At 49.2% G+C, this 119291-nt stretch overlaps 9 protein-coding genes, 1 long non-coding RNA gene, 1 other non-coding gene and 1 pseudogene across 24 annotated transcripts; 7 read left to right on the top strand and 5 right to left on the bottom strand.

The window, feature by feature from the left end:
• Positions 1–2459: 2459 nt before the first annotated feature.
• PIM2 (Pim-2 proto-oncogene, serine/threonine kinase) lies at positions 2460–7499 on the top strand. The gene is made up of 6 exons (XM_042973770.1): positions 2460–2729; positions 2865–2974; positions 3715–3765; positions 5235–5607; positions 6103–6279; positions 6378–7499. The coding sequence occupies exons 1-6, from the start codon at positions 2669–2671 to the stop codon at positions 6539–6541; spliced, it is 936 nt and encodes a 311-aa protein (XP_042829704.1). The 5' UTR covers positions 2460–2668; the 3' UTR covers positions 6542–7499.
• A 986-nt stretch (positions 7500–8485) lies between these two features.
• On the top strand, positions 8486–17720 carry SLC35A2 (solute carrier family 35 member A2). 5 transcript variants are annotated; one of them, XM_042974160.1, is made up of 7 exons: positions 8486–8529; positions 8745–9324; positions 10136–10207; positions 10873–11055; positions 14397–14548; positions 15409–16151; positions 17489–17720. In XM_042974160.1, the coding sequence occupies exons 2-7, from the start codon at positions 9234–9236 to the stop codon at positions 17514–17516; spliced, it is 1269 nt and encodes a 422-aa protein (XP_042830094.1). In that variant the 5' UTR covers positions 8486–8529; positions 8745–9233; the 3' UTR covers positions 17517–17720. The 5 variants fall into 5 exon arrangements, with proteins under 5 accessions (XP_042830094.1, XP_042830097.1, XP_042830098.1 ...); XM_042974163.1 differs by lacking the exons at positions 8745–9324; positions 10136–10207 and having other exon boundaries at positions 8491–8529; XM_042974164.1 differs by lacking the exons at positions 8486–8529; positions 10136–10207 and having other exon boundaries at positions 8542–9324; positions 15999–16151.
• A 128-nt stretch (positions 17721–17848) lies between these two features.
• PQBP1 (polyglutamine binding protein 1) lies at positions 17849–21886 on the bottom strand. 2 transcript variants are annotated; one of them, XM_007084962.3, is made up of 7 exons: positions 21730–21886; positions 21213–21297; positions 19378–19489; positions 19006–19118; positions 18541–18825; positions 18248–18311; positions 17849–18065 (listed from the first exon to the last, which is right to left on the bottom strand). In XM_007084962.3, the coding sequence occupies exons 2-7, from the start codon at positions 21277–21279 to the stop codon at positions 17909–17911; spliced, it is 798 nt and encodes a 265-aa protein (XP_007085024.1). In that variant the 5' UTR covers positions 21280–21297; positions 21730–21886; the 3' UTR covers positions 17849–17908. The 2 variants fall into 2 exon arrangements, with proteins under 2 accessions (XP_007085024.1, XP_007085025.1); XM_007084963.3 differs by lacking the exon at positions 21730–21886 and adding an exon at positions 21504–21711.
• A 116-nt stretch (positions 21887–22002) lies between these two features.
• On the top strand, positions 22003–26686 carry TIMM17B (translocase of inner mitochondrial membrane 17B). The gene is made up of 6 exons (XM_015538810.2): positions 22003–22088; positions 22951–23050; positions 24469–24532; positions 25322–25450; positions 25537–25647; positions 25744–26686. The coding sequence occupies exons 1-6, from the start codon at positions 22063–22065 to the stop codon at positions 25830–25832; spliced, it is 519 nt and encodes a 172-aa protein (XP_015394296.2). The 5' UTR covers positions 22003–22062; the 3' UTR covers positions 25833–26686.
• Positions 26687–41216: 14530 nt separating this feature from the next.
• On the top strand, positions 41217–46384 carry PCSK1N (proprotein convertase subtilisin/kexin type 1 inhibitor). The gene is made up of 3 exons (XM_042974185.1): positions 41217–41389; positions 45135–45595; positions 46039–46384. Exons 1-3 carry the CDS (start codon positions 41276–41278, stop codon positions 46232–46234), a joined length of 771 nt encoding a protein of 256 aa, XP_042830119.1. The 5' UTR covers positions 41217–41275; the 3' UTR covers positions 46235–46384.
• Positions 46385–47374: 990 nt separating this feature from the next.
• ERAS (ES cell expressed Ras) lies at positions 47375–50861 on the bottom strand. Its single transcript, XM_042974780.1, has 2 exons — positions 50783–50861; positions 47375–48282 (listed from the first exon to the last, which is right to left on the bottom strand). The coding sequence occupies exon 2, from the start codon at positions 48238–48240 to the stop codon at positions 47539–47541; it is 702 nt and encodes a 233-aa protein (XP_042830714.1). The 5' UTR covers positions 48241–48282; positions 50783–50861; the 3' UTR covers positions 47375–47538.
• Positions 50862–52113: 1252 nt separating this feature from the next.
• Positions 52114–75754, bottom strand: HDAC6 (histone deacetylase 6). 8 transcript variants are annotated; one of them, XM_042974767.1, is made up of 29 exons: positions 75629–75754; positions 74413–74535; positions 74203–74331; positions 73976–74064; positions 71000–71084; positions 70862–70902; positions 70104–70200; positions 69861–69958; positions 68544–68648; positions 68352–68420; positions 60400–60526; positions 60229–60294; positions 60077–60136; positions 59908–59997; positions 59464–59570; positions 59313–59380; positions 58906–59074; positions 58680–58808; positions 58341–58509; positions 57911–58044; positions 57264–57332; positions 56954–57146; positions 55388–55537; positions 53973–54147; positions 53416–53864; positions 53225–53332; positions 52944–53090; positions 52718–52846; positions 52114–52511 (listed from the first exon to the last, which is right to left on the bottom strand). In XM_042974767.1, exons 2-29 carry the CDS (start codon positions 74503–74505, stop codon positions 52443–52445), a joined length of 3414 nt encoding a protein of 1137 aa, XP_042830701.1. In that variant the 5' UTR covers positions 74506–74535; positions 75629–75754; the 3' UTR covers positions 52114–52442. The 8 variants fall into 8 exon arrangements, with proteins under 8 accessions (XP_042830701.1, XP_042830699.1, XP_042830703.1 ...); XM_042974765.1 differs by lacking the exon at positions 75629–75754 and adding an exon at positions 75269–75328; XM_042974769.1 differs by lacking the exon at positions 75629–75754 and adding an exon at positions 75203–75247.
• Positions 68870–68976, top strand: LOC122235575. Its single transcript, XR_006213627.1, has one exon. It is a non-coding gene; the product is annotated as a U6 spliceosomal RNA (small nuclear RNA).
• A 5805-nt stretch (positions 75755–81559) lies between the features above and the next one.
• GATA1 (GATA binding protein 1) lies at positions 81560–88356 on the bottom strand. Of its 2 annotated transcripts, XM_042974896.1 has the most exons (7): positions 88255–88356; positions 86171–86284; positions 84375–84611; positions 83490–83867; positions 83242–83387; positions 82549–82674; positions 81560–82082 (listed from the first exon to the last, which is right to left on the bottom strand). In XM_042974896.1, the coding sequence occupies exons 3-7, from the start codon at positions 84592–84594 to the stop codon at positions 81711–81713; spliced, it is 1242 nt and encodes a 413-aa protein (XP_042830830.1). In that variant the 5' UTR covers positions 84595–84611; positions 86171–86284; positions 88255–88356; the 3' UTR covers positions 81560–81710. The 2 variants fall into 2 exon arrangements, with proteins under 2 accessions (XP_042830830.1, XP_042830829.1); XM_042974895.1 differs by lacking the exon at positions 86171–86284.
• A 597-nt stretch (positions 88357–88953) lies between these two features.
• LOC102950589 lies at positions 88954–97665 on the top strand (annotated as a pseudogene).
• Positions 97666–98716: 1051 nt separating this feature from the next.
• LOC122235435 lies at positions 98717–118819 on the top strand. The gene is made up of 3 exons (XR_006213513.1): positions 98717–98836; positions 115195–116193; positions 118546–118819. It is a non-coding gene; the product is annotated as an uncharacterized LOC122235435 (long non-coding RNA).
• On the bottom strand, positions 101777–108899 carry GLOD5 (glyoxalase domain containing 5). The gene is made up of 4 exons (XM_007084966.3): positions 108837–108899; positions 105160–105297; positions 103210–103365; positions 101777–101902 (listed from the first exon to the last, which is right to left on the bottom strand). Exons 1-4 carry the CDS (start codon positions 108897–108899, stop codon positions 101777–101779), a joined length of 483 nt encoding a protein of 160 aa, XP_007085028.1.
• Positions 118820–119291: the final 472 nt, after the last annotated feature.

Genomic DNA, 119291 nt, shown 5'->3' with positions numbered 1-119291 from the left:
TTCTAACACCCCTGTCTGCTTTTCCTTGGGGTAAAGTCAAGGCAGAGAAGGATGGCTGGTCCCCATGTTTTGTCAAGAATGGGGTTGGTTGGTTTGTTTGCTGTGCCTCACTAATGGGGCCCATGTGGAAGGGTGCATGTCTAGGTCTGCCAGTGAAGGCATGGCTGGCCAGGTGGCCACCTGTGGGGTGTCTGGAATTCACTGGTCATGCATGCAGATGTTGGAGAGTTGGTTTGAAACCTACCTGGCTTTTTCTAGATGTGTGGCCTTGGTCAAATCACAGGCTCTGTGAGTTTCAAGGGTCCCACCACGTGTACAACAGGAGTGATTAATGTCTACTACCTCACACTCTGGTTGTGAGCACAGAGAGAGAATGCATGTGGTCAATATAATGTATGATAGCACGGTGCCTGGCACGTTCTGAGAGCTCAGATGTTAGCAGATAGTATTTATTATCCTAATACTGAAGTCTCTGCACCATTTGGCCCCTGCCTACCTCTTCTTGCTGCTCTGTCCAGTTTCATTGGCCTCTGCCTGGAATTTGCCCTTCCCCTGTCCTGAGCCCCCATCCTTGTCCTTCAAGATGGGTAGAAGGTCACCTTCTGAGAAGTCCTGTGTGACTCCACATTCTCACTTCTATCCACAAATGTGTCTTTACTTCTTCCCCAATAACTGTGCAAGGGCTGTGATGCCTGACTTAATCTGTGTATCTCTTAATATCTGCACCCCTGCCAGGGCCTGGCAGGCTTACAGTAGACCCCTAATAAATACTGGATGAATAAGGGAGAGTACATGTGTGTATTTGCTTTTTGAGTGTTGTCTGTGTGTGACTTTGGTGAGTCCAAGTCTTCACGTGCCTCTCACAGTGTCTCCAGTGTGTGTGACAAGGGCTTGTTTCCAGGTGTGTCAGATGGTGACTGAGTGTGGGACTCTATCTCTGACAGTTTATGCCTGTTTCTGAGACAAGTGCATGTCTGCGTGGGTCTGTCTGTGACAGTGCATCTGTGGTTTCATTCTGATGGGGTGGATGTCCGTTTGTATTCCTTTGACAGATTCTAGGTAGCTATTTCTGGACAATTTCAGTGACAACGCTGCATGTTTGCTGGTTGTGTGTCTGACTGGGTCTATCCACATCTGTTTTTGTGACACTGCCTATCCATGTGGCTCTGTTGCATAAGTATTTATGTCTGCCTTTGGAGCAGTACTTGTGTGTCTCTGGAGCATCTGTGTGTCTTTCTGTGACAGCCACGAGGTCTCTCATTTCTGGGACAGTACAAGTCTTCCTGTGATAGTGTGTGTCTGATGGTGCCAGTATCGTGACAAGTTCTGGTGGTGGTGAGTCTGACATTTTTGTGTCATTGTCACATGGCAACGTAGGTCCATGTGAGTCTCTCTGGAGTGCCTGTCTTTCTGTAACAGTGTTTCTCTGGGTGTCATTCTGGGACATAACTGGCAGCATGCCTGCCTGACAGTGGATGTCAGTCTCTGTGACAGTACGTGTCTGCATCTGTGTCATGTAAGTTTACATGAATGTGTCTGACAGTATGGGTTTTGTGTATATCATATGGTACTTTTGTGAGTGCCTTGAGTGCATATCTTCTTGTGGCATGACACTGTACTTATTTTTCACAAATTTGTGACTGAGGGTATTTTGCCACCTGTCTGAGCTCTCCCCGTCCGTCTCTGCCATTTGGAAGCATACCCCCACGCCACCATCACTCTGGCTTGCTCCTCACCCCCGCCCAAGATCCACTTCCCCCTGCCATTCCAGATTCTAGACGTGCTGACTGGGCTCATGGCCAGACCTAGCCAGGTCTGGTCAGGTTAAGGGCTCTAAAAACACACCATAGACCTCCGCCTCAGGGCTTGGGAACGCTGTCTTTGACCAGCGCGTCCCCCGCGGTGGTGGTCAGGAGGGCTACCCCTCCCTGGAAGCTGGGCAGATTCTTCCAGGATCCCCGGCTTCAGTTTGGGGGGAGAGGCCGCCGGTCGCCTTGAGGGCTCTGGTCCTGGGTGCTGAGCACTCTTCGGGGACCGGGTCCAGGGTAGCCACAGGCTCGCATTCTTAGAAGCCGGGCCTGGCATTATCTCCGCGCTAATCTCGAAGCAGCGGCTGCAAACCAACTTCCTAGGAAAGGAGGCGGTGCAGTTATTTTTTTAAGTTTATATCTATACACATACACACACGCATATATATAAAAACAACACCGCGCAACAACCAAAACAAATGCGGTCGCTGCAAAGGGATTCCCAGAACCGGTTTCCTCTTCGCGCGCGCCCCCCATATTTGCATGTGGGCCCGGCCCCCGCGGAAGATCCGGGCATGTATTTGCATAAGGGGGTACTTGAAACGTTGAGGGTGGTATGCAAATAAGGGCTGGCTCCGATTGGCTGGGGTACAGCAGGTGCCGCGTCCGGATTGATCAAAGCCAAGTGGGCGGGGCTGTCGCCCGGGGCGACTCTCTCGGGAGGCGCGTGCCCCGGCTCAGTTGCGTTAGGGCTGGCGCGCGCGTCGAATCCGAACGTTACGCTGTTTGAGGGCCCTTCTGGGCCACCAGCTTCTCTGCCTTCCACCCTGGCGCCCCCAAGTCCTGGCTCACCAGCCTCACTGCCCCGGGCGTCCACGCCCTGCGGGCTCAGCGGGCTCAATCTGCGCAGCACCTCCTCCATGTTGACTAAGCCTCTGCAAGGGCTCCCCGTGGCCCCGGTGACCCCCACGCCGCCGCCAGGTGAGCGAGGCTCCCCTACCGCGACTAGGCCGGGCGGGCTGAAGTGATTGAGGGCGGCGCGGGAGGAGGGGAGGAGAGGGTCGCAGCCGGGCTCAGCACGCAGCCACCCTGACTTCCTCGCCCCCGCCTGCGTAGGAGGCAAGGATCGGGAAGCTTTCGAGGCCGAGTACCGACTTGGCCCTCTCCTTGGTAAGGGGGGCTTTGGTACCGTCTTCGCAGGACATCGCGTCACAGACCGACTCCAGGTATCCACCACGAGGGTCCTGGGTGGGTCAGGGGTGTGCGTGTGCGTGTGCGCGTGTGTGTGCGCGGCGGGGGAGGGAGTCCCGGGGCCCCGTAGTCCCGGGGCTGGGATGCTGACTGACCAGGGGATGAGCCAACAATGTGTGCGTGGTAGGGTCATGAGGACCAGGATCCAGGTTGGTGGGGGTGCCCGAGCGCGCGCACGTGCGCGCGCTTGTTTGTGTGTGTGGCGATCCAAGTGGGTATGTGGGGGGAGAGGGGTTTCAGGGCAGAGATTCTGGGGGTCCAGGGGGGTGAGACTGAAGACTGGGAGGTCGTGAGGACTCTAGATCCTGGGATCCAGGGGATATGTATCTGTGTGGGAAGGTGGAGATTCAGAGCTGAGATTTGGGGGATTTTGAGGGCAGATGTCCAGCGTGGAGTCCTGAGCACCAGGACCCCGGTGGTAGAGAGTTGGGGTGTCCTGGAGCTGGATGGAAAGATCGAGGGCTTGGGGTATTAGGAAATTCAGAGCTGAGGAGCTAGAGCGAGGGGCCTGAAGCCTGAGAAGGGAGAACCCAGGGCTAAGGATGATGGGAGAGGTGAACTTGGTTCTGGGCACTTGGAGAGCAGGGGAGAAGCTCCAGCTCATTTTGGGTTGTGGCGTGGCGAGGTTGGGACCAGAAAGACTGGGGTGAGGGTCAAGACTAGGAGGGACCTGGGGGTCATCTGCTGGTCCCCTCACCTCAGCCCCCTTCTCCAGGTGGCCATCAAAGTGATCCCCCGGAATCGTGTGTTGGGCTGGTCCCCCTTGGTGAGTATCTTTGGAGTCCTGCCTGACCTGGCGACGCCATCTCTGACGATGGGCCCTGGCGAGGGACTCACCCCCTTGCCTTTCTAGGGCTTGTATGATTCCCTGGGCCCTGTAATGGTGAGGAGAACACTCTTACCAGCCCGTGTTTACTCCCCTGTGGTGACATCCACACCTCCAAACAGTTCTCACCCCAGCTACCCCCATGGCCTTGGATTCTCCCCTCCAAACCGCCTTTCTCCTTCTCCCTCCGAACATTGCCTCGGGGGCTGCCCGCGGGGCATGCTGGTGGGGAAAGAGGGGCAGAGGTCACTGGTTGCCATGGTGACGGTGGCTGCTTCACTCCGGCCGTTAGAACGCTAACGGACAACTGGGCGGGTCTGGGCTAGTTGTAGGGGTGCGAGCGCCCCCTGGCGGACTCTAGGGGAGAGTGCGCCCGCGCAGGTTGTGGGACCCGGAGGGAGAAGGTGCGCCTGCGCAGTAGCGGAATTTTCACCACCGTGAGAAAACTTGTCTGCGGCTGTGCAAGTCAGTGGACTGGCCGGGAGAGGGCCCCACCTCAGGCTGGGAGGCTGCTTCTGGCAGCCCTCGTGCCCGCGTTGGGCTTCTAGCGTGAGGCGCTTTTATGGCCTAGCATTTATGCCTTTTATTGAGCACTGACTGTATGTCTCAGGTTTTGCTTCATCATCAAAGCTTACTGTGTTCCAAGTCCCACTGAGTACTTGCAACACAGTTCTATAGATGTTTGGTGTCAGTGACAAAACATCACATGATGTTGAGTTCTTACTTTGTTCCTTTGTACTTAATCAGCTTCAGCTATTTAACAAATGTATATTGAGCACCTACTATGTGCCAGGCACAGTTTTAGGCATTTGGCAAAATATTACATTTATTGAGAGCTAATTTTGTGCTAGGTCCTTTCTACTAATTGCTTTTACCTGTTTAACAAACATGTATTAAGCCCTGCCCTGTTACCAGACCCTGTTCTAGTGTTTGAGCTATGTCAGTGAACAAAACATTACAACTATTACACAATAATAGTATTTATTGAGTGCTAACTCTGTGTTAGACTCTATGCTATAGAGTACTTTCAGCTATTTAACAGCTATTTATTGAGCATATACTGTATGTAAGGTACTGTTGTAATCTTTTCTGAGATGCCAGTGAACAAAAGATACACTATTACATAGTAGTGTTCATCAGTTGCTCCTTCTGCAGAAGGCTTTTTTTTTTAAGAACCACTTTCATTTATTCAAATAGTTACTGAGTCAGATGTTCATAGGATTTTGGCTCAAACCACCTTTGCAGTGGCCCTTAAGGCTAGGGAACTGAGGCTCAGGGAGGGAAGTGGGTTGCTGAAGACCACAAAGTCAGGAGGCTGAGGGGCTATGAATTAAGTTCAGGCAAGAAGTCCGCCTCACAGCTGCTGCCCTGACGTCTGTGTTCTCTCTTTTCTCCTCTTCCCCTCACAGTCAGACTCAGTCACATGCCCACTGGAAGTGGCACTGCTATGGAAGGTGGGTGCAGGTGGTGGGCACCCTGGTGTGATCCGCCTGCTTGACTGGTTTGAAACACCAGAAGGCTTCATGCTGGTCCTCGAGCGACCTTTGCCTGCCCAGGATCTCTTTGACTACATCACAGAGCAGGGCCCATTAGGTGAAGGCCGAAGCCGCTGCCTCTTTGCCCAGGTAGTGGCAGCTGTTCGGCATTGCCATGCTCGTGGAGTTGTCCATCGTGACATCAAGGACGAGAACATCTTGATGGACCTTCGCCGGGGCTGTGCCAAACTCATTGATTTTGGTTCCGGTGCCCTACTTCATGATGAACCCTATACTGATTTTGATGGTAAGTCTTCCCTAAATCTCAGTGGGGGGATTTTTTACCTTTTATCTTTGTGGTCTCTTGATCATTGGCCCCTAGTGCTGGGGTGTCCTGTAATCCTTGATCTGTATTGCACCTTTATAAGGTTCTTGATCTTTAATACTGGGAATGCTCAAGCCTTGTCCTCTGATAAAGTCCATCTTCTGACAATGCCTAGACCTTGTTCAGGGTTCTTATTCTGGTAAGGGGATTGTGTTATCCTGAATATTCCTTTTCTATCTGGTAAAGGGATCCTACTGTTACTTTTAAGTGCTTTTGTTCTGTTGAGGGCACTCTGCTATTACCTTTTTCTAATGATGAGACTCTGCTGTTATTTTTAAAGAGCTCCTATTCTGGTGAGGGAACCCTGCTCGTGTACTGAGTTCTCTTAATTCTGGTGAGGGGACCACACTTCCTGGGGAGGGTGAGGTGGGAGAAGGGCATTATCAGAGAGTGGTCTAATCTCTGGCTTGTGTGCAGGAACAAGGGTGTACAGCCCCCCAGAGTGGATCTCTCGTCACCAGTACCACGCGCTCCCAGCCACTGTCTGGTCATTGGGCATCCTCCTCTATGACATGGTGTGCGGGGACATTCCCTTTGAGAGGGACCAGGAGATTCTGGAGGCTGAGCTCCACTTCCCTGCCCATGTCTCCCCAGGTGAGGCCTTCACTGGTCCCATCCCAGTGGACTGCATCCTTCCCAGGGACTAGTGCCCCGAACTGACTGCTAATCTTCTGTGTACTTCTGATCTGCAGACTGCTGTGCCCTAATCCGCCGGTGCCTGGCCCCCAAACCCTCTGCCCGACCCTCACTGGAGGAGATACTGCTGGACCCCTGGATGCAGACACCAGCTGAGGATGCATCCCTCAATGCCCCCACGGGGGGTCCCACCCCTTTGGCCTGGTCCCTGCTGCCCTAGTCCTGGCCAGGCCCCCACTAGTTTAAATACCCGTCCCATGGCATGCCACAGGGATAGATGGATATCTGTTGACCTGGTTATACAGGTCAGTAAAAATCCAGTGTTACTAGGGTCAGAGATTGGGGATCAGGGATCAGGAGACATAAGCCAAGTCTGCCCAGTCCCCATCCCAATCCTGCTAAGGAGCCTTCCTCCCAGAACTTACATCTCTTATTCTGGAGGGGGGGACTTCCATATTTCTCATTTTGCTAAGGGTGTTTATTTGGTTTGAAGTTACTTCCATTCTGAGCCCCAGGACTCTTATTCTGATAAGTTGTAACCCCTACACTGGCACCTCCTGCTACCACCGCACACACTTAGTTTAAATGCTCTCACTTGGGCAAGGGTGCTTTCCCTCCAATGCCCCAGCAGCTCTTATTTTAGCAAAGGGACCCTTTCCCCTAGCCCAGGGTCTATATTCAGTCAAGCTGCTTGCCTACCTCAGCCCAGGGTTATTTATTCTGGGGGAGGTAATGCCCTATTGTTATTCCAGGACTTTTTTTTAATTTTTTTATTATTATTTTATTTTATTATTATTAATTTTTTTTGGTGAGGGGACCCTACTCTGTTATCCCAAGTGCTCTTATTCTGGTGAGGAGAACCCTTCTTCCATGATTTGGGGAAGGAATGGAAGATGGACACCACCAGAGTCCACTAGGATGGGGTGGATGGTTTTTTGGGGGATGGGGTGGGGGAAATAAGTCTTGTTTGTTCTCCTGGGGCCCCCCCCCCTCCATCTTTTTCGGATTCTTGCTGCCTCCTTCTGAGCCAGGATTGTCCAGTTGCTGAAATGTAAATACTTATGTATTGGTGGGAGGGGAACTCCAACTGTGTCCTCCTCTTCCTTCTCCCCCTGCCTGGATTATTTAAAAAGCCATGTGTGGAAACCCACTATTTAATAAATGTTATAGAATCAGAAGCGACTGGCCATTGTAGATGCAGCAAGGAAACCCACTACTTAATAAATGTTATAGAATCAGAAATGACTGGCCATTTGTAGATACAGTGAGGCAATTATGGAGCATCTGTATGCTGAGCCAAGAGGGAGGTGGGCTGGAGCTCTCCTCAGCTCTTGGGGATTCTTAGCCTTGTGGTACCATCCTAAAGCTCCTTTAGGGTTCATTTAAGCAGGACCACAAAGAAAAACTTGATTTCCCCCTCTTCAGCTCTTATGTAGCTCCCAGGATGTGCAGAAGGGCTCCATTAGAGATACCATAGACACTGAAGATGTTTGAGACACTTCCCGAATCAAAAATGGGCTTGCTCAGGCAGAGAAAACTGCTTTCCTCACCCCCAGGGGAGGAAATAAAATCCTCCCACAAGAGAAAATGCCTTTCAGGGCACTGATGAGGGAGGGGCCAGGGTTGGGCACAGACAAAAACCTTCCCAGCCTTTCCTTGTTTCCTTGTAACATTCAGGGTGTAAGTCACATGTTTTGCCCCTATGTTCTCATGTCTCCCTTGCAGTCTTAACTTGTTCATCCCTCTCATCTCTCATTCCTCACTTCTATTTTTTTTTTTTAGTTTTTTAAAATTGTTTATTTTTGAGAGAGAGCGTGCAAACGGGTAGAGTTCAGAGAGAGGGAGACACAATCTGAAGCAGGCTCCAGGCTGTCAACACAGAGCCAGTTGCGGGGCACAAATTCACGAACCTGGAGATCGTGACCTGAGCCAAAGCCCAACGCTTAACTGACTGAGGCACCCAGGCGCCCCTCAGTCCTCACTTTTTGACATACCTGCCCTGTTCTGTCTTGGTTTCACTTGTCCTGACCTCAGCTGAACCCTCTCTTGCCCCCCCCCCCTTTTTTTTTCTTTTTTGAGAGAGAGGGAGACACAGAATCTGAAGCAGGCTCTAGGCTCCCCAGCTGACGCGGGGCCCGAACTCAGGAGCCAGGAGATCATGACCTGAGCCGAAGTGGGACGCTTGGTTTAACTGACTGAGCCACCCAGGTGCGCCCCTCCCCCTCTTTCAAAAGCTAACCTGAACGCCGCCTCACCTGCTGGCTTACGGGTCTCCTTCGCACCCTCAATAGGGGCTCATTTATCCTCCAGTCTCAATTCTCCTATGCCCTGTCACTTGTGTGGCCTCAACCGCTCTGCTTTCATCTGCTTGATGAAACTTGACGCACACCCGCCCCGCCCCCTCAGTCTCATTTTCCTCCCAGATGCCCGCGGGCTCTCCAGGAGGCGGGACCTCGCTGGAGGTGGGAGAAAGGGGAACTTCAGTCCAACCAGAAAGGACCCAGGAGTTTTGATGCGGAAAGGGAGGTATCCTCTTGTAGAAGGTGCCAATAAAGAGCCGAGATAGAAGAGGGTCAGCTGAACCAATGAGACGAGGACATAGGATGGGCGGGTGATCTGGAAAGCAGGATCAATGAAGATGAGGGCGGGTCTGGTAACGGGAATAAGCCAATGAGGCTCTGTAGAGACATCAAGAGGCTGAGCCGGCCGCCCGTCGGGTCTCCCCTTCCCGACAAAATCTGGAAATCCCAAGGCCGCGGTCTTAGATTCACTGTTCGGGAGCGGACGAGGAAAGCCCCGGCTCCGACCAGCCCCTCGCTTGTCCCGGCCCCACCCAAGAGGCCCGGAAGCGGAAGTGAGGGACACGGAAGTGGCCTGCTGTTGCCGAGGGGACGGACCAGGCAGATGCCAACATGGCAGCGGTTGGGTCTGGCGGTTCCACCGCGGCGGCAGGACCTGGGGTGGTCTCCGCGGGGGCGTTGGAGCCTGGGACAGCGAGTGCGGGTGAGACAGGTTGTGACCAAGCAGGGGCGGCGGGGCGAGAGTCGAGATCGCTGGGGGGTCAGGAAGGTTCCTCACCGAAGCTAGAGGGAGCATCCCATATGGACCGACCTATGTGTGTTGGGGGGGTGGGGGATGGAGGACGGAACGGACTGTCGTGAGTGTGTTGGAAGGCGGGGAAGAGACCATTCTGAAGGTGATGGAGGGTTCCTTCCGCATATGGAGAGCAGAGATCATTCTGAGTCTGGGGGGTTATTCCTTTTGGTGGAGGCTAAGATCATTAAGACCATTCTGAGTGTGTGTGTGGGGGGGGTCCGTCCTTATAGAAGGGAGAGAGCATTCTGAGGGTGGGGAAGTTCTTCCTTATAGAAGAGAAGAGCTATTCTGAGAGTGGTGGTTTCTTCCTTATAAAGGGATAGGGGCTATTGTGAGTTAGGGTGGGGCGGGTCCTTCCTTACACAACTTAAGAGGGTCCATTTTGAGGATTGGTATGTCTGTCATAAGAAGGGGAGAGGACCATTGGGGGGGGCCCTTCCTAGTGGAGGTAGAGTTCATTGCAGGTTGGAGTGGGAGGGTCCTTCCTTATATGGCAGAGAAAAGACTTTCTAAGGGTGCAGGGCCCTTCTTTATAGCGGGGAGAGTTCGTTATGAGTGTGAGTAGAACAGGAATGATTCCTTGGCTGGAGGTAGGGGTGGTGCGGTGGTTGGAGGATGACTGGACCATGTGGAGTATAGAAAAATATTTCCTTATGTCTAGAGGGAACCAGACCATTCTTGGTGCAATAACCATTTATTATATGGGGTTCAATCCTAGGGACTGTGGAGGAATTATTTCTTATGTTTATGAAACCATTCTGGGTCAGGTGGACTCTGGTGGTCATACAAGGTAGGAGTTGGAGAGACCATTCATAGTTGAAGGGGATGAAATGATATTTTAGATGGGAGAAAGACCGTTACTAGGGGGTGGACATGCCTTATACAGTGGTCCCTGTATTGAGGTATCATTCTTTACATAGGACAGCCTCTCATTAAATAGAAGCATCATTTCATATAAGTCTTCGGTTTGCTCATCCATAGAATGGAATCCTTGTAGCTCATTCAGAGATCAGAGCAATATAGAGGTCTGTTGAGGTAATGCATATAAAATCCTTTAGCCTAGTGATAGGCAGACGGTCAGCACTCAAATGTTGAGAATGTAGTTGGTATTCTGTCTGGGCGTGGGTTGCTTCTCACACAGAAGAGGGGGAGAGGGGGCCAGAGTGTGTCCAGAACCTGCCCTAGCCATTTCCTGATACCTCACCAAGGATTCCAAGTATGGGCTGGACAGGGTGAGGCCCATTTCTCCCTTTGTGGCCCTTCCTGCCTGTTGAGGCAGTAGAAGTAGATGGGAGTCATACCCTCATTGGGTTAGGAGAAGGAGGCAGAGGGAGGAAGTGGCAAGTGGCTAGGAAGATCCTGGTTGAGAAAGGAGTGAGGGGGAAGGTGGTGGTGTGGCTGTGCCCCAGCAGCTTCTGATCCCTTCTTCCCCCTTGCTCATTCCATTCCCCACAGCTCACCGGCGCCTCAAATACATATCCCTAGCTGTGCTGGTGGTCCAGAATGCCTCCCTCATCCTCAGCATCCGTTATGCCCGCACACTGCCTGGGGACCGCTTCTTTGCCACCACTGCTGTGGTCATGGCCGAAGTGCTCAAAGGTCTCACCTGCCTGCTGCTGCTCTTCGCACAGAAGAGGGGTATGAACCAGAAAGGGGGTGCTGCACTGGAGTTGGCGGGTGGGACTGTGTGGGTGTGTACCCATCCCCACATGGAGGGTTTGCTGGGGGAGTTTTGGGTTTGCTGGGGGAGTATCACTGAGTCCATGAAATTGCCTGGAGAATATGTATGTGTAGCTAAGCTGCCTTGTCCCTCCAGGTATGAGTAGCTGCACCCACACTTTTATATCCCTAATCCCCTGGGAGCTGGCCTGTGTGGACTGTAGGAGTGAGACCATCTGTGCCCATAAGGTATCAGGTGACCATTACATAGTGATTCAGTTATTTCCCTTTAACTTTGCGTTATGGATAATGTTAAACATACATAAAATCGGAGGTAATAATAAAATGTCCATGTACCCATCACCCAGATTCATCAGTTTTCAACCCATGACCACTCTACCATTAAACAGCATCAGTGATTATCCACTCACTGCCAGTCTACATGTCTGCTCATGTACCCACCCCCTGCCTTATACTACAGTATGTCCCACATGAACTAAGTATTATTTTGCAGTAAATCCCCCCTTACAGTCCGAATAAATATTTTTGTACATTAAAAAAATTACTGCGATATCTAAAAATCATACACCAGAAAATTAATAATTTTTAAAGTTAATAAAATAATCACATATCCAGTCAAGTGTTCACATTTATAATGGTTTCTCAAATATCCTAACAGGTCTTAAGAATTTGTCTCAGTCAGGTTTATATATGGTCAGTGTCTTGTAGTTGGTTGATGGCTTCTAGGTCTGTCAACCTCAGGGCTCCCCTCCAGCTCTTTTTGATCTGCAGTTAATTTGTTGAAGAGAGCAGGTTGTATGTCTTGTAGATTTTGGGTGGCCTGGATTTTGCTGGCTGCCTCCCTGTGGTATCATTTAACATGTTCTTTTATCCTCTGTATTTCCTGTAAGGTGGATTTATCTACTAATTTAAAGCCCTCCTTTAAAACGTTACCAATCATTTCTCTATAAAGGCCTTGCATGTGTAAAGGATATAGATGTACGATCTAGCTCTGCCCTCAGTATATTTTTAAAATTAAGTTTTATTTATTTATTTTGAGAGAGAGAAACAGAGCACACGAGTGGGGGAGCGGCAGAAGGAGAAGGAGAGAGAATCCCAAGCAGGCTCTGTGCTGTCAGCACAGAGCTAAAGGCGGGACTCAGGAACCATGAGAACTTGACCTGAGCCGAAGTCAGATGCTTAACCGACTGAACCACCTAGGTGCCCCAAGTTTTTTTTTCTTATAAATACACTACAGTATTGAAAATGCATTTTCCTTATGATTTTTTTCTCTAGCTTACTTTATTGTAAGAATACAGCATATAATACATATTAACATACAAAATACGTATCAATTACTATGTTATCGATAAGGCTTCCAGTCAACAGTAGGCTATTGGAGTTAAGTTTGGGGGAAATCAAAAGTTATACGTGGATTTAAAAAAACATTTAATGTTTTTTTTTGAGAGAGAGAGAGAGCACAAGTGGGAGGGGCAGAGAGAAAGGGAGAATCTGAAGCAGGCCCCAGGCTCTGAGCTGTCAGCACAGAGGCAGACACAGAGCTCGAACCCAGGACCTGTGAGATCATGACCTGAGCCGAAGTTGTATGCCCAACAGACAGCCATCCAGGCCCCTCTATACATGGATTTTTGACTGTGCACGAGGTTGGTGCCCCAACCTCCTGTTGGTTGCTCAAGGGGCAACTGTAATATTCTATTAGTTTCAGGTGTACAACATAGTGATTCAATAATTCTGTACATTACATGGTGTTCACTGTGGTAAGTGTAGTTACCATCTGTCACCATACAAAGTTGTTACAATATTATTGACTACATTCCTTATGCTGTACTTTTCATCCTGTGATTTATTTATTTTATAGCTGGGAGTTTGTACCTCTTAATCCCCTTCACCTATTCCGCCCATCCTCCCCGCCATTGCCCTGACAACCACCAGTTCCCTGAGGCTTTTTTTTTTTTTTTTTACATTCCATGAATAAATGAAATCATACAGTATTTCTCTTTCTTGGTCTAACTTCCTTCCCTTAACATAATGCCCTGCCAGGCCATCTGCTCTGTTTTTGATTGACTCTGAGACAGTTCAAGTGCTCACTGCAGCAGGCCCTGCTCCAGCTGTGGAGGTGGATGTGTTAGCAATGCAGTCTGCATCTTGCCCTCATAGGGCTGGTATTTAAAAAAAATTTTTTTTTAATGTTTATTTTATTTTTTTTTTTTTTCAACTTTTTTTATTTATTTTTGGGACAGAGAGAGACAGAGCATGAACGGGGGAGGGGCAGAGAGAGAGGGAGACACAGAATCGGAAACAGGCTCCAGGCTCCGAGCCATCAACCCAGAGCCTGACGCGGGGCTCGAACTCACAGACCGCGAGATCGTGACCTGGCTGAAGTCGGACGCTTAACCGACTGCGCCACCCAGGCGCCCCTTAATGTTTATTTTTGAGAGAGAGACAGACTGCAAGTGGGGGAGGGGCAGAGAGAGGTGGAGACACAGAATCCGAAGCAGGCTCCAGGCTCTGAGCTGTCAGCACAGAGCCCGACGCAGGGCTCGAACCCACGAGTCATGAGAACATGACTTAAGCCGAAGTTGGACCCTTCGGCTGAAGGCACCCAACTGAGCCACCCAGGCACCCCTAAAATCTTTTATTTTTTTAAAGATGAACTGAAAAAAAATGGGGTGAGCTTTGCAAAGGCCTTATGACACAGGAAGGTGTTCTCATGTATTGGTGGGAGCAGATCCCAAACAGACTTTCTGCTTAATAGTCAAGCTTCCACTCTTCCCTGCGGCAAGGGCAACCACATGATTGTGTGTGGGGCTGACAGAGAGAAGTGTCTAACTGGGAGGTGGCCCCTGCCCTCAGGCAGTTCGCCAGCCAGTGAGGAGCTAGGATAAGTGTAAAAGTCGAGTCTAAAACTTCCCCTCTGGTAAACAATCTTGCTTTCATGCTCCTAAGGTTTCTGCTTCACAAGCTAGTTCATGCTGATTATTTCCTTGTACAGACATTTACTGAGTGATTGCCCTGAATGGGACTCTGCCACGGAGGTAGGCTGTAAGCTGAGTGAATACGGTCTTGATTCTCAGGCGCAGTGTTAAGGATGATTGTTTTGTGTCCATCAGACTGGTACCTGAGACACCCGCTAGGGACTCGGTTGTACTGTCAGGAAACTGATAACACAGACCTCATAATGGCCCTCAGGGAGTCAGAGCAGGGGGCTGGGAGACACAGGCCCAGGCCCAGTCCTGGCCCTCAGAGGATCTTCTTTGGTGTAGTCAGTGCTAAAAGGGGCTGTGTTTCACCCCACCCAGGTAACGTGAAGCACCTGGCTCTCTTCCTCCACGATGCTGTCCTGGTGCAGTATGTGGACACACTCAAGCTCGCAGTGCCGTCTCTCATCTACACCTTGCAGAATAACCTCCAGTATGTTGCCATCTCCAACCTGCCAGCTGCCACTTTCCAGGTGAGCCCCATGCCCAGCATGGCCTGGGAGGAACTGGCCAGGGTGGGGGATGTGTGCTGCTGGTAAGGGAGGGCTGCAGAGAGCAGGAGCCGTGTCACCTTTGAAATGGCCTTGGTTCTCCCTCAACCTCGGTTTCTTCATCTGTGAGAACTGAGAATGGGAATGCCGCCTCGCCAGGAGGCTGGGACGGCTAAAAGAAATGATACCTGGGAAGTGCCCTTGGTTGGCAACAGGTGAGCTTTCGGCCTTGGAAAATGGTTGAAGAGCCTGGATTCTGGGGCCAGGCTGCCTGGGTTCAAATGCCAGCTCTGCTACTTTCCAGCTGTGTGATCTTGGGCAAATCACTTAACCTCTCTGTGCCTTAATTAGTTTTCTCCTCTTTCTGTTGGACGTTACAATAGTGCCCACTTCATACATCAGCATTAAGTGAATGGATTCATGCAAAGTACTTAGACCCACACTGGCACACAAAACGTTTGCTGATGTCATTGTGGCGGATTTGTTTGTTTCAGCACCTATTTGTCACGAATGCCCTCATCAAAGAGCCTGTTGCCCATTCTTTACCTACCGTGGGAAGTGGTTCACATACAACAGCTGTGTTTTATAGATCATGTCTGGGCCAAGACAGGGCAAGTGCTTTGTTCCTCATCACACAGCCAGAAAATGGGGTTGGGATGTCGACCTGGGTGTGGCCCGGGACTTCCACAGCTGTGGACTTTCTGGGAGGCATGTCATGCTGCATGCCAGTCAGTGGCCAGTGGCTGGATATTTTTATTGTTGTCTGCCCCACCCCGTCCCTCCATTGTGCATGTGTCGGGGGTTGGGAACACCCCTTAGTGCCTTCCACCTACCGCTCGCAGGTGACGTACCAGCTGAAGATCCTGACCACGGCACTGTTCTCCGTGCTCATGCTGAACCGCAGCCTTTCCCGGCTACAGTGGGCCTCCCTGCTGCTCCTCTTCACTGGCGTTGCCATCGTCCAGGCACAGCAAGCCGGTGGTGGGGGCCCTCGGCCGCTGGATCAGAACCCTGGGGCGGGCCTAGCGGCTGTGGTGGCCTCGTGTCTGTCCTCGGGATTCGCAGGTGTCTACTTCGAGAAGATCCTCAAGGGCAGCTCAGGCTCGGTGTGGCTGCGCAACCTGCAGCTGGGCCTCTTCGGCACAGCCCTGGGCCTGGTGGGGCTCTGGTGGGCTGAAGGCACTGCCGTGGCCCGCCGTGGCTTCTTTTTCGGGTACACACCTGCTGTCTGGGGCGTGGTGCTCAACCAGGCCTTTGGCGGGCTGCTGGTGGCTGTTGTCGTCAAGTACGCCGACAACATCCTCAAGGGCTTTGCCACCTCCCTGTCCATCGTGCTGTCCACTGTTGCCTCCATCCGCCTTTTTGGCTTCCATGTGGACCCGTTGTTTGCCCTTGGCGCTGGGCTGGTCATCGGTGCCGTCTACCTCTACAGCCTTCCCCGAGGTGCAGCCAAAGCCATAGCTTCCACCTCTGCCTCCACTTCCACCTCCGGGCCCTGCACTCACCAGCAGCCTCCAGGGCAGCCGCCGCCACCGAAGCTGTCTTCCCATCGTGGAGACCTCAGCACGGAGCCCTTTCTGCCAAAGTCAGTGCTGGTGAAGTGAGGGCTGGTGGTGGGGGGGGGAGACAGGGAGGGGGACTGGGTGGAGGGTGTTGGGCATCTGTAGGACCTGAGTCGCCACTGGGCCTGGCTCTGGGGTTGGACGAGTCTTTTCTCCCGGGTCATGGAGACTTCTGGAGGGGCGTGGAACTGGGCAGGGTATCACATGAACCCTTCCTTGTAGACTGACCTCCCACTCTCCTGGAGGGGGTTCTTAAGAGCTGCCTCCTCTGCCCCAAGTTAACCCCTTGGGGACCAGGTTGGCAGTATTGTCATTCAAGGCCTTTTTTTGTCTGCCTGCCCTTAGCCAGAGGTGTCCTGTCTTCCATGACTGGGAGAGTCCCTCCCAGCAATCCCTCCACCTTTGTAAGGACAAATTGGACAAAAATCCTACAGCTCTTTAGTGACAGATGCTGATCTGTGGAGCTCAGCTTCCCATGGCTTGAGGCCTTCTTGCCTCCCTCACAACCACAATGGATGGTGTTAGCCGCTCAGTCTTTTTTTGTGTGTGGCCTTGGGGCAGCTTTCCTGACAGGAGACCCTTGAAAAATGGGCCTGTTGTGAGCACCCCGGGGAGGAAGGGGTAGGAGCTGAGATTTTTTGCCTGGTCCAGGGGAGGGTGCAGCAGGGGGCCATCGGTTTTTTAGAGGTTTGGGAATTTGTGGTGTAATCGGGTAATTAATGATCCAGGGTGTGGGAAAAGCAGGCAGGCGAGGTCACTGGGGTGATTGAATCTCACTGAACCTAAGACACTGTCAGTTGCTGGACGCAGGGTTATTTTCTGAGACGTTCTGAGAGGGAAAATTAAGCTGCCAACCACACTCTTGATACGCACTGGCTGTATGAGGCACCCTTACTTTGTAACAGGGCCAAGGGTGTCTTAAAAACAGCTGGAATGTGGAACCTGCCCCTGCACTCCTCAACGCTTATTAACCCCTTAACTGTCTCCCAGGATGTGTGTGCACGTGCGTGCGTGCGTTTGCGTGCACGTGCGCACATGCACGCGTGGGAGATGCCTGGGCTGTCTTTGCTATGTGTAAATAGGGTCATTGGATCTTTATTTTTGATTAATTTGTTCTGATTTTTTGGTTGTTTTCTAAGGAACTGTAATGAACAAATGTCAGGATACCCAATGCCAAATAAAGATGTTGTATTTATTTAGTCCATGTGTAGCTTTCTGACCCAGGGGACTCTGCGGGGGCTCTATTACTAACCCCAGGAACTACCAGCCTCACAACTGTCACCCTCGCTTGCTCAGGACACCCACCTGCCAGCCCACCCCAGCTCTCTGTGTTTTTCTTTCCTCCCCATTCCCACCACAGGTTGCTCACCAAGGTGAAGGGTTCGTAGCTGCTGGGATTGAAGACGCTGGCCTCATTCTCCCTTCTTGCCCTGGCCCAGCCAGGACCAAACTCTGATCAGTATTAGGGGTGGGGGGAGGTAGACACTGAACCCTCCCTGGCCCCACCCCCCACCCCCACGCAAGGCTAACACGGCCAAACTCTGGTAATGAGGGCATGGAAGGAACCCACCCCTGCCTCTGGCCCCACCCCCACCCCCCTATCCCTGCCACTCCCGCACTTTCTTAGGTGAGTTTTACAAATAAAATGTGTTTTGCATCTTGCCAGTTTGGGTTGGGAAGCCTCAAAAGTGCATGGGAAGGAAGCACTCAGGTCTCATGGTCACAATCCATTGAAAAGCCTTTATTAAAAATACCCAGGGTGGTAGGGTGGCGGGGAGGCTCAGTCCTGCTGCTTGGTTCGGGAGGCCTCAGCATTGGCCCGGAGCACAGCCCCTGGTGACGGGTAGGGGCGCTGCTGGAAGAGGGGCCCAGCTGCTGTCGTGTCTGCACCTGTCTTGGCCTCATTCCGTTTGGGGAGTCCTGTTGACCACGTGCCCCTGGGGGTGACAAGGGTTAGGGAATATGGGTCAGCAGTTGGGAATGTGGGTTGTGGTAGGCACTCTCCCCAACTCCCAACAACTGACAAATGGGGAAAGGAGACAGGAGAAAAGGAATGGTCATCGACACAAGGAAGTCACGAGGAAAAAGAAGGAAGGGCTCATGAGGCATTGTCACTTACCGAGGTGCATCCGAGTATGAACTGGGGTCCATGGGGTCTAACTCTTCATCCTTCCGGCTCGCCACTGTGCAAGTCGGTGAAAGAGTGAGATCTTCAGTGGAGGCAGAAGGAGCGCCTGATCACCAAGCTCCCCCATCCCAGGAAGGAATGGAGCATATGGCTGCCATGGCAGCACCTTGGCGCAGGACCCAGGTTCAGGCAGTTGCATGAGCAAAGTGAGGACTTCCTTTATGTGGCTCACCTGTGGTGCCTCACTTGCCTTCCCTGACTCCTGGTCCTGCTGCTCTGCTTACCTTTCTTGCTCTTGGGGTAGGGAGCCAGCTCCTCTCGGCGATGATGGCGCCGTTCTTTGCTCTCTTCCCGGTCTACTTTGTCATACCCGCGGTCACGATCCCGATCCCTGTCGCGCTCTCTCTCTCTTTCCACCTTGTCATAACCACGCTCTCGATCTCTGTCAGACTTCTCGTGGCCCCGCTCTGGTTTTTCGTGGCCCCGCTCTGGTTTTTCGTGGCCCCGCTCTGGTTTTTCGTGGCCCCGCTCTGGTTTTTCGTGGCCCCGATCCAACTTCTCCTCAGTGTCTGGGGACACAAAATCCTTGAAATGACTCGGGACCCAGCAGCCTCTGCCCTCAACAACCTCCCCTGCCGGGGGTTGGGCCTGCCTGCCTCACCTGCCCCTTCTTGATCCACAATCATTTACCTGACCCCTCTGTGAGAGCTGCAGAAGCATGTGAGGCACCCTTGGATCTATCAACTCACCTGCATTACTGCTCCTGAGCTTCTTGGCAGACTTGGTAACGACTGAGTTGGGGTCATGTGGGGAGAGCCAGGACACGAGGTCTGTGTCCACGTTCCAGTAGTAAGGGAGCCCACTGCAGGGCAGTGGGAGGGAAGGAAGGAGAGGAGGGGACGGAAAGAGGGAGGGAAGGAGTGTCAGCACAGATGTCCTCTCCTTGTAGCCTCAACTCTTGTCTTCCCCTATCTCTGCCTAGACCTGCCCCATGTCAGGACCCCGGAGGGAGGACCCCCAAACCTCTTCCCTGTGTTCCCCATTTACCCCAAGGCCAGAGACAGCACAGGAAGGGTGAAGTCAGAAGTCAGCACCCCCGCCCCCGAGTCCCCCAGGCTCACCAGGAAGGGTCAAACACCTTGTACCAGCTTGGTGGCAGACCCTCCAAGCGGGTGGCCTCATAATCCACAGGATCATCATCGTAGTCCTCAGCAATGATCTCTTCCTCTGGTTCTGGCAGGACAGCGAGGTGGAGAAAAGCAGTAAGGACCAGAGGGATTCTCATCCTACAGTCAGAGCCTGGTGAGACACTCAGATTCACATGGACCGTGTGTGTGTGTGCACGTACACGTGTGTGTTCCGCATCTCACCTGCTGTGGCAGATGTCACTCACATTCCAAATCTGAAGATTTGCAAAAAAGTTTACCTAAATCCTTTGTTTCTGGCTTCAGATAAGATTTGAAATTTGATACTGTCACCCAAACCTATCTGGTTTCAGAGTTTAGATAGGGATTCACCAAAACAAATGTATCCTCCAGTTCCTGAGTTCAGGAAGCACGTGACACCATGCTATTCAAATCTATTTGGGTAAAATGAGCTTGCACAGTAAGGGGTTTAGCTGAAAATAGTCCAAATCTATTCAGCTCCCAAGCTTGGCAAATACAGGGTTTCGGACCCTGTGTGTGTGTGTGTGTGTGTGTGTGTGTGTGTGTGTGTGTGTGTATTTTTTTAATCCTTTTTTAAAAATGTTTTTAGTGTTTGTTCTTGAGAGAGAGAGAGAGCGAGAACGCATGAGCAGGGGAAGGGCAGAGAGAGAGGGAGACACAGAATCTGAAGCAGGCTCCAGGTTCTGAGGTGTCAGCACAGAGCCCGACGTGGGGCTCGAACTCACAGGCCATGAGATCATGACCTGAGCTGAAGTCAAGACACCCAACCGACAGAGCCACCCAGGCGCCCCTCGGACTCTGTATATTGAGTAGCAGGTCTGGATAGCAAGGGATTTGTCCAAACACTGCTCCGAATCCATTCAGTTCCTAAGCCTGACACACAGTAGGCCTGCAACAGTTGTCACTATCAGTAAAATAAAAAAAGGTGTAGGTTGTCAGCTCAGTATATGACCCTCAGTAGGCCTACCACACATTTCAGCTGTGGATATAACTAACGATGAAACGTATATGTCAGCAACAGCATACTGCCTGTCACACAATAGGCCCGAAGATGTCAGCTGTAAGCATCAGTATTGTTAGTAAGATATATATACCATCAGCACAGGACTTGATACTCAATAGGCTTAAAATAGATGATCAATGATCATTATCAGTATTGTTAACCACAAGATCTATGCCTGGCACACATTCGCTGGTGATAGATGTCATTTATCAGTAAGATGAAAATAAGATGTACTTTCCAGTGCCTAGCACACTGCAGCCCAAAACAAATGTCAGCTTTTACTATTATTGACAATGAGGTGTAAACATTAGCAGCAGCAGAGTAAGCGTGTAAATGATAGATCCTATCATTATTTTATACTGTTAACCATAATGTGTGTACCAAACACTTAGGCCCCAAATACAGGTCAGCTACTGATATGGTGACCAATAAGGTATAGATCATTACTAGCACCACAATAGGTCTGAGATAATGGTATCGACCAGTAAGATAAAGAACAAAGTATCAGTATCTTATTATCCTATTACCCTTGTCAGCTGCCCTTAGCGTTACATACTTTGTAATCACTTCCACGGATTTTTTGATGGACTGCACGTGCCATTAGGTGCCAGTATTACGGAGGAAATAGGAATGGATATCAGGAACCCATATTGTTATCAGTGAAATGCCTGCCACCCTACTGATTGGTTCGCGGTAGGCCCATGCTAGGTATCAAGTGGCAGTATCAACAACAAAGTGCCTGTCAAGCCTGGCACATGGTAGGCCCATCTGCTCTTAGTTCGCTCACCAGGCTCCAGATGTTTAAGGATGCCTCTCTTGGCCAGTCGGGTCTGCAGTGCAACAGGCAGCGGCATAGCGGATAGCAGACGGACCTAGGATGGACGGACATGCAGGCAAAAAAAAAAAAAAAAAAAAAAAAAACCCACCAAAAAACAGCTCAAATGAGGATTCAAATCCAAATCCTAAAACCAACCGCCTCCTCCCGGCATGTGCTCACGCCCACCTGCACCAATAGCTGGGTGGACGGAATCTACGTACTAAAAGATGGAAGATAGGTGGCAATGCCACCAAAACTCACCAACCCTTCCCTCCAGGCTGGGTGTTCCAGGACCCAGTAAAGCTCTCCCGGGCCCAGGCTCCGCCCACCGCCGAAGGGGCCAAGCTCGGTTCACCCGCGCCCTAGAAATGGGCTCACCCAACTTCCCCCAAAGACTGCTGGGTAGGAGGAACCAAAGCGCTGGGGATGGGGGAGCAAAGCGCAGCACTTCCTCCAGCTCCAAAAAATGCGCCCACCCCGACATTACCAATACAGTCACGCGAGTAGCGGAAGGCTGTCAGACCGGCCGCCTCTCTCTTGTCGCCACTAAGACCGCCAGGGCCATACAACTGCCTTCTCCCAAAGCACAGAACGAGCTCGTCTCTCCCCGAGCCTTGAAGTAACTGGACGACGCTCGGGCTGCAGTGCAGATGACGCAAACCTGGGTGGCCAATGACAGTGCGACCCTGTCGTGACGAGCGGCAAAGCGACCCAATCGCTGTCTTGGAATAGGTGGCAAGCTCGGGCGCCTGTGTGCGTTTACAGTGGGGGCGTGGCCGGGCCAGGTTTTAGCCAGACTGCGCGGCCGGACGCCGGCGCCATGGAGGAGTACGCTCGGGAGCCTTGGTACGGCGATGGGCACAGGCCTCGGGACTGTTGCCGCGGCGCCACGGCCAGCTGGGGGAGGCGGGCGGGAGAGGTGCTGGCCACACCGCGCCACGTCCCAGACTCGGGAAACTCTGAGACATTTGTGGTATCCTTCCGCTCCCCCAGTTTCGTTCCTCCCACGCGGGCTCCGTTAAGAGGAGCCACAGGCATGCGCCTGGAGAAGATGCCGTGCAGGACCAACCACTCCACGTTTCCCTCGACTCCGTATCTCCCCAGTCCCTCTTTGTTAACTAAAAGAGACACGCGGGCCGAGTCCATTCCGGCCGAGGGGTGGCGCGGTGTCGAGCGGAAATCCCCAGGGTTGCCACGCGTGGCTTTTCCCCGGTCTCTTGAGGTGTTGGGGGCGGGGCCTGGGTGAGCCTATTGTGGACAAGCTGTATCCTCCCCACGGTCCGCTCTTGGTTTTTACCAGCTGTAGCCGGTTAAAAGAAGGAGGGAAGGAGGCGGGGTTTGGTTGGACGTTCTCATTGTCGGAGACGGGGGTGAGACCATTTCCCGCTTTAATAACATTAGCAAATTAACACGTAACGCTGATTTACACGCGCCCACTCTGCTTGTATGAGTTCACTTAATCTTTTGATGGTAGTAAAGCAGTTGGCAGATTCCTTGGTTGGCTATACGGGGAGGTGCGGACAGGGCAAAGACTAATACTTTTCCCCTTTTGCACCATTTCTTGCATAAGTGAGGGGGAAAATAATCTCATTATCTGAAGTGCTGCTTCTCATTCGGTGACTTGGTTTCTCCCAGTTGGAAAGAGTCCATGTGACCTGGCGGGGGTCGAGGGGCTCACTTAACCCCATCCTCCCCTTCTGGCTTGCAGCCCATGGCGAATTGTGGACGATTGCGGTGGAGCCTTCACTATGGGCGTCATCGGCGGCGGAGTTTTCCAGGCCATCAAGGGCTTCCGCAACGCCCCTGTCGTGAGTTGTGGCCTTCCGTGGGTGGTGCAGGGGGTCCTTCCCTGCCCACACGCGATATTGCTCTGAAAACTGCTTGGAGCTGCCAGTCGTATGCACTTACTCGTTATGGTGCCTGCTCACCTACTGTGTGCCCTGCCTGGCTCCAGGATATGTGATTCCGGGAGAACTGCAGACAGGGCCCCATGTCCCTCAACACCACCCCTTCTCCCCCCAACCCAACTGGAGCTCCTCTGTAGAAATGCTGCACTGTCAAAACGATCATTACCAAATCCTAACTGTGCAAAGCCAGAAAGATTTTACCCAGAGGCGGATTCTGGGTCAGAAACCTGTACGGGGAAGTGACAGGAGTTTAACTGGCAGGAGAAGGACAGCCTTAAAGTTAAGAAAATGCTTTTATTTATTTATTCATTCATTCATTCATTCATTCATTCATTCATTCATTTATTTATTTTAAGTAGGCTTAATGCCCAGCGTGGGGCTCGAACTCATGACCCACCCTCAGATTGAGCACTGCGTGCTCAACTGACCAAGCCAGCCAGGCACCCTGAAAATGCTTTTAATTTAACCTAATCAGTTCTCTGTCGTTCTCTGACCACCCTCTTCCAAGATCTTCTCAAATTTCATGGCTTTAAATGCCATCCATTTGCCAAGGTCCCTGCAATTTACATATCTAGTCCTATCCCTCCCCTCAACTCCTGGGACTCTTTCCTGGATCCTTGCCCAAGTTTCCTGTTCTCATCCTCAAAACCTCAGCACAAATGCCCCCTCCTTTGGAGTCCTTTCCTAACCCCTCAGTTGTTATCATATCTCCTTTTTTTAAAAAAAATTTAATGTTTTATTTATTTTTGAGAGAGAGAGACAGAGTGCAAGCTGGGGAGGGGCAGAGAAAGAGGGAGACAGAGTCCAAAGCAGGCTCCAGGCTCTGAGCTGTCGGCACAGAGCCTGACGCGGGGCTCGAACGCACAAGCCATGAGATCATGACCTGAGCCGAAGTCAGGTGCTCAACCAACTGAGCCACCCAGGCGCCCCTATCATATTTCTTGATCCTCTTTCCTCTAGAGTATGTATTGCTGTCTAAAGCATCTTGTTTATCTGTACCTCTGCTAGGGATCTGTCTCCCACTATAACGTGAGTTCTGAGGGGGCAGGGGCTAAGGTCTGTCTCATTCACTATCCCTGCATACAGCATGGTGCCTGGCACACAGATGCTAGTAATCATTGAACAAATGAGAACTTCTCAGCGCTGGTCTGAGGACACCCATATTAGAGTGCTCCCCAGCCTCCTAGTTCTTGGCCACTTCTCCACATCTCTACTCCTGATACCCCTAATCCATCACTCTCCCTCTCTTAAAAGCTAGAAACCCTGTGTGCCAGGGACCTCATCCCTATTCTGACTCCCCAACTCCTCGCTTTTCCCAGGGAATACGGCACCGATTGAGAGGTAGTGTCAACGCTGTGAGGATCCGAGCCCCCCAGATTGGAGGTGAGAGGCTTGGAGAGACATAAGAGATGTGATACCATGTTGGGGGTGGTTGCTCCTTTGGGTCTAGACTGCAAATTTGGAGTACAGATTCCAGCCCCAACTCTACCTGGGGATTTCTGGGTCAGTGATGTTTTGTAGGGGGTGAGAATGTGAATTCTGGAGTTTAAATCCAGTTCCTGGATTTTCCCTGATGTATGACTTTGGGCTCATGGCTTAACCTCTCCAAACCTCATCTGTAACATGGGGATGATAGCAATAACCACCTAAGTTGTTTCATAATTTCTGTAGTTTACATAGTATTTGCTGAGTGCCGGTTGCTCTGCTAAGCACTTGAATAATATGAACGAATTTAAGACTTCAGAAGTCAAATAACGTGCTGTGCCTAGAACAGGTCCTGGCACATAGTAAGGCCTTTAACTGTCATATTAACTGGCTTTCCTAACCTGTTTTCTTCTCCCTTAAACCAAGATTGGAATTCCCAACTCTGTGTGTTGGTTAGGAAGATCAAAGTGGTTCTCTTAAAAATCATAGAGAAGAAAAATTTGCTTCCAAACACTTTAGACCCCTACAAATGTAAAGGGAATGTTTCTGACGATTAGGGGTCACTTGAAGAAGGAGCAGTCATGATGGTAGAGGGGGAATATCCTATAGTTTACTCATCTGCCTTTGTGTTTGGGTTTTTCTCCCCTTTCATTGCCAGAGCATTCAGGCCTTGGAGGTCCCCAGACCCTGTGCTGTGGATTCTTGGGATTCCTCAGGAACATTAATCAGGCCTTGGTCTCCCTGCAGGTAGCTTTGCCGTGTGGGGAGGCCTGTTCTCCACCATCGACTGTGGTCTGGTGCGGCTGCGGGGCAAGGAAGATCCCTGGAACTCCATCACCAGTGGAGCACTGACTGGGGCTGTGCTGGCTGCCCGCAGTGAGTGCCCCGGCCCCCGGCCCCAGCCCCTTCCACCCTGTTCCGCCTGCCCTCACCTTTTTCTCCCTGCCTCTTCACTCTCCCAGGTGGCCCATTGGCCATGGTGGGCTCAGCAATGATGGGGGGCATCCTGCTGGCCCTCATAGAGGGCGTTGGCATCCTCCTCACTCGCTACACTGCCCAGCAGTTCCGCAATGGTGAGTACCTGGCGCATGCTGGTCAGGGAGAGGGGCAGAATGCTCTGCTCTGCCTGTGCACTGCTTCTCACCCTTACCTGATTCTGTCCTCTCCAGCACCCCCGTTCCTGGAGGACCCCAGCCAGCTGCCCCCTAAGGAGGGTACCCCAGCCCCAGGCTATCCCAGCTATCAGCAGTACCACTGAGGAAGTGACTGCCTCTCATCACCACCATGGGAGCCCCTCCTCCGTTCCCTCCCAGATGATCTACCTCGAAGGGAGGGCTGGCTCCCAGTTGGCCCTGGGACCCTCCAGAGAGGGCTTCTACTCTGCTTCCTTGTCCCAGGGTGGGGGTGGGGCACCCCAGCTGCCCTGACGGATGGGTCCCCTTCTCTCTCAGGGCACCCCAACCCCATACTCACATGTAACAAGTTCTCACCCCATCCCCTTTTCGTGGCGCCCTGATGAGTATTTAAAGCCAGTTTTGAAATGCCTGTGTATGTATTCCTTGGGTCACCCATGGGAGCCCCTCCTTAAGGACAAGGGGCAGAGCCCTCTTCAGGGACTCAGAAGCCGTAGGATTTGGAATCCCACAGAGAGTGGCGCTCTACTAAATATTTGTGGGATGAATGAGCAGGAGGGGGAATGAATCAAGATATGAATAGGTACATGAATAAGGGTATGTGGGGGCCCGGTGATGAATCATAAGCAAACAGGGGAATAGGCTTGGGAAAGAAGTGAGTGAACAGAAGGATTGCTGGGGGGCGGGGTATAGTTCTGCATCTTGCACCCCTTACCCTCACATGCACACCAATACCTTGGCCCCTCCTTCCCATGCCCCCATTGCCAAGGCTGGAAAATCTGGCCTCACAATAAATTCTGGCTTTCTGGATACCAGTCAACCCATTTATGAAGGTAGTCTCCCTCTGTGTGGCCTGTGAACCTGGGATGGAAGTAGGTGTCAGAGAGACCCAGCTTTCTTGAGGAAGATGCCCTGTGTCAGTCTCTGCTGTATCACAGAGATACTTGTGCTCCATGATGGTCTGTGTTGTAATTTTTTTAATGTTTATTTTTGAGAGAGAGAGAGAGAGAGAGAGAGAGAGAGAGAGAGAGCGCGCGCGTGAGTGGGGGAGGAACAGAGAGAGGAGGAGACACAGAATCTGAAGCAGGCTCCAGGCTCTGAGCTGTCAGCACAGAGCCTGATGTGGGGCTCCAGCTCACGAACTGCGAGATCATGACCTGGGCTGAAGTCGGAAACTTATCTGACTGAGCCACCCAATGCCCCTGTAATTTTTTTAAGGGCAACCATAAAATAACCAGAAAGTTTTCATATTGGGGTGGGGGATGGTTATGGGAAAGAGATTTTTCTGGATGGACTTTAGCCCCAAACACTGTTTCTTCCATGCAGACCCCTACATACGAGACAAATATTGTCATCACTGGGGTACCAATGGCCTCATGGGAGACCTAAGAACGGTCTTTTCTGTGCAAGCCATTAAAAAGCGGTTATGTCCTTATCCAAAATTGCTTCCTGGGGGCGAAACTACAGAGTTCCTGACCTCCCTGTGGCTTCAAGGCCTCAATAGTAGCAGAACTGCAACACTGCCTGCTTGAGTGCCTCAGTGGCAGACATTTTGCAGCCACCAGGCTGAAGACCTCCCGGGAAGCAAAGTGAGGGTGGACCACCAGCACTATGCACACAGCCCTCGCAGGGCCCTGGCCTCAAACTCAAAGCTCCACGAGCAGGCACATCAGCAGCAGTGGCACACACCTTTACGGCCCAGGTGCCCGTCAGGCCCAGGGTATCCCAGGCTGTGGTCCTTTCTGGGCCTCTTTGGTCTTGCCACTTCCACGCAAGACCCTTCTTCCTTCACCACCAGGTCCCACCCCCCTGCCCCTCCCCGGCCTTGTGTTACCAGACCCCATCCAGCCCCTATCAAACACTGCCCCACTAACACCTCCCAGCCTTTCCCGTCCACCCCACTCATGTGGCTGTGGTATCCACAGACCTGTGCCTCCAGGCCCTGGCTCCTTATCTTTCATCCCTGTCCTCTAAGGCTCGTGCAGGACCTACCTGCCTTATGTATCAGCTCTGGCTCCTCTGAGGCCCCGTCCTTACTGTATCTCCTTGGTTCCCTCCGAGTGGGTTCCGCTGCTGTAGGCACCTTAACACCTGCAGGTTCCTCAACCTCTAGACCGAACCTCTTCCCACCTTGAGGCCCCACCCCTCCTCCTTAAGATCCCTCCCCTTCAGGTTCTTCCAAACTCCCAGGCGCTCTGCCCTCCTCTCCCAACCCCGGGACTCTGTTCACTGTCTCTGGACCTGGAAGGCAGCTGGATTTGTGGGACCTCAGCACAGTTTGTGGCGACCTTCAGGCCTTTCTACTCTGGCTCCTCGGGCCGCTGGCTGCGGGGGCCAGGCCAGTGCTGGCTTTCGTAGCGGAGGACCAGGCTTAGCAACTGAGGCTCAGGGCTTTGGGTGAGAGTGGCTCTGGGCAGTATCAGGCCTCTATGGGGGCCTGGCGTCCGCGGAGACCCTGGACTCCTAGCTGGTCCCGGGGCCACCAGAGTCACCCAGGTCCCCGGAGCTGGAGCCGGCCACGGGGCAGCGGCTAGGTCGGGTCTGGGCCCACAGACAGCTTCTCTTTCCCAGAGAAGGGAATACGGGGTCAGATCCTGGGCAGTTTCCATCGGGAGGGACTACAGAGACCAAGAAAAGGCAATAGATGGAGAAGGTGAGAGGCAGACAGAAACAGATGGAGAGATGAACAGAGAGAAATAGAAGCCTAGAGACACACATAGGGAGACAGAGACAACAATGGAGAGGTAGAAAAAGATGGAGGCAGAGAGGGACATACAGAAGATATGGGAAAAGAGAGGAGAAAGGGCAGAGACAAACTGTAAGATGCTATGTGAGGGTCAGAAATGCAGGTAGGGATGTGGGAAGACCATCAGCACTAGATGGAGGGAACCGCAGGAAAGGTGAGGCAGCTGTTGTAGTTGTGAGCTGCGCTGAAGGGCTATCAGGTCCCCCTCCCATAACACTCTGGCTGAGGGGCCTCGGAGAAGCAGAAAGGTACCCCTTCCTCCCTCTGGCTGTCTCACTCTCATCTCTAATCCCATCTGCTTCCAACAAGGATTTCATGCCTCAAGTTCTTCCTTCCTATCTTCTTATCCTGATCCCCCCACGCCCATCCCCTTAGCCCCAAGTCACCCTCCATATGCTTTCAGCTGCCTCTCAGCCCTCCTCCCCCATTTCTCTGCCACCATCCCTGGCTGGTGGCTCCCACACTCCCTGTGGCCCCTGGTTTTGCCACCCACTGATGTGCATGGGGCAGGCGGTGGGGGGGAATATTTGGTGGACAAGAAGGGTTAGAAAGATGGACAGAATCAGGGAAGTACGAGGGGGTCCAGCCATGACAGTTGGGTAAGGAATCACGGTCTAAGGCAGAGACCCTGAGAGGATGGGGAGACAGACATGGGGAAATTAGACCCAAAGAAAATAGAAAAGGACAGACACAGAGAAAGGTAGTGAGACAAAGAGAAGGCAGAATTTACAGAGACATCAAAAGAGAGACAGAGACACAGAGAGATATCAAGAAAGAAAAAGCAGTATGACAAGTGAAAATGATGGGAAAAGAGTGTAAGTGGGGAGATAGACATAAAGATTAGGAGAGTCAGTGCAGAGGGCAGGGGTTGAAAATGGGCAGAGAGAGAACAAAACAAAGCAGTGAGAGAGCAGAGAAAGGCAGAGAGAAAGCAAGAGAGACAAGAGAGTTGGACTCATACACCTTATCCTGTGTCTGGGGGTGCTGGTCTGAGTGTTCTTATTTCCTTTGTTTTCTTTTTTTTTAAGTTTACTTATTTATTTTGAGAGAGAGAGAGAGAGAGAGAGAGAGAGAGAGAGAGTACAAGTGAGGAAGGGGCAGAGGGGGAGAGAGAGACTCCGAAGCAGGCTCTGTACCACCAGCACAGAGCCCGATCGCGGGGCTTGAACTCATGAACCTCGAGATCATGACCTGAGCCAAAGTCAGACACTTAATCGACTATGCCATCCAGGTGCCCCTGCTTTGTTTTCTTAGTGGCAATCAGAGAACAGGGCCTGACTGGGCAGGGCAGCTCTACCAGCCCCAGCCCCCAGCACCCCACGTCATCGAAGTGGGTGGGAGGGCAGCCTCCCCTGCGGATACACCTTTAGAGAGCAAAGCTCAGATGGTGTCAAGGAGCCCATTTGGGGCCAATCTCTGCAGTGGACAATGGGAGCCACCTCTAGAGAATCTGCAGTGTCATCAAATTGCCTGCGAACATGTGGAAGAGGAAGGATGGGCCAACAATCCCTTCTGAGGGGACAGAGAAACCTTCCTTTTGTTACCCTCATTATACATAGGAAGAAACCGAACGCACGAAGAGGTAAAGCAACTCACCCATGGTCACACTGACTTGAAAGTGGCAAAGCTGGCATTTATTTATATCCTTATTTATAGCACTTAGAGTTTCCGACATGTGTTTTGCACCCTAATTTCCAACACATAATTATCAGTCATGACAGGTGTCATTTGAAGGTTTTCACAGGGCATCGTAACAATTTCTGAGCTCCCTTTGTTAAAGTAATAATCTCAGTAATCTCAGTGACTCCATGGAGATGAAGTTGGTGGCAATCTTGGGCATTCACACAGTCATCTTAGATGATCATGTGCATTCAGTTTAAGAACATTCATGGGGCGCCTGGGTGGCTCAGTCAGTTAAGCCTCTGACTCATGATCTCGGCTCATGTCATGATCTCACGGTTTTGTGTTCTCAAGCCCCGAGTCGGGCTCTGCGCTGACTGAAGATACTGCTTGGGATTCTCTCTCTTCCTCTCTCTCTCTCTCTCTCTCTCTCTCTCTCTCTCTCTTTTTTAAATTTTTTAATGTTTATTTATTTTTGGGTGAGAGAGTGTGAGCAGGGGAGGAGCAGAGAGAGAGAGAGGGAGACACAAAATGCAAAGCAGGTTCCAGGCTCTGAGCTGTCAGCACAGAGCCCAACGCAGGGCTTGAACCCACAAACCATGAGATCATAACCTGAGCCAAAGTCGGACACTCAACTGACTGAGCCACCCAGGAGCCCCTACCCTGCTCTCTCTTGCGTGCGTGCTCTCTCTCTCTCAAAAATAAAAAAAAATATTCATCAGATTGGACTCTTCTAACATTGACTTTTATGTATGTATATCTCACTAAAGAGTTAAATTCGAACTAGAGACATGTGTATCAACATGGATCATTCTCAAGCTTACAGTATGAGACAGAAGAAGGAAAGTCAAAGACTGCTATGTAGAGTATGATATTTGTTTTAAACACATGCAAACAATACATGCAGTTCATGGATCCCTAATTATATAATAAAAGAATAAAAAGATGCAAGGAAATGATCTGTAATAAACTCAGAATTGCACTTACCTCAGAGGATGAGGGGAGGATAGAATTGGGTGGAGGGATAGGTTTCAGCTGGACCGGAAATATTTTGTTTGTTTCTTTTTCTTTAAGTTTACTTACTTATTTTGAGAGAGAGAGCGAACAGGGGAGGGGCAGAGAGAGAGAGAATCCCAAGCAGGCTCCTTGCTGTCAGTGCAGATCTCATAAACCGTGATATCATGACCTGACCGGAAATCAGGAGTCAGACGCTTAATCAACTGAGCCAGGTGCCCCAAAATATTTTGTTTCTTAAAGAAAAAAATCTGAGGCAAATGAGAAAATGATGAGAGTTCCCAGGCATCCATTGTATCAATATCTTCTGCAGATTATTGTCCATTTGAAAATATTTCATGATTTAGGAGATGAAAAGGGATTCTACTGGTGTTAAATTGAATATATAGATTAATTCAGGGATCCATTTCTCCAGTGTTGATTCTTCATGCCTGGAACACGATATCTCTTTTCATTCTTTGAAACCAATTTTTTTTTCTTCTGTAAAAATGTGTAGAGTTCATAATTTTCTCGCTCAAGGCATTCCCAGGAAGTTGATGGATTTTCTTATCATGAGGAACAATGTCCTTTTCTATTACATTGGAAAATGTTTTAATGTCTATAAGGGAAGGCTATTCAATTTCACATTTGATCTTATTTCTGGTCACCTTACTTTTCTTATTAGGTCTAGAAGTTTTTTAGATGATTCTCTTGGATTTTTTAAGTAAATAATGTTCTTAGACTTCAGCCAAAGACCACCAGGAGCACACCAATGATTAAACAAAGCTGGGTGTATTAGCTCATTGCAACAAGGGAGAATACACACACCGTGGGGAACGATGAGCATCTCAGTTAAGGGTGTTAGGAAAGACATTACAGGATTTGGATTTGTGTTAGATGTGTTTGTGTCGGATCCCCTGAGGTGACAAGGGCTGCACAGTTGCCATTTAACACTCTGGACAGGATACATATAAATGCACAAGCAGTTACCAGAAACAAGATAATGATTAGTCTTCACAATAAACCTTGGAGACAGGGGCCTAGATGACCAAACTCAAGCCATGGAAACGTCCCAAAGTCCAGCTGGTCTCTAGAGAGCCAGGCGGCTTTTTCTTTTCTTTTGAGAGAGAGAGGGCACAAGTGAGCCAGGGGCAGAGACAGAGGGAGCGGAAGAGAGAGAGAGAGAATCCCATGAGGGGCAGAGAAAGAAAGAGGGAGAGAGAAACGGGGCTCAACCGATGTGGGGCTCAAGCTCACCCAATGCAGGGCTCGAACTCACGAACTGTGAGATCATGACCTGAGCCCAAGTCAGATACTTAACCGACTGAGCCGCCCAGGCGCCCCAGAGGCTTTTACTTTTAGTCTCACTAGAATTTGAGATCATGACCCGAGCCAAAATCAAGTCAAGATGCTTAACCAACTGAGCCACGCAGGCACACCAAGAGGGAAAGATTGCTTGAGTGGAGTTAAACAATAGCAGCCCAACAGGCTGGAGTCTCTGAAAAGAACAAAATGTCCCAAGGCTAGTTCCCATTCCTGATGGTCTAGGTCTTGCTGATAGGGTTATAATGACCTCAGCAGAAGCATTCTGTGAAGTCAGTGTCCAATTTTTACAGGACCAGGGGTTGAGATTAGTTTTTTGAGGGAAATGTTAGTACCAGAAGGGACCTATAAGAAAGAAATCTACCTTCAGAGGTATTTAAATTTCTTTAATGTTTACTTATTTTTAAGAGACAGACAGAGACAGCATCAGCAGGGGAGGGGCAGAGAGAGAGAGGGAGACTCAGAATCTGAAGCAGGCTCCAGGCTCTGGGCTGTCAGCCCAGAGCCCAACACGGGACTTGAACTCACAGACTGTGAGAACATGACCCAGACCAAAGTTGGATCCTCAACCGACTGAGCCACCTGGGTGCCCCACTTTGGAGGTATTTAAAACAATAGCTATGAATGGAGCGCCTGGGAGGCTCAGTCTGTTGGGCGTCGGACTTCAGCTCAGGTCATGATCTTGCAGTTCGTGAGTTTGAGCCCCGCATCCGGCTCTGTGCTGACAGCTCAGAGCCTGGAGCCTGCTTTGGATTCTGTGTCTCCCTCCCTCTCTGCCCCTCCCCTGCTTGCATTCTGTCTCTCTCTTTCAAAAATAAACATCAAAAAAAAAAGCTATGAAATTTTTGTCTTGGTGGATGAGTGTGTGTGCCTGAGAGAGAGAGAAATCACATTCAGAGTAGTAGCCATGGTCTGAGAAAACAACCAAGAGCCCGGGGCCAGGCTCTGCACTGACAGTGCAGAACCTGTTTGGGATTCTCTCTCTTTCCCTCTCTCTCTCTACCCCTCCTCCACTCTCTCTCAAAAAAATTTATTTTTAAAAGAAATTTTTAAAAATATAAAAAGTCAACACGCTTCTTTTTTTTAATTAAATATAATTTATTGTCAAATAAATTTGTTTGACAGTGCTCATCCCAACAGGTGCCTTCCTCAATGCCCATCACCCACTTTCTCCTCTCCCCCACCCCTCATCAACCCTCAGTTTGTTCTCAGTATTTAAGAATCTCTTATGGTTTGCCTCCCTCCTTCTCTATAACCCCTCAAAACTGATGGCAATAAGATCTATCTATCCCCTCTGGGGACCATCTCTTGTTAATTATTTCTGAGTTAATAACAGACCAGCCCATGTGTTTTGTAATTTTACTTGGAATCCTGGATTCTACCCTATTACAGGCCAATTTAACTTCATACCACTAGAAATTCATTTGATGCCTCCAGATGTCTCCCTAACAGGTTCGAGCTGCATTTTCAAAATATCCATGTAGGGGGGCGCCTGGGTGGCTCAGTCGGTTGAGCGTCCGACTTCAGCTCAGGTCATGATCTCACAGTTTGTGGGTTCAAGCCCCGCTTCAGGCTCTGTGCTGACAGCTCAGAGCCTGGAGCCTGCTTCAGATTCTGTGTCTCCCTCTCTGTCTGCCCCTCCCCCACTCACACTTTGTCTCACTCTGTTTCTCAAAAATAAATAAATGGAAAAAAATTTTTTTTTTAAATCCATATAGGGGCGTGTGGCTGGCTCAGTCAGAAGAGCATGCAACTCTTGATCTCAAAGTTGTGAGTTTGAGCCCCACATTAGGTGTAGAGATTACTTTAAAAAAATTTCAAAATATCCACCAGAACAAAGCCGGCATAATCAGAGGGCAAATCTCCCTCAAGCTTGTTGAAAAAGACGTATTAATAGGCATGAAACAGGATTCTTAGGAATTCTCCAGAAGCTGATGACTGCAGAGGTGCAGAGCTTGTCCCCAAGATGATGAAACAAGATTAACTTTCTGATTTCTACAGCACTCCTTTTTTCCTTTTTATTCCACTGTGGATCTTGACTATTATTGTACCATGATGCCCTCTAGTATCCAACTAAAGTATCTCTCAGGATGATCTCCTTTATTCTCACCCTGTTACTTTTTTTTTTTTTAAAGAAACACAGAGGTTTTTTCTTTAATGTTTATTTATTTTTGAGAGAGAGAACGTGAACAGGGGAGGGGCAGAGAGAAAGAGGAGAGAGAGAATCCCAACAGGTTCCTCATTATCAGCACAGAGCCCGACCCAGGGCTCGAACTCAGGAACCGTGAGATGGTGACCTGAGTTGAGATCAAGAGCCAGATGTTTAACTGACTCTGCCACCCAGGTGCCCCAGATTTTTTTTTTTTGAAATATAGTTGGCACACAATGTTATATTAGTTTCAGGTGTACATAGTGATTCATGGTGATTCAACATCTCCGTATGTTATGCTATGCTGAACACCTGCCACTATACAATGCCATTACAGTACCATTGACTATATTCCCTCTGCTGTGCCTTGCATTCCCATGACTTTTTCATTCCATAACTGTCAGCCTGTATGTCCCTCTCCCCTCCACCCCTTTTTGCCCATCCTCTTCCCCTCTGGCAACCATACAACCATCAGTTTGTTTTCTGTTGCTTCTACTTTTAAAGATTTTTTTTTTTTGGTTATTTTTAAGTAATCTCTACACCCAACCTAGGGGTTGAACTCACAACTCCGACGTAGATGACGAATCACATGCTCCACTGACTGAGCCAGCCGGCCCCTGCGGGGAAGGGGCAGAGAGAGAGAGTGGGACAGAAGATTCGAAGCAACCTGTGTGCTGACAGCTGAGAGCCCAATGCAGGGCTCAAACTCACAAATCTTGAGATCATGACCTGAGCCAAAGTCATGCTTCACCGACTGAGCCACCCAGGTGCCCCACTTTTAGAATTCTATTAGGTCTCTCTACTTTTTCTGAAGATTATGGGTGATAATTCCTACCCTTACAGCAAAAGCTCCCTGGCGATGAAAGGCTCAGTTCACCTGGAAGATAAATCACAGCCAGAACGTGCTCATAGCCACTTTGGAGGTGTTCAAAGGGGCCTCAAGTCTTTGGTTCCTATCCATGTCCTACCTTTACAGTCTTTGCCATGATTGTCTCATTGGAAGTATGACATTCAAGGGGACCATCTCAGCAAGACCCTTAAACTTACCCCATCAATGTTAGTTCAGTGTCAAGGCCAATTTCTCTCTGCTACTGTGGCTAATATCATGAAGTATGTTTGCCAACCTCCAGTCTTATTACGGTTATCTCAAATAATGGCAAGCTATGTAGAATTTCCTTCATTGGTTTGTCCATTTTGATAAGGGTTCCCATAGTGGCTTCAGATGAACATGAAATGAACACTGTAAAAAGCTAGTCATGTTCCACCAGAAAGCAGAGGGGAAGACTTTTGGCTGCAAGAAAATACAATTTGACATAAACATACTGCAAAGAGAGTTATTACAGCTTATTTAAACAATAAATCAGGCCCTTGACAATGTCACCAAGGCATACTATTAAAAAGTCAGCACTTTTTTTTTTTAAGAGGAATTTTTAGGGGTGCCTGGGTGGTTCAGTCAATTAAGCATGCGAGTTTGGCTCAGGGCATGATCTCATGGTTTGTGAGTCCGAGCCCCGTGTCTCAAAAATAAATAAACATTTAAAAAATAAAGAGGAATTTTTAAATATTTATGTATGTATGTATGTATGTATGTATGTATGTATGTATGTATTTATTTTGAGAGACAGAGTGTGCGCACATGATCAGGGGAGGGGCAGAGAGAGAGGGAGAGAGAGAATCACAAGCAGGCTTCACACTGTCAGCACAGAGCATGATGTGGGGCTCAATCCCACAAACCATGAGATCATGCCCTGAGCCAAAATCAAGAGTCGGACGTTTAACTGAGCCATCCAGGTGCCTCGAAAGTCAGCACTTTGTAATTCCCAAATACAGAAATGAAGAGAAGGACATCTCCTTTATTAAACAAAATGATCTCTCTCTTAGATAAATGAAACAAACCATCTCTTCATATGGATTTCTGCCCTTTCGGTTCTAAGGTATCCATCAAATGAATTATCTTTTTCATAGCAAAAGTTTGGTTACTGCAATTCTGAAATCTCCCTGGTGAAATTATGCCAGTTAGAGAGATAAACATAGGTGTTGACATTTCACTGAGAAAACATGAAGGAAGCAGGTATGTGGCCAGGAGGAGGCAGTTTTAGACTGAGGAGATCCCACAAGAATTGCAATGCACCATAAGGATGGTGCTTGTGTAACTGTGTCTCCAGATTTTGGCCAAAGGCCAATCATCACTGATCATGGGCCAGGAATAAAAACTCTCCTGACTCTGGGAAGATGAAACTAAACAAAACAATTCTCAGGGACACAAAGACAAAACTGACAAATTCATGTAAGTGTTGTTCGTTTTATTGTGAAATACACATAACATCAAATTTACCATCTTAACCATTTTTAAGTATACATTTCAGTAGTATTAAATACATTCATAAGATTGTGCAGCTATCACCACCATCCATCTCCATAGCTTTTTTTATCTTACAAAATGGAAACTCTGTACTCATTGAACACTAACTCCCTATTCCCCTTCCTCCTGACAACCCACCATTCTACTTTCTGTCTCTGTGATCTTGACTATTCTAAGTACCTCATATACGGGACTCATACAGTATTCATCTTTTGGGGACTGGCTTATCTCACTCAGCATAATGTCCTCAGTGTTTATCCATGTTGTAGTGTGTGTCAGAATCTCCTTTCTTTAGAAAAAAAATATTTTAATGTTTATTTTTGAGAGAGAAACAGAGGCAGAGCTTGGGTGGGGTGAAGGGCAGAGAGAGAGAGGGAGACACAGAATCCGAAGCAGGCTCCCGGCTCTGAGCTGTCAGCCCAGAGACTGATGCGGGGCTCAAACTCACGAACTGTGAGATCATGACCTGAGCAGAAAGTGGACACTCAACTGACTGAACCACCCAGGTGCCCAGAATTTCCTTTCTTAAAGGCTGAATAATATTCCATTTTAGGTATAGATCACATTTTGCTGATCCATTCATCCTCTGATGGACAGTTGTGTTGCTTCCATGTTTTAGCTGTTGTGAATAATGCTGCTATGAACATGTGTGAACAGATACCTATTTGAGACTGCTTCCACATAAGATTTTCTAATGGTGATCCAAGCCTTGTTTGTCCAAAGGATGCTGGTCTGAGGAAACCTGAGCTCCTTAGCCTCCCAGGGCCAGCTTGAGAATAAATGTGTCAGGGCCATTTTTTTTGTCTTCCTATAGACTTTTCTTTTTGTTGTGTAGTAACAATCAACTATGTAACTAAATAGAACACTTATATATTTACTATACACAATTAGACAGACCATAGGAGCAGGTGGTAGAAAGCTACAAAACAATTGTCCAAGTAACAATACATATCTGATCAGATAACCACAGTCCCAGGGATCCTTATTCCTAGGAAAACAAATAAAACAAATAAACCCAATGCAGGGGGCCTCACTGAAATGTCTAGATTCAAGTCACTGTGAACTTCCTTCCAAGCATGGGCGGGGAGGTGACTTAATTAGCTGGAGACACAAGGGGTTGCAGATAGGAACACTATTACTGAGTTGAAGGTCACAGAGCAGGGAAGTGAGGGTTTCTGCTGAACCTCCTTCATTTATGTTAATGCACATCAGTCAAAGACCATCAGAACACAGCTGCAGTCAAACCAAATTGGGTTTATTGGCTTGCTGCAGTGAGGGAGCCCACACACCATAGGGAACTGTGGAGTATCTGAAAAAGGGGTGTTGGAAGTGAGTGATTATGGGATTTGAGTTTATGTTAGATGGCTTTTGTAGCTTTCAGGGTACAGTCTTGCACTAATTTTGTTAAATTTGTTTCTAAGTGTTTTTATTCTTTTGGATGCTATTGCAACTGGAATTGTTTTCTTAATTTCAGTTTTTGGATTGTTCACTGCTAGTGTATAGAAATACAATTGAGTTTTATAATATTGATCTTATATCCCGCAACCTTTCTGGTCTCATTCATTAACTCTAATGGGTTTATTGTGGATTCCTTAAGATTATCCACGTGTCAGATCATGTCATTTGCAAATGGAAATAATTTCACTTCTGCCTTTCCACTACGGATGCCTTTTTTTCTTGCCTAAGTGCCCTGGCTAGAACCTTCAGTACAATGTCAAATAGAAGTGGTAGAAGTGGTGAGGGAACATCCTCATCTTTTTTCTTTTTTAAGTAAGCTCTACGCCCAATGTGGGGCTTGAACTCATCATCCTGAGATCAAGAGTCACATGCTCTACCAACTGAGCCAGCCAGGCACCCCTGGAACATCCTTGTCTTGATCCCGATCCCTGCAGGAAAAATTTTCAGCCTTTTACTGTTAAGTATGATGTTAGCTGTGGGGTTTTGTCCTTTAACCAGCTGAAGAAGTTCTCTTCTATTTCTCGTTTGTTGATGATATGTTACTTCCCACCTTAACACAACATACTTACAAGGACATTAGCTCACAGTTCCTTAACTGGGATCTCCGCTTAGGGTCTCACAAAACTGAAATGAAGGTGTTGGGAAGGGCTGCAGCCTCATCTGAGGCTTGACTGGGGAAGGATTCAAGCCCACCCAGGTCATTGGCAGAATTCAGTTCCTTGCAGTTGAAGGACTGGGGGCTTTGATTTCTTGCTGGCTGTCAGCTGGTGGCCACCTTCAGTTCCTAGAGGCTACCTAGAGGTAAGGGAGTGGGAATCACCTCACAACGTGGTCATTTCAATAGAGTACACAGTTAGTTAGACATCAGCTGGAGGCAAAGACAGTGATAAATAGGTGACACATTAGAAGCCTGAGGGCAGGGGTGCCTGGGTGGCTCAGTCAGGTAATGTCCAATTCTAGATCTCAGCTGAGGTCATGATCTGACAGTGAGTTCGAACCCTGCATCAGGATCTGTGCTGATGGTGTGGAGCCTGCCTGGGATTCTGTCTCTCCTTCTCTCTTCCCCTCCCTCACTTGTGTGCTCGCGCGCTCTCTCTCTCTCTCTCAAAATAAATAAACTTTAAAAGAAGTCTGAGGGCACAACACCCTGACTTTGTGGCTTTTAGCATCCGGGCCTTACAACTTCCAATACCCCAGGGCTGACAGACCAAGAGCCTCAGGTGCAGAACATGCACTTTTCTCTTCAACCTCTGCCCCAGGGCAACCTATAGCTCCATTAAAATATGTTTGCATTATGGTTTCAACCCCCACACCAACAGCCTCTCCTCCCTGGGGAAAGATGGCTGTGTCAGTTCCATCAAGAACCTTGTAGGGCCAAAAACTTCCCCTCCCAACTGGTAAGAAGAGTCCCTTAGATGAATGGAAAAAACCTCAGTTGGAGACCACCCAAGCTATGACCCATACCCTCTGCAAACATAAAAAGAAAAGACACCCCTAGCCCTGGAGTAGTTGTTGCCTCTGGGCTTGCCCACCCTCCCTTCTTGACAGTGTATTGTCCTTAATAAACTGCTTTGTGCTTGCTACCTTCCTTCTGTCTGTCTTTCTTTGAGCAAGGATCATCACAAGAGTCTTTCCTGGGGAATCCAAGAACCCAGACCTCCATTCACACAAATGCAGACTCTCCCATCCGTAACAGTGTCAACCTCATTTCTAATATAATTATGTACACGTAAGCCCATATATCTGCTCACCTTTGGTTATGCACACTTTCAAAGGGAAGGGGATTACACAACATTGTGGACACCAGAGGGCGCCTGGGTGGCTCAGTCAGTTGAGCATCCGACTTCAGCTCAAGTCCCCCCCGTCTGGCTGGCTGCTGTCAGCGGGGAGCCTGCTTTGGATCATCTGTCTCCCTCTCTCTCTGTCCCTCCCCCCTCTCAAAACTAAATAAACATTAAAGAAAGAGAAAAAGATTGTAGACACCAGGAGGCAAGGATCATGGGAACCACCTTAAACATGTGTTCATCACACTGTGGCTAGGTATATCATCTTCAGGTCCATAAAGGGATGTGTATAATGATTTTCATTGTAAAATTGTTATACTGCAGAGATGGAGACAGAATCAATGGATTAGATATACTCACAGCAACATAAATGGGTCTTTCTTTTCTTCACTTTTAATTTATGCCGTGTTAGCATACTTTGTTTTAATTCCAAAATGAAAATAATCTTTATCTTTTTATCTAATTTTAATAGTAATACATATCCATTGCAACATTTTTCAGACAGCAGAGAGAAGTGTGAAGGAGAAACTGACAAACCATTATTTATTGCCTCACCCCGAAATAACTACTAACATTACTTTCCCAACATTTTTTGCCCAATGGATACACAAATTTTACCAGTTTTGTTTCTTTTGATATATCATTTTAAGTGACTTGAAATCCTTTCTTGAGCAATATATGGGTGAAATCTATGTATCTATGTATCTATCCTCGCCCACAGTAGCGAGTAACTGTTTATTCACTGAACAAGTCATATATCTCCTCCCAGGGAGGGAGAGGTGGGGACCAGACCCCCATTCCACTCCACTGAGTCCATTTTTCTTGCCTGTCTGCTAAGGGACAGCAAGGTCTGTTGCCTCGGCAACTGCCCTCCTACTGCCATGGCAACCGCCATCTCAGGCTCCAGCTTTCCACCTTGCCCCTTGGGCATCTCCATGGCGATGGGCTGGATGGAGGGGCTGCTGGTGCTCCCAAGCTGCGCCTGCGTGGAGTGGCGGCAGAGGGGGTGGGCAGGGGAGGGCCGGGTTCCCTGGTGTGCGCAGCCGCAGAGCACCGCAGCCTTGCCCGCTAGCCCAGGTGCTGCGCATTTGCCAGCCAGTCCGCCCGTCCGGAGCCCGGCTCGCTGGGGCAGCATGGCGTGGTCGCCACTGCTCGGCGGGCCGCGGGCCGGGGGCGTCGGCCTTTTGGTGCTGCTGCTGTTGGGCTTACTTCGGCCTCCCCCTGCGTTCTGCGCACGGCCGGGAAAGGTGGGACACCAGTCGGGTTCGGGGTGGGGGTGGGGAGAAGGGTGCTGCAGGCAAGGGTCTGCGCTCGGCTGCTGGCCCTTCATCCTCGCTGGCCCTTGCTCCCGGACGTGCGGGGAGGTCGGTCAGGGTGGCCTGGGGTGCAGCCGCCAGTCGGCGCCCTGGCCATGCCGGACTCGGTCTCTGGGTGTGTGGGTGGCGGTGTGCGGGGCTCGCCTGGCAGCCGCACCCAGCCCATCCTTGGCACTTGGTGCAGGCCGGGCCTCGCCCCGCCGTCGCCTGTGCGCTTTCCATGGGACTAGCGCGCATTCGGGAAGGAGTGCGCGCACCGGTCTGTGTGCACGAGATGCGATGACAGGGGCGTGAGAACGTGATGGCCCTGTAAGTGTGTGTCCTTTGATGTCAGCGCTTCCAAGCGTCCATGCAGAGGTGCGGTTGTGGGTCTGAGTGTGCATCGTGTGTGATGCCGGTGGTGTTCCTGCGCGTGACTTGTCTCAGTGACACCGTGTGTTGGTGAATCCTGTGGTGATGACTGACCTTTGGGCGTGTCTATGTGTGTGTGAGACAGAGAGAGGGAGAGAGAGAGAGAGAGAGAGAGAGAGAGAGAGAGAGAGAGAGAGGCGGGGGGGGGGGAGGAGAAAGAGATTTCATCTTTTGAGAGGGAATACTTTTTGCATTCCCATGTGCACATCCCATTTGGGTTCTGTTGGACCGAGTGACCAGGATTTTGTATGGGTGTTCATGAGGCTGTTTCTCTGTCTCTTTGTGGAGCTGTGTCATTGTGGGGAGAGGAGCCATGATGTCTCTGTGCTGCATTGTGTCTTTAAGGATGGTGCGTGTCCACGCATCTGGGTAGCTTGGCGATTGTAACTGCATGAGCAGCCGTGTGTGTGAACGTGTGCGGTTCCTTGTGTGTGGATGTGGCAATTTTGCGTTGCACATGTGACATCTCAACGCCTGCTAGTCCATGTGAGTGTGTGTGAGGTTGTGATTGCTGGTGAGTGTGTGGTTCCCCAGGGGCTGAGGAGTTGTGGCGCACAGGGCGCTTGGAGCACAACATCCTCCAACTCTTCAGCGCTGTCAGCGTCAAGGATGGGGGATTTAAGAATTATTAAATATTTTACATATGGCGTAATATAGTTAACATACATGTGTGATGTAGCGAATAATGATAAAATAACCCCCATGTCTACCCACCACTCAGTTTAAGAAATAGAGCATGATCAGTAGTTAGAAGCCTCTGGTGCCCCTGCGCACAGCAACCCTCTCCTCCAGAATCATTATCCTGTATTTTCTGTTCATTGATTCCTTACTTTTTAAAGGAATCCTCATATAGGTATATATGTCTAAACAATATGTTGTTTTAGCCTTTCCTCATAGAAATGGAATCATGCCAGGCATCTGGCTCCTAGTTGTCACTAGGGGTCACTAGGAAGTCATCAGGATGTCTTAGGCCGCCTGAAATCCAATTCCAACCTCCTTTTTGTTTTTGTTTTTGTTTTGGCTGTGCATCGGTTGTGAGATGCGTCCACCATCCACATTTCCACATTGAAGTGCATGGCTGTAATTCGTTTACAAAAGTCAATTGCTGCATAATATTTTATTTTATGAGTATATTGCCAGTATATGTGTATATCATGGTTTTATAAATGCATTCTCAATAAGCCCATAGACATCTGGGTTGTTTCCAGGCTTTTGTCCTCCCCTTCTCCACTTTTATGCTATTTCAAACAGTGTACCACCCCAGGAGTGGGTCACAGGATTTGTGCGTCTTTTTAGACATTGCCAAATTGTTTTTTCAAAGTTATTCTCGCAGTTGAATTCCCACCAGCAGTGTATGAGAGTTTCCATTTTTTCCACAGCCACGCCAACATTGGACATTATTAGACAGTTTGATTTTTGGCAATCTTTTGGACGCACTGTGCATAGTAGCTCATTGGCATTTTAATTTGCATTTTCCTCACTACTAATGAGGTGCCCTATGTCTCATATTTAGTAACTGAGTTTCATTTTTTGTGAAATATTTGATCATCAGTTTTCCCTAGGTTTAGTTTGTTTGCCTCTTTGCTTTTTAGGCATTCTTTGTGTATCTGATGCCAATCCTTTATTCGTGTTGCAGGCATCTTCTCCCATTCACTCTATTTGTGGTGTCTTGGGATAACAGGAAATCCTTAATTTGAATGGAGTCAAACGTATTCATCTTTTCCTTTCCATTGCTCCCGCATTAGGATCATTTGTTGTCCCTGCATGAGTCTTTGAAGGAGTTGATCCTGTCTGCTCGGAGTGTCCCTTCCATTGTGTAGCAAGTGTCAAGATCTGTTCAATCTTATCACTTCCTTCTGCTCTATTGAATCTGCTATTTAACTGGCCTGTTTTAAATTTTTTTTAACATTTCATTTTCAAGTAATCTCTACAGCCAACGTGGGGGGCTCAAGCTTACAACCCCGAGATCAAGAGTCCCACGCTCTTCTGACTGAGCCAGCCAGGCGTCCCTTGCCTGTTTAATTTTTAATTTCATTTAAAACATATTTCTAGGGGCGCCTGGATACCTCAGTCAGAAGAGCTTGCGACTCTTGATCTCGGGGTTGTAAGTTCGAGCCCCCCACGTTGGCTGTAGAGATTACCTAAATAAAAACAAAAACAAACAAAGAACAAAACATATTTCTAGATGTTCGATGTGTTTCTTTTTCAACTCTTCATGGTCATTTTTATGGTCTTTTGTTCCTTACTCGCACTTTTGATACCTTTTTAAAATTTCTTTAAACTTTTTGAAATTGTTTTAAAACTGTCCAAATTGAAAATTAGTCATTGGGTAATTTATTCTAAAGAAAGACGTACACACAAGCCAAATAATATATGAACAAGGTTATTTATCCCAACATGATAAGAACAGCAAAAGATTGGGGGCACCTGGCTGGCCTAGTGGGTGAAGCGTGAGGCTTTTGATGGGGCTGAGTTCAAGCCCCACTTTGGGTGTAAAGATTACTTAAAAAATAAAATATTTTAAAAAAAGAATAGCAAAAGATTGGAAACACCCTAAATGTCCATCAATTGAAGACTAGTTAAATAAAATATGTACATCCACAGGAAAACAATTCAATGCAGAGGAAAGAAAAGGAGAGGGAGAGGGAGAGAGGAGGGGGAGAAGGAGACAGGGAGATGGAGGAAGAGAGAGAGGAAGGGGAGGAAGAGAAGGGAGAGAGAGAGAGAGGAAGGGAGGGAGTGAGGAGAAAGAAAAGGGATAGGGAAAAGATGAACTTAAAGGTACTGATCTAGATATAGATTCCAAAGTTCAAGGTGCAGAGCAGTCTGCTATCTCTTGGGTAACACAAGTGAACAATAAATAGGAACCCATAAAATGCAGATATGGTTCTTCTAGTCCATAACATCAATATAGAAAAATCTATGGCTGTCATGTCTGCCATCACCACTCCTGTTAAAAAAAAAGAAAAAGAAAAACTGTTCTTCAGCAGCCCTGGGGCAAATTGAATCACTAGGAAACCATTGCGGGGTTGAGGATCTATAGGGGGCTTTGGTTGTCTTAAGTGTATCTGGAGATATTTGGGGTCTCCAGTGGCCTTAGGGGTGTCTGGGTATATTTGCGGGGCCACAGTGCCTTTGGTGGCATCTGGGGATTTTCGAGGTCCATGGAGATCCCCTGGGTGGGTCGGTGGGGGGGGGGGGGGGTCCCTGGCCTGACGGACGCTGACATCTCTTCCCCCACCTCCTCGTCCTCGTCTTCTGGCAGGAACTCCGCGGCCTGGGCGCAGCCTCGTCGCCCATGGCGGAGGCTGGAGCTCCCCGCCGCTTCCGGCGAGCAGTGCCCCGCGGCGAAGGGGCTGGGGCTATGCAGGAGCTGGCGCGGGCGCTGGCGCACCTGCTGGAGGCCGAAAGGCAGGAGCGAGCGCGGGCAGAGGCGCAGGAGGCCGAGGATCAGCAGGCGCGCGTCCTAGCACAGCTGCTGCGCGCCTGGAGCGCACCCCGCACTAACGACCCCGCGCTGGGCCTGGAGGACGACCCCGACGCGCCCGCCGCGCAGCTAGCCCGCGCCCTGCTCCGCGCCCGTCTGGACCCTGCAGCCCTCGCGGCCCAGCTCGTCCCTGCCCCTGCTCTCAGACCCCGGCCCCCAGTCTACGACGACGGCCCCACGGGCCCGGATGCAGAGGACGCCGGCGAGGAGACGCCAGATGTGGACCCGGAGCTGCTGAGGTAGCCCAGCAATGGGCGGGCAGGGGGCGGTGCCTGCATCCTGCTGGGGGAAGGAAGGGGAGGGGGACGGCTGGGGCCTGCCTCACAGCGTGCTGCCAGCACCTAGGCCCTGGGACCCTAGGAGGGAGTGAGGAGCTGGACCCAGGGTGTAGAGTCAGAGATGTCTGGCTGGGGAGAAAGTGGGGGAAAGGGACTCTCGGTCCCGGGGAGGAGGCTCCAATGTCAGCTTCCTGGGGGGAGTAGTGGGGGGCAGGGAAACTATAGTTTCTGGGATGGGAGGCAGGGACAGCTGGAAAGCTGTGGGCTGGGGACGCCTGGGTGGGGGGGAGGCTGGTGACTGCCGGGTCCCCAGGCAGTATGGGTTGCAGGGTCATCTGGGACCTAGGCCCGCGATGTTGATGAGCGGGCACATTCTCCGTGCCTTCCACTCGGCTCTCCTGCAGGTACTTGCTGGGGCGGATCCTGGCGGGGAGCGCGGACCCTGAGGCTGTGGCTGCCCCGCGCCGCCTCCGCCGCGCCGCGGACCAGGATCTGAGCCCGGAGGTGCCCCCTGAGGGTGTTCTGGGGGCCCTGCTGCGGGTGAAGCGCCTGGAGAACCCTTCGCCCCAGGCGCCGGTGCGCCGCCTCCTGCCCCCCTGAGCACCGCCTGAATCCTGCGCGCCCTCCGGCCCAGGACCACTCACCCCAACACCCTACCTGCACACTGAGAGCGGCTTACCCCGTCAGCTGCAGTTGCTGCCCTTGGACTCCCAAGATCCCCGCCCTTGCCCCCACAATAAATGCGATCTAAAGCAGCTGTTTGCTTGTCTGAGTGGCAGTTTCTAGGGGGCTGGTGGGCTGTATGGTGATGGCTGCCCTTAGACAAAGGCATAGGGACCCCTGCCCTGGGGCGGTAGAGACACCCTCCCCCACTCTAAAGCCTCTTCTCGCAGGAGGCGGCATCCATAAAGACAATGGTAGTAACCACCCAGATCCCATGCCCCACTCCGGAAGGCTTGGAGGACTCTTTCAGGGGCCCGCAGTAGCATCTTTCTAGGGTCCATCCTTCTGAGGACGGAGGGGTGGCTGTGAGGTGGGAGCAGAGGTTGGGCTGTACGGAGGGGGGGTGGTGTCCAGAAGCACACGTGAGCGCTTCCAGATGCAGGGAGGGGCTCCCAGTGGGAAGAGAGGGAGCAAGCTGCAGGCCTTATCCCGGCTTGGAACTCCGAGTCTGAGAAATTAGAACCTGGGGCTCCAGGTCATTAACAAAGTGTCTTTGTCAGGGGAGAAAGCTAGGGTGCATTGAGTTAGCTTGATCTCTAATGTTGACATACTGAGTTCCACAGTATAGAGGCTCGCTTTACCTGTACTCTCACCCAGCCCTGCACTATTGGGAGTTGGTGTGGTGGTAGTTGGTTTATGCTCCTGCCCTTTGCACTGGCTATTCCCTCTGCCCCAGGTTACCTGCGAATTTTTGCTCAAATGTCACCTACTCGATAAGGCTTTCCTCGACCTCCCCCACTTTTTATTCCTACACCTGCCTTATGTTAGATCTAGGAGGGCAGGGATTTTTAAGTGTCTGTGCCTCTCCATCCTTTGCATTCAAAGCAGGGCCTGGCACACAGTGGGCTCCCCCCGCCAGCATTTCTTGAATGAAAGAAATCTCACAAGTAACATTCTCCCCAGTTTCACTCCCACCCACAGAACACTTGGCACAGAGGCAGCTTTGAAACCTGAGAACACCATTTATTTTTGCACAAAATCTCTTAGCTCAACAGTAACCAGTACTATGCCCTACATTATCAGATGCCCATCACCAAACAAAAAACTCCCCGAGAGAGAGAGGGATTCATCTATCCCCCGTACACCAACAGTGTCCCCACACAGCTAGCTGCTCCCGAGGTTGCATGTCTAGGAACCACCACCCTGGCCTGGGGGAGGGCCACTTTTCTTGACCAAGATCTTTAGGCCACGGAGCAGCCGCAGCGGCACATGGCCTTCTCGTGCCGGCCCTTCTCCCCACCTGGCCCTGACATGGCCTCTTTTGCCATGGCCTCCCGGACCTTTTGGATCTCATGGATGAGCAGGGTGAAGGCCTCCTCTACACCTTGCCGCGTCTTGGCTGAGGTCTCCACGAAGGGGGCTCCCCAGCTCTTTGCAAGGGCTGCAGCGGCCGCACGAGCGTCTCCGGTGCTGGTCACAAGGTCACACTTGTTGCCCACAAGGACCAGGGGCTGGGTGTGGTGAGGGCCCCAGGTGGCCCGCATCTGCTGCAGCTGGGCTAAAGACGAGGGGTCATCCAGGGCGAAGACCCCCAGCACACCATCCCCGATCGCCACACACTGGTCACGCAGGGCCCTATGGGTGGCCTGCCCTGCCGTGTCCAGGACATTCAGAATGCAGCCCCCGTGGCCCAGGGCCACCTCCTTCCAGTAGGAATCCTGGATCGTGGGGTCGTGGTCTTCCACGAAGCACTGGTGGTTCAGCTGGATGGTGAGCGCACTCTTGCCCACGCCACTCGCGCCCACCACTACCGCCTTGTACTCAGGCAGCTGCTTGCTGACACCCTTGGGGGGTCCCTGCGCCCTCTGGCTCTCCTCCTGGGAGCTAAGGCTCCACGTGCCCAGGCCCAGATCAAACATGTTAGGCTTTCTTGGCAGTGCCATTACCCCGTGGGCAGCTCAGGGAAGGGATGTGAACACCAGACCCTACGAGGGAAAGAGAAGAAAAGACAATGGGGACGGGGGTAGGTTAGGCAAGACCATTTGGGGGCAAGGGGACAGTTGGGTGGCATCGCATCACTTTCCCTAAGGGCCTAGGTGTGTGCGAATCACCCTCTAATATGCTATATACATTATTTATGTTGCTTAATTTCTGTCTCATTCCCTCTATGTGAAGGCAGTGATTTTAAAAAGTTTTATTTACTTTTAATTGATAGACCATAAAGCTAATCCAGTTAAAGTGCACAATTCACTGTTTTTTAGTATATTCAACTGTTCTGCAACCATCACCATAATCTTTTTTTTTTTTTTTCCCTTTAAGTAATCTCTACACCCAACACGCGACTCGAACCTACAACCTCGAGGTCTGGAGTCGCATGCGCCCCCACCATCACCATAATCTACTTTTAAAATATTTCCATCACCCGGAAAAGAAATCTCCTGCCCATTAGCAGTCCCTCCCTGTTCCGGAGGAGGGAGAGCAGGGATTTTGGTCAGTTTTTATTTGGTTTTGTATCACTGTTGATTGATCCCCAAGCCCCACATAGTGCCCCATCACATATTATAAGCTGAGCAACATTCCTGCCCCCAGGGAGTTTGTATTCTAAAAGGTGGAGACAATAAACCAAGTAAATCAGCAAATTATGAGGTCAGCTATCCATTAACATTAGAATTTAGCCTTTATTACCTATTCTGCATACAGCTATTGAGAACCTACTGTGTGGCAAGGACAAACAACTGGGAAAATTGTTACCAAACCCTGGCTGCCAGGAACTTGTCATTCTAGTCAGGAAAACAGACAACAAAGGGGAATCAGCAAAATGTATCTCAATAGGTGATAAACATGCAGAAGGGGATTGGTTAATGTTAGGCATTCTTATTATTATTTGATTTTCATGCATTATTTCCAGAGTTTTCCTGGCGTGCCAGGCATTGTGATGGGTGTGGGGAAGGAAGGTGGGAGGTGTGGGGGTGGGGAAGTGGCAGCGAACAAAATAGACTAAAATCCCTGCCCTTGGGAGGATTAGATTCTGGAAGTGAGAAAGAGCCGATCAACAAGATAAGCAAGTAAATTATCATGCAGTTAAGGAGAGGATGGGCACACAGCAGGCGCTCAATTAGTGTTAGCTATTAATAGCAAATTACGATTAAACTTATTCAATACACATTCTGGTCTTGGTTCAGTGTGTGGCCTCAGGAAATGCATCATAATGGCTGCTACCTCGGGTCTTTCTGGAAACCCAGGGATGATGACAGTTTGGGGACAGAGGGCGGGTTAGAGGCATCAGTGGGGGGTTCTGTTGAGTTTGAGCTCTGGAGGTCAGGGTTGGGGGGCGGGGCAGATCCCAGATGGGGATCCACCCGTGGGGTTCTCGGTAGATACGCTGGCTCAGAAAGAAGAGCGCGGGCGGGAGGGGGGCATGATAAAAAGGTAAACTGAGGATGGAGCTCTGCGGTACCCGAAGGCTTGGGGGACAGAAAGAGGGAGAAATGTAGCAGCAAAGATAGACTGAGGGGAGAGATCGGATCGGATTCTGGTATGTGCCGACGGTGGAACTCATGGAGAGGATTTGCTCTTGAGTAAAAGGCGGGAGGGGGTGCGGTGGTTCAAGGATAACTATCAGGATTGGGGTCCGGGCAGCTGGGAATCTGAGGGTGTTCTCGCCTGAGGCCAGGGACCTATGAGACGGACTCTGCCCCATTGGCAAAGGGCACCAGGAGTGATAAGGGGCAGCAGCATTAGTTCCTGGGAGCTCGGCAGGTGCCAGGGGACCCGCATGACGGCCCACTCGACTCTTCCCGCCACCCTGGAGACGCTGGGCCTTCACCACCATGGCTGCTTTGTCAGTGCAGGAACAGCGATGCCGGGACAAGCGAGTTGGTGGTGGCGGTGACCGGCCCGAAATCACAGGGCCCACGGGAGATCAACCACAGAGGGGTCTCGCGCTCCCCGGGTGATACCAAGTCACTTGCGGTGGGCCGAGACCTACGAGTGTCACCATAGGGCCTTTGAGACGCTGTGGCCCCACTCGGAGCCGACTGGCCCATGGTGTGTGGATTCGCCCAGTTGCCAGGGGTGTGCGTCGAGGGGCGGGGGGCACCTGAACTTGAGTCCCTACAAGCCAACACCTGCGCCAGGTCACCCTCCCCTGGACTAAGCTGGGGAGGTGTGGGTGGGGGACCCGCAAGTTTTACCCTAAACTGTCCCCTGACTCTGGCCAGTCCCACTCGTCCAGTTCCTGGAGTCACCCCATTCCCGCCTCTCGGGACAGCAGCCCGCTTCCCGCCCGGCGCGGACACCGGCACCCAGGATTGTCTCCACAAAGGTGGCTGAGTGAGGGGCTGGAGGTGGCTCCTGACCCCTGAGAATGGGAGGCGATAGGGGAAGGCTCCCCCTCAAAGCCCACCTCTGTTGCGCCCTCACAACCCACCGGGAAAAGGCCTCCCTGCCCGGGGCTGGGGCTAGAGGCTTGTTGGCCCGGCTCACCTCAAGTCCTGAGAAAGATGGTTGCGCTCGGGATGCGCTCGGAAGCAAACCGTCTCAGCTCTCACAGGCCTGACAGATGAGATGCTCCAAACCCACCCCCCCCACCTCCCACCCCCCACCCCGGGGAGGGGGCGGGGAGTTGGAGGGTGGGGGTGGGAGCCGGAGGGGAGAGGGAGAACGCATGCGCGGTAGCGGGGGGGGGGGGGGCTTCGTGGACACGCCCCCGCCTGGGGTGGGGGGCTGAGTGCGGGAAGGGGCATCCAGCCCCAGCTTACCGTGCGCAAAGGCAGCGGTCTTGAGGGTGCGCTGCTAGAGAGCTGCGGGACCTCCTCGTGTACCCCTGCCTCCTGCTGCACCTCTCCCTTACCTTGTCCCCATCTGGGATGTGACCTCAAGTTTTCAGTGTGCAGAGGGTGTCAAGAGTTTTCACCTGAGCGGCCAGACTTCGGGATATGTATTGACGGGCCTCTTTGAGGCCATCGACCCTGGGCTGCCTCAAGCAGGCTTTTTCAAAGTAACTTGGGGGAGAGCGTTGTGCCCTTGTGCCCATTTCTGAAGGGAAGGAGTTGCAGGGGAGGGATTATTCTGTCAGGGCCTTAGGAATCCGATTTGAAGTGGACAGCTGTCAAAGCATTTCCCAGACTCCCTTGCAGCTATGGCAGTCATGTGACACCATTCTGACCAATCAGATGTATGCTGAGGTTGTTGGGGTGGGGCATCCAGAATGCTTTTTAAAGGGGGATGGAGGAGCTGGCGGCTCAGCCCCCTTCCCCTTCTTTACTGGTGGTTATCTTGGAGTCATAAGGTGGCCACGAAGAAAAGTCTAAGAAACTTCAGCCCAGACTCTGTTCTGAGTTGCCAAAGCAATTCTCATTATATGGGAGAAATAAAACGTCCAAACTATCCTCCAATTCCTCATCCCTGGTCAATGGTAGGAACTCCTTCCTCCCAGGAAGTTATCCATGACCACCAAGTCTAAGTACGTTAAACCTAGACTCCCCACCCCCAAATCAGGACAAAAAGAGAGATGGGGAGAGAGGCCTGGTGAGGACACTTCCTGATAGTTTTCTTGCTCACTCAGCCCAGGGTGTAGCTGTGACTGGCTGTGAGGCTATTTCTGAGGCAGGCACATATTTTCCTAGGGATTCCACCATTTAATCTATAGTACAACTAGCCAAGCCACCTGCCCTATTTCCAGTTAGTTCTTTGGATACTGGATGGGCAGGGGGTTGACCAGAGACCCATGCCCTCATTCCTTCGTTACTCATCAGACCCGTTGGCCAGGGGTATGGGGTTCTGTACCCACTCAAGGTTAAAAGGCTCTCTCCAGGTTTTGTAACAGCTTGTACTTTATTACATATGCAACTCTGCTGTATCTGCCAGTTGATCCCCCTCCCAACAAAGCATCAGCTTAGTGTTATCAGCCCCTCTTGGGACCACTGAGCTACCCTCCTTTCCTCCCAGGGCAGAGTAGATAGAGTCCCTCAAGTAGGCAGTGGGCAGACGGAGATTTACAACTGATCATCACAATCATCTTACAAGTATTTACGCTTAAATCAGCACCCTTGGGGAGTTGAAAAGAGTCTTCAGGATGGGATGGAGTGAGGCTGCCCTTCATCCAGGGCCTCAGAAGGTGGAGAAGAGGAGCACATCCTGGGATTCAGTGTGAGTGGGGCATGTCCTCCCCAAACTTTTTCTGGTGGGCGATGTTCTTCACTTCTAGGAGAGACTGAGGAGGCAAGAGAGGGTAGGTAAGAGAGAGTGAGGACCCCTCCTCTACCTCAGCCAGGAGCTGCCCCCGCACCAGCCCTCAACCACCCTTCTGGGCTATTTCACACGCAGAAGGGTCTCCATTCTCCCCTTACCCAATCACAGAGGGTATGTGTGTGAGGGTGTATGTATGCTCATGCGTTAGAGAGTCTGCCCAGGACCCACCTGGTGGTGGACATAGGCCTCACAGCTGTAACACCAGGTAGACAGATCGACGTAGCTGAGGACCAGCGGGTGTCCTGACCCTTCGTGGTGTTGCAGCATATGGGCACTGACATAACGACCACAGTAGACCTGGGGTTGGGGAGAGTATCGGGCAGGGATCAGCACTTACCTTCAGTTTGCTCCTGGGCCAACCTCCACCCCATCCCCTTCCTCCTCTGCTGCCTACCTGATAGCAAGACAGACACACCCAGTTCTCCTGGAGTGTTCCACAGTCCTGACAAGGTTGGGTCACGTCCAGGCCTGATTCAGGTATGGGACATACTGCCACCAAATGGGGACACCAGGGCAGAGGTGTCACAGCATAAAAGATGGCCTGGAATGGGTGCAACTGAGTAAGCTAGGGACTCCATCTCCCTACTACATGTTCCTGCACCACATGCTCCTATCTGGAGGTGCAAATGGGCAAGAGAAGGAAGCCACAATCTCCTCCCTGGTCCCTGAGCTCACCTGGTCAGTGTTAGCATGGACCCCAAAGCTCTGAATCAGCATGTCCTGACCTCCAGCTGCCTCTCCCAGTAGCTTATCCTCTTCTGGGATCTGAGATTCTGGTGCCTCCTGGATGTACAGAGGAAAGAGATGTATCTGAGAGGCCAGATTCTTGCCCCTTCTTCCCCCTACCTGGGTGTGGTGGGTCTTACCTGAGCCTTGCAGTTTAGTTCCAAGGTCCTGAGATTCTCAATCAGCTCACTGGGGGATATTTGGGATGTGGCACCTTGCTCAGGTGAGGCTGTGGGAGTCTGGTTGTCAGTACATAAAGCTGGAGGGGTTTGGATCATCTCAGCTCCCCCAACAGCCTCCTCTGAGGTGGTCTGGCCTGCTGTGGCCTCCACTGTGGCTGCCTGTGAGGTGGTCTGGTCCAGCATGGCTTTCTGTGTGGGAGCCTCCAAGGACTGGTCCTGACTGAGCTCCACCATAGCAGTCTCTGACTTAGGTTGGCCTAGAGTGGACTCTTCCACAGATGATGCTGAGACAGCCTTCTCTGTGCCTGCATCCAGAATGTTCCTTTCTGGTGTGGTCATCCTCTTAGCTGACCCAGGGTTGGTGACTGACTTAGAAAGGGAGGGTTCCTCCTCCTTGTCTTCCACCTCTGGAACCATGGGAGGGAGATCCTTGAGTGTGGGTGCTATCCCTATCCTACATCTGACCCCTGCCCTCCCCTGAGCCCCCGTTGCCCCAGTTCCCCACGCCTACTCACTCATGACCCGTAAGCTGCGCCAGTATCTGCGATGGACTTGGATGGTCTCGGTGATTGAGGCCAGGGCCCCTGATAGTGGGGGCCGCGACAAGGTCAGCAGTGGGGGTGGGTCCCCAAGGAGGGAGCGGGTACAGGCAGCCATGGACTCCGAGATGGATGTCAGGTTATAGCCACCCTTTAAGAGAAAGGGGAGGAAAAGGTATGATGGGGGGCCCTCATGGAATCTGGGAGGCAAGATGTTCTGTCTCCCAATCTCCCTTTGGGGCCCTGCACGACTGTCAGAGGGGCAGCACCCATTGTGTGAGGGGTTGTTGAGGGTGATGTAAAGTACAACATAATAATTATCACAATAATACTGAGGCAACATTAATAACAGCGGAGATTTATTAAGTGCTTGCTGTGTGCCAGACCCTATTCTAAGTACTTTATGTGTATCGACTCACTTAATCCTTACAACCACATGTGCTCAATCTGTACCGGAACCCCCTTCTCTCACATTCTATAGGAACCCCAGTCTCTGCTCTTTCTACAGATAAAGAAACTGAGGCTTAGGGTGGCTAGATGATGCATCGGAGGCCCTAACAGCTGGTTAGAGGCAGCGCTGGGGTTGGGGGCTGGGCTATCCGATGGAAGAGTTCATGTTCTTAACCATTCCCTTGCCCTGCCACAAGCATTCCTGGGCACACTGTGGGACTTTATAGCAGCCAGTTAATCTCTGTGAGTGATTGTCCTTATCTGCAAAGTAGTGAGTGATTGTCCTTATCCGCAAAGTAGTGAAAACAGCAGCACGTAAGGCTGGCAAGAGGGTTAAGCTAGTGTGTGATGACTCACAACGATGAGAAACTACTTATACATTGCTCACCATATGCCAGGCACTTTTCCACGAGTAGCCGGCCCTATTTTACAGATGAAGAAACTGAGGCATGGGGGGCAGGGGCACTGAGTAACTTACAAAAGGTCAGTGAATTTACTTTGTCTTGGGAGCTTGCTAGAGGCAGTTCAGGTAGTGATAAAAAGCTTCGATGCTAGAGCCAGGCTGCTTGGGTTCAAGCCCTGGCTCTGCCATTATTAAATGTATGACCTCTGGCTGGTCACTATGCTTCTCTGTGCCTCAGTTTCCCTGATCTTGAGAGAGGAAAATGACGAGCAGACTACCTCAGCAGGCTGCTTTGTCAAATAAGTGAATTAACGATACACACAAAGTTCCAAGAAGAGTGTTTTGCACATACTGAGCACTCAAGTTTGTCCAGATAGTGGTATTATTAATGCCCAGTATGTGCCAACAATTCCAGGTGGGGATACTCAAAGCAGATTTTAGGAAATTGTCCCGAGTGTCACAGCCAGCCAGCAGAAAGGGCAGGACTTCAAGTTGTCCAAACCACCCTCCCACCACAGGAAGAGGGACCGAGAGTTACCTCTAGGATTAGGATAATGCGGCCATTGGCAAGGCCCATCAGCAGGTGGGTGAGGTGGGCATAGCCCTCAGGCGACACCTGGCAGCCCCCCAGTGGGTCCCCCCATGCGGCGTCAAAGCCCGCTGAGACCAGCACCAGCTCTGGGTTAAACTGGAGCAGGGAGAGAAGAGATGCATGAGTGTGAAGGTGGAGACCTGGGTAGACGGTAGATGAGGGCGACCCAGACACACAGGCACGCAAGTCAGAAAAATGGAGACACGGGACCTGGAGACTGGGAGACACAAGCCCGGAGCCCTGAAAACAGGAAGGGGAGGACGTGGAGACACAAGACAGACAGACTCAGGGTCACAGAGACACAGAAACATGGAGACAGATCAACAGAGCTACCGTGGACACACCAAACACAGACTTAGAGACACAACACAGACATGGAGACATTTCCAGAAATGGACACTTGGGGACATGAGGTAGAGTCATAAGACTGAGACATGAAACTTGGAGAATCCGATGTCAAGAGATGGTAAAATGGGACATATGTATACAACACAGGGTTTTATACACACGGTGGCAAAGAGAGATGCACGCATACTTCCATCATAGAAGGTGACAACGCAAGTGCCACACACAGAAGATGGGCACCTACCCACATACAATCACACAGTAGCATACAGACTGAACTAACATCGTAGTAATCGCACACACACAAACAGTATCTCACAGAAGGGACAGTGAGCTACAGCCATCCCTGCACAGATACAACCACACACCTGCCATTACCAAAGTCACAACAGGCACACACGTGATTGTGCCCACAGGAGGTGGCTGCTTGCACACACACACAGTCACACACGCACAGAAGGGAGTCACAGCTGCTGTGCACAGCCAGACACACGTACACATCTGAACATGCACGTCTGCAGACGTCATGGAGCTGGTACTTCATCTGCCACACACACACACACACACACACACACACACACACACACACTGCACACAGGCAAGTTGGTCACCTACAGCCACTCAGGCAGAGTCAGGCAAATATACAGGCCACTGCCAGTCAGAGACACACGAACAGCTGTGGCAAACAGGCAGAGAGATGACTGTCACATGCATCCTCCCACATGCAGAAAGCCACACACCAGCTGTCACACGGAGAGCAACGTGCAGTGACATACGGTATCACAGCCATCAAGGAAAGAAACGGTGGTGACAAAGAGCCATTTGTGCAGCCTCATGCACATACTTAAGCTCCTCCCCACCTTGCACATTCGGTTCCACAACAATGGCTGTCTCATGGGGCCGCCATCACACACAGACAGGCACTAGTGATGCTGTATGCCTAGGACACGTATACGTATATAGCTAGGCACACAAAGACGACCCCCATGTACCCAGAAGTCCCTTACAGTTATGCACAGAGAAGGCAATCACATGTGGCAGAAACATGCCAAGGCCATCACGACGGCCACCCGCAGGCTGTCCCACAGGATCAGTCACCCAGAAGTCAGACATGCACAGACCCGCTGTCACCCACACTGTCATCGTCGCACACATCCTGTACTGTACCTCGTAGGCAATAGGAAGCACCAGGCGATGCCATGCAGCCAGGTAGTCGGCGTCACCCACACGGGGTCCATTCCAGGCCACGTTGACAGTGAAGCCAGTGCCTGCGGCCCGGCCTATCTGGCTGCTGGCACCCTCCTCCCCCATGGGAAAGAAGGTGCCATGGTCATACCGGTGCAGGGAAATGTACAGTACGCTGCCGGGTCGGAAGGGAGACTGTGGCTGGTTAGTGCCTCCCCACTCCCCTGCATGCCTGAGGCATGGCTCACCCACCTTCCAGACCACACCCCAAACCCCTCCCCCAGCCCCTCACCTGGGGTCCTCCTCAAATATGTGCTGAGTTCCATTACCATGATGGACGTCCCAGTCCACTATCAGGATCCTGGGGAGGGAACGGCTCCTCAGTTAACCTGGGACACTGGCCCCCTGGGAAAGGGCAGGGGCTACACCCCTGGGGTCTGTCTGCAGGGGCATTTATTGCTGGTGGCTGAACTCTGGGTCCCTGGGGAAAGCAGTGGGTGGCAGGCTTGCGGGTCCTATCAGAGTAAGGTTGAAAGCCAGAGCCTGGGTCCTGATGTCTTCACTATGGGCCCAAGCAAGTGCTTAGGGCCAGAGCCCTCCCCCACCCCACCCAGTATGGGTAAGTGTGGGGAGCTGGGATCCTGGGCTTCCTGAAGTAAGCACTGGGGACCTGGACCCCAAATTCTGTCAGGATAGCCGTCAGGGGCCAGAAATGATGGAGCAGGGGGACCCTGGACCTTGTTTTAGAACTACCTGGGTGCCACAATCTGGGGGTCCTATTTGGGTAAGCTGTGCAAGACTAGATCCTTGGTCCTTTTCGGGAGAAGTGCCAGGCAATTGTACTCTTGGGGATGTCTGGGTAAGTCCTGGGGGGCTGCACCATAGGGCCTGCTTAGTAAGCACTGGGCTGGTGGTGGAGGGGTCCCAGGGAGCCCTCACCGCAGCGCCTGCCCACTGATGGCCTGGGCATGGCGAGCAGCCACAGCCACAGAATTAAAAAAGCAGAAACCACAAGCGGCATCCCGCTCAGCATGGTGTCCTGGGGGACGCACCACAGCGGTACCATTCAAAACCTGGGGGAGGAGCAGGAAGCAAAGATTAGACCACCTGCCCTCACGGCTTTCTCTCCCCTTTATTCTCTTCTTCCGTCCTGCCACTACCCCTGGCTGCTAGGGGCCCCCAGCCTGCAGCCCCCATCTCCCCCCACCGCAATTGCTAGTAAGCAAGGTCTCCGGTGAGCAGGGGTCCTCCTCCCCACCGCAGGCCCCTCCTCTGTGCCCTCAGGCCCAGCCTCACCTCTCAGAGCCACCTCTCTCCACCCACCCCCCCACATCTCCAGAGCTGGCACCCCACCCCAGGGAGAAGGTACCTCTCCCGCCAGCACAGCCTCCACCAGGCGGCAGACGGCGCCAGTGGCCAGCTGCGCACAGGCAAAGGTGCTGGGGCAGATGTAGATGGAATCAAAGTTGGAACCCTCGCGGTGCAGCTCCCGGGTTTTCATCTTCTCTGTGGCCCGCAGACGACCCACGTACTCAGCACTGGAGGCACAGACAGGGCACAGAGGACAGCCAGCTGGTTCCGTCCCCTCCACGGCCCCTCCTGTGTCCCACAGTGGCTCCACCTACCAGAGAGGGAGAGCCCGTGCTCCGGCCCCCAGGAGCCTGTGTGCACTGAGGACCCACCCCCACCCCAGGCATGGGGGTCTGACCTGTGGCAGGTGAGCAGTTCGGCTTCCATGGCGGGACGTGCAGGCAGCATGAGGCAGCGCCCCGCAAGGCCCAGCTCCTCCAAACGCTGCATGATTCGTAAGACTCGCTGAGGCATCTCTGGGTGGTGGCTGGGGTCGGGGGACAGGAACCAGAGGCAGGACTTAGTGCTTGAGGAGGGGGAGGGATCTCCCCGAGCACTTAGCTGGTGGCCCTCCGACTGCATACTTGTCCCACAAGTTGTGGTGACCCATCATCCGCTGGTCATAGACCAGCCCTGTGCGAGCCTGTAGCATGGGCCACGTCAGGATTGGGAGCGCTGGGGGCCGCCACAGTCCCTCTTCATCCTTCTCCTCTGCGCTATCTTCCTCCAGGATGTCCTCCTCCGGGGTCTCAACTGCAACAGGAGGCCACATTCACCCCACTCCCCCACCCTGGATCTCTGTGATACTCTGGAACTTAGTTTACCCAAATGTATAAGGGGTGAGAGGCCTGAAACGGGGGTCAGTGAGAGAGGAGGCCTGACCCTCCCCCACCAAGGGGCCCCAGGAAAGTGAGTGGGGTCTGGAAGAGAATCTCTCCCAAGGGCTCATGCCATGCTTGACTCCCCACCCAGCCCCCTCCCTGCCTCCTACCTGATCTTACAAGGACCTCCCAGAAGGGCTCCAGGGCTTCCAGAGCGCAGCACAGTGACACCAGGGCACTAGAGGGCAGGGGAGGGGAAAAGTGACCAAACAGCTAATGGGTAGACAGCGAGGGTCCTGCTTCTTCTCCGCCTGGGCTCACCTTGGGCAGGGGGCGCCAGGGGACTCCAGTATGGGGCAAGGGTCTCCCAGAAGGGTGTGGAGTGAGGCACTGACGCCCTCAGCCAAGGAACGAAGGTTGTAGCCACCCTGGGAAAGAAGGGTGTGTGTGGGGGTATTAGGAAAGAATCAGGTGTTACCAGGGAAGAACAGTAATAGTAATACTAGGGCGCTGACTACGTATCCAGCAACAAGGAATCTGAAGGGTGACTTACATTTTGTACACCGAACAGTGCTATGAGGTGGTCACAATTATCATGCCCATTTTACATAAGGAAAGCAGAGGCACAAGGAGGTTCAGGGACCTAGGTGAGGTTGTCCAGCTATTAAGTAGAAATGCTGGGACAGAAACTCCTGCCTGACCTGAAAGCTTGGCTCTCACGTCCTCCTGGATCTGTGGGCTGAGAGATGAAGTAATGTCACTCACCTCCAGAGACAGGATCAGTTTGCCTTCTGCCAGACCCATGAGCAAGTGGGTTAGCTGAGCGAACCCTGCTGGAGTGGTGGCCATCTCGCCCTGGGGGGGACGTGGAGGGTCAGCCTGGCTCCACGCAGCCCCCTTCCACCCATGAATCATCCCAGGGAGTCTGCCTTACCTTGGGGTCCCCTTGAAGGGCATCAAATCCAGCGGCCACCAGGACCAGCTGGGGCTGGAACTGAGGGGGAAAGGGACTATATGAGGCCAGGTGCCCTCACGGCCCATCCCTCAACATTGTTCCTGTCCCAACACCCCCCAGACTCCCAGGACCTCAAGGGCGACCGGCAGAAGGAGGTGCAGGAAAGCGGCAATATAGTCGGCATCTCGCATCCCCACCTGCAGAGAGAGCGGCATGATGGGGACGTTCTGCCCCCTGCCCCAAACTGGCTGAGAGGCAGGGGTGGGTCCAATTTGGGGGGCAAAGGGCAGGCAGACACTGACCTGGTTCCAAGGCACATTGATGGTATATCCCTGGCCATGACCAAAACCTATGGTGGACCAGTTAGAGGCCTTAAGGTGGGGCCAGAACCGACCCTGCTCATAACGGTGGATGGAGAAATAGAGGACGCTGGAGGGAGAGAAAAAAAAAAAGAGGTGGGGGGCAGTTGAGAGTCAATCTTCCCCCAGACACCCCCAACCCACAGCTCCACCGTTCACTCAGCCACTCGTTCATTCTCTCATTAATTTCCTCATTAACTACTTAATCTATGCATTCATTCATTCTTCCATTCAGTCGCCAACTTACCGATCCTCTGATTCACTAATTCTCCCATTTATTCATTACTCCACTCACTCATTCATTTTGATCTACCGAATGCCTCCCTTGGCAAACACTGCTGCCGTCCTCAGTGCCCACTCACTTCTAGTTCTGAGACCCTGAGGGCTCCGGGATCTCTCCCAGCCCCCAAGGGCTCCTGCTGTGGGGGACTCAAAAATCATACCAGCCTGCCCCTACCCCTGTGACCAAGGTGGTGGCAGCAAGGCAAATCCTGTGATGTTGGAGACCCACAGGGGACATATAGCTCTTAGCTGGCAGGATCCAACTAAGGTGGAAAAGCATCAGGCCCAACTGGGAAACTTAGCGTTTCCCCTGAAGGAAGTGTGGGGACTCAAGGGCTAGGGGCTAGGAGGCATGGGACTTGGTTCTGTGTGTGTAGCTGAGCTAAAGTGGGGGTGCTGGCAGAGGCTTCCTGAGGCCAGTGAGGGGATCTGTTCCTTCTCTCCAATACTTTACAGGGCACCTCTACTACTTCTTGTATTTTATTTTATTTTTTAATGTTGTTATTTATTTTTGAGAGAGAGAGAGCGAGCGTGCATGCACATAAAAGAGCAAGTGGGGTGGAGGGGCAGGGGGGAGTGGGAGGGAGAGTCAGAGAGAGAGGATGATAGGATCCGTCAGAAGCAGGCTCTGCACTGACAGCAGACAGCCCGATGTGGGCCTTGAACTCACGAACTGTGGGATCATGACCTGAGCTGAAGTTGGTCACTCAGCCGATTAAGCCACCCAGACGCCCCTACTTCTTGTATTTTATAGGTGAGAAACTGAGCACCCAGAGGAGTGAAGACTGATACACGGAATGGACACTGAAGACATGAAGGTAGATGTTCTGATAGAAAGCCTAGCAGGAGGCTTTGTGTGGGAGGGCTTCATTCTGACTGGGGTGATCAAAATGAATAATCTCTATCTATCCATCCATCTATCTGTTCATCCGCTCCCTGTCTTGTTCCAGAAAGAATTTAAAGCAGCAATTTTTTTTAGGGAAATACAAGAAATAGTGGTAAGGAATAAATCTAGACCAACTTAGTCACATTTTAATAAATGTGGTGGTGAAATTTCATGCAACCAATATAGAGAGATTTTTGAAACTGAATTAAAATATCTAGGAATTAGGGAACGAAACCCATGTCAATGTTCTAGTCTTGAGTAGGTGGGAGATGACTGTTTTACTTTTAGCTCTGATAAATATCGGTTTTAAATTTTTTTAAAGTTTATTTCGGGGCATCTGTGTGGCTCAGTCAGTTAAGTGTCAGGCTCTTGGTTTTGGTTCAGGTCATGATCTCATGGTTTGTGAATTCGAGCCCTGAACTGGGCTCTGCGCTGACAGCGTGGAGCCTGTTTCAGATTCTCTCTCCCTTTGCCCCTCCTACTCCCTCCCTCTCTCTCAAAAAAAAAAACAAACAAAACACTTTAAAGCTTATTTATTTATTTATTTATTTTGAGAGAGAGAGAGAGAGAGAAAGAGAGAAAGCATGAGCAGGGGAGATCATAACCTGAGCCGAAATCAAGAGTCAGATGCTTAACTGACTGAGCCACCCAAGTTCCCTCTAAACTTTTTTTTAAAGTTTATTTATTTTGAGAGATAGAAAGCGAGCATGAGTAGGAAAGGGGCAGAGAGAATCCCAAGTAGGCTCCAAGCAGGCTCCAAGCAGGCTCCAGAGCCTGACTATGTGGGGCTGGATCTCACCAATTGTGAGATCATGACTTGAGCTGAGATCAAGAGATGGCACTTAACCAAGTGAACCACCCAGGGGCCCCTAAACCTTTTTTCTTTTAGTAAGTTAACCAGTAGAGGAAGAGAAATACACAGTAGGACAAAAAGATGGTTATCAGGGGAAAAAAAGAATAAAGAAAATATTGGAAGAAAGCCAACCCCATGAGAGCTACCAGAGCCAAAAGAAGAATGAACACCCAGGAAAACTAAGTTTATAAAGCAAATAGCAGGAGGAGGTTTTAAAATAAGTTCCACTAATTTCCAATGAAAGAATGATGGACTGATAGCACAGGTTTACCTCCTTGCTCTCCCACAATCCCAGTCAGAAGATAGTAAAGGGAATTTTAAACAGGTATCCCAGAAAGACAGAGAATGGAAGAAAGGATGTTAGACAATTAGAGACTTCAACAAATCTCTGGAAAATAGTCTTTGAGGCTCCAGGGGCCCTGGGGGGCCCTCTCTCGTGCTGAGCAGGCCAGGGAGGGCACCCCAGATAACCTGAGGTTTCCCTTCTGGAGAAATCAAGTACAGATCCAGGTCAATGCACACAAAATCAATTCTGAATAGCTAATTCACTGAATGACCAATTCACTAGGTTTACTTCTTTTGTTTAAGTATAGTTTTTTTATTTTGAGAGAGACAGAGAGAATGAGTGGGGTAGGGGCAGAGAGGGAGGGAGAGAGAATTCTAGGCAGGCTTTACACTGTCAGTGCAGAGCCCTACACAGGGCTTGAACTCATGAACCATGAGATCATGATCTGAGCCAAGTTCACGAGTTGGATGCTTAACCCACTGAGCCACTTAGGTGCCCCTCTTTATTTCTTTCAACTGCTTAACTTTAGTTTACCTGTTTTTGTCATCTCTGTAATAGTATTTTAAGGCCTGATCAATTTGTCTCCATCCAGGACCCTGCTGATGGAGTTAAGAGCCTGAGGGATGGGGAACTAGGAGATTGAAGGGGATGGATAAGTGGTTTTTTTCATTTATACTTTCTTATTCATGAGAAAGAATGCATTGAATATATTCACAATTTTTCTATCTGTGGATATCATCAATGATATATCCACAAAAGAACACAGTTATAGCCTCCAATGCATTTACTAAAACAAAAAGAATGATTAATGACATTAGAGAATTCTTGTTAATTTGCTTAGAAATTATACTATGGCTATGCTTTTTTAAAAATTCAAAATATATGCTCTATGTTTTAAAGATACACTCTAGAATATTTAGAGAAAAAATGATATGGTATCTGGGATTGACTTCAAAATATTACAGGAGGATGGCAGTGAGGGCAGGTACTGATGGCCAATTGAGTTGATAAATGTTTTTTCTTAAGTTTATTTATTTTTTGAGAGAGCAGGGGATAGGCAGAGAGAGAGGGAGAGAGATAATCCCAAGCAGGCTCCACTCTGCCAGCGTGGAGCTCGAGGTAGGGCTCAAACCCAGGAACCTTGAGATTATGACCTAAGCCGAAATCAAAAATCAGAAGCCCAGGGTGCCTGGGTGGCTCAGTCAGTTAAGCATCCAACTTCGGCTCAGGTCATGATCTCACAGTCCATGAGTTCAAGCCCTGCATTGGGCTCTGTGCTGACAGCTCAGAACCTGGAGCTTGCTTCGGATTCTGTGTCTCCCTCTCTCTCTGCCCCTCCCCAACTTGCGCTCTGCCTCTCAAAAATGAATAAATGTTAAAAAAAATTTTAATATTAAAAAAAAGAATTGGAAGCCCAACCAACTGAGACACCCAGGCACCCCAAGTTGACAAATCTTGAAGCATTCAATTCAAGAAGACAGAAATGGACAAAAGAACACAGGATGAAGAAATTAATAAAGATTAAGCAGAAAAAAATAATGAAAAAAAAATAAAACAGTGGAGATGGCCAAAAAAGCCAAAACCTGGATTTGAAAAAATAAGTACAATTGACAAGTGTTTGGCAAGGCGGAGGGTAAAACAAAGAGATGCCATCTCAAGACCAGACCTCCTTTTCTCTCTCTCAAAAATAAACTTGAAAAAAAAGGAATTATAGGGGCACCTGGGTGGCTCAGTCAGTTAAGCATCTGACTTCAGCTCAGGTCATGATCTCACAGTTCGTGAGTTCCAGCCCCACATCCAGCTCTCTGCTGTCAGCTTGGAATCTGGAGCCTGCTTTGGATTCTGTGTCTCCAGCTCTCTTTGCCCCTCCCCACTTGCGCTCTCTCTCTCTCTCTCTAAAATTAATACATATTTTAAAAAGATGAAAAGAAAAAGAACAGGCCCCCATTTTTCTGGCATTTGGAAGGACCCCATCTAATACATGGCTTCCTGCCCACACTCCCTAAAGTTGAGACCTGTCAGTGGACACTTCCTGCCCCAATCCTAGGAAATACCTTTCAGGAAACAGACTCCCATGCACCACAGTAGAGCAGCCCCACGACAGCCACCTTCAACAGTGCTTTATTCTTTGGTATAAATGCCAATTAAGAATTGCTAGATATTCGAGGAAAACTGAGGAAATCTTAAAGCATATCTTTCTCTTTCCTTATAAAAATTTTTAAAAGTTTTATTTTTGGAAGAGAGAGAGAAAGAGAGGGGCCGAGGGAAAGAAAGAGAGAGAATCCCAAGCAGGCTCCACGCTCAGCATGGAGGCCAATGTGGGGTTTGATCCCATGGCCATGAGACACAACCCAAGCTGAAATCAAGAGTCAGATGCTTAGCCAACTAAGCCACCCAGGCGCCCCTCTTTTCTTTTTTTTTTTTTTTTAAATGTTTACTTATTTTTGAGAGAGAGAGAGACAGAGACAGAGTGCAAGCAGGGTAAGGGGAGAGAGAGAGGGAGACACAGAATCTGAAGCAGGCTCTAGGCTCTGAGCTGTCAGCACAGAGCCCAATGAGGGGCTTGAACTCACAAGCGGGGAGATCCTGACCTGAGCCAAAGTCAGACGCTTAACCACTGAGCCACCCAGGTGCTCCTCTTTCTTATTTCTTCTTTATTTTTTAAAGTTTACTTATTTTTGAGAGAAAGAAAGAGCATGCACAAGTGGGGGAGGGGCAGAGATAGAGAGGGAGACACAGAATCTGAAGCAGGCTGTAGGCTCTGAGCTGTCAGGACAGAGACTTATATGGGGCCTGAACTCACGAATGGTGAGATCATGACGTGAGCTGAAGTTGGATGCTTAACTGACTGAGCCACCCAGGCACCCCCCTCTTTCTTTTTTTAAAAGAATCTTTAGGTTTTATTTTTTATTTAAAATAGGCTTCACATCCAGCATGCAGCTCAGTGTGGGGCTTGAACTCACAACCCTGAGATCAAGACCAGAGCTGAAATAAAAAGTCAGACACTTAACCAACTGAGCCACTCAGGTGCCCCAAAGCACTTCTAATTACTATTATATAAAACCATGCTAAGAGGGGTGCCTGGGTGGCTCAGTAGGTTAAGCATCCAACTTTGGCTCAGGTCATGATCCCATGGTTCATGAGTTCAGGCCCGTATAAGGGAGCTTGAGCCCTGCTCTGGGTGAGCTCAAGCCCCTCTTCAGGCTCCATACTCTCGTGATCTTTCTCTCAAAAATAAATAAATAAAAATGAAATAAAATAAAAAAATTAAAAAGCATGCTAAGGAATGAGAGGGCATAGAAAGAGAGAGGAAGAAAGTGCTTTTGGAGATTAAAAGAATGTCTAAATACTGAATTCAACAGAAGGGCTTGAAGGTAAAATTGAGGAAATCTCCCGGGACACAGAGCAAAAGGAAAAAGAACACACAAGAGAACACACACACAAAACAGACCAGACAGAATACCGTAGAAGAAAGCATCAAAGAACTAATAGAAGAAAACGTCTAAGGATTTCAGAACAGCATGAGTCTTCAGATGTAAACTGTCTACCTACTGCTAAGCAGAATGAAGGGGCCAGGGTGAAACTTCAGAACACTGGGAATAGAAAGAACCTATAATTTTTGGAGAGGGAAACAGATTACTCAAAAAGGAATAAAAATCAGACATCTGTCAGCAACATCGAATGCTGGAAAATAATAAAGCAATGTCCAGAGAACAGTCAGACTAGATTAAGTAATGGGCCACAGGAGCTCAGAATCTATGGGAGAAAAGGGGATTTTAGGTAGTCGGTATGAAAGAAGGGAGGATAAAACAACTATTTAGCAGTGTCCCTACTGACAAGGACCTGCTCAATCACTTTCTGCAGGAAGGGTGAGCTGGTACCACCTTTCTGGAGGGAAGTCTGGCTGTAGACCGTAGACTTTCTTTTTTTTTTTTTTTAATTTTTTTTTCAACATTTTTTATTTATTTTTGGGACAGAGAGAGACACAGCATGAACGGGGGAGGGTCAGAGAGAGAGGGAGACACAGAATCGGAAACAGGCTCCAGGCTCCGAGCCATCAGCCCAGAGCCTGACGCGGGGTTCAAACTCACGGATCGCGAGATCGTGACCTGGCTGAAGTCGGACGCTTAACTGACTGCGCCACCCAGGCGCCCCGACCCTAGACTTTTAAAGCACACCGACCCTCTGACCCAGCAATCCATTATTGGAAATTTTACACTCAGAGAAGTGTAAAATTATGTATTTTTAAATTACGTATTATAAAAATTACATATATATGTGTACGCATATGTGCACACACACACACACACATACATGTGTGTGTGTGTGTGCGTATATGTGTATATATATATATATATATATATATATATATATATATATAGTTATATATTTTGCCGTAGAACTGTCTGTTAGTAGCAAAAAATGGAAAGCACCATAAATGTCCCAGGGATAAATGACCAGAGGTACAGCCATAAAATGGAATACTCAACAGCCCTTATAAAGACAGAGGTGTTTTTAAGAGGCACTAACATGGAGAGGTGTGCATGACGTGGCTAAATGCAAAAAGCAAGTTGCCACAGAACAGAGGATTGTCCCATTAGGCAGTGTGTTAATGATAATAAGGAATATTCATACATCTAAAGGAAAAATTCTGTTTTAAGAATATAACCTAAACTATCAACAGTTATTTTGGAGGTTATAGGAATTATAGGAGAATCACTGCTTTAGACATTTCTAGATTATTAACTTTTTAAAAGTTTATTTATTTATTTTGAGAAAGAGCATGAGTGGGGAAGGCACAGAGTGAGAGGGAGAGAGAGAATCCTAAGCAGGCTCCGTGCTGCCAGCATGGAGCCCAACACAGGACTCTAATTCAGGAACTAAGAGATCATTACCTGAGCCAAAACCAAGAGTTGGATGCTCAACTGACTGAGCCACCCAGGCACCCTTGTATTATTTAGTTTTTTAAATAATTTTTCAAAAATGTTTTATTTATTTTTGAGAGAGATAGAGAGAGAGAGAGAGAGAGACAGCATGAGCGGGGAAGAGGAGAGAGAGAGGGAGACACAGAATCCAAAGTGGGCTCCAGGCTCTGAGCTGTCAGCACAGAACCCGACATGGGGCTGGAATTCATGACCCGCGAGATCGTGACCTGAGCTGAAGTCAGACACTTAACCGACTGAGCTACCCAGGTACCCCTATTTAAGTTTTTTATACAAGCACGTTGCAGTAGTCATAATCAGAAAGATAAAGTACTAATTTGAAGTTTACTCCAGCTCCAAGGTAAACTGATGAACAAGATCTCCCAACATCTGTTGACTCAAATCTCATCTCTTCCACTCCGTCTCTGTGTGACCTTGTAACCTGTAAGCCTCAGTTCCCCCAGCTGTAAAATGGGGGACCCAACAGATCCTGCCTCAGACTGACCTTAAGAGAGAAAGCAGATACGCAGAGAGCAGCACAGAACCTGGTTCCAAGTTGGGCCCAATGAGTATGAATGCCTTTCCTTCCTGGGCCCCTTCTGGCTGGGCCCGTAAAGGTGGGGGGTGGCTGGGAGTCTAGCATCTAGGGTGTCACTTGTGGCATACCTGGGGTCCTGGTCAAAGGTGAACTGGGTTCCTTGACCGTGGTGAACATCCCAATCCACGATAAGGACCCTGTGAGGAGGACAGAGGAGGATACTATGTAAAAGAATCAAGATGTATCTGGGGAGGTGCCCAGACCAGAATACTCTACCCCATGCCACCCCCATCATATTCTCCCTGCTACTTGCTGCTGACCTCTGAATGTCATGCTTCTGTTGAGCGTAGCGGGCAGCCACGGCCACGTGGTTGAACATGCAATACCCATCCATAAGACTGTGCTGGGCGTGGTGTCCAGGAGGCCTGGGGAGGACAGGGAAGGCCACAGATTGGGGGTAGGGGGCCCTCCTCTGCAGAGATGGACTCTTCCCCCCTCCCCAATTCTGGGCCACCAACTCCCCCAGTGTCGATGCCTGCAAATCTGCCAGGAACTGAGTAATTGGGGCCCCCAGACTCTCACCCCCACTCTACTGCTCTCTCCCTAAAGGATATTTGACAACATTCATTAAAATTATCAGTGCATAGTGCTCACTTCAGCAGCACATATACTAAAAGTGGACCAGTACAGAGAAAATTAGCACGGTCCTTACACAAGGATGACACACAAATTTGTGAAGCGTTTCTTCACTATATTGTACACCTGAAACTAACATAATGCTCTATGTTAACTACACTGGAATCAAAGCTTCAAAATATAAATAAATAAATAAATAAATAAATAAATAAATAAATAAATAAAGTGAAAATTGTCAATACAGACACCCTCACACCCATTCTGCTCTTGGGGATGTAGCCCACAGTTCATATAACAAAAAAGGTGAAATAACATATTTATAAATGGATAATGGCATTTGCCATGACGTGTTTTGGAAACAGCAAATGATTGGGGAGAACCAAAGTGCCTATTGCTAGGGGGCTGGTTAACTTCCTATGCATTTGCAGTGGCATTCTATGCAGGTCTAAGCTATCTACTGTTAGAGGAAAGCTTTCCAAAGTGTAGAAGTGAAAAATGCACAGTATGGAAGGAAGCGTGTTTATGGAAGGGGGCATGTTGAGTGCAACTCCATTTGTGGCTAAAAAAGGGGAGGGAGAGGAAAGGCTGTATCTTCTGCATTTCATCAATTCTGGGATGCCAACGATGCTAAGATGTGCAGTGATTTCACATGCCAATGATAAAACAAAATGCTGCTAACTGAATTCTGAGACACCATTGTTAAGATGAACCGGGATTTCAAGATGATAAAATCTAGATCTTAGCATTGATGGAATATGGCATTTACTCCATGAACAGGCACAGAATGTTTCTGGGAGGACACATGAGTCACTGGTTACAATGACTACCTCCAGGAGAAGAAGCAGGTTGTGTGGGAGGATGGGGGTTGGGGACTTTTTGTACCCACTTTTGTACCTTTTGACTCTTGAACCATGTGAATATACTACCCATACCAATACATTTTACATTTGAGGGAAGGAATTTATTTCAAATATACAAAGCCAAATGCTGGTGGGTCCTACCTGATGATGGCCATGCCATTCCGTATCTCCTTCCCCAGGACAGCATCCACCAGCCTGAGGACAGAGCCTGAGGCCAGGCAGGCACAGGTATAGGAGTTCTGAAGAGACAATGGGAGCCATAGAGAGAGTAAGGGGGAGGGCAGTCCTGTCCACTCAGCTGCTCCTCCCCAGGATGGGATGGGCATGGGGACGGGAAACCCCAGGATTGCTACCACACTCCGTCTTCACAGCTCTCATCCATACCGGATGCAGATAAACTGAGTCATAGGTGTCTGCTAGGATGCGGAGCTCTCTCTCATTCATGTACTGGGTCGTCTCCATCAGATCAATGTATTCTAGGCTGGCGACAGAGGCAGGATGAGATTCAAGCGCCTGCCTCCCTCCTGGGCCTGAGTCAGGGCCCTGTCCCTTCCCCATATGAGCCCTGGTCAAGTCAGGCCCCCTCAAATGTCAATGAAAGGGAATAGCTGGGATATAGGACACATCCCCTGCTTCTTCCCTAGCCTGCTTAATTTCCAGTAATAGCCCTTGCCCTCTGCTCTAGCCACAATAAATCCTACTCCTAGGCCACTGGCCATACTGTTCCAGCTGTCTATACCTCCCTTCCCTCAGCTTCCCTCTTCATCTGACTCACTCTTTTTCTCAGCTCAGATATATCCCCTCTGCCAAGCTAGCTTTCCTTGAATCATATCACACAAGAGCCCTTACTCTGGGTTCCTACAGCTCCATGGGGGAAACCCCTGATCACCCTGTCCACACATCCAGCATATGTTTACACACTAGACTATAATAACAACAACAGCCTATTATGGGCTGATGACCCAGCAGGCCCTCTGGAAGAGCTTCTATTTACTAGCTCCTATGTGATCGGCAATGACTGTGAGATTAGGAGAGGCTCAGCCACTTGCCCAAGGCCACAGGGCCCATGACATTCCTTCCCAAAGAATCCAGCATGCCCTGGCAGCCTCCTCCCCATCCCTACAAAGTTCTGAAGCCTTCACCTGTGAACCAACATCAGCTCATCCTTTTCAGCAAATCGAGCCTAGGGAGACATAAGAAATAAAGCACTAAGGCACTGGCCACACCCAGGCTCTGCCAGCTTCCGCCCACCACCCAGTGTGTCAGCTGGGGGAACTCACCTGAAAGGACACACAGCGGTCCAGGAGGCCCTCCTGGATCAGCTGTTCCTTGATGGCATGGAGTCGTTCAGGGCTTTCAGGGAAGCTAGGTTGACAAGAGACACCGTCATACAAACACACACACACACACACACACACACACACACACACACACACAGGGACACTGGTGAGCACATCTGCTCCTGTACATCTTCCTCATCTATCCTTCCACAGCTGCTTGTGCCAGAATCTTCAGAATCATCCCTGGCATTTGTTGGCTCTGCTCTTGTAATATATCCAGAACCTGCCCTTCTCCTTGTCACCCCCACTGCTGCCACCAGAACCTCCCACCTGTGCTGCTACACTCAGCTCCTCACTGGCCTCTCTGCTTCTGCGCTCGCTCCCCCAGAAGCCCTTCCTCCACACAGCAGCAAGACATTGATTAAAACCCAAATCAGGTCACGTCTCTCCTGTACTTAAAACTTTCTCATGGTTCCCCTCTCATTTAGAGTCAAAGCCGAAGTCCTCTCCATGCCCCAGAAGGCTGTGAATCACTTGCCCCATAGCCTCTCAGATGCTAGGCTCTCCCCCAACTCTGCTTCTCCTGCACTGGTCTCCTCCCTGTTCCTCACCCAAACCAAAGTACTTTTCAGCTATCTTCTTTCCCTGTGATTTTAAACACTCTCCTCCCAGGAGAGTGGCTGGGTGGCTCAGTTGGTTAAGCACCCAACTCTTGATTTTGGCTCAGGGCATGATCTTGCAGTTCATGAGTTCGAGACCCACATCGGGCTCTGTGCTGACAGTTCAGAGCCTGCTTGGGATTCTCTCTCTCTCCCTCTCTCTCTGTCCTCCCCTGCTCTCTCTCTCTCTCAAAAAAGCCAAACCACTCTTCTCCCAGATGTCTCCATGGTTCACTCCCTCACCTCCTTCAGATCCCTGCTCAAAGATCAGCAAGGCCTTCCCTGACCATCTTATTTAAAACCGATTCCCCTTGGGGCACCTGGTGGCTCAGTCGGTTGAGCGTCCAACTTTGGCTAGTGTCACGATCTCATGGTTTGTGGGTTCAAGCCCCATGTCGGAGCCTGGAGCCTGATTCAGTTTCTGTGTCTCCCTCCCTCTCTGCCCTCCCTGCTCACTCTCTCTCTCAAAAATAAATAAACTTAAAAAAAAAAACGGATTCCCCTCAACCACATTTTCTGCCACTCTCCTTCTTGCATCAGTGTTTCTATGCAGCACCTCTTTCTAACACACTCGACATTTGCCTTTTGTTTACTGTCTTCTCCCTCCAAAATGCAATCCCCATGAAGGCAGGGGTTCCGTTTGTTTTGTCTACTGTGGTGTCCCTAGCTCTTCAGAAGATGGTAGGTATGTATTCAATAGTGAAGTCTTTTGCCATCATGAGTCTTCTGTTGGGACAGAGGAGACCAATACTAATCTGCTAAATACATTAAGTATGATAGTGAACTAACGATGACACAAGCTGGGAATATCCTAAAGATCAGGTGGGTGGCTAGGCAAAGCCCTCCGTGAGGAAGTCTCTTTGAGAGGTGAATGTTAACAGGGAGAGGAGAAGGTGGAAACGAATCTCTGAAAAAGGGACCAGCCAGGGTAAAGACCCAAGCTGAGAGGGCCTGGCATGTTGGAAGCACAGCAAGGGGACCAGTGTGGGTGAAATGAAGAGAAGCGAGTGAGGGGGAGGATTGGCTAATGAGGTCACCGAAGTGGTGTGGAGCCAGATCATGTGGAACCTTAGAGGCCAGAATGAAGAATGTGGACTTTACCTTGAGGGCAACGGCAAAATCCTGAAGGATTTTAAGAAAGAGAACATCACTGAAACTAACATAACATCGTATGTCAAACATACTTCAATTTAAAAATGTAATTAGGGGCGCCTGGGTGGCGCAGTCGGTTAAGCGTCCGACTTCAGCCAGGTCACGATCTCGCGGTCCGTGAGTTCGAGCCCCGCGTCGGGCTCTGGGCTGATGGCTCGGAGCCTGGAGCCTGTTTCCGATTCTGTGTCTCCCTCTCTCTCTGCCCCTCCCCCATTCATGCTCTGTCTCTCTCTGTCCCAAAAATAAATAAAAAACGTTGAAAAAAAAAAATTTAAAAAAAAAAAAAAAAAAAAAAAAAAATAAAAATGTAATTAAAAAAAAAAAAGAAAGAGGGGGCGCCTAGGTGGCTCAGTTGGCTCAGGTCATGATCTCACGGTTCATGAGTTTGAGCCCTGCATCGGGCTCTCTGTTGTCAGCACGGAGCCTGCTTTGGGTCCTCTGCCTCCCTCTTTCTTTCTGCCTCCCACCCTCCCGCTAAAAATAAATAAAAACACTTTTAAAAATTAAACAAAAAGAATGATAACATATATTTTTTTTGGCTTCTTTGTGAAGAACAGACAGCAGGGCTGAGGGCTGAGGATGGAAGCAGGGGGCCAGTGAGGAGGCCTCCGAAAGTCTAGGGGAGTGATGGTGACGGTGGCAGTGGAGGCAGTGAGGAGAGGTCAGATACTGAATACACTTCTAACACAAAGCCAAAAGAATTTGCTGATGGACTGACATGTGTGTGCAAATGGGAGGTATAATTCTTCCAGTTCAGCATGAGTGTCCTTTCTTCAACGAAGCCTTCTGTGAACCCTGGATGCTAGTCTAGGGACCTCTATTAAACACTCTTGAATACCCTGGTCTTAGGTCATCCTTCATTAAACACCTCACACCACTGTTGGCTGTTTAATGATTGGCTCTCCTACTCAGCTATAAGCTCCATTAGAAGGGACCCTGTATGTCCTGTCTGATGTCGGTGTTACCAACTCCCAGAACACAGTGAATACTCGGTAAGTGTTGGCTAAATGGAATCTTTTCAAGCCTACGCCTCACCTCTCTAAATCATGGGCTTCCAGTCTCTAGGCTAGCATAAGAATGGATTCATTCTTGCTAATGGGCTCTAAGTGTGTCTATTTGTGTGTTTGTGTCCCTCCAGGGGACAGCCTGGAGGAGCCAGCCTCACCTGTCATCCCAGAGGCAGTGGAATTCATTTAGCTGCTCATCGAACACCAAACCAGTGCCAGACAGTGTCTTGGCCTCAAGGTTCAGATCCTGCAGGGAAAAAAATGGGAGACACCAATCCATTCAGGGCCTGAGTCAGAAGGAACACACTATACCGTCCAGGAGGGTGAACCATAGGGTTTTGATTGTCACAAGAGGTGAAATCCATTGAGGCCAGGCTACTCTCACCAGCCTTCGCAGGTCCATGATTAGGTCTTGCTCTGCTGCTTGGCTGAGCTTCTTCATTCTGCCTTTCTTCTTTACCTCTGCTAGACTAGGGCTGGAGGAGAGTATGGCACCCTTCTTAACACCTCGCTTCTGCCAAACAGAGAGAAGGGTCAGATTCCAGTGCACGGCCCACTGCTCCTCCCCCCGGATTGGGCAGGTCTGGGGCCTCACCGAGGTGACGCTGGAGTCGTGGGGGGGCGAATGGGGGTTATGCCTACTCCTTCGCTGCCTGGTTGAGGTGGAATCCTGGCCCGTGGAGGTCATGGTCGGGGAGACTTCACCCCTGACGCGGTTCTGGGCGGTGGGATGGAGGTGACCATGAACCAGCTGGAGTGCCCGGAGGACCCCACACCCCAGCCCCTTCCCAGGCCCCGCCCCCTATACTGTCTCCATCCCTTCTGCTATCCTATTCCCCACTGCCTTCTACGCTCCGCCCCTTTCAAGGCCCTCTCCTTCCACTGGGGTGTCAATTCCACCTGGTCCCGCCCATCCTACCAGGCTCCACCCCTTTAACACTATTATTTCCCCTCGAAAAGTATTGCCCCTTCGCTGAGCAATAAACCCCTAGGCTCAGTGCGTCCTAGGGCCGGCCCTTTTCAGCTAATCACCACCCCTTCCGCTCCCCCAAGCCCCATTCCCAGACTCTCATTCCTCCAAGCCTCGCCCAGACCCCACCCCTCCACAAACCTGCCCCTTCCAGCTAATCTCCGAGGATAATCACCCACCCTTTCACTCAGCCAGACTCAGACCCAGCTCCGGCCTGGACTCCACCCTTAACGATCCACTTAACTCCACCCCTTATCGGGCCGGACCCACACCTTCCACTTGGCCAGATCCCGCCCCTAACGTTTCCACAAGCCCCACTCCTCAGGGGACTGCCCCTTTCCTAGATCCCGCCCCCTGCTCAAATCCTACCCCTAAAGCTCCATCAAACCCCTTCAGCCAGTTTCGGGCCGCCTACCGTCAGTCCCCTCCCCCTTTCCGCCCCCTGCTGTCGACGCCGACCAATCGCTTCAGCTCCACTCACTGGGCGTGGCCCTTTTCTCAAACTCCGCCCATGGCTCACGCTGCGAAATGTCTGGCGACCCGCCGGGCGGCGAGTGCTTGAGGCCCGCTTTTCCATTGGGCCGGTTTCTCTACTACCCGCCCAATCCCGCCCACACTGCGTCCCGGCAAGCAGGGCTGCGCCTCTCCTGCAGGCCACACCTCCCGCGAGCTCACAAATGCCGTCAGCGCGTCAGAGCGCCGACGCTAGCCGTGCGGCGCCTGCGTAAGCCTGCGCCGGCGGTTCGAGGCGGTGCTCAGGCTTAAGCTCGCCCCTCCCCCAGCCACCGCCGCCGTCGTCCTGGTTGCCGTAGCTGCTATGCCTCCGTCCTTGTCCAGTCACCTTAGGAGTCCTCCGGACCCGAGCCTACTGTGCCGTACGATGACTCGAGAGCAAGCAAGCAAACAAGCGAGAGAATTAGAAAGGGGCGTCCCGTCTCCTCCCGGCGGCTTCCCGCGCGGCGCGCTGTGATGACGTAGCGCAGGCGGACTGGCGGCTGGGTCCCGAGAGCGGTTGAAACTGGACGAGGGCTGGTGGCGGCCAAAATGGGTGTGGTGATGATGTTAAATATTGTGAGGGTTTTCTGAGTTAATATTAACTAAGGCGGTCCACAGGAAACACTCAATAAATGTTAGCTATGGATACTCTGCCACGAAAATGGGGGGGGGGGTAGGATGGAAGGATTCTTAGTGGGGAGCAAATAATTGTGATGATAGCATGTAATATGTGACAGGCATTATCGTAAGTCACAATTTTGTGAAGTAGTTCCTATTATTTTTAAATTTTATTTTTTTGAGACAGAGACAGAGCATGAGCAGGGGAGGGGCAGAGAGAGAGGGAGACACAGAATCCGAAGCAGGCTCCAGGCTCTGAGCTGTCAGCTCAGAGCCCAACGCGGAGCTCGAACTCACGGACTGTGAGATCATGGCCTGAGCTGAAGTCGGACGCTTCACTGAGCCACCCAGGCGCCCCGAGGTAGTTCCTATTATTAATGTTGCTTCGCAGATAAGGAAACTGAGGTTACACGACTTAGCCATGTGACCTTGGGCAAGTTGCTGGACATCTCTGTGCTTCAGTTTCCTCATCTGGCAAATTATGATAATAGTGCCCGGGGCTGGAATGGACTCAAGGAGGGGAGTTGTTCGTGCACAGCAGTTCTTTCTCCAGCTCCCTCCACTGGGCAACCTCTGCCCCCAAATTCTAATAGAAAGCGTGTGCCTGGGAAGTAGGAGGAGTTCACCCGTGTGCCCCTCCAGCTCTCTCACATGCCTTGTCTAGATGTGTAAATATCAGTCCCGCAGGAGGCCGGTTTGCCCTCCTAATCTCCCTCTCTCATTCTTCACCATTTCCTACCGGGCTGTAGGCTGGGGCTGAAGAGATAAGCCGTCTGGGGTTCAGCATCGCTGACTAACAAACAGATTGACAGCCCCATCGCCCAGTAGCCTGGCCCTATGACCATTTTGAAAACCCCAGTTCCACCCTTCTCTTTCCTTCCACTCTTTTCCTACCAGAACATGGGGTTTTTTTGTCCCAGTGGAAGAGGATCAAGTCCTAAGACCTTTAAACCCCTACATACACCAAAGAAAACATTTGATACACTGGGAACATTCTGGGGTTTTGACGCCTGCAGACTAATAGAGTAGGGAACCCTGTAAGACCCATGGCCCATTTTTCTGTATAGTCAGAAGACGGTTCCTGAAGAGCAGAGGTCAGTAAACTTTCTCTGTAAAGGGCCAGATAGATAGTAAATATTCTAGGCTTTGCAGGCCTTATAATGGCCTCTTTGGCATATTCTTTCTTTCCATTTAAAAATGTAGGGATTGGCTGAAGTCTGGCTTTGGCCTGAAGGCTATAGTTTTCTGGTCCTACTGTAGAGTGTCAGTCTTTGATTTCCTTTATCTGGCTGGGATTCTTTTACAGGAGGAGTGTAGAGTTTCCATGCATCCTGAGGAGAGGTACTCCTTTTGTGTGAGGACTGGGATTCATGGACAGGATCAGGTCACTTCTGGTGTTCTACTGGGTCAACCTGTGTTCCTGGACATAGTGAAGACAGGGATTCCTGTAGTTTCTATAGTTTTGTTCCTCTACTGAACCAAGCAGGGGTTTCTCTTTTTCATTTTTTTATGTTTATCTATTTTTGAGAGAGAGAGAGATAGAGTGCAATCAGGGGAGTGGCAGACAGGGAGACACAGAATCAAGCAGGCTGCAGGCTCTGGGATGTCAGCACAGAGCCTGATGTGAGGCTTGAACCTACGAACTGTGAGATCATGACTGAGCCGAAGTTGGATGCTTAACTGAGCCACCCAGGCGCCCCCAAGCAGGGGTTTCTACAGGACAAGACAGTTGTTTCTGGAGAGCTCCAGACTGGAGGATCCCGTACAAGTTCAGGATGGTACTCCTTAAACTGCATTATGACAGTGTCCTATAAAGAGACCAGGTGGTCCAGATCAGGGTCAGCACAGGTGTTTCTGTACAAGTTCAGAGCTGTGTTAATGTAGACCATAGGAACAGGTGTTCGTGTCTAGATTCAATCAAGAAATTGTTATCAATAGGGCTAAATTATGCTAGCTCCTGTAACAAACCCAGAATTTTAGAGGATTAACAAATAAATGTTTATTTCTTGCTCATAAAAAGTCCAATGTGAATATTTATTACTGGTCATTCAGGGACTCAGGTAGCTTCCATTTTGTGGCTCTGCTCTCCTCTGAGTCCTTGGGGTTCTCACTATTCAACTGGTATATGGGGAAGGAGAGAGAGTGGGGGATTCCATGAGAGGTTTTTATGGGCCAGGCCTGGAAGAGGTGTATATCATTGCCCATATGCCATTGATCAGAACTCTGTCACATGTCCACATCTAACCATAAAGGAGGTCAGAAAAGTGAATGAGGTTAGGAAAACAGGTTTGATGAGCCAATAGCAGTGCCTGCTACAGGATTCTATAAACCCCAAAGAGCTGCAATGTCCAATGTAGTAGCCACAGTCAGAATAGTGGTTCCTGTACTGGGTGAGGGTGGGACTTCCAGGGCAAGGCCAGGGCTGTCAGAGTTACATCAGGGCTTCCTGTTCGGGGTCAAGAGAGTATTTCCAGAAAGCAAGGTTAGAGGTTCCTATAAAGGATCAGGTCAGAGATTCCTGTCAGTCGAGTTATGGGTTTCTATTGATAGGAAAAGGTTTTCTATAGAGTCCAGTCAGAGGGTTCCAGTATAGTTGTAGGCAAGGCTTCCTGTAGAGGGTCAGGGCTGTGGAGCTAACACATGGTAAGGATAGGAAGCCCTGTACGGTGTGTGTGTGTGTGTGTTGGGGGGGGGGGTCCTGTGCCAGGTGAGGCTATAGGTACCTGTAGAAGATGAGGTCTGGGCTTGAAGTAGAGGGTCAGGAAAGGATTTTTTTTTTTAAGGAAGGGGATTTCTATGTAAGTTCAAGACTAAAGTTCATGTTAAGAGTGGGAACATGGGTTCTTGTGAGATCAGGAATTGTGTAGAGTGACATGGGGGTGGGGGCGCTCATTGTCAACAATGGAGGCAAGAGATCGTATATTCAGTCAGTTCCTGGAGAGGTTGAAGATGGAATTTCTGCAAAGAGAGCCAGGTAGGGGTTCAGAACCAGATTTCATTGGGGCGCCTTTTATTACTAAGCCTAGGTGGCTTAGTTGGTGAAGTGTCCAACTTTGGCTCGGGTCATGATCTCATGGTTTGTGAGTTTGAGCCTGGCATCAGGCTCTCTGCTGTCAGTACAGAGCCTGCTTTGGAGCCTCTGTCCCCCTCTCTCTGTTCCCCTTTCCTACTCATCCTCTTTCTCTCTCAAGAATAAAAATTAAAAAAAAAAAACCTGTTCAGAACTAGATTTTATTGCGATTGAAGTGTTTCTAAAATGTTATCTGGAGGGCTAGGCTCCAATACAGTGTGAAGACAGAGGTGTCCTGTGCAAGGTCAAGGCAGGATTCCTATAGAGAGGTCGAGGCTAGTGAAGAGGGTCAGGACAGGTGTTTCTAAAGAGATGGTAAAAGGGCTTCCTTACAGTATGAGTTCACAGATTCCTAACTAGGGTTAAGTCAGAGGTTCCTGTGCCATGGGAGGACGGGGTTTCCTCCTATTCAAGGTGAGGGCTGATATTCCTATCCAGGGTCAGGATGGGTTTCCCGTTGCTAAATAGAGAAAGAGTTCCCTTAGAGTATCAGACTAGGGCAGCCATTCTTCTAGGAGGTGAGGACTGGGGCTCCTGAACAAGGTGGGAGCAGGCATTTCCAGCACAGGTTCTGAAAGGGGTTTCTGTTCAAGACAAGGACAGGGGCTCCTACAAGGTGACAGGGCTGAGGTTCTATGGGGTGACCAGGCAGGCAGGAGGCTTTTAAAGGCCAGGGCAGTTCTGGACAGCCCCTGTAATGAGCATAGCCTGCTGTGATTCCGCAGTGGGCTGGCATGGCGACTAGCTACATAAGTGCTATTCTAAGGACAACTGCTTACCCCCTACTGTGTTTAGGACATGTGCCCCCCCCCCGCCCCCACTCCTTGCAGCCCTTTTCTCTGGGGTTCTAGGAGAAGGCCATAAAGAGAAGCAGCCCAAAAGCAAATTCAGCTGAGTGGATTGAGGAGTGAGTGATGAGAGGGAGAGAGAGGCCAGTTAAGTGTGAGCAAGACTCACATCAGGGGAAGCGGCCCCATCCAAAATCCACTCCTTAAACTCAGTGTGGTCAGGGGGAGTTACTCCAGTTCTGAGCCTTACTTTTTCATTAGTAAAATGAAAATGTAAAATAAGTATCCTTTCTTTGGAGCATTTTTTTGCAGGCGTTCATGAACTAAAGCAACTGAAGCCTCCCAGCCATTGCCCGACCTACACAAACACTCAGCAAATGGTGCTGCTTGCTGTCAGGAGCTGTTGGGGAGTATGGACACTAAGCCTCAGAGCCTGGCTTTGGCCCCGTGTCACCAGTTGTGTGGCCTCAAACGAGCCACTTAACCTCTCTGGCTTAGGATGCCACCCAACTCAGCGCATGTTCCTAGGTAAGGGTTTTCCTTTTTGGAAGAACAGATCCCACTGTGGGCAGAGCCATTCACCCAGGTGAGTAGGTGTGTTACAGAGGGAGTTGGCACTACGGGGAGCTCCCCCACATATGGGGTCTAAATATTCACCCCCAGATGCTATTTTGTTCTCCTAATCTTCCCTTCTCCTTCTTTTCCATTTCCCACAGAGCTGCAGGCCGAGCTGGGCCGAGAGAGATAAGAGATGAATGACAGGGAAGGCCCACGGACAACCCCATGGTCCTGCACTGGCCATCTGACCTTCTTGCCAGCTACCATTCCAGCCCCAGCCCTCCCCCTTTCCTGTCCTGCACATGCCTTTTGTTCTCTGGAAGGGGGTCCATCATTTAGACCAACTGAAACCATACATGTCGATACTTCCATGAACAAGTATACACAGAGCTGCTTACATTGTCAGGCACTCGGAGACACTGTGACATGGCACATACCACATGATATATGCTCACACACACACAGAGACTTGCGTAGGAATACTTACCAGCCCCACGGAGATACCCTGCCCTGTGGACCTTCATCATCACATTGTTATGCCACCACACCCCACCACACAGTCTTTGTTCAACATTCCAAAAGTGTTTATCAATCAAGTTCTCTTTTTTTAAGTTTATTTATTTTTGAGAGAGAGAGAGAACAAGCTTTGGAGGGGCAGAGAGAGAAGGAGAAAGAGAATCCCTCACTGTCAGCGCAGAGCCCGATTCTGCTGGAACTCACAAACTGTGAGATCATGACCCGAGCCAAAATCAGGAGTCAGACACTTAACTGACCGAGCCACCCAGGCGCCTCTCGATCACGTTCTATGCCCCCTACGTGTGCCATCACACTGTCTCAAAGATCACAGCGGTGCACAGTCACACCAACACAACACCACATGTTTCTTCTGCATTCGCCGTCACACATGCACTTCCACATCCTCTCATGCAGTCACCTGTGCCCTGCCTCTCTCTGTCACCTGGTGTCATGCACACCATATTGCAAAGCCTCACCCCCTTAGTCACACACTGCATCTCATGCCGTGGTGTGTGACCATCTCACAACCCAGAAGCTGTCACACAAAGTTTCCTATACACTATTTACAACTGCACATCATAACGCACCGTTGTGAAGTGTCACATATGTTGGCCTCAGCCTCACATGGCCATACATTGTAGCCCTACACTGTCATCAAAGACTCCCAGACAGTGCCATGCACCCTATCTACCATTGCCCTTTATTCAGTCCCACACAGACTCACATCTCCAGTGTTAGGACTCCAATGGTTTTATTTTACAAAAGCTTTGAAGGTCCAGGCTGGGGGATGTTTTGGGGCCCAGAGGGTTGGGTTGTACAGACTGCTGGCTACATAGGAGAGGGACACCACCTCTGCCCCAAGCCCATGATCTGTGTCCTCATGAGCTGAGTGGGGCCACCACAGTGGTGGTGGTGGTAGGAGGGACAGGGCCTGTGGGGAAGGAGCCTGTGGGCGAACCCAGCAGTGGTCCCGGGAAAGGCATGAGGTGGCTGACAGGCCCTGACAGCACCACGGGGCCCAGGCCCTGGTAGAGATGGGCAGTACTGGGTGGGCCCAGTGTCAAGCCTGAGGCCACCTCCCCACAATTCCCACTACCGCTGCCCCCAGCCACCACCATGAAGCCACCAGCTGGTCCTTCAGCTGCTCCAGTACCTCCCAGACTTGACCCTCGTTTTTTTTTCCCTTTTCCAGATGCCTTGCGGTTTCGAGTCTGAATACCATCCTTCCGCATGGTCAGTGGGCGGTTCACCTGCCAAAAGGGAGGCCATGGATGTTTCCCAACTCCACATCTTTGCTTCTGTGTCTTGACAAGGGAGGCCATTGCTACCGCACTTCTTTAAGGATAGAGAATTGGTTCAAGGACTAGGGAAGCATGACCCTGGTGTGGCACAGGTATTGTCCTAAGAAACCCCAAGGTTGTGAAGCCCTGGGCTTGGGAAAGCCTCTGGGGTTGATGGAGCTACAAGGCAGGGGAGTGGCAGCTGATGGCTGGGGAGGAGGAAGAGGGAGATAGAGGAGGGACAGGAGGGAGTGGAAGGGAGTGAGAAGATAAAGAAATGGAGCAGGGAGGGATGAGGACCAAGGAGGAGGGGAATAGAGAAGGAAGGAGGGGGGAGAAAAGAAGAGAGAGAAGGTTATGAGGGGAAGCAAAGGTGGGGGCAGAACAGGAGCAGGGAGGAGGGAGGCTCTGAGGGGCAGGGCAGGGCAGGGCGAACCTGGTGTAGCTTGTAGTAGAGGCCGCAAGCATTGCACACGGGGTCCCCACTGGCATTTCTTCGCCACAGTGTCGTGGTGGTTGTCTGGCAGTTGGTGCACTGGGTACCTGCCCGTTTGCTGACAATCTGGGGGAGAGAATATGAGGATCAACCCACTGCGGGGTGGAGGACCTAAGAGGTAAGGGTCAGGTTGAAGGCCGGGCTTCCTGTGCAGGGCGAGAACAGATGTACTTGCAGGGTGATGACTGTGGGTTCTGAATGGGGCAAGAGCGGGGCCTCCCGACCAGAATAGGGGATTTTGGTATTGGGGGTGAGACTCCATCAGTGATGGCCAACTTTGGCCATATATTGGAATCACTCGGGGAGTTGAAAACCTGATGCCCAGGCAGCACCCCTGACCAATGAAATAGATACGTCTAGGGGAGTGCCCAGGCCCCTGTGGTTCAGAGCATCCTAAGGTGATTCCAGTGTGAAGCCAAGGACGAAAACACTGCTGTGCAGGGAGAGGATAGGGTTCCTGCATGTAGCCTATGAAGGTAGGTTGAGGATAGGCATTCCTATGCAGAGCTGGGTTCCTGTATGGATGGGGAAGGGATGGGGGCTATGGATTCTCATAGAGCATGAGGACAGGGATCCCTGCACAGGGTGAGAACAACAGTTCCTAGGTGGAGGCAGACAGGCTTGGGGTCTTACCAGGCGCTTCTTGGGTCGGATGAGGGGCCTGTTCTGTCCATTCATCTTGTGATAGAGGCCACAGGCATTGCATAGGTAGTGGCCCGTCCTGTCCCGCCGCCACAGTGGAGTGGCTGTTGCTCCACAGTTCACACACTCCCTGGCCTCTGATGGGGTGGACAAAGGGGTTGGGGGATCCCAGGCTCAGCCCAACTTTGCTTTGCATGCCGCCCTACCTCATCCTCCCTCTCCCTTTTTGGAGATCTCACCACAGGGGGGCAAGGGCAGCGTTCCGCGAAGCTTGGGAGAGGAATAGGCCGCTGGATTGAGGGGGCTCCCGGTGGGAGAGAAGAAGGCACTGGAAAAGTCAGGACCCCCATAGGCACTGCTGGGGACAGGGATTGATGAAGGCAGTGCAGGCCCCAGCGTCAAGAGGTCTGGACTTAGCCGCTCTGTCTTTAAGGTCTCCAGGAAGCTGCTGCCACCTTTGCCTTCTGGGTCTTCTGTGGCCTGGGGAGGGGAGTCCTCGCGGGTGGGGCACACAGTCGAGGCAGGGTAGAGCCCAGTCTTGCCATAGGTCCAGCCAGCATATGGTGAGCCGCCTGGGATCCCCTCCATACAGTTGAGCAGTGGGTACACCTGAAAGACTGTCGTGGAGGGTGGGTATGGGAAAGAAGGAGGGATCAGTCTGAAGCCATCCTGCTGTCAGGATGCAGTGGTGCCCAAGAACCCCAACAGAGTGGCCAAGTTTCCAATCTTCCCACAGGCAACCAGAACAGCTGCTGGCCATTGGGTAACTCCTGGGTCCTGAGCCCCCCTGGTCATTTTGACAGCTGCAGTAGCCTCCACCTATTTCCAAATGGGTTTTGAGGGTGACTGTTGGGATTTGGAGCCCCGGGGATCACTTGACAACTAGGGCTACCGCCGCCTGCTTCTAGCATTGCTTTCCAACATGGCTACCCCAAGACAGGAGATGGGGAGCATTGGCATTCCCAGGCCTGGACCTAGCTGGGGGAAGTGGTTAGCTCATCCATATGAAGGTTTCCAGCTATTTTCAAGATGACCTCCTAGTGGGATTCTGCCCCAGCTAAGGGTCACCATGGCAGCCCAGACAGCATGGAGCCGGTGCTAAGACAGCCACCCAAAGGAGTTACCTGGGGAGTGCCGGTAGGCCTCAGCATCCCTGTAGTAGGCCAGTGCTGCAGCTGCGGGGGTGGCGGTGCTGGGGGCAGTGGAGGAGGCCGCTGCATCCAAGCCCTCAGGCCCAGAGGGGAAGAAGACCCCCGACTCTGGTGGCGAGGATACCAAGGCAGGGTCCACAAATTGGGGCAGGGACTCGGAGGTCCCCAGGGCCCCTAGGCCAGGGAACTCCATGGGGCCTCGGGTTTGTCCTGTGAGAACAGGAGGGGCTCTTCAGACTGCGAAATTCTCCCTCCCTTCCCACTCCTCCTTACCTCCTTTCTCCCCTTCCTGTTCCATTCCCTCAATCTTCATAGCCCTCCTGTCTTCCTCCCTGGCCCACATCTGTCTCCGTCCTTCCCTCCATCATCTCCTCCTTCCTTCTTCCCCTCTGTCTTCCCTCCTTCCTCTTCCCTTTCTTCTCTCTCCTTCGTCCCATCTCTTCTTTTCACTTTTCCCACAATTTCCCTTCTTTCTCCTCTCCTCTTCCCCCTCTTCCTTCTTTTCCCACTCCTGCCTCCCCCTCCTCTCCCTTCCCCTCACCCCCTCTCCCTGGTCCCACTTCTCTTCTCTACTTCTGTCTCTTCCCCCTCCTCCTCTCCTTCCTCCTTCCTCAGCCCCCACCTCCTCCTCTTCCCCTTTCTACCTCTCCGCCTCTCCTCATTTTCTCTTTCCCTCCTGCCTCTCTCCTTCCTCCTCTCTCTTTTCCTCTTCCTTCATCCTTCTTCTCTTCCTCTCTGTTCCTCTCTTTCTCCTTGCCTCATTTTCTCCCCTCCTACTCCTCTTTCCCCCCTGCCGCCATCCTCTCTGTCTCCTTCCCCTCTAGAAGAGTCTGGGTGGGGTGTACTGGGGTGCAGAACCAGAGTCCCTTGAACAGCTTGTCACCCCTAGGACCTTGGGGTTCACCCTTCTGTGCTCCCCAACTTCATCCCTATCTGTTGCATCTTCTGACTTTCTCAGAAACCCATGGTTTCCGGCTTGACTCCTCCCTCCCTAACCTCCGTTGGGTCTGCAGACAAAGGGCCCCCTCAGTTCCTCCCTGCCATGGGGGGGTCAGTACCCCCCACTGCTTATCTCTGCCATCCCCGCCCAACTTTTGAAATCACCCCAGGGCCACTGGCTTCCTCTGAGGAGGGGGACAGGTGGGAGGTGTTCCCCCTACTCGTACCCTCTGCCCTGGGGAGGTCTGCCATAGTTCTGCTTTCGGGTTCTTTCAGTCCCCACCAGCCCCAGCGCTCAGTTTCCCCATCTGCCAGATAGGAGGTGGTGACAGGGGCCCAGCTAAGACCTGTGAGATGGCGGCTTGGTCTCTGTCCTTCCCTGTGTGCATATCTATGTCCCTGTGTCTCTTTCCTGGTGACACTCTCTCTTGTCCAGCCTGGCCCTCTAGATTTCTCTCCCATCTTTCTATGCTACCATGATGTATCTTGCTCTCTCTCTTTCTGTGCTTTTGTAAACATATGATGTTTTCCTTCCCTCTCTCTCTATTTCCATGTCTCTGTTTCTGGTTGTCTCTCTCCATCTTTATCTCTGTGTCTTTTATCTTCTTCTGTTTCTCTTTTCCTTCCCTCTCTAGTCAGTCTCTGAATGTCTCTGCTTCTCTCCCATTCTGTCTCTTTCTGCTTGTCTCCTTCCTCTTTCCCTTTCTTGATCTCACTCTTGCTTTCACTCTCTCAGCCCTCTGGCCTTATTTCCACGTCTGTCTTACTAGTCCCACATCTTTGCCCATACCCCACTCCACACAGCCCAGGTGAGGAGCCAGAAAACCTACCCCTGCCTCTGACTTGCCCCCATGGTTCTGAAAGCCTCAGTTTCCCTGTCCTTGGGGTGGAATGACGGAGATAGAGTAGAAGGCCATCTTCAGACGCCCAGCCTATGTGACCTGCTGTGTGAACATGCTAAAGGTTGGGCTCAGCATTGGGGGTTGTGCTGGCAAATAGATTAGCCTGTAGTTCTGTCTACCACTAACTTCTAGGTGCCAGGATCCCTGCTGACTGTGCCTGAAGAAGGTATCTTGCCTCTTCTTCTCAGTTGCCATCTCTTTCCTCTCTGACTCTCCGTGGTTCTTTCTGTCTGTGAGTATCTTTCCTTCTCCATTCCTGTCTTGCTCTTTTTCTTCCCCTGGGTCTCCTTTGTTTTCCTTCCATCTCTGTCTCTTCCTTTGAGTATCTCTTTCTCTGTTTCTCCTTTCTTTTTTTCATGTCTGTCTCTTGCTCTTTTTCTTTGTCTCTTTTTCTCCCCATGTCTCTCTCTTTCTCCCTTCCTTCTCTGTCTACCTGTCTCTTGCTCTTTTCATCTCTGTCACCACTGTTCCTTTATCCCCCCTCATCCTCACCTCACCCCCCAGCCCTATGACCTCCCCCCAGCCCCACTGTGCCACATCACTGCACCTAGCACCTTGGCGGGTCCAGGGCTGCCCACCCCTCCTGTGGCAGGGGCCCAGCCCGCCCTCCCCCCCCCCCCCCCCCCCCCAGTTATCACTCTCCGGACAGAGATAAAGTTTATCTCGAGGCTGGGGGATATGAAAGCTCCTTATCAGCTGCCCCACTAGAGTAAGTGCTGCCCCAACGGGCAGCAGGCAGCAGGCTGGCACCCTCACCTCTCCCTTGGCCCAGCCCCTCACCCCAGGTAACATCCCTATCCGAGCCCTCAAAGGAGGGTCTCTTGGGACTGAAGGGAACAGAGATGGGGTCTGGGGGCAGATGAGTCTTGGGAGGCTTTGCGGTAGAATTTGAGGGCCAGATAGGGGGTTGAGTCAGGGAGAGGTTGGGGGTATAGCTATAGAGTTTGGGGAAAGCAGATATGGGGTTTGAGGAGGAGAGACAAATTGGAAAGGTCACATTGTGGGATCAGAAATTGGTTAGAAAAGCAGAGACAAGATTGGGAATCTGAGGTGAAGCTTGAGAGTCAGATAAAGTTGAGAAGTTAGGATGTGGTTTGGGGGTCAAAGATGGATTCTGAGGGTCGTGGACAAGTTTGGGAATTCCGTGGGTTTCACTGGAGCAGAGATGGAGTTTAGTGGTCAGAGATGGGCTTGGACAGGCAGAATATGTCTGATAGAGATGGGTTATGGAAGCAGAGGAGGAGTTTAAGAACCAGGATGGAATTGTAGTGGAGAAACATTTGGGGCCAGAGGAGATCTGGGAGGGCCAGAGACATATTTTGGGGTTGGGATTGGGGTTTAGGGAAGGTAGGCATGAGGATTCATTTGGCAGAAAAGACTTAGGGGAGTAGACTTGGTGTTTGGAGTGACAGACATTTTGGTGTGCAGGCCAGGGGTTGGCAGAGAGTAGCGGTTTGGGGGAATCAGAGAAGTCACACAGAACAAATACGGGGTTTGAGAGGCACAGTTGGGGATAAGAGGATGGAGTTAGGGTTCAGGGGACTGGAGAATTTGGAGCAGAAAACAGGATGGGGAGTGGACAAGGGCATGGGGAGCAGAGACAGACATGGGGGAGCACAAGTGAGCTTTGGGGGAGAACTCAGAGATAGAAACAACTCCAGATGAGTGAAAAGCAGATTCAGAGCAGAGATAGGATTTGGGGGATAAGAGATGGGGTATGGGGAGCAGAATTAAGGCATCAGGGGAACAGATATCTTGGAAGGAGAGGATGGGAGTCAGGGCAGAAGGAGGTGGGTTTTGGGGAGTGGGTTCAGGGTAGAGATCGGGGGTTGGAAAGATAGAGGTGGTTTTAAGGAGCTGTGAAGGGTTTCAGGGGTGGTAGACACTTTGGGGACCAGCGGTAGATTGGGGAGCCTAGAGTAGGCTGGAGGAATAGCCTTGAGGTGAGGGATAGCAGGCCTGGGGTTTGCCTTGCTGGGAGCTCTCGGGGGGGGGGGGGGGCTGAGACTGACCTGGGCTGGTTGGTGCGGAGGGTTCAGCCGCTTTGGGGATGTGGCGAGTTCAGTGTGATCCCGGGGGGTGTCCTGGCTAGCCTTGGCCTTTGAGGCTCCCTTCCTCCTTCCCTCCCTCCCTCCCCTCTCCCTCCTCCCTCCTCCCCAGGGAGTGGCTGGTGCCCCAGTGGGTGGAGCAGACGAGGGGAGGGGGCGGGTTCCTTGCTGGTGGGGCACCTCTTGGGCAGTGGGGCCTTCTTGTGCCCCATCTGCCCACCCTGTGGATTCGTGGACCCTGTTCAACTTGGGCTCCCATGGACTACAGTGTCCAGCCAAACAAAGCGGGCTGAGGCCAAGATAAAGTGACAATAGCAGATACAGTTTTATTACTGTACTAAGCCTATGACTGTACAGTTTTATGACGGTACAAAGTTCCTACTGTGCGCTAGGTCAGGTTCAGGCTTGGCCCTTATGTATGTGAATCTTCCTGGCCACAGGGAGAGGAGGGATGTGATTGTACCCATTTTGCAGGCAAGAAGAATGAGGCTCAGAGAGGTTCGGTGGGGTTTGAACCAGAGGCCATGGGACATCTTGACAACCCAGGCTCAGCCTGGGGGCCAGCCCAGGCCAGGACTGGCAGGAGGCAGGGGCACACTCAGTGCCCCACTGGGGCTTACGCCAGCTCCGGCCTGCCCTGGGGCAGCAGATAAGTCTTATCAGATGGAGGAGACTGTGGCTGTTGGCTCCGCGGTAACAGGCTGTCTTGGGATGGGGGGCGGGGCTCGGGGGGCCACCCAGGGACAGTGGCCTCAACTTATTGCCCGCCATGCTGCTTTGGAGGCGGGAAACAAGTGGGACCCAGGGTTGGTTTCTCTGCAGGTTCTTGAGGAGTGGGATAGGGTGGGGGAAGGGAAGAACTGAAGGGATAGAGAAGGGAGAGGGGCAGAGAGCAAGAGACAGAGAGAGACAGAAAGAGATGGAAATGGGAAGACACAGAAAAAGTGACACAGCTGGAAGGAGGCAGAGAGGGGCACAGAAAGAAAGGCAAGACAGAGAAGAGAGAGAGAGACACCAAGAGAGCCAAAACAGTGAGGGAGACGCAAAGAGAAGGAGACATAGAGAAGGACAGAAGGCAAAAGATATGGCCTGAAAGCAACAGAGGCCAAGGACACAGGTGGAGAAACTGAGAAGGGAGACAAAGATGATGTTGTAGAGAGGGAGACAGAGACAGAGAGGTATGCACAGAGTCTGAGAGGAAGTCCATGAGACCCCAGGTGTCAGGCTGGGGTATACCCTGGGCAGGTGGTGCTGGTGTGGGTGGGACAGGGTTGACGTGACCCCTGTGATCTGTGGCTCTACCCTCAACTTGCTGAGAGGGACCTCCGGAACTTCTGCACCTCAGTCCCTACCTTTCTGCCCTTCCTCCCTCCCCCAAATAGTAACAACGGTGACAACAACCAGTGTCTCATGCTGACATAGACCCCAGGCCAGTCCTGTTCTGAGCACTTTGTCCATGTAAAATCAATGGATGCACATGTACACAGTAGGTGTCCAACTTGGGACCCACAGCTTGGGTAAGTTGTGTCCAACTTACCCCATAGAGCAGGGGTGAGACTACCCAGTTGTGGCCCCAGGACTCCACAGGACAGAGCACTCTCCTGACCATCCATTCTACAGATGGGGAGACTGAGACCTGCCAAGGGCACAGGGCAGTGATGCACCCCTGGGCCCGTTGGGCCTGCTCACCCACTGGCTACCCCACATGGAGCTTGCCATCCCCATCCTGCCTCCACGGGCTTCATTGTCCTTATAAGCAAAATTGGAGGTTAGAGGAGGAAAGAGAACAGGGCTATGACTTTGCATTTATTGAGCTCCCACTGTGTGCCACGTCCTGTCCTGAGCCTTCATGAGTAAGAAGGGGTATGAAGACCCCTGGGACTTAAGTGGCAATGCTTTCAGGACTTCCACTCTGGAGCCAACTTGCCCTCATTTATAGACTGCCCTAACCACCTACTGGCCATGTGGCCTTGGACGAGTTACTGGCCCCTCTGGACCTCAGTTCCTCATCTGTAGAGATGGGGTAATAATAGTGGCTACTCCCTATGGTGATTGGGACAGCTACATAAGATTTAATCCATTAAGTGATTTTAACTCACTTGAATCTGAAATCTCAATAAATGTTAGGTATTCTTATTTATTTACTGAGTGCCTACTGTATACAAGGGATAGTACTTGAACTTTTTTTTTTTAATCTTTTTTTTTTAACATTTATTTTATTTTTGAGACAGAGAGAGACAGAGCATGAATGGGGGAGGGTCAGAGAGAGGGAGACACAGAATCTGAAACAGGCTCCAGGCTCTGGGCTGTCAGCACAGAGCCCGACTCGGGGCCTGAACCCATGGACCGCGAGATCATGACCTGAGCCGAAGTCGGCCGCTTAACCGACTAAGCCACCCAGGTGCCCCAGTACTTGAACTTTTTTTACTAGCACTACTAATTCTAGTAATAATGCTGATAATATGCAACACCAATATCAATTTTAATTGATTTATATTTAATCCTAATTCTGATATTGATGTTAGCACTAATGCTAATCTTAATAGTGGTAGTAATACCAATTTTAAATCTAATAATTATTCCTATTCTAGCCACAGCCATACGAATACTAATTCTGATACAAATACTTCTCTTAGCACTAATACAGTAATAACAACAGTATTGTTGGCTGAACCTCCCCAGGCACTGTGCGAAATGCTCTCCATGCCTAATTTTATCCCATTCTCACCAGGTCCTGGTGGTATAAGTGCATACAATTGCCCGCATCTTCCAGATTGGGAGTAGGCTTAGAGAATGAAGATGTTTGTCCGAGGCCCTGTGTTCTTGTCTCAACTCTGACACTGATTTGCTGTGTGATTCCTGGGCTGGCCACCCTCTAAGCCTCAGTTTCTTTGCCTGGATAATGGGTACAATCATAGAACCCACAGCGAATGTTGTCGAGGGGCCACTCAACACAGGTCCTGCCTGGCACACCATAAGTGACAAACTCTGTAATGGTAATTCTTCTCATTGTTATTTTCATTAGAAACAGCAGTTGCAGTATTGGGAGCAAGGTAGGGAAATCTGTCCTCCTCAGGAAGGACAGGCTGGAGGCACATCTCAGACAAGAGTTTGGCCACTGGACGCAGCCTATTTCTTCATAACTGGAGCAGAGAAAGGGCTTAGGAAGGGAAGTAAAGGGTGGGGAGTGGGGGCCTCAGAGCCCTGCCTCCATCAAGAACCAGAAACCCTGAGGCTCTGAGGCCAAGCTTCACCCCATTCCCTCCCCCATCCCCGTGGAGGGGGCACAGGCCCAGAAGTCTGTGGGCGACAGTTCAGTCAGCAGGGAGGCAGCTGGGAGTGGGCAGATAAGGGAATCGGCAGGGCCAGGCCAGGCTTTGGGAGAGACCCACAAGGGTGGGGGTGGGGGTGGGGTGTCCAGGCCAAGCGTCCTCTCTGTCAGGCCTCCATTTAAGACTCAGCTCCAACATCCTCTCTTCCTAAAAGGCTTCCTTGACTGATTCCCTTCTTCCTGGCATCTTCTAGAGCTTTCTCTGTGCCCATAGTATGTGGACTATTTGTGCCTCTTCCAGACTGGAATCCACCAGGGCAGGGGCAGAACCTAAGTCTCCTTGGTGTCAGTAGTGCAGAGAGGAAACATCAAAGCCTGGCTGAGGAGTCAAATGTTTGTCTCAGAACCGAACTGTTGTTTTTTTTTTTCATTTTTCAAAAATGTTTGTTATTTGAGAGAGCACGTGCAAGCTGGGGAGAGACAGAGAGAGAGACAAAAGATATGAAGCAGGCTCTGCGCTGATATCAGAGAGCCTAACGTGGGGCTCAAACTTACGAACATGCGAGATCATGACCTGAGCCAAAGTCAGGCACTCAACCAACTAAGCCACCCAGATGCCCGTTCCATTTTTTTAAGAGAAAAGTATAAAGGATACTTTAACAACCATTCACCCTTGTCAGACATTAGTATTCTGCTCCATTTGTTTCAGATACTTTTAAAAGAAATATGTTATTACAGATACAGTTAAAGTTCTTACACAAATTCTATTTTCCTTTCTCCTTCCACTACCTTGAGTTTGGTGTTTATCTTCCTCATGTATATTTTTATTCTATTACTCCATACGTATGTATCCATAAACAGCATACAATAGTGGGGTTTTCGGCTTGTTTTTGAACTTCATATAAATGGAACCATATAGTTATGTTTCTTTTGTTCTACTTAATGTTTGCGACATTCATCCACATTGTTGTATGTATTAATAGTTAATTCTTTTTTATTGAGATGTAATTCACATACCACAAAATTCACCCTTTTACTTATTTATGTACTTATTTTTAAGTATTTATTCTGAGAGAGAGAGTGCATATGCACGTGTGAGCAGGGGAGAGGCAGATAGAAGGAGAGAGAGAAATCTCAAGCAGACTCTGTGCTGTCAGCATGGAGCCTGACGTGGGGCTCGATGCCATGAACCATGAGATCATGACCTGAGCTGAAATCAAGAGTTGGACGCTCAACCAACTGAGCCACCCAGGTACCCCAGAAGTCACCCTTTTAAAGGGTGCATTTCAGTGGTTAGTACAGTCACAAGGTTATACAACTACGACCACTGTCTACTTCCAGAACATTTTCATCATCCCCAAAACAATCCTGTACCTATCAGCAGGCATTCCTCATAATATTGTCTGTCTCCCCTCAATCCCTGGAAACCACTAATCTACTTTCTGTCTCATAGATTTGCCTATACTGGACTTTTCATATGAATGGAATCATATGTGGCTTTTTGTGACTGACTTCTTTCACTTTGCATAAAGTGTCCAAGGTTCATTCATGTTGTAGCATAGATCAAAACTTCATTCCTTTTTATGGCTGAATAATATTTCATTGTATGAACATTCTACATTTTGCTTGTCCATTTGTCTAATAAGTTGACAATTTTGGGGATCGTGAATAATGCTGCTATAAACATTCATGTTAAAGTTTTTACGTGGACGTATATTTTCAGTTCTCTTGGGTATATATCTAGGAATGGAGTTGTGGGGCCATACGGCAGTTCTGTGTTTAACTTTTTGAGAAATTGCAGAAGGATTCTCCACAGCAGTTGTATGAGGATTCTAATTTATCGACATCTTCTCCAAAACTTGGTATTGTTTCTCTTTTTTTACATTTTTAATTTTTTTTTTTTTTTTTTTGGAGAGAGGGTGCAAATGATCGAGGAGCAGAGAGAGAGAGAAAGAGAGAGAGAGAGAGAGAAAATCCCACGAGGGGCAGAGAGTGGGAAGGAGAGAGAAGTGGGGCTCACCTGAAGTGAGGCTCAAGCTCACCCAAAGCAGGGCTCATTCTCACCCAGATCAGGGCATGAGCTCACCTGAAGCAGAGAACAAGCTCACCCAAAGGGGGGCTCAAGCTCACCTGATGCAGGACTTGAACTCACGAACCATGAGATCATGACCTGAGCCAAAGCCAGATGCTTATCTGAGCAGGTGCCCCCTCTTTTTTTTAAGTTTATTTATCTTGAGAGAAAGAGAAAGAGAGAGCAGGGGGAGGAACAGAGAGAGAGGGAGAGAGAATTCCAAGTGGGCTCTGTGCTATGGGGCTCAAACTTACAAACTGCAAGATCATGACTTGAGCCCAAATCAAGAGTTTGACACTTAACCAACTGAGCCACCCAAGCACCCCATATATTGTTTCTCTTTTTGATTCTGGTCATCCCAGTTGGTGTGATGTGACATCTCATTGTGTTTTTGGTTTGATGTCCCTAATGACTAATGATGTTGAGCATCTTCTCATGTACTTGTTGGACATCTGTAGGTCTTCCATAGAGAAATATCTATTTAGATCCTTTGCCCATTTTTAATTGGGTTATCTTTTTATTGTTGAGTAGTATGAGTTCTTTATATATTCTAGATGCTAGTCCCTTATCAGATATGTGATTTGAAAATATTTTCTCCAATTGTTGGGTTGCTCTTTTACTTTCTTTTGCTTCTTGAAGTGCAAAAGCTTTTAGTTTTCATGAAGTCCAATTTATCTAGTTTTTCTTTGGTTGCTTATGTGTTAGGTGTCATATCTAAGAAACCATTGCCTAGTCCAAGGTCACAAAGATTTATGCATGTTTTCTTCTAAAAGTTTTATAGTTTTAGCTCTTACATTCATGTCTTCTCTTTATTTTGGTTAATTTTTATATATGGTGTGAAATAGAGGTCCAGTTTCATTCTTTTCCATGTGGATATCCAGTTGTCCCAACACCATTTGTGGAAAAGATTGTTCTTTCCCCATTGAATTGTCTAGGCACGCTTGTCAGAAATCAGTTGCCCATAATGTATGAGTTTATTTCTGGACTCTCAATTCTATTCCATTGACTTATATATCTTTTTTTTTAAGTTTATTTATTTTGAGAGAGACTGAGACAGCATGAGTAGGGGAGGGGCAGAGAGAGAAGGAGAGAGAGAATCCCAAGCAGACTCCACGCTGCCAGCACAGAGCCTGACACGGGGCTCAAACCCATGAAACCATGAGATCATGACCTGAGCCAAAACCAAGAGTTGGATGCTCAACCAACTGAGCAACCCAGGTGCCCCATTTATTTATCTGTTTTTATGCCAGTACCACATCACCTTGATCACTATAGCCGTGTAGTACATTTTTAAATCGGAAACTGTGAGTCCTCCAAATGTGTTTTTCTTTTACGAGATTGTTGTAGCCATTCTCGGTCCATACCATTTTCATATGAATTTTAGGATCAGTTTGTCGCAAGCTTGGATTCTGATATGAATGGCACTAAACCTGTAGATCAGTTTGGTGAGTATCGCCATATTAATGCTATAAAGTCTCCAATCCATTAATTTATGATATATTTTCATTTATTTAAGTCTTATTTAATTTTTTAATGTTTATTTGTTTTTGAGAGAGAGAGAGAGCAAGCAGGGGAGGGGCAGAGAGAGAGGATCTGAAGCAGGCTCCACACTGACAGCAGAGAGTCCATTGTAGGGCTCGAATCCGCAAACCGTGAGATCATGACCTGAGCCAAAGCTGGCCACTTAACTGATTGAACCACCCAGGCACCTCAGTGTTATTTAATTTCTTTCAACAGTGTTTTATGGTTTTTAAGTATACAAGTCTTATCCATCTTTTGTTAAATTTATTACTAAGTAGTTTATTCTTTTTTATGCTATTGTAAATGGAATTGTTTTCTTCATTTTTGGATTGTTCGTTGCAAGTATATAGAAATGTGATTAAATCTTGTATGATCTAGTATCCTGCAACCTTGCTGGGCTCATATATACATAAAACGTAGTCTCACATATATATGTAATGGTTTTGTTGTGGGTTCCTTAAGATTTTCTCTGTATAAGATCATGTCACCTGCAAATACTGATAGTTTTACTTCTTTTTTTTTCCCAATCTGGATGCTTTTTATTTCTTTTTCTTGCCTAATTGCCCTGACTAGGACCTCCAGTATGTTGTTGAATAGAAGTGGTGAGAAGGGACATCTTTGTCTTGTTCCTGATCTCTTAAGAGAAAGTTTTTAGTCTTTCATCATGAAGTATGATATTAGCTATAGGTTTTTTGTAGATGCACTTTTTAAAAATTTCAGTGTAGTTTTTTTTTTTTTTAAGTAATCTCTATATCCAACATGGGGCTTGAACTCACAACCCTGAGATCAAGAGTTGCATGCTCTACCGAGCCAGCCAGGCACCCCATTTTGTATACTCACTTTATCAGGTTGAGGAAGTTCTCATTTGTTCCTAGTTTGTTGAGTACTTTTATAAATGAAACGGTATTGAATTTTGTCAGATGCTTTTTCTGTATCTGTTGAGAAGATCATGTGGTTTTTGTCCTTTATTATTATGGTATGTTACATCGGTTTTCTTATGTTGAGCAAATCTTGCATTTCTTGGATCAATCCCACTTGGTTATGGTGTATAATCCTTCTTATATATTGCTGAATTCTATTTACTAGTATTTTGTTGAAGATTTTTGCATCTATATTCATAAGAGATACAGGTCTATAGTCTTCTTGTTGTGTTTGTGTCTGGTTTTGGTATTAGGTTAGTGCTGACCTCATAAGTTTATTCCCTTTTATGGCTGAGTAGTATTCCATGGAATGGATGTATCATGGTTTGTTTAACCATTCGTCTGTTGATGGACATTTGGATTGTTTCCAGACTTTTCTGTGTTACAGCACACCTGCAATTTACAAACTCATACTTCTCTGTCTGTGCACACACATGTGAAAGAGTTTCTCCGGGGCAGAGGATATCAGTCCATCTTTCCATTCATTCACCCACCCACCCATCTATCCATCCATTCATCTATGTACGTATTCATTCATTTACCCACCTGCCACCCACTCTCCCTCCCTTCCTCCCTCCTTTTCTCCTTCTTTCCCTCATTTCTATTTCCTTTCTTCCTTTCATAAGTCATCTATCTCCAGGCATATGACATCTGGGTCCAAGGCAAGCTGTCTTTTTTTTTTTTTTAAGTTTATTTATTTATTTTAAGAGAGCAAGAGAGCATGCAAGTGAGAGCAGGGGAGGGAGAGAGAGAGAATCCCAAGCAGACTCCTCTCTGTCAGTGCGGAGCCTTATGTGGGGCTCAAAACCACAAAATGAGATCATGACCTGAGCCGAAACCAAGAGCTGGATGCTTAACCAACTGAGCCACCCAGGCACCCCTCCCCCCGCTTTTAAGTTTATTTATGCAAGCTGTCTTTTAAAAATAGGCAGGAAGCGTGGCCCAGGCGGCCCTGGGTGCCTAGCTGCTGGGTGGCCTCTGGGTCTGGGTGGCCTCTGTAGCCTGGGGGTAGCAGTGCTGGAGGTGGCAACCAGCAGTGCCCCAGGGACCCTGTACCCTTGCCAGGCACCACAGCAGTAGGAGGGCCACTGGTTTCTGTACGACAGAGCAGCAGGTACAGTAGCCATGCCCTGCTCTCCTATGATGGGATCAACCATTAGAAGGTGCTAATCCCCTGCAAGAGATAATTTGAAAAATTTTGTTCTATAAGGACGGAGTGATGTTTCAGATTGAATAAGCCACCAAGCAGTGCGCCAAGATCACCCTGATGGACCCCTGGGACCCTCTAGACATTCCTCAGAATGCCACCTTTGAGGACTAGTTGACGACTAGTTCTCCATAGGGGGCCCCAGGAGCAGATCAAGGTCCAAAAGTGGTCTGACAGAAAGTCAGCTACATCATATGAAATCTGGGTTGGCATTTATGCAGTTAAAAATGGTTATCCTGTCCAGAAAGTCTTCACCAAAACTGTGATACTGTGCATGCAGTTTTTCAACATGCAGCTGGGCATTAAAGACCCCTGGGTGTTTACCCCGCTGAGCACCTGCCAGGTGGCCCAGCCAGAGAGGATGAGTGTGAACTGCACCTGGTAAGCCCATGAATGCAGAAGTGGCAGCATTGGGCATCATCCCCAGCTTGAGAGGGATTTGAGACTTGAGAAATGAGAAACGTCATTGGCGATAAATATCATAATTGAAGGAAGATAAACATTGATGTGGGGTTTTTTTTGTATGTATGATTTTGACTACTCAAGCTACGTATACAGAATGGGGTGGAATGGAGAATGTGTAGTAATATGAACAGAAGAGATAGCTAAGATGGAGATTGCAGACGTTTGTATAGTTTGTGTGGGTGCTGTGCTTTCTGCATGTGCAGGTGTATCTAAGTGTGGTGGCACACGTGGGGTGAGCATCAGCACAAGCAGTTTGCCTTGGCAGGGAGGAGGGTCTCATTACTGACATTGCTGAGAATTGCTGAATTGCTGCCCTGTGGTGATAATAAAATGCAGAATGATTTTAGTCAGTTTTATTATTAATTTTTGAGTTCTCTGCAGATAATGGCCCCTTTATTGCCTGTGCCAGGGTGGTGACAGTTTCCCCTGCCCTGTCTCCTGCTCCCTTGGCCACCGACAAAGTGATTCCTCAAAAATCTCTTCCAGACTTAAGAGCTTTGTGACATGATCTGATTGAGGTAAGTTTGGGGAGGAAATGAAAGGCTATAATACAGAGTAATTATTCCTCAAATAGAAACTTAAAAATGTTTATTTATTTTGAGAGTGAGAGAGCGCATGTGGGAGGGACAGAGAGAGGGAGAGAGAGAATCCCAAGCAGGCTCTGTCTGTGCTGTCAGTAGAGAACTCCATGCGGGGCTCCATCCCATGGACTGTGACATCATGACCTGAGCCGAAATCAAGAGTCAGGTGCTTAATCAACAGAGCCACCCAGGTGCCCCTCAAAGAGACATTTTATTTTATTAAAATTTTTTAATGTTTATTTATTTAAATTTTTTATGTTTTTATTTTATTTTTGAGAGACAGGAGAGAACATGAGCAGGGGAGGGGCAGAGAGAGAGGGAGACACAGGATCTGAAGCAGGCTCCAGGATCTGAGCTGTTGGCACAGAGCCCGACACAGGGCTTGAACCCACGAATTGTGACATCATGACCTGAGCCAAAGTCAGACATTTAACAGACTGAGCCACCCAGGCGCCCCTCAGAGAGACATCTTAAACAAGAGGGTTTGAAAATCTTAATGTCTCTACGTAGGTAAGCATGAGCCACGTATGCTTCCTTTTTTCTATGCAAGAATGTTGATATATGTGCTTAATCATCACAGACTTGTCAGGAGACCTAGAAAGGCAGATAGTATTCTAAAAATAGCATTGAACTGGAAGTCAGGAGACTGTTGTCTCCAAAGTCCAGGACTGGAATTCCCTTGTACTTGAACTCCTTTGATTAACTAAATGCACTATGCTTTCCCTCACCAGGGCCATCCTGGGACATTGTTTCACTGCCTCTTTATCTATGTAACTCCTGTGCATCCTTCCTAGGTCAGCTCACACTTGACCTTTGCAGAGCTGCTCCCGAACCTGGATTGGGTGCATCTTGTAGCTTGAGCATGCTGTTCTCACAATACTGATTAGACTGTGTGTTAATTTCTTTCTTATTGGACACCATTGCCCACTAGCCTGGCTATGAGCTCCTTGAGTACAGTTACCACGTTCTGTTTACTTTTACATGACCCGCACCAAGTAAGTGCCTGGCACATGGTCAGTGCCCTAAACATTTGTAGAGAATGCCAACTTCTCTGGTCATTAGTTTACTCATCTGTGAGTGGGTTCCTGACTTCTAGGAAGACTCCTACTAACAAAATTTATTGTTCTAGATTCTTCTACTGTTGTGATTCATCTGGCTATCATCTATTACTAGGAGAAATGTGTGATATCTATATTATGCTGAAAATCTGTATTAGAATTTATGTTATCTTAATACGTATTTAATTGCCAAAATAAATAGTAAAAAATTAAAAACAGGCAGGAAGCCTGCTACAGCTTTTGGCAAAGCCTTTCACATGCTGAAACTCACATCCTTACACATCCTCTCTTTCGTTTGGGGGGCTCTTTGGGGGTTCACTCATAGGGTCTGGCTGAACCACCAGCTGGGAACTGTTTAGAGACTAGAGTCCACAAGACTAGAGGCTTGCTCACATCAAAAGACTGTCATACATGCTCCTTTATCCATCACTCATTCATTCAGGACGCTGTACTCTTTCCTTTTCCTCACTGCCTGCCTCATTTGCTGGGTAATCCTTGTTTCAGAACTCTAAATGTCTTTGGACCTCTTCTCTAGTTGACAGTTTCTCTTTTGGTGAACTTATCCAGTCTCTGTCTTCAGAGTATCTCCATTATCTAACCACCTTTTATCACCTCCCCTGCCGGCACCGGCACCACTTGCCTGGACCACTATAGTAGCCTCCCCCTCACAGTCCCCTGTTCCTGCCCTCGTACCTACAGCCTATTTTCTTCACAGCAGCCAGAGGGAGCCTGTTAAATCCTGTCAGATCATGGCCCTCCTCTGCTTATGACCCTTCCGTGGCTCCCCTGTCACTCAGAGTAAAAGCCAGAGTTCTCTCCGTGGCCCATGATACCCTACACAATCTGTCTCCCACCCCGTGTCTGACCTCACCTCCTGCTGCTCCCTGCTCCACTCACTGCTCACTTTGCACTGGCCTCACTGTTCCTCACGCACCAGGCACGTTCATGCTTCAGGGCCTTTGCATTGCCTGTTCTCTCTGCTTGTTATGCTCTTCCTCCAGCTATTGGTGCACCTCCTTCCCTCATCTTGGATCTGCATGCAAATGGCTTCTCAGTGAAGTTTCCCCCACCATCCTATTACACGTTAGAAACTGCCCCAGCAATTTTTATCTGCATTCCCTCTTTTCCATGTTGTCTTTTGCTCCAAAGTATTTATCATCCTCTAATATACTTCATATTTCCCTTACTGTTTTTTTTAAGTAGGCCTCATGCCCAGCATGGAGCCCAACGTGGGGCTTGAAATCACAACCCTGAGATTAAGACCTGAGCTGAGATCAAGAGTCTCAGAGGCTTAACCAACTGAGCCACCCAGGCAGCCCTTCTTTACTTTTTTTTTTTAAGTGTATTTATTTTGAGAGAGAGAGAATGCACACGAGTGGTGGGAGGGGCAGAGAGAGGGGGAGAGAGAATCCCAACAGGGTCTGTGCTGTCAGCATGAGCCCGTTGTGGGGCTCAATCTCCTGAGCCCTGAGATCATGACCTAAGCCAAAGTCAAGAGTTGGACATTAACCAACTGAGCCACCCAGGTGCCCCATATTTTCCTTACTTAATTTTATTTATTTTGTCTCTTCTACTAGAATGACAACTCCCCAAATCTAGGTATGCTTATCCTTTTTGTTCAACACTGTCTCCCCAATGTCTGGAACAGGGCCAAGCACAGAGTGGGTGCTCAATATGTGTTTATTAGTTGATTGAATGGATAGTGTTGGGAGGGGGAGGCAGAAACAGATGAAATTTGTCCCGGTCCTGTCTACTCTGTCAAGAGCTGAGCCTCAGTTAAGATGAATCTGGACCTACCAGATCCAAAGGTAGACAGCACCACATACCCTGGGGGTGAGATCAGGTAGGGCATTCCAGGAGGAGGTAGTATCACTTGGGGTGGTCCTTGAAGGTTCCATGGGACTCACAGAGATCTTGAGGTTCAGTGAAGCCTATGGGGTGGAGGACACAGGAAGCAGCACTTGGAAGGGATGAGGTGAATTCAAAAAGGATGGGAAAGGATGGGCTCACTAACAAGGACAGTCTGTCAGGGGCCCTGAATCCCAAGGGGATGACCCTGGATTTGGTCCTCAGAGATGTCATACCCTGGTCACTGACCCCCAAACAGCTCAGAGACCTCACACCCTGGACAAACATTCATACATAGCACTGAGACAATAATAATGAAGAGCTCATATTAATCGAGAGGTTGTTAATTTATTAGGGGAGCCTTGGATGGAGAACATTCAGACATGTAATTTTGGTCCCAAACCCAACTCAGGTCCCCCCAGTAGGAAGAATGAAGTGCCGAAGTCCTCAGTCCTTGGAGATCTCTGGGCTTGGGTGAGAGTTTGCGGGCAGAAAGGGAGAGGGAGACATCACAGGGAACAGAATGGCAGAGGGCCAGCCTCAATCATGAGGAGATATAGTTGGACACCTCAATCAGGTTTCTGTCAGGGTCTCGGAAGTAGATGGACATAATGGGTCCTTTGACCCCTGTTCTGGGGACTGGACCCTCCTCAATGGGGACATCACAAACCTGAAGTGGGAGGGGAAGACAAAAATCATTCATCACAGTCCATGTATGAGACCAAAATTCAATTCTTAGAAGACCCCTGATATCTTTCTGACTTCATCTCCTTCCATTCTCCCCTCCCTCACTCTGCTCTGGCCAATTACCAGCTGTGTGGCCTCGATCATGGTACCTAACTGCTCTGTACCTCAATTTCCTAACCTGTAAAATGGGGATGATAAAATGGTGCCTAGTATTATCTAGTAAGTGGCAGAGCCAGAATTCAAACCCAGGTAGTCTGGGCAAAAGCCCATATTCTTAGCCCCTATGCTTTCCCCCACTTTATTTCCAAACCAGACTTTTTCACTGATATTTTCCAAAGAAAGAATATATGCAAGACCTTATTCTGTGTTCCCCAAAAGGAGAACCAATGCTTCCTTTACATTAAACCAATTTAAGTGTTAGAAAGACACCAAATTAAATATTCCCTCTTCAATCCTATTTCAATCCTCTTTTTCCTTTTTTTAAGTGTTTATTTTTGAGAGAGAGAGAGAAAGAGAATGAGTGGGGGAAGGGCAGAGAGAGAGGGAAACACAGAAGCAGGTTCCAGACTCTGAGCTGTCAGCACAGAGCCCAACACGGGGTTTGAACTCACAAACTGTGAGATCATGACCTGAGCTGAAGTTGGATGCTTAACCAACTGAGCCATCCAAACGCCCTGTTTGTTTGTTTGTTTGTTTGTTTGTTTGTTTTTCTTATTAAGTAATCTCTACACCCAGTGTGCGGCTTGAACTCAGGACCCCAAGGTCAAGAGTTGCATACTCTTCCTACCAAGCTAGCCAGGTAGGTGCCCCCTATTTCAATCCTTCTGATTCTATCAAGAAGAAAGTCTCTGGTGGATGCTACCAAGTCCTTAGCACCTCCCCAACCATTTGCCAAATCTCCCTTTGTAACATCAGGCCCAGAGGGTTCAGAGAAAGGAAGTGGATAGAATCTAATGACTGGTGTTTTTATAGCTGTTTTTGCAGTTAACTTCCTTTGTGTCAAGATATAATGGTCTGTTGGTGTACTTGGTTGAACATTTGCTTTTTACATAAATGCGTTTATGTAAAAAGAATTTAGGTTTGTATTCTTTACAAGAGGGATGTAAATGTATTTGTTTACATGAAAAAATGATGTCAGGAAAAAGAATGAGCAAACGGTTGTATACAGGCATGATATGGATATGACAAAACCTGTTATGTCTGAAGTTTGAGGAACACCCAGCTGGGTCATGCATTCTGTTTTCAACATACCAGCAGCAGCTTCTCAAAAAGAATGGATGTCCAACTCACCTTGAGGTGCTGGACCATTTCCTCCAAAGGTACCTCTGTGATCAGACATATGTCCAGGGAGCCAGGAACTGGGTGAGCAGCTTTGGGTTCAAATTCCTTTCCCACCTCATGGAGGTTAAATTTCTGGTCTCCAAAACACAATGCTTTCTGGTCGCCCTATTTGGGAAGGAAGAACAACTGAGAACAACCTCCAAGGTTAAAAAAAAAAAAAAAAGGTAAAATGGGGCTTTTAATTAAAAACAACCTCCCTGGGGCACCTGGGAGGCTCAGTAAGTTAAGCGTCTGATTGTTGATTTTGGCTCAGGTCATGATCTCGCAGTTTTTGAGTTCGAGCCCCACCTGGGGCTCTGAGCTGACAACACTCAACCTGCTTGGGATTCTCTGTCTCCCTCTCTCTGCCCCTCCCCTGCTTGCTCTCTATCTCTCTATCTTAAAAATAGAAAAAAAAAAATTGTGCGGTGCCTGGGTGGCTCAGTTGGTTTTAGCATCCACCTTGGGCTCAGGTCATGATCTAGCAGTTTGTGAGTTCGAGCCCCATGTCAGGCTCGCTGCTGTCAGTACAGAGCCTGCTTCAGACCCTCTGTCCCCTTCTCTTTCTGCCCCTCCTCTACTTGTTCTCTCTCTCTCTCTCTCTCTCTCTCTCTCTCTCTCTCAAAAATAAATTAATAAACTTAATATTTTAAAAATTTTAGGGGCACCTGGGTGGCTCAGTCAGTTGAGCGTCTGACTTCAGCTCAGGTCATGATCTCATGGTTCGTGGGTTCCTGCCCTGCATATAGCTCTGTGCTGTCAGTGTGTATCCCACTTCAGATCCTCTGCCCCCCCCCCCCTCAAAAATGAATAAACATTTTTTTTTAAAAACTGAACTCTCTACATCCAACATGGGGCTCAAACTCACAACCCTGAGATTAAGAGTCTCAAGCTCTACTGACTGAGCCAGCCAGGAGACCCATATATCTAAGAATGTTTTACTCTACACTCACCTTGATTAATAGTTTGGCTGGACATAGAATTCTAAGTTGAAATTTTCCCCTCAGAACCTTGAAATTTGGAGTGCCTAAGTGGCTCAGTTGGTTAAGCATCCAACTCTTGATTTTGGCTCAGGTCATGATCTCACGCCTCGTAAGTTTGAGCCCCATGTCAGGCTCTGTACTGACAGTGTGGAGCCTGCTTGGGATTCTCTCTCTCTGCCTCTGCCCTGCTCGCACATGATCTCTCTCTCTATCAAAATAAAGTTAAAAAAAAATCTTGAAATTGTTCTATTGTCTTCTGGTCTCTGATGTGACTCATGGGCAATCTGGTATCTGCATATTTCTTTTCCCTTTGTAGTTGAACTACTTTTCTTTTTTTTAATATAGTTTTAATTTTTTAAAATATTTATTGAGAGAGAGAGAGAGCAAGAGTGAGCACACAAGCAGGGGAGGCACAGAGAGAAGGAGAGAGAATCTCAAGTAGGCTCCACACAATCAGTGCAGAGCCCGATGCAGGGCCCGAACTCATGAACTGTGAGATCGTGACTTAAACTGAGATCAACAGTTGGACGCTTAACCGATTGAGCCATCTAGGTGCCCCTAACTACTTTTATTTTTAACTTCTTTGAAAGCTCTTACCATATTCATTTCCACTTTGATGTTCTGTAACTTCCCAAGAACATATCTAAGTGTCAATGTGCTGGATACTCAGTTAACCCTTTCCACACAAAGACTGGAAAGTTCTCTTGCATTACTTTTATGGCAATTTCCTCCCTACCTTTTTCTCCATTCTGTCTCTGGAAGTTCCACTATTTAGAATTTGGAATCTCCTACATTGATCCTTTGCATTTTTCTCACAGATTTCCTCTGAGGTTGTTTGGTTTTTTTTTTTTTTTTTTTTTTTTGAGGGGAAGGGGGCTGAAAAATATTATAATCAAATTCTACTTCACTTGCAATTTGCATATGGGAAAGTGATTACCTTGAAAGTTGTGACTTCCATGCCCAGGATCTTGGAATAAAACATTATGGTGTCTTTGATACTCTTTACTGTCATCACAATGTGGTCCAGTCTGTGGATAAGACATGGGGAAGGAGTCTGACTGCTGTTCCTCCATGACTTAAAAAAAAAATTCAAAAGAGATCACATTGCCACTGGTCACACCCAAATTTCCTGTTTCCTTCCCAGCTCCCCTCATCTCCACAATGACTATACTTCCTCCTCAACCCCATTTCCAGGGAAAAGTCCTGGGAAAAAACTTGAGGAGAGTCTTATCACCCATGTGTAGATTCACAAGAGTCTGCCATGATCATTCTCTACTGTTTTCTTATTCTCTTTCCCCTTCCAGAGGGCTAGAGATGAAGTTTAGGGAAGTGGAGACCAAGACAAAACCCTCTCTTGTTGTCCCCAAGCTGGAATTCATATCTTTTGCAAGGAATGACAGGACACAGAGGAGCCCCAACCCCTAAAAGTACAAGCTCTCTGTTGGCCAGTTTTACTCAGTACCCTTTTTTCTCACTCCTCAGCTATGCCAGGACTGGAAGGGAGCATCTCAGATGAAATAAATGTTTCTAGGCATGTGTATTTCCAGACTCACCTTGATACCTAGTGGGAGGGCACACCTCCCCCCTTCTTACTTCCTGCCCTCAGCATACTTCCCACCTGATCTTTCTCTTGATTTGCATTCTTTAGTAATTTGTACATTTACACTACATGTGCTACAGGATTATAAGGTGCCTGTGGTCTGGCACTATAGCACAATATAGTAGTTAATAGAACAGATTTGGGGAGCCAGACTGATGTTTAATTAATCTTGCTGTGCCTTGGTTTCCCCTTCTGTAAAATGTACGTGATTTTATATATATATATATATATATATATATATATATATATATACACACACACACATATATATACAATATATATTATGTATATATATTGTATATATATACATATATACAAATATATATATGTTGTATATATATATACATATATATACAATTTTTTTAATGTTCACATAAAATGTTTAATGTTTTAATGTTCACAATAATCATATATATATGTTTTTAATGTTCACAATAATCTTATAAGATTATTGTGAACATTAAAAAAATTGTATTTTTTTCCATACTGCCTGTGGTGAAATCATATTGTAAGTGTACATTATTCTTAGAAACTTTGTTACAAATACATTTAAAGACTGAATTTTTGATGAACCCATGCTGTATTATATCAAGTTAGTATTTAAGCCTTTCTGCATAGGATTTACTAGGTTACTAGGGATGAGGTGAAGGATGCTTTACATCCCTAAAATCATCTCTTGTCATGTACATAAGTACAAATCTAAGCAAATGCCCAGAATAATTTATTTAAAAATGAAAGTCCATTATGTTTCTCTATACAAATATACACACAGTGAGCTCCTACAGTCAGATTTCAAGAAATATTCATACTCCCCCAAGTCAGTGTTTCCACAGCGTGGTTCAAGAAGTATCTATATTAAAATTTCCCGGGATACTGTTGAAACTGCAGTTCTTTGAGCCTCATCCCAGACCTACTGAATGACTTACTTGAGCAGGAATCTATTTTTCAGGATCTATAGGTGATATTTATTTATACTAAAACTTAAAAAATCTTTCTGAAAAGATAGGTTCAGAATTAAATGTGGTCTACTATATCCTCTAGTCATTATTTTCTACGGTGAAATTAAGGGAATAAAGATCAGTAAGTAAAAAAAAAAAAAAAAAAAAATTGTATTTTTAAGGGCTTAGAACAATGCCTGACACATAGCAACTGCTATAAAAGTCAACGCTGATGATGATGTTGTCATGGTCATCTTGTTAAATTTCAGATTCCCTTCCATGGCCCTTAGTCTCTACAGCCCCATCCATTTCTTTTGAACTCCAAGCTACATTGTCTTTTGCCTGTTCTCATAAGGGCAATCTTTGTATCTTTGGCCTCAGGGCCTTATGCATATCTAATGCATATGCTATTATCTGTCTCTAGGACTAGAATATAAGTTACATAAGGGTAGAGATTTCTCTCTGTTTTGTTCCCCACTGTGTCCCAAACAACTAGCAGATGTTCAGTAATATCTGTTAAATTAGTGGATATCTACTACAACAATTAGGCCCAGCGCCTAGCACAAAGTCTGACTTCTACTCCACTCTACTCTACTCTACTCTACTCCATTCCATTCCATTTTACCCTATACTATTATATTCATTCCATTCCACTGCGTTCCATTCTATTCAAACCATTACATTTTAAACAATTGATTTCACTGAGCCCCAACTTTAAAAAATGCTGTGCTGTTGTATTTTCATGAGTGGAAGAGGTGTTAGCAATGTTGCTGAGTTTTACTGTCCTGGTGGATACAGAGGATCCACAGGGACACAGAAGCAGTATAATGAGAAAATGACTGGCATTTGGGCTCCATTGAAAATAAAGTAGAATGCTAAAAACCTTTTAATGTCTGTAGGGTCTGTAATAGCACCCCCTTCTCATTTCTGATATTGGTAATTTATTTTTTTTTCTGTTAAAAATTTGAGAGAAAACAGACATTACTAATATTTTATTAATCTGTTCAAAGAATGAATTTATGACCTTGTCAATTTTCTCCAATGTATGTCTGCTTTCTATTTTACCAGTTTCTGCTCTTTATAATTCCTTCCTTCCACTTTCATAAACGTAAATTTGCTGTTCCTTTTCTAGCTTCTTGATAAGGAAGCTCGGATCGTTGGTTTTCAGTTTTCCTCATCTCTGCATTTAGAACTGTAGATTACCCACTAAGCACAGCTTTAGCCATAACCCCCAATTTTGGCAGTCTATTGGAAATCAACTCAACCCATTCCTCCCATTTTCAGTGCCTGCCAGCTCACACTCACTCCCCAGATTCTGGTTTGCAGAGAAGGAACTCCATCCTCACAAATTCAAGGATGAGCAGGGCTGGTTCTCTTAAGGACCCAGAAGAAGGCCAGTATGGTTTAGAATCCAAGAGTGAGGCATGAGTAGTAGGTGGAGAAGGCAAGGGCCAGATAGTTCAGGGTTGTTGAGGCGAGGTGAGGGAAGCTGGTTTATAAAAAGATCATCAGGACATAGTAATCATATAAGGCTTACTCTTTGCCAAGCCCTGTTCTAAGCACTACATGAAATGTAATCCATCTTATTCCCCACAGCAAATCTCTCTATATAATAGAGTGCCCAGAACACGATGTCCTCCCTCCTGCCTCCTCTTCTTCTACAGAATCCTCTACAAGGTCTCCTTCAGGGTGTCATGGGCCCCTGGAATTCTCCTGGCAAAGTTCAAAGTCAGTGCCCTGTTTTCTGGCCCCTTCCCACACTGCCCCATCTTGATGTTTCTGGCCAAACTGGCTCCCTGGAGCCACCATGAGGGAGCAAAGCAGTCATCCCTCAGCTCAGGGCCACTTGCGCAGACGTGTTGCAGTCTGACTGAGTTAGAACAGGGCCTTTCCATGTCCCTCTGCTGCCCTCTGCTTGTCTTTGAAAGAGGAAGAGAGAGGAGGACCGGGAAAATGGATGTCCACACTTCAGGATAGCCCACAGAGAAAGGAAACAGGTTACCAGGCCTGGGCTAGGCAATCCCCAGCCTTGGGGCAAACTCCTATGCTCCAGGCCCCTGGGATCACCCTACTCACCTGCTTCTCCAAAGTCCTGCCCCACATCCTGGCTGGCAGCCTGGAGGGCAGACGGCACAGCATGGCAGGCTAGGTGTCTTTGCCCTGGAGCCTCCAGACAACCCTTTGGCTCAGTGCCTAGAGATCAAGGGGCAGAAATGGGAGGGCCCCAGGCTGAGGACTGCTGGTAGTAACAGAGGTCGGCAGTACAAGAACTCTGATGTAAAACTCAGGGCCGTGAAAGTAAAAGCTTAAGGTGTGACTTGGTCAGCTCAGGCCACCATAACAAAGCACCACAGACTGGGGGGCTTAAACAACAGAAATTAGTTTTCTCACAGTTCTGGAGGCCCAAAGTCTGTGATCAGGTGCTAGCAGGATCACATTATGGTAACATCTCTTCCTGGCTTGAAGAGGACCACCTTCTCTCTGTGTCCTCACATGGTGGAGAGAAAGAGCAGGCTCTGGTTTCTTATAAGGGCATCAATCCCATCATGAGGACCCCACCCTCATGACCTCATCTAACCCTAAACACCCCCCAAAGGCTTCACCTCTGAATACCATGACACTGGGGGTTAGGGCTTCAACATAAGGATTTGGGGGAACACAAACATTCGGTCCATAACAAGGTGTATGTGTAAGGGATTGCTTTGTAATCACACAGAAAAATCACCCATCCCAAGTATGGTGGGGGGATCTTTATTCTAGGGTGCGAGACCTCTGGTCTCCTTAGGCTTGTGTCCCCAGAATATGAGACCCCTGATCTATTTGGGAGTCAGAGTTTGTGTCCAGGGTGTGAAGTTAAAAGCTATCTGGGTTAAGATATGACCACTCTGGCTTATGGGTCTGTTTCTGAGCCGAGATCTCTAAGCTGTTAAGTGCTCTGTGTCCCAGGGTGCAATGTTTCTGAATTCTTTCAGGGTGTGAACTCTCAGGTTTTCCCCATCCCCAGTCATCCCTTACCATGCCCTCTCCCAACACTGCTGAGAGGGAACATTCATCAGTCCCACTGTTGTTTACCTTACCCTGAACTGAGTTCCCTGTGTGTGTGGGTGGTGGTGGTGGTGGTTTATGTGTCTAGCTCCTGGGGCATGGGGCATGTGAGTTTGAGATTTTCCTAGGCACACCCCAGATATACCCCCCCACACACACACACAAGTTCTCTGTGCTATGCTTATTGACTTTAGCATATGATTTTCCCTTTATAATACATGAATATAGGTTTGCATAAAAAGTTTCAACAGTACATCAGTATATGGACTACAAGGACATCCTCCAGTCTCCAAAAATTACCACTGAGGACAGTTGCTGGTGTTTCCTTACACTGGCACACACGCGTCACCATAACCAGCCCCCACCTGCTTTTCTTTGTCAACAGCCTGTCCTGTGGAAGGCACACACTGGTCTCACTCATTCTGTCTCACACCCAGCGGGTGCTCTGTGGTAGAATATGAACCCCCAGCATTCATGTCACTCTGTGAAAGTCATTGGCTATATTATAGGTGGACATTTACAAGGTTGTCCCAATTGTTGGCTCCTACCAGCCTTGTGCACACAGCTCTGAAAATGTGCGTGCATGTTAGAGTTAGAAGTGGAATTGAGGGGTCAGAGGGTTCATTCATTCACCAAACACCTAATGAGTGCGTTCTGTGTACTGACTGCTGCTCTAGGTGCTGCGGTGACATTAAAGAACTAGATGGACAAATGTCCTTGCCCATATGGAGCTGACATTCTAGTTGGGGAGGAAGAGGGTGTAAAATGTTGATTTCCATAAATGTTTCACAAGATCCTGGAAGGTTTTACTCCCATTAATGGTGCCTTTACTGGCTTCCTCTCCACTACTCCCTGTGGGCTGGAGTCTGTGGCGGGAGGCTGGCTGTCTTGGTCTTTGCTCTCTACAAAATCTGCAGGGTCTGGGGCTGGGATGGTCTATTTGGGGATGTGGATATATATATGTGTGTGGTTGGGGAGGAGGCTATGGGAATTGAATGGTCCACTGGAGAGAGTGAGGGGAAATAGGAATAGAAGAGGTCACTTGGTGGTGTGGGCCGGAGCTAGGGACACAATGATCCACTGAATTAGGTATGAACATCCACTCTCAGGTCACATCCACAGAGGGTGTGGGGAGTAGCAATGCTGAGGAATCCAGTACTGTCTTAGAATATACCATCGTGTGGACACCCTTCAGGTCACAGAGATAGTGGTGTGCATAATTCTGGAGTCACACAGAGTGGAGTGTGAACAGTCGTGGAGCCACATAGATAGGGGTGTGGCCACCACATGAGGTAGTATACTCTAGGGGGTGGACAGCCTTGGGTTACTCAGATGGGGGTCTGGGCAATCCAGAAGTCACACACCGTAGGGAGTGGTTACTCCTTGAATCATACACACTGAAGACTGCACACTCTTGAGGTCATGCAGAGTGGGTAGTAGACACTTCTGGGGTCAGATTGACTACCATGTTGACACTATAGTAGTCAAACAAAGTGGGAAGCAGATGGTCCTGGGGTCAAACAGATTTGCATATGGACACTTCTGGGGTCACACATGCTAGGGAGTAGACACTCCTGAGTCACCCAGACTGGCTAATAGACATTCACAGGGTCACACATGCCAGGGTGTGGACATTCCAGGGGTCAGATAGCAGAGTGGATTGTGGAGATTTTGGGGTCATTCAGACTGGGATGTGGGCACTCCTGGACTCAGCCTAAGGTATAGACGACTATGAGGTAAGAATGAATGGGTGTGGACAGACATGATGTCACAAAGATGGGGGTTTGAACATTCCTGGAGTCACTCATGCTGGAGTGTGGACAGACATAGGGTCACTCAAGAGGTGTGAACACTCCAAGGGCTCTGTTACACACACTGGAGAGTGGAAATCTCTGGGGTCACACAGGGGGAGTTTGGGACTCTTTAAGTTAAAAACACTGGGAAATGGAGACTCCTAAAAGCACACATATTGTGGATTGGGCATTCTTTGTGTTACATAGATTGGGATGTGAACATCTACGGTGTTATACAGACTGAGGAGTAGACACTCCTGGGATTGTAGTGACTGAGGTAGGGACAGTTACCTGGTCAAATAAATGATGTGTTGGCACCCCTCAGGTCAGAAACTGAGGTGCAGACACTCCTGTGGTGACACAGAGTGATTGATGGATACTCCCTGGTATAGACTTAGGAGTGGACACTGCTGAGGTCAGACTATAGTGTGGATGGCCATGGGATCACACAAACCAGGATGTGAATTGTCTTGGGGTCACACAGACTGGGTGTGGACATCCCTGCAGTCACGCAAATGGATATTTGGACACTAATGGGGTCACACGGAAAGGAGAGCAGACTGTCATGGAATCACACATGCTGGGGACTTAACACTTCTGGAGTCACTCACATGAGGGTTTGAATACTCACTGTCATAGACTAAGGTGTGGACACTTTCGGTGTCACACAACTTGGGAGGTGGGCACTCCTGGGATTACACATACTGGTGTATGGACACAACTGTGGTCACACAGGTTGAGTTTTGGACACTGCTGGAGTTACACACACTGGGATGGGGACACCTCTGGCATCACACACACGGGTATGCACGTTCATGATGTCACACAGAATGAGAGGACGCTCCTGGGGTCACACAGATTGGGGAGGGAATGATGCTAGAGGTGTGCATTTGTTGACCCTGATTAAGGGGAGAAAGTTTAGTAGGAGTGCCTGAGTGGCTCAGTTGGTTGAATGTCTGACTTCGGCTCAGGTCAGGATCTCACAGTTCTTGGGTTCAAACCATGCATCAGGCTGTGCTGACAGCTCAGAGCCTGGAGCCTGCTTTGGATTCTGTGTCCCTCTCTCTCTCAGCCCCTCTTCTGCTAGCACTCTGTCTCTAAAACCTGAATAAATGTTGGAAAAAAAGTTTTAGGGGCGACTGGGTGGCTCAGTCAGTTGGGCAACCGACTTTGGCTCAGGTCACGATCTCACGGTTCATTAGTTCCAGCCCCGCATCAAGCTCTGTGCTGACAGTCTGCTTCGGATTCTGTCTCCTTCTCTCTGTGCCCCTCCTCCGCTCGCACACTCTCTCTCAAAAACAAATCAACATTAAAAAAATTTGTTTTCAAAAGAAGAGAAAGATTAAGGTGGCTGGGTGGCTCAGTCGGTTGAGCGTCCGACTTCGGCTTGGGTCATGATCTCACGGTTCATGAGTTCGAGCCCCATGTCGGGCTCTGTGCTGACAGCTCAGAGCCTGGAGCTCAGATTGTGTGTCTCCCTCTCTCTCTGCTCCTAACCCACTTGCATTCTGTCTCTGTCTCTCTCAAAAATAAATAAACATTAAAAAAGTAAAAAATAATAAAAAGAGGAGAAAGTTTGAATACCACCTGTTAAAAGTACTTAAACAAGGAGGCCATTAGACTGAGGTGGCTCTGATGCCTTCGTAGCCTCAGTAAAGCAAACCAAAACCTAAGCCAGAACTTGTATCCAAGAAATCGAAATTTAAGAACAACCAATTACAAATAGCCAAGTAGGCTTTCCCCATAAGAGCAACCACTTCAGCTATAACCAATCAAATAATCTCCCTTTGCTTCCAGTTTGTCCCATAAAAGACTTGCACCTGGCTCCTGTCCACTTCCTAACCACTTCCGGTTTGGCTCTGCCTAGTTCCAATTGACTTCTGCTCCAATAAAGTCCTGAAAATTTAAATGTGCCTCATCTTATCTTTTAACACACCTGAGCCATGCACAGGACAAGCTCTAGAATGTGGGCCTCACTATTAATTGCCTTGGAAGACCCCAAAGACAGACTCTTTTCAGGGGTGTTGTGGATGCCTGAGGAAGAGAAATATCTATAATCTGTTGCTTGGAAGGTCTGCAGTGCCTATGACCTAGAGTTTCTCATTTCTCTTCAGAGTTGATCTTACTCAGTTTCCTTACCTGTGAAAGGGGGATCATTTGTGTCCCATCTCCTTTGCCAAGACAGTTTTAGGGTGAAGTTCTTAAGCTGAAACTTTTTTTTAACATTTATTTATTTTTGAGAGACAGAGAGAGGCAGAGACAGATCTCTGAGAGACAGAGATCCCCAGATCATGAGCGGGGGAGGGGCAGAGAGAGAGATACACACTCACACAGAACCCGAAGCAGGCCCCAAGCTCCGAGCTGTCAGCACAGAGCCCAATGCAGGGCTCAAACCCATGAACCGTGAGATCATGACCCGAGCTGAAGTCGGAAGCTTAACCCACTGAGCCACCCAGGTGCCCTGAAACCACTTTGTAAAATAAAGCACCAGACCTAGGACTCTTCCTAAAATTCAAGGCAGTGAGCTGGCAGGTCAAGGTGGTATGGGGCAAGGAGCTGGGAGAGTGGACACCTAGTTTGTAATCATGGATCTGTGTCACCTTGAGCAAGTCACATGCCTGTACTGATCCTCAAGTTTCTTGGAGATAGTGCCCATCTGACAGCGTGTCACAGTGACAGCTGGTTGTCCCCAAATGTTATGCTTCATCTGCCCAAATGTTGAGTTGTTGCAAATCGCTGCCTAACCAGAAATTACATGACATTTCCCCCACACACACCCCCTTGCACCTGGGTGGGGCTATGTGACCAGTCCTCCCAAATGACTTGAGCTAAAATGATGTGTGTCCTTCAGAAACAGCGGTGCTCTCTCCATTTGCTCTTGGTCCATCTTTTGGTGGTCTACAGCTCCAGCAGAGAGTGAAACCACTGACATTGTGGCATTGGTCCATTATTGAAGAATGAATTCCTGCATACACGTGTAGTGTCGTGTGGATCAAATCCTCTGCAGAAATGGGCTCTGTAAGCTGAGGACCTCATGGGCAGGGAAATACTCTCCCAGGAGGGCCTCCTGGCTTCTAGGAGCTGGTCTTCCTTCTTTTACAGCAGGCAGAGCTCTGGCCAGGGTGAAGGGGCTGGGAAGACATCACCTGCACCTCCAAGCTGGCACTGGCTCCACTGCAGGGGGCCCTGGATGTGGAGCCCTGTTCTTCAGAGATCTACAGGAGAATGAGGCTCTGTCGCTCTGTGGCTTGGCGTGGCTTTATTTTTATTTTTTTAATTTAGTTTTTATTTTTTCAAAATGTTTATTTATTTATTTATTTTGAGAGACTGAGAGAGGGCATGAGCAGGGGAGGGGCGGCGAGAATCCCAACGCGGGCTCGATCCCCATGAACCATGAGATCGTGACCTGAACTGAAATCAAGAGTTGGACGCTTAACCGACTGAACCACCCAAGTGCCCCGTTGGCGTGGCTTTAATAAGGGGCTTCAGGGTACATCAAGGGTTGGTATAATTCACCTACTCCTTTCCGTAGATGGATTAAAGATAGCTCTGATTTCACTAAATGTCTCCAATAGAGGATTTCTTTTTCTCCTTAGGTTGTGGCACCTGCTGCTGAGTGACTGAGACCCAACATGCTTCCTCCCTGCTCACCACTCGTCCAAGCACTTCTCCCAGGACAAAGCCCCAGAAGAACCAGTGGGGCAGCAGCCAGGGCTTCCCAACCATGGCCACGTTCAGCGCCATTTGATGTTCCTACAAACATAGGCCCGTGCAATGTGCTGCGGCAGTGTTTGCTTAGGAAGTATACTTTTACCCCCAAGGAAAATGCTTGCCTTTCCACCAGGTCCAGTTTGTGAGGACTTCAGGGAAGACATTTAAACCACATAGGCTCTGTGGCTCAGTTTCCTTGTTCGTAAAAATGGTGTGCTATGACCTAACCTGGCTGTCCCAAAAGGTAGTTAAGAGATTATGTGGAAAGGGTCTTTCTCAGGCATTCTTCCCCCTGTAATGAACAGAAAGCTCTGCCAGAGTGCCTTCCAGTGAGAGGGGTTTATTTTTTCCCATTACCAGGAAATTTGAGATTGACAGTCTCAGGTTCAATAATATTGTAAGAGGAGTCAAAGTTTCCTTCACTTTTCATCACGACCATCTTTAAGCCTGCTGGCTTTTTTCTTCATGTTTCTTGCCTCATGGTCCCAAAATGGCTGCTGTACTTCTAGATGTCACATCTGCATCCAATGCAGGAAAAAGAGATCAGAACAAAGGCTTTCTCCTAATGAGGCATTGTCTTTTTATTTGGTGTGGACAGCCCTCCCTATAGAATATCCCTTATATCTCATTAGCCAAAACTGCACCAGATTCCCTCCACAGTTTGTCACTATCCAAAGGAAGCAAAATTGCTATGACTGGTTTAAACCAATCATAATCCATCCCCTTGGTCCAGGGGAGGGACTTATGCTCCTTAAGAACAGGGGACCTCCACTTACCACCTGAAGAAATTGGGGATGGAGTAGTGGAAAGGGAGGGGATGGGGGTAAGGATTATAGGGAGGCAGTGGAAAACATTGGCTATAGAACCACAGAACTGGAGGCAAGGTGAGTTGAGTTCTAGCCCTTGCTTTGCATTGGAGCTGCTGTGTGGTTTGTGTTCTGTCCCTTGCCCTCTCTGGGCCTGTTGCTTCTTTGGTACAGAAGGAGTTGAGCTCAGTGGTCTCAAAATACACTCTAAATGTTGGCGGCCCTGTGGCCTTGACCTGGACATGGGGTCTAGGCTGTGGAACCTAGCAACATGACAGGGAAGGCCCACTGAGTCTTGAAGGGGGGAGGTCCAAAGGCTACTTGACTCAAGTCTCCTACCAATGGCTGGGGGCAAAAATCTCTCTTCCCTCTGTGATCAAGGTCATTTTAGTTGTCTTTGAAGTTACTCTGAGTGTTTACAAGGGACTCCTTGTAAGACAGAGCAGGGGCCCACATCTAGGTCCAGTTTCTAGTCTTAGCTCTGTTGCTGATGTCATTCTGGGTGAATATGAACAGATTCCTGCCCCCCCCCGTGCCTCAGTTTCCCCCATTTGTTCAATGAGGAGGTTAGATAAAATGGTCCCTGCTGGACTTGATAGTCCTAAACTCCTGAGGCTGAGTGGATTTAAGAAGGACAGAAGGGATGGGGCACCTGGGTGGCTCAGTCAGTTAAGCCTCTGACTCTTGATCTTGACCTCGAAGTTTGTGAGTTTGAGTCCGGAGTTGGGCTCTGTGCCGAGCATGCCGAGCCTGCTTAGGATTCTGTCTCTCCTTCTCTCTTACCCTTCCCTGCTTGTTCTCTCTCTCTCTTTCAAATAAACTTAAAAAAAAATTTTTTTTTAAAAAAAAAAGGACAGAAGGGAAAGGTGAGGTCGCTGCTGGAAGCAGCTGCTGGCGTTCCTTGGCTTATGGCTGCATCACACCAGTGTCCACCTCTTATAAAGACAGTTGTGGTTATATTTAGGGCCCACCCATACAATCAAAATAATCTCCCCGTCTCCAGACCCTTAACTCCTTTTTCTTTTTTTTTTTTGCCACCAAGTGAACATTCACAGATTCCAGGGATTAAGAGCTGGATACCATTATTCAGTGGTGGGTACCAGAAAGGAGTCCTCGGGGAGGTGACATCGCAGTTGAAATCTGAAGGATAAGGAGTTAACTGAGCAGAAGAAAAAGAGACAGCATATGCCAGCAGGAGGAACAGCATGTGTAAAGCACTTGGAGATGAGAACTAACAGTAGCATCATGGGGGAAACTGAGCAGTTTAGGACAGCGAGCCCTACATCGATGGGCAGTTGCTGAGGGTGCTGAACTGAGGCTTATGGCATACAAGCCTTCTCCACCCAGCTCCTTTCTAGGCCCCCGGGGCCTGGCAAGGTTCTGGGTGGAGCCTGCTCAAACCTCAGCACCACCCCGGCTTCCCGAGGCCCAGGCACTAGTCCAGTCAGGCAGAGGGAAGATAGGGAAAAAGGCAGCCTGACAATGTGCCCGTGGTTCGCAGGCCACACGGCTCCCTAAGTCGTGCCTAATGGACAGGCTGCGGGCTCACCTGTGCCTGAGAAGTGCAGGCTCTTGCCAGGCCTGAAGACATGGGCAGCCAGCTCCAACTCACTCACTCACTCAGGAAGGCAGGCCTCTGGGCCAGTGTGTCCCCACTGGCACAGGTCAGCGTGCACTGACAATGGCTAAGAGCCTGGTTGGGCAATGTTTGGGCAGGCTGGGCTGGGATTGCAGTTCTGTTGCTCACTGGCGGGATGGCCTTTGGCCTCTCTGGAACAAGGGTTGAGCCCACCTGAAGCCACTTCCTCTTTTGTGAGTTCGTCCATTCTCTTATTGGTCAAGCTGGTTCAAGTTGGTTTCTGTTACTTGCAGACAAAAGCATCTCAACCGATAAAGGTTTTTCATGATTTTTTTTTTTTTTTACTTAGGGAATTATGAAAGATTTAAATGTAGAGGATGTTGTAATGAAGCCTGTAGCTGAGGTTCAGCAGTTTGTTACATTTTGCATCTAGTGCCAGGCAGCGTGACTCATCCACCCCAAAGATGCCCACATCCTAATCCCCAGAACCTGGGATTATGTTAGGTTACACTGCAAAGGAGAATTAAGGTTGATAATCAGATGACTTTAAGATAAGGCAGTTGTCCTAGATTATCCGGTGGAACCAATATACTCACAAGTATCCTTAAAAGTAGAAGAGGGGGGCACCTGGGTGGATCAGTGGGTTAAGCATCCGACTTCAACTCAGGTCACAATCTGCCAATTTGTGAGTTCAAGCCCCATGTTGGACTCTGTATTGACAGCCCAGAGCCTTAAGCCTCCTTCAGATTCTGTGCCCCCCCCTTCTCTCTGCCCCCTCCCCTGCTCATGCTCTGTCCCTCTCTCTCTCTCTCTCTCTCAAAAATAAATAAAACATTAATTTTTTTTTAAAGCGGGAGAAGAAGACAGGAGGGATGTGATGTGAGAAGAACCCAACTACAGTTGCTACCTTAGAAGATAGAAGAAGAAGGCCATGATCCAAGGGAGGTGGGGGCCTCTCAAAGCTGGAAAAGGCAAGAAAAGTTTACCCCGGAGCCTCTAGAAGGGAACCCAGACCTGCTAACAACTTGATTGGAGCCCAGTGGGACCCATGCCAGACTTCTGGCTTCCAGAACTGGAAGGCAGTAATTGGTGTTGTTTTGAGCCACTATGTTTGTGGCAATTTGTTATAGCGGCAAAAGGAAACTAATACAACAGCCATTTATTTTTCTTCTGTTACTTTATTTTTTAACATTTATTTTTATTTTTGAGAGAGAGAGACAGATACAGAGCATGAGCAGGGGAGGGGCAGAGAGAGAGGAAGACACAGAATCCGAAGCAGGCTCCAAGCTCCAAGCTGTCAGCACAGAGCCTGCTGCAAGATTCAAACCCACAAACCATGAGATCATGACCTGAGCCCAAGTCGGATGCTTAACCAACTGAGCCACCCAGGTGCCCCTCTTCTGTTTAATTGAACAAAAACTCAACACCTTTCACTTAAACCAACATGTGTAGTGCAAGCCCATTAATATAAATTGCTTTTGTTTCTTTCTCTCTTTCTGACTCTCCATGTACCAATCTTGCCTCCTTGTACATGGGCAGAAGGAACATCATAAGAAAAATGGTTATTTCTTGGTATTAGGATTTAGTGATTTTTTAA

Source organism: Panthera tigris, chromosome X (genome assembly GCF_018350195.1).
Source record: "Panthera tigris isolate Pti1 chromosome X, P.tigris_Pti1_mat1.1, whole genome shotgun sequence".
In the NCBI taxonomy this organism is placed as follows: domain Eukaryota; kingdom Metazoa; phylum Chordata; class Mammalia; order Carnivora; family Felidae; genus Panthera; species Panthera tigris.
The sequence above is the reverse complement of the archived record's forward strand: the minus strand, read 5'-3'. Positions and strand labels throughout refer to the sequence as shown.

Excerpts from the sequence above, each read along its gene's own strand:
- PIM2 (XM_042973770.1), top strand. The coding sequence starts at position 2,669 with ATGTTGACTAAGCCTCTGCAAGGGCTCCCCGTGGCCCCGGTGACCCCC. Across the intron at positions 3,766-5,234 it reads TGTTGGGCTGGTCCCCCTTG|TCAGACTCAGTCACATGCCC; the intron begins GTGAGTATCTTT and ends TTCCCCTCACAG. Across the intron at positions 5,608-6,102 it reads ACCCTATACTGATTTTGATG|GAACAAGGGTGTACAGCCCC; the intron begins GTAAGTCTTCCC and ends GCTTGTGTGCAG.
- SLC35A2 (XM_042974160.1), top strand. The coding sequence starts at position 9,234 with ATGGCAGCGGTTGGGTCTGGCGGTTCCACCGCGGCGGCAGGACCTGGG. Across the intron at positions 14,549-15,408 it reads TGCCAGCTGCCACTTTCCAG|GTGACGTACCAGCTGAAGAT; the intron begins GTGAGCCCCATG and ends TACCGCTCGCAG. Across the intron at positions 16,152-17,488 it reads ACGGAGCCCTTTCTGCCAAA|GTTGCTCACCAAGGTGAAGG; the intron begins GTCAGTGCTGGT and ends TTCCCACCACAG.
- PQBP1 (XM_007084962.3), bottom strand. The coding sequence starts at position 21,279 with ATGCCGCTGCCTGTTGCACTGCAGACCCGACTGGCCAAGAGAGGCATC. Across the intron at positions 19,490-21,212 it reads CCTTAAACATCTGGAGCCTG|AACCAGAGGAAGAGATCATT; the intron begins GTGAGCGAACTA and ends CTGTCCTGCCAG. Across the intron at positions 18,312-18,540 it reads CTACCCCAAGAGCAAGAAAG|TGGCGAGCCGGAAGGATGAA; the intron begins GTAAGCAGAGCA and ends CGACTTGCACAG.
- TIMM17B (XM_015538810.2), top strand. The coding sequence starts at position 22,063 with ATGGAGGAGTACGCTCGGGAGCCTTG. Across the intron at positions 22,089-22,950 it reads GAGTACGCTCGGGAGCCTTG|CCCATGGCGAATTGTGGACG; the intron begins GTACGGCGATGG and ends TCTGGCTTGCAG. Across the intron at positions 23,051-24,468 it reads GCTTCCGCAACGCCCCTGTC|GGAATACGGCACCGATTGAG; the intron begins GTGAGTTGTGGC and ends CGCTTTTCCCAG.
- PCSK1N (XM_042974185.1), top strand. The coding sequence starts at position 41,276 with ATGGCGTGGTCGCCACTGCTCGGCGGGCCGCGGGCCGGGGGCGTCGGC. Across the intron at positions 41,390-45,134 it reads TCTGCGCACGGCCGGGAAAG|GAACTCCGCGGCCTGGGCGC; the intron begins GTGGGACACCAG and ends GTCTTCTGGCAG. Across the intron at positions 45,596-46,038 it reads GTGGACCCGGAGCTGCTGAG|GTACTTGCTGGGGCGGATCC; the intron begins GTAGCCCAGCAA and ends GCTCTCCTGCAG.
- ERAS (XM_042974780.1), bottom strand. The coding sequence starts at position 48,240 with ATGGCACTGCCAAGAAAGCCTAACATGTTTGATCTGGGCCTGGGCACG.
- HDAC6 (XM_042974767.1), bottom strand. The coding sequence starts at position 74,505 with ATGACCTCCACGGGCCAGGATTCCACCTCAACCAGGCAGCGAAGGAGT. Across the intron at positions 59,571-59,907 it reads AACTGATCCTGTCTCTGGAG|GGTGGCTACAACCTTCGTTC; the intron begins GTGAGTGACATT and ends CTTCTTTCCCAG. Across the intron at positions 54,148-55,387 it reads GCATTATCCTAATCCTAGAG|GGTGGCTATAACCTGACATC; the intron begins GTAACTCTCGGT and ends TTTCTCTTAAAG.
- GATA1 (XM_042974896.1), bottom strand. The coding sequence starts at position 84,594 with ATGGAGTTCCCTGGCCTAGGGGCCCTGGGGACCTCCGAGTCCCTGCCC. Across the intron at positions 83,868-84,374 it reads GGCCTACCGGCACTCCCCAG|TCTTTCAGGTGTACCCACTG; the intron begins GTAACTCCTTTG and ends CCTCCACGACAG. Across the intron at positions 83,388-83,489 it reads GCTGCCCTTGCCCCCCTGTG|AGGCCAGGGAGTGTGTGAAC; the intron begins GTGAGATCTCCA and ends CCACCCCATCAG.
- GLOD5 (XM_007084966.3), bottom strand. The coding sequence starts at position 108,899 with ATGCTGTGCCGTCTGCCCTCCAGGCTGCCAGCCAGGATGTGGGGCAGG. Across the intron at positions 105,298-108,836 it reads GCAGGACTTTGGAGAAGCAG|TCATGGAGGAACAGCAGTCA; the intron begins GTGAGTAGGGTG and ends TTTTTTTTTAAG. Across the intron at positions 101,903-103,209 it reads AAATGGTCCAGCACCTCAAG|GTTTGTGATGTCCCCATTGA; the intron begins GTGAGTTGGACA and ends CTCCCACTTCAG.